Source organism: Lissotriton helveticus, chromosome 5_1 (genome assembly GCF_964261635.1).
Source record: "Lissotriton helveticus chromosome 5_1, aLisHel1.1, whole genome shotgun sequence".
In the NCBI taxonomy this organism is placed as follows: Eukaryota; Metazoa; Chordata; class Amphibia; order Caudata; family Salamandridae; genus Lissotriton; species Lissotriton helveticus.
Window position 1 is genome coordinate 24040513 of NC_136065.1, and position 144179 is coordinate 24184691.

The 144179-nt window shown below is 48.4% G+C and overlaps 1 protein-coding gene across 2 annotated transcripts; it reads right to left on the reverse strand.

The window, feature by feature from the left end:
* Positions 1-19736: 19736 nt before the first annotated feature.
* Positions 19737-82744, reverse strand: CUTA (cutA divalent cation tolerance homolog). Of its 2 annotated transcripts, XM_078640729.1 has the most exons (7): positions 82301-82341; positions 48509-48602; positions 44038-44186; positions 23612-23671; positions 20699-20744; positions 20525-20574; positions 19737-19951 (listed from the first exon to the last, which is right to left on the reverse strand). In XM_078640729.1, the coding sequence occupies exons 1-7, from the start codon at positions 82324-82326 to the stop codon at positions 19852-19854; spliced, it is 525 nt and encodes a 174-aa protein (XP_078496855.1). In that variant the 5' UTR covers positions 82327-82341; the 3' UTR covers positions 19737-19851. The 2 variants fall into 2 exon arrangements, with proteins under 2 accessions (XP_078496855.1, XP_078496856.1); XM_078640730.1 differs by lacking the exon at positions 48509-48602 and having other exon boundaries at positions 82301-82744.
* Positions 82745-144179: the final 61435 nt, after the last annotated feature.

Sequence of the window (144179 nt, forward strand, 5' to 3'; positions counted from 1 at the left end):
CCTAATTTGGTGGTGGGAATATTGAGGTTGATGGCGGGAAGTCTGCCACCGCAGGGCCGGCAGTCCTCACCACCGGCCCGGCAGTGGCGGACTCCCCGCCATCGTAATCGGCCCCTAAGATCCCAATGTTTCAAGACAGAGCGGCTGTTCCAGTCCTGAAGGTTTTGCGACTTCTCGGTCTGTTCGCTTCCGGCATACTGTTGGTCAACCATGCGCTCTGGCACATGAGGGCACTCCAGTGGTGCCTCCGCAAGCAGTGGTTTAAACACAACGGGGTTCTCAGGGAGGTGGTCAGAATCTCCAGGGACACTGGAGCGGATCTGGTATGGTGGAGTGTTTGAAGCAACCTGTCTCACGGGAAGCCGTTTAAACCACCTTCTCCAGTAACCACATTGATAACGGATGCCTCCACTCTGGGTGGTGTGCGCATCTGGGGGATCTGGAGATCAAGGGTGATTTGATCTCCAGAGGTGAAATTGCTTCACATCAATCTTCTGGAATTGCAAGCAATACATTTGGCTCTCAAGGCCTTTCTTCCCTCCCTTTGCGGTCAGTCAGTTTCAGTCCTGACGGACAACACTACCACATTGTGTTATATCAACAAACAGGTATGAGTAGTATCGTATCGTCTCTGCAGAGAGGCTCTGTGACTCTGGTCCTGGTCTCTGGTATCTGGGCATCAGATTTGTGTAATTGCTAATCATCTGGCCGGTGTGCTGAATGTGCGTGCGGACAGTCTCAGTCGGCAATACTGGGCCTATCACCAGTGGCTTCTTCATCCAGGGGTGGTCCTTCACATTTTAAAGATGTAGAGATTTCCTCGGTTGGAACGGTTTGCCCCTTACAAGAACGCACCCTGCACGTCTTTCTGCAGTCTCCTGTATCTGATGTGGGGAACGTTTTGGGATGCGTTTCAGGTAGATTGGGGCTGTCAGCTTCTTTACGCGTTCCCTCCCATAGCCTGGATTCCTCTGGTTCTGAGGAAGATTCGCCAAGACTGGGCACAAGTCATATTGATCACCCCAGATTGACCGAGAAGGGTGTGGCACACAGACATCCTTTACCTCTCGTTGCACCTTCCGCTCTGTCTCCCTCTCAGGGCAGGCCATCCTGTCGCAGGAGCAGGTTCTACACCCCCACCTCCTGAGCCTGCACCTTCATGCCTGGAGATTGAACGGGCAACCCGAGTTCTTTCTCTCTCCCACTGGATGTGGTGGATGCTATTTCATCGGCCAGAAGACACTCCACCAAATCGGTCTATTCTGGTAGATGGGCCAGGTTTGTTAAATGGTGTGGAGGGAGATCAATTGAACCCTTGCAGGCCCATTTTTCTGATATTCTGAGTTTCGCTCTTTCCTTTGCTCAACAGGGTTGTGCTGTAGCAAATGTTAAGGGCTACTTCTCTGTCTTGTCGGCTTTTCTTCACTTACCACACCAACCCTCTTTGTTTAAGTCTCCTGTAGTCATGGGATTCATTGAAGATCTCACTAACAGGTTTCCTCCCACTCCATTTATTATGCCTCAGTGGAATCTAAATTTACTTCTTACCTTGCTGATGGGGTCTGCCTTTGAGGCTCTACATAGTTGTATAGCTTCCAACGATTCTTGCCAGGTTGGCAGACCATATCAGAGAAGTGGGTCCTTCAAATTGTTCGGAAGAGGTTTGCCATATCCTTCCTTTCCGCACCTTCCACCATTCTTTCATCGACTGACAGAGGACCATTGATCTATTTTACTGCAGGAAGTGCATGCCTTTTATTTTGCCAAAGGGACTATCGAGAGGGTGCCTGCACCAGAGGTAGAACATAGCTGTTCATTGTCCTACTTTCTGGTTCTCCAGAGGGACAGCGGTTTTGTCCTATTTTAGACCTGCTCCCTCTTCCTTTGCTGCTGCTACACAAGAGAAAAGCAACATGCTAGGATTCCCATATAGGGCCAGATTTATCAAGGGCATGTGTGATGTAATGTCAACGCAAGGCCTTAGATTTACTATGACACGCAGAACCACCCTGCATGGCTCTGCATAGCATAGCAAATCTGGAGTACCAAAGGCAGTGCAAGTCGCTACCTTGATACTCTGCACCAGGAAGGCGTTACAGGGGTGGCCAGTGGGGGTTCACACACATCCACTCTTTTATTTTGGCCCACTCCCTGATTTACTATCTCTAGTAAATCTGAGAATGCGTCGAAATGCTATTCCTTCCAAGGGAAAGCACAAGAGTAGGAATATCTTTATTTTCCTTGTTTTTTTTTTTTTGCTTAAGTGTGCTGCACTTAGTTGCTTAGAGGAAACCCCTCTAAGAATTGTGTTTGTGCAGTAAGGTCTCCCTTCCTGCACAAAAACAATCCCAGTGTAACACAGGCACTCTTGAACCATGCCACAAGGGTGCCTGCGTTGGCGCTTGGTAGCCACGAGTGGGCCAGTGCAGCGAGAGAGCAGGAATGCGCCACATGTTAGTCAATGTGCCGCATTCCCGACCTCTCCATGTGACGCAGCACAGAAAGTTATCTTGCTGCGTTGCATCAAATCTTGATAAATGTGGTGTGAGAGAGTGAGTCTCTGTTGCAGTAGCCCCCCCCACACACTTTTTGCCTGATACCTGATGCACTTTTCCTTGGTGTGCCCTGGGTCCCTGCCAATCAGGTATCCAGGGCCTGTGTTCCTTCCCTAAAAACTGTACTAAAGCCTAAACCCAATTGGCATCTCTGGCCACCTGTCAGCCCCTAGTAAATGGTCCCCTAGGTCCCCAGGGCATTGTGACCAGAGAAGACCCCTAAAAGCTGCAGCACTTATTGTGCCACCCATAGGGGCCCTGTACCCTGTACCCTGACACCCACACCCTGCCTTTGCAGGCTGAGTGTCATGGTGCAGAACTAAACAAAAAGTCGACATGGCACACATCCCTGTGTGCCATGCCCACAAACCCACTGCCCTGGCATACATCAGCCACCCCTCTAGCTGGGTGCCCTATGCCAGTGGTGTGGGCACATGTGCATGAGCCCTGTGCCCCTATAGTACCCAGGGCCATTCCTGGGCACTGTAATGCCATTAAGAGGGGCCTGCAACAATGCACATCCAGGGACGAGGTGCCAAGCCTCCTCCCCCAGGATGGGCAGGGGAAGCTTCAAAGGCATTCCGCCTTTGTGAGCTTCTCCAGACCACTTGCTGTACTCAGCAACTGGCCCCCACCAGTTCTGAACCCCACTCTGGGGGAAAGACCGGCAGGAAACACTACGTCAGAAAGGGGGGTGTGCCAGCCTGTGCCAACTCCACCCCTCAGGAGGGAGAAGCGAGGTGAAGCACGACCTCGGGCTCCAGCCATCTTGAAGATTGGGAGCCCTGCCCAATCACAGCTAGGCTCCTGCCCCCCTCCCACAGGAGAGGAGCAGACTAGTGGGTGTACCCACCCCAGGACAGGGACCCAATTGTCTCTGCCCTTTCCCTACCTGTAACGCCCCTACACTTAGTGTTTAGGGGCACCCTGAACCTTCCTTCCTTAGATCCAGTTGTGAAACAAGAAAGAACAACAAGGAACAAGAAGACCTCCGTGCAGCTGCTAAAAAAAGAGGAAGACATCAACTCATTTGGCCCCAGCCCTACCGGCCTGTCGACCCTCAAACCTGCTCCTGCTAAACCCCGGCGACTCCAGTGGTCAGCAACCTCAAAACCCCTAGAGGACCTGACTGCCTTGTGACTCTGACTACCTGGGTCTCCCACTAGCAGTGGTACTGCTCAAATCAAGTAACAAGACCTGGCATCAGCCCGGAACCGCGAACCCTGCACACTCTGCACCCGCCAAGCCTGGCCTGTGCTGAAGTGGATCAAGACCCTGAGGACATCCCCCGGCGATTCTGACTTGGAATCCAGTGCCCAAGCACCCTCCTCGACGACGCCGATGATGCCTGCAGCCTCCGGACAAGGGACCCCTCCAACCGCGACCAGCAGGGGGTAAGATTTCCCGACCCCAAAAGACAACCCTCCACCCGGCACCCCTCAGCCCCCTGTGCCCAACTCCTTGGTGCCTACCTATCCTCCAAGATCCCAACTTACCCCTCGAAGTGTTGGTCGCTCCAGAAGATCCTCCGTCCCCGAGCCTGCAGCATTTGTTCCCTTTTCAAGATCGTCATTGAATAACATTGAGAGCCCGACGGCTCAAAAGCACCCAGCTGCCCGAGTGCCTCTGGCAGTGCAACCTTTGTCCTATACTACTTCCCCATTTGCCCAGAGCAAGTGACCAGGAGCCCAGCTCCCACAGCCGCGTGGCCTGCTAGCCAGCAGCCACCAACCGAAGGCCCCCTACCCTCCATTGGATAACATTGGACCTAACTACCTCTGCACCCGGCTGCCCCTGTGGGTGTACCAACTGTACCTACCTGACCCGGGGGACCCCTGAGTCTGTGCCAGTCGCCAGTAAAATACTAACCTAAAAGCAGATGCCTCACTTTTCTTCCATAGGCTAACATTGACTGGTTTCACTTGAAATTTCTTCTAAGTGTGAAGTTTTGAAACTTTAAAATCGTCATCTAAAATCAGCCGAATAACGAATTCCGAAGTACTCACCTGTGATCAGGAGAGAAGCCAGTACTAAACCTTTTAGCCAAGTACTGAACCGCAAAAGTAATCATAACCGTGTTTACTAGTAATCTAAATACCTTCCATAGGAAACTATTGACTGGTTTTCTGTTAAATTTCTTGTCTACTTTTGAAAATTACAAATATTCCTTAAAAATCGAATCAACTACTGAAACGTAATTACTTACCTGTTTTAGGTAAAGACCCCAGTACTGAACCTAGGAGTCCAGTCCTGGAGTTACAAAAGTAATCTATAAAGTAATCAGCTGCATTTATGTAGAAAAAACCCATTGAGCTCAATGTTAAATTGTGTTTAGAAGTGTGTTGCCTACTGCAATCACTGCCTTTCTGCAAAGTAACTACCTGAGATCACTCATATTGATAAAAGTATATTTTGATATCTGTTGGTTCTAAACATAAAACAACTATATCTTTTGATATAAAAACAATTGGCCTGGAGTTCAGTTCTTGAGTGTGTGAAACCTTTTGCCGACTGAGTGTGTACAACAAATGCTTTACACTGTCCTCTGGTACTGCCTTACTGCTCGACCAAGCTACCACTTTAGAGAGTAAGGTCAGACCTGACTTTAACCTTTGTTATACCTCTGGAGATTGTGGACTCTATACACACTGTACATTACTTGGGTCCAGTATATATTGAGCCACTTTCTCACATGTGGCCCTTAGAGTTCCACCTGAAGGATGTTTTGGGAAACATACGCGTCAGACTTCTGCAACCATTTTGAGAGTTGCAAGTTCCACTGCATTGTTAGGCTTTTCTGAGTGCACATTGTGGGATCCCATGAAGCAGTAGAACATAGCACTCCAGAATACAAACATAAGACATCATAGGAAAAACAGGGACAACCCCTAAATATGTAGGCTGGAACAAAAAAATAGGAGAGAAGGAGTCAGAGATTGACCTAATTTGGAAAAATACGGCAAACACTTGCACTTATACTCGTTCTTCCTGATACACCCTCCTCATCTGCATACATAACCATCTGATCACTCGAAACCCTGCAAACCACTTTGGAAAGGCTCTGTATTATACCTCTCAATTCTGTAACATTACTACTACCCTGCTTTGACATCACCAGCTCTCACTGCCTGTAACATGCAGGATCTTTAATGCAAATCCAGTCTCCGTTGCGCATACTACAGTTTCATTCGCATTTTGCTGCCATCAGTACTCAACCAAGAGTTCATTTGAACCTGAACCCACTCAACCTTACAAAGAACTGGCTGTCCCAGTCCTTTTACCGCTGTCCATCACTCTGCTTTTGTAGTAACTGACCTAGATTGTCTCTCCATCCCAACTCAACTGCAGGCCAACCAATGCTGGAATGATGAGTCGTATTCTGTATCCGTAACACGGCCTGCGTAGAATTGACCAACCGAACACCACCTCTTTGATCATTGCACATAACTGGTAATTGTATGTGTCTCTATGCATAGAGCTATTAATGTCTCAACTTCTGGTTCATTCTTTCTACTGGGCCATTGGCTTGTGAATGATGCAAAGCCCCCTGACAGTGTCCAAAACTTCTTCATTTCATATGAAGCAAATTGTTATACTTTGTCCCAAAACAAGTACTTTTGGAAACCTTCTTCACCACGCAAATCTCAAAAGGGCTTCATCACGCTTGATGTTCTTCACGACATCTCTTTGGCGAGCTCCATGATGGGCAATACTTCACTGTTAAAAACAGATATGAGCCATGACTTCCACAGGAGCGACTAAGCTCCAGCTGATTGTCAACTCTACAACCATAGGCAACAGCGATAACCAACCTGCTCATACAATTTGCTCTCCTGTAACATATAGTACATCATTTCTTTTGTCAAGGAACTGAAACATTCAGTTTCATAGCAAAGAGTTTGAGAAATTTAGAAGTCATACAATCCAGAGATTATAATAAGTGTTTCCAAGAGCTGGAGCATTGAAAAATTGATGATTTATTATTCATACCTTTCCAAGACCCTCTATCCTCTTTTTAATTAAATGCATCATTTGCTTTCCTAATTGGGACACCCCACCCGTCTTATATGACTAACAAGTAGTGTGCTTCCACCAAGCTCCTTTCCAAAAATAAGAATAAAAAATGGAAGATAACATACCTGTGACATCTTCAAACAAATTAAAGGTTTTTGGTGAAACTAAATCCAATTTGGTATAACACTACACGCTTCTCAGTGCCAACAGCATGTCACCTCAGCAGGTTACAGAGCGGTAAGCAACACGTTAGTTACTTGTATTCCAAGTTCTACATCAAAAGGGTCTTCATTGAAGTCATAAATGTTGATATTGCTGCGTGCATGTGGGATCCCGAAACACTTTCCTATTTACAATTTATCTACTAGATGTTCATTTGGCATTACAAAATGCAGATAACCATTCCAACGCCTATTAAGGCTAAATCTTCCAGATTTTTTTGAAGGTTCTTTTAAAGTTCAATGAGGTGATAGCTTTACATAAAGTAACATTCCAGAGTAGTCCTAATGCTGAAGCCTGAAAGGCCTAAAATAAATGCAGCCATGTAGGCAGCACTGTGACACTTAGCAAATAGCACACTGCTCCTTTAAGAGGCCAGCCGCTGGGGCGTGCTCATGACACTGACCTAGGCAGGCGCGCTGCTGAAAGGCTCCGGCGGGGCCTGCCCCAATCCATCTACATTACAGCCGTTCAACGCCTGGAAAACCCAAACATGGTGGAGATGGTGCGAGGAATCTTGCGGAGTAGGACAGATGCCGCGATGCATGGCTTCCTGATACTGGAATTTGACTCGACAACGAGGGTCGACCGTGACGCACTCCGTGCGGTCTCTAAAAATGGTGCCTATTATAGCATAAGGGCTGGAGCAAGAGGAGTGGTAGCTAGAAGTGTGGGGCAGCAGTTACCTTGGCTTCATTTTCACTCCTGAGTCCAGGAAACCATCCCAGGGTGGTGACAAGTGGGCAAACACCCACTAAAGAGGCTCCGAGGCAAACCGTGGCATGCAGCCTACAAGCGTCAGTGTGTGACCTGGTGGCGGTGAATCCATATCAATCACAGTACCCTACAGCAACGACAGCAAGGGCTAACACAACAAAGTTAGCTCTGTGGAGACGTGGTGCCTCAGTATGGTGTTTTCTGTATGGCTCCCGCATTGTTCCTACAACGTGAAGAGCGTCCTGTGGCACCAGCGAGGCAGGTCTCCACTGTTTGTTCAGAAGTCCAAAGTGGCTGTGGAAGAGAATCCTGACTGGAGGGTGGGCCTGAAGAAACTGAGGGCCCAGCTGAAAAAACAAGGCAGCGCTCAATGGCTGCGCGACTCCTCTATTCCCACAGGGCACCAGATTTTGCTGTGACCTTAGAGGCTGGTGGGGAGGATAGGGTTCCTCAAGCTTATTTACGATGGTGCCACCCTACAGACAGCAGTCCATCTGCGGTACAGCCCAATCCATGCTAAGCTCGCTTATATACAACACTGTAGATGGCTGCCGGGCACAGAGACTTACTTATATCATGTGGGATCTGAAGAGAAGATCCTGTAGACGCTGCCCGGCAGTAACACTGCAAAGCTAGCTATTGAGGCAGATGTTGCAATAAAGCAGCCAGATTCTGAACCCGCTCTGGGGCCAAATGTGCATGCTGACAGCAACTTGTGAAGGGCTTGTGAAGGGCTCGCAGTGAGGAAACCCAATTGAAACAGTATGGCCTTGAACGCCCAGGTCGATGGCACCTCAAGGGAGGTGACTGCACCGCACTATGAGCTGAACACAATCTGCACTAGTTGGTGGCACCTTGTTTTGTGGGAGGCTGACCCCTACCTGATTATCTACCCTAATAATATAGCGTTGCAGAAGGAGCTCATCCAAAAGAGGGTCACCGCTTTTTACGCCATCTATGCCCACCAGCTACAATGAACCAGTAAGTTTGACAAATCCTCACAAGGCATCACAGATTGCCACAGCAGGGAACATGCCACTTACTAAAGAGGACTCCTAGCCAGTCTCCAACTCTTCAAGACTAAACTGATAGAGGAAATCATAGATGAACTATCTACAAGGACTGTCACGTCTGAGCGCAGATCCTGGCTCTATCTCTGCGCGGATATTAACTCTGTGGGTTCATTCACATTGAGGCTAAAATCAAAGAACTGGAACTAGCTGAATCTTACTTAAAAACCAATCTGGACTTATTACAAATCACAAACAGTCTGTATTTCTACTTTGTGAATGTTGGAAACTAGGGGCCTCATTTATGAGGTCTTGAGTCAGTTTTGCGCTTCCAATGTGTCACTTTTTGTGACGCATCGGCGGCGTAAAACATGCCTCATGTTGCGCACTATTTACAAAGTGATGCATCTAAGCACATGCGTCACTTTGTAAACCCCTACGCAACATTATAACTGCGTCAGGTATAATGTATGCAGGGGGGGGCGTTACCCCACAAAAAGCCTCATAGAAGTGATGCATTGAAATCTATGAGATTTCACTGCCTCACTTCTAGGACACCGTTGCGTCAAAAACTTACGTCTGCCTCACAGCAGGCATAAGACCGACGCAGGCCCTTTCACATGGGGCTTGCCCCATGTGAAAGGACCCATTGCTGGAGTTGCGTCACTTTTATGACACACTCCAGCAATATGTCACTTTTGCGCTATACAGATACGTCAGAAATACTGACGTATCAGTAATGCGTCATACAGTAAATATGACGCATCAGGTATGTTGCAAGGAGTGCGTACTGAGAAGTGACGCATCGTTGCTTTCACGGAGCGATGAGTCATTTCTCATAAATGAGGCCCTAAGCTTCTTTGTAGATGCCTCTACTTCTTGCCCTCATTTGAACTGCCAGGTGCTGGTTTTTGACTCTTAATAGAGCAATGGGACCTGCTAAACAGGCCCGTGCCAGTGCTTTTTCCCTTAAACTGTAACTGTTGAATTTGTACACCCAATTGGCAAGACACATCACTCTTTGTTAGTCCCTCGTGTATGGTACCAGTGGTTCACAAGGCCTGGGTCATAAGAGGGGTCACCAGCGCGGCAGCAGTTTATTGTGACCCAAGTAAAAGTACGACTGCAGGACTGCCATTGCAGCCCGGCAAGCGCAGCCCGTCTTCTCAAGAAGAGCTCCGCACACACGATGTGCTGCAGAGCCACACCACTGCCTTAATGTAAGTAAGTCACTCTTAAGGTATGCCTTCTCTAGCCCAGAAGGTAGGGTGCATTATGTTAATTATATATATCTGTATATAATCTCCCCATAAACATGATATATCTGTGAAGCATGGTTTTACTGAGTGTGACTAGCAGTCCATAGAATAACATGGGCTGGCTACTGAGCAAACTCGAGATAGCCAGCTCCGTTATGGTACCACTGAATTATTTTGGCTGCTAACACCTCTAAGATACAAAGCTCCAGTGTCTTGGTGGGCTCCCCAGAGATTCTGCCCTCCTGCTGGTCGTTCTAGCACATCCACAGGCTGGGAGACAAAGGAGCTGGGCAGGACAGAGGTCACTCCTCCGCCCTCCAAGAATGGCTAGTGAAGGAGCAATCAAGGCGGTGAGCCTCAAGGGCTCTACGTAATTTTTGTCCTCCTCTCGAGGACAAAGCCCTTCCGCACTGTACAAGCTGACCGGGAGGAAAATTTGGTCAGGAGGCATACACCCCCAGAAGGCTAGTCACACCGTTAGGGTGGGCTAGGAGATATATACAGCCAAGGAAGGGTTCAGCCATTTTGGGAGACCCTAAAATAGAGTATTCTTGGTAGCACAGTGACGTACACCCACAGGGTTTTGTCACTACATGGGCAGGTTAGCCACAGGGACCAGTAGCCCATTGGCCACTGTCCCTCACACCCTTAACGACCTAAACTAGGATTTAAGATGCTACCCTAGCACCAGAACCTCGGTTCTTACTTGGAATCCAAGAGGCACAGAGTCGACACCGACAACAGGACTTTGGACTCTGCCGCAGTGCAAAGATAGGATACTTAAGTGCCCTGAAGAGACCATCTACTGGAACCGAGTGTTCGACGTGTGTCCTTGGTAAAAGCTCCCAGCAAGAGGGACTCCTTTGGAAGCCAGAATCTAAAGCAGAATCCCCTGACTGGTGGAACCAGTCTCTGGCAACCTGCAGAAGAATCAACGTGCTGCATTACAAGAATTGCGACCCATAGGCCTGTCGAGAGTGAGCCAAAAGAGAAGTTGTGTCCTGCCAGCCCAGAGTGGTGGCTAAACTCACACCAAGTTTCCAGCCACTTGTCCATGCCTGTCGACCTCCAGCTGACGAAGTAACCGTGGACTACATTTGCCGCAGCCCAGGGTTGGTGATTGCTAGTCAGGTGATCGATCTTGTTAATCGACATCTCCAGCCCGAGAGCACCGCAGAGTGACCGACGTTGATAACGACCCCGCTGCTGTATCCCTGCATCCTGAAGGAAGTGTCGTCAGATGTGTGGCAAAAAACCTTTGCCACGACCTGCCCCGGTGATTGACAGCTGCCTCTGCACCCAAAGCTGCAGAGCAAGGTAGAAGAAGTCCAGCTGTTGAACCCGTATCCTGGGACCCCAACGGCCTCTCCTCCCCGAGGGTAGTGTAACTCCATCGCAAGTGGGGTGTTGTAAAGTGCTGCATTTTTGACAGCTCCTGCGGTTCCTGTAGGCACCAAGGACCGCCAAGTAATCTCTGCACCCGAACTCCCTGGGCAACGTAACGAAGTAACAACTTGAGCCTTGGTCTAGGGACCCGAATAACCTTAACCACAAGTGGGTTCGTTTGAACTCACCCTGCAAGTTGTCCAGTGCTGTGTTTTTCCCCCATTAACGTCTGACAGCTTCAACTGCATTTATCGTTTAATATTTTGAAAATGTATAACTCCGGTTATATCGAAGTTTGTTTTGGTGTCTATATTGTATAAAAATGCATACTAGTTTTTTTTTAATTGTTGTCAGATTTTTTTCAAGTCGTGCCATTTTCTTACTGTCAATGTTGTTGCATGAAATGCTTTACACATGTTCCTCAAAATAACCTTTACTGCTCTTTGCCACACTACCAGGACTGAGCTAAGGATGGCTGAGAGCGAATTCGAGGTCCATGTTTGTGTATTATAATAATCCTTACTAGTAAAGTGCGTACATATCACCCCTCAAGGTTTCAAGGCGCTGGGGGTCATCGGGGAGGTTCAGTGAGCTACTGATGCTGAGCTGCCGCAGGCGATCGAACGTGATCCCGCACTCCGGAGCCAGTCGCTCGGGCCGCTGTGCCACACCTCTCTATGTGTTAGTATTACATGATACAGCCCACCAGCCATTCCATATAATGCTTCCACCTGGCAACAGTGAACATCTAAAAAAACTACTATGATTAATCTCTACACTGCTGGAAGACACCCACTCAGAGGTACCAGGTGGAAAGAGCCTACTGTGTTGGCCAGCAACAGCCTGGGGATGCCAGGAAGCACAGAGGGGTTTACTCAGATTCTACAGCTGTAAGGAGATGGAGAAAGTACAGCAGGCTTTGAGAGGAAGGGAACTGATCTCCATTCAGAAATGTAAATGCTAATTTGTTTGAGGATATTGCATTCTCCACTCTCCTGAGATCCTAAACTGTTGCGCCCTATTACAGAAAAGATACTAAACCACCATATCAGCGGCACACACCCTTGGAATCTCTTTGACTCCCAAAGCAGATTGCACCATTTCAGAGATTTAAACAAAGAGATGGGGAATCTGGGAATTTCACTTGAAGAAGCCAGAGACCCCTTGTAACCTCCCAGTGGACTTGAGGGAACTGCTAGGAAGGCCCTGATCCTGGGAACAAGGCTGGTGAGGTGAGATCCTGCTCAAAGGCAAGCTGAGGCAGCAGCTAGAACTACCAGAAGTGCAACATGGACTCTCACCTCTGGACCTGATGACGGGTGGGGGGGGGCTGGAATGCTTTGGACATCTCTGGAGGAGGACTACTCCTATCTTGGGCTTGAGCTGAAGTTACTTCTCCTTTCTCCTCTCTTGTTTCTCCCTGCTCTCTTCTCTCCCCTTCTGCATATCCTCTTCTCTTCTGCTTTGCACAATCAACAATTGACCTCTTATTCAAAGATCCCAAGAACAACGAATAACATGAGGTCTCACCTACTTGCGACACATTGTAGACTGTTGAAATGTAGATATAAACGGTGGCATGAACTAACACAAAACAGCATGAAGCACAAAGTACCAGTGAACACTTCATCAGCACAAAGCAAATAACTGCCAAACTATCAAACCATACTAAAGCAAACGTAAAACAGTATATTTGTTTGCCTCCGGGTCCCTACCACGCTTCTCCAGTGGGATATATTGGTCGCAATGTTTCTGGCCTCGTGTGGTTCTCCTCTGGACGAGGGGGGACCACTCTGCGCGCTAACCCAACACCCTGTTGTTCCTCATTGCTATAGTTTGTTTAGAAAGGATAGTTATTTGGGATTATCATTTTGGGAGGCCAGTGGACACCGACAGTGTTTAAATCCTTATCGACAATATTCAACAGAGGCTCAGGGGCCAGTAAAGTCGTCTCCTTACGCTGCCACAATTCAAGCATGCCTTGACTACATGATGGTTACAAGAGTCTCACTGAATACAAAAGGGATAAACTCAGCCAGCAAGAGGGTTAAATTCTGGTGCCAGAGTTATAATATCACAACGCTACAAAAGACACATTTACGGAGACACACCAAGCTCCATTTTAAGCACGAGTAGACACAATAGACTATCGACCCTCAGCCAAATAAGACATGATGGGGTAGCCATCTCATAATTCTCTGGGCTTTACGCCTGCAGCAAGCAAAAATAATAAAGAGGGGCTATATACTATGGTTGACAGAAAGATACAAAGTAGGGGTTTACAGTACTCCCAATGTAGGCATCCGGATATTGGCAAGGGCGACTTTGTTGTGCCCTTTACTAATTTATCTGACTTCGCAGAGGGTGACAAATTCATGCCGGGAGGTTTTTAAATGGTTTAGACCAGATGGGGCAACCCCACAACTCAATCACGTGCTTTCTCTTGGACCTGTAATAACCCAGTAGAGTCCAGAGGCCAACGCAACCCCTGAGAGAACATCACAAGCACCAAATTTTACATTTCTTTACCCAGTCTAAAGGACAAACGCAAGAACCGATTATGTGCTAGTAATCAATACTCCAATGCCCCTTGTAAAAAAATAAGCGCAGTAGGACTATCGAACCATGCACCAATTGAGCTAGCCCTAATTTGAAGCCTTCAGATCACTCTTCCGGGAAGGTGAATATTGCCCCCCCTTAATACTAGTCCTGAGAGCTGCTTTGGCGGCCCACTTCAAGAAGGATTTCCAGCTGTGTGTTCGAGGTTGGAGCGGGTGTGCGTACAACTGAGAAAACTTTAATGTGGTGGTAGGTTTTCTGGATTTATGTCAAATATGTGCAAAGCAAGGGCCAGTTAGACCCTTCGGTATCAAGGACTTAGTCAATGTACCAATCCTGAGACAGAGAAACCCAGTGCACTATCACCCCACGAAACTCCTGAAGACTAAGTGGAAATGGGTCTTTTTGGGTAATGGACAGTCCCGTGAGACCGTTCTTGTTGTTAGGCTCCAAGCCCTCTTTCACCATGAATAGACGCACTCAAGAATGCGCCTTAAGGATACAGCTTTGTAATTTCTATGTCAAATAAGATTAAAATCTTTAGCAAAAGGAGCCAGGAAGAATAATGAAACAGCTTTGCACCTTCATGCCTAAATGGAACAAAGAAGATGTAGTTTCACACACGGGGAGTTCCAGTCTCTCCCCCAGTTCCCAGCAGTTAATGGCATTCGAGACAAAGCCGATGAGATTATTTTGCAGTCTCCTGGTCTTTGAAGATGTGTGTAGCTTCTGCACCAAACCTTGATCTCAGCCCCTGGGAAGTTCCACTCTCCCTAGGTCTCATTTGCATCAGGTTTTTATTCCTTTCAGGGTCTTCTATTGAATGTTATTAAGAATAACAATCAACATTTTACCTCTTATCGAATGTTACAGAGACCAGTTCAAATCCAATCAAACTAGCTTTATTCAGTTTGCAGAAAAACCCCCCATAAAAGCACGTGATAAAACAGTATATCAGATAAAACATGACGACAATAAAATACAGATAAAACGTGGCATAAAGGTTTAAGCAAACTCTTCTGAAAGTGCAGAGACCAGTTAATATGACCGGTCATCTACTACCTGGCTCTGCGACACACGGTTGTCCGAAGAAACGTAGATAACAAAGGTAGCAGGAATGAAAATAAAAGAGTTTGAAGTACAAAGTACCAGTGGACACCTCATCTGCACGTAGCAAATACCTGATGAACTATAAAATCATTCTAAAGCAAACATAAAATAACATTTGAGCAAACTACACAGAATTAATACCATAGAAGCCCCTTCTCTAGTCTAAGGTACTGTAAAGTAATGCACCCCCCACTATACCTGACAAACTGAATACTGAACTTCCCAAAACCCGTCACACAACAGAAGTTCTGTATGACGACATGCAACAAGAAGACCCACAGCCACACGCATTCCTGTCATGCCTGGTGAGGTCCAGGAGGTGTGAAACAAAACAGTTTAAAGAATACATTCAAATCTTACCTTGATTGCCAGGTTTAAATTAAGTGTGAGCGAAGTTGGCGGAGTACCACTTCACGGAATTCTGCAGAATTGATCAAAAACTCCATGAACTCTGCTCTGCAACTCTGTTCCGCCTCACCCCAATTAAAACAGAAATCTCACATACCTTTGGCAAAACAACAAGTAACTATCTTTACATGCAAAAATGCATAGTCATCTCACAAAAGTGAAAATAAAAATATAGCAAGCAGTGAGAGGTGACGATTTTGGGGTCCTCCCTAACCTAGGTAGAGAACCAAGCAGATGCCTTGAACACAAAGAGCATATCATGCTGAACGATTTATGGTGGTCCCATCCTCTTAGGACCACCCCAAGCACAGTTATGGGCAAAAATACAATCCCAACCAACGGCCCCGCAAAGCATTTTGGGACAATATTCTAGAATGCAGTGAATATTATAGTATCCAATATCAAAACATTCCTCAAGGGGAAGGATCTCGGGCTCAGCTGAGAGCTAATACTATAATATTCACTAAAGTCTAGAATCTCGCCCCATAATGCTTTGCTGATCCAAGGTTGGCATTGTAATTTTGCCCATAACTTTGCTTGGGGTGGTCCTAGGAGGATGGGACCACCACCGAATCGTTCAGCATGATATGTTCTTTGTGTTCAATGCATCAGCTTGCCCTCCCCCTAGGTTAGGGGTGACCCGAAAATCATCACCTCTTTCATTGCCTGGTATTTTTCAAAGTTCACTTTTGAGAATTGGTTATATGCTTTTTAGCATGTAAAGGTAAAGTTGTTTTATCAAAGGGTTGTGGGTGCAGTAGCTAACTCCACTACGTAGCGGAGTCGGAATTATTGCATGAAATCCCTGCTTTCAATGAAATACGTCGGGCCGGAGTTCATGGCCCACGATTAGTTTAAATCAGTCTGAAGAGGAGACGTAGTTCTGGCCTTGGCTGGCACATAGGCTTGCGTGGAGCACAACGTTGAGCTGTACAATACATTTTCTTGTGGATTCTGAAGGTGTGAGGACACCAATTTACAGAACAAGCGGGATCTCCGAGGGCCCGATTCTCAAAGGTAAACTGAGACGAAAGACTGACTTTATGACTTTCGGTATTCACAGAGGGCATTCACGAGTAGTAAAGTTAGACTTTTGTCTCAGTTTTACCTAAGTTTTGGTCTTGAGTTACATGCATATATCTCATCATGCAGGCATGTGCCTATTGAATGAGACAGCGTCGTTATGAGTACAGACTCATGTGCATGACATGTTTTTTATCCTCTTCTGTCTTTGCTGATGCTGCATTAAAAAAATAGAAAAAACAAACAAACTTTCTTCCTCTTGCTAATGAAGCACAGCATCGGCATAAGCAGTGGCAAAGCCAATAGGCCACAAAGACGAAACTAACTGGATTTGCCAGTGCTTGTTCCTTTTTCCTTCTCTTGTAGATGCAGTGTGTGACTTGAACAGATGCATGCCAGAGACGATGGGCTCAAAAAGGCAATGCCTATCTGAAAACGACCCTTTACTACTACCCCACTGGCAGGCTCCAGCACAATCCATATATCAAAACTCTTCTGAAGGCTAGGATGCTAGACAGGAACCGCTTTCAGCAGCCCCCGATAATTACAACGTTGTACAAGACACTGGTTGAGGTTTCCTCTTAAAAAACCCTTTTACCAGCTCCATAACCAGCCCTCTGCAAACTAGCTGAAAAGAAAGCCTGGAGCACAGCAGCTACATCAGCCACAACTGGCGCTAAAACAATGGACCCTGCGAAGCGAGCAGGTCCTAGTGGACAGGGGCACAACTTTGAGTACACCCGGGGTACCTGTGTCTGAAGATGGGAGCAGAAATATAAATGAAACAGACGACATCCGTACCGTACTGGACAAAGGAGAAACAGCAGCCCTCATCCTCCTCGACCTCTCAGCGGCGTTCGACTGAGTCTCTCACACACCCTAATATGCAGACTCCATGACGCAGGGATCCAAGACAAGGCCCTCAACTGGATCCGCTCCTTTCTCTCCGGCAGAACGCAGCGGGTCAGACTCCCCCCTTTCCTCTCAGACCCTACACCTACCACCTGCGGAGTCCCCCAGGGGTCCTCTCTCAGCCCTACGCTCTTCAACGTCTACATGGCTCCGCTCGCCTCCATCATCAAAACCTCTAGACTCAACATTGTGTCATACGCAGACGACACCCAACTCATCCTCTCCCTATCCAACGAACCCAACACCGCCAGACTCAACTTTCGAGAAGGCATGGAAGCCGTCGCCAAATGGATGAAAAACAGCTGCCTACAACTAATCACCAACAAAACGGAAGTACTCATCATGGGCCCAGATGCCTGGAATGACACCTGGTGGCCCCCAGTCCTTGGAAGCCCGCCCACTCCCACGGACCACGCACGCAACTTGGGAATCATCCTGGACCCAGAGCTCAAAATGGACCGCCAGATCAACTCCGTCTCGTCCTCCTGCTTCCACACCCTCCGCCTCCTACGTAAGACCTTTAAATGGATCCCCCTCAAACACAGAAAGACCGTCACTCACGCCCTGGTCACCAGCAGGCTCGACTACGACAACACACTCTATGCCCGAATAAACAAAAACCTCACCCGCAAGCTACAGAAAATCCAAAACGCATGACTGGTCCTCAAGACTGGTCCTCAACCTGCCACGTCACTGCCACATCTCCCAGCACCAGCGCACACTCCACTGGCTCCCCATCGAAGCGAGTCACCTTCAAGATGCTAACCTACGCTCACAAGGCCCTCCACGACACCGGACCAGCATACCTAAACAGCTGACTCAAATTCCACGCACCCCAAAGGACCCTACGATCAGCCCAGCTCTCCAGATCGGGAGGCTGCTCCTTCTCCTTCCGCACGGCCAGTGCCTGGAATGACCTTCCGCTCCACCTCAGACAGATAACATCGCTCCCCATCTTTGCAAGAAACCTCAAAACCTGGCTCTTCGACAGAACCCCTTCTTGATGGACTGGAACCTGCAAACCCCCCACACCCCCAGTGCCTTGAGACCCTTACGGATGAGTAGTCACGCTTAAACACCTGATTTGAATGAGAATATCTTCCGCAAAGAAAAGTAGAGTATTTTTACAGAAATCTATTCTGCAGTCACTGCAGAATAGAGTCCTTGTTGGAAGTGTCTCCTGCCACTGGACCCCTTGGACCTTGTCTACGGTAGGCGTAAATGACAATGTGGACACAGCACAATTCAGCAATAGACAGGCTAGATTGGTCCCTTGAGATTCAAGGGTGGGGGGCTAAATGTAGGATCTCCCCACTCGCAGGCTCATTGAATGGGTGTTGTGGAAATAGAGCAGCTCCAAGTAGAGCTGCAGAAGGCTGCTTATGATAAAACTCCACCAGCCGAAACGTCATTTTCCTGCAAAACTGGAATACAGACCTTTGCGAAGCAGTTGCAAACTTTGTCAATGTGCCTTGAGAATTCGAAATATATATGGGGCAGTGCAGAGTACTTTGTTCAGCAAATTCTGGTTGTTTAATGACTTTGTATTTAACTCTTTTTTTTTTTAAAGTGTGAAGTTTTGCATTTGTGAGCTGTTTTTTGGAATGTGCTTTTACTACTTTTAATGAGCCAAATAAAAAGTTTGATTGACTGAAAAGTCATCACAAGATATCCAATGAACTATCCCTTCGACCCAGGCTTTGAGGAAACCAAAGGTTCCTGAATTTACAACATCCTTCTCTGTAATCAGGAGTCAGAAGGCTTGTACAGCAGGCTCCCCTCTGGCACAGTCCTTATTCCAATTGGTTAGCAACCCCATGCCATCCAGCCTTCCTTTCCTCCAAACCCCACCATACCGGTGTCCGAAGCACTAGCGAGGGCTTTCATCTCCAGCCTCAACCATGGACGAGGGAGGTTGGGCAACATTGGGGAAAACTCTGAGGTGCAAATTCACAAATGGCCCTGGTAAATGATGGTCAGATCAGGTCCACCACGCAACAGAGAGGCAACGGGGGAGGGGCATAACCATTCTCACTGATGTCTACTGAAAAGTTAAGTGGTCGTGAAGTTTCGGGCGAATAATGCTTCTGTGAGGAATAGACAGTCGGCGTTGAGGTGGGGAACGCAGCAAAGCATTGCATGTTTGTGCTTACTGTTTATATGACGTAGAGAAGGGTACCACACCTTGTGCTTTTATTTTATTGAGCTCAATGCTAGGTACCTTAAGAATGTGTATATCAACATCTTACGGAGATGTGAAGTTAAGAATACAATATATTTGCCTTCAAAGTATCGAAGTTTCCAATATTATTGTTACACAGTATCTAAAACTCAATATTCTGGTAGTACACGGAGTAGGGACACAACTGACTATCCAAGGGTTGTCATGCTTCAAGCGTGCATGGGTGGGTAAGATGATGTGGGTGAACTGTGCTTGGAGGGAGGTACAGGCAGTCAGTGAATGATGATGATGATTTCTCCCAAAGGCTAACTTGCCTTCTTCTACCTGAAGATGGTGAAACAGGATTTTGATCCAGGAATAAAGAAGCAGAGTACACCAGTACTTAGAAATATATTTTTATTTTAAGTCAAAAAACTTTTCGACCCTTAGTGAAAACTGAGGACAAGTTGAGCTGATGGTTTCCGGTAGACGCCATGATGGAGCAGGAGGTGTTTGACTCACTCCGGAACGGTGTCGTTCAGCCACTTCAGGTAGGGCGGATTTCCCTGGTCAATGCGCAGGCTGATGACTTCAGCTACTTCATAAGGGTGCACCGACCTGGAAGAAGGACACAGGTGAAAGCACTCAAGGTTTCTCAGTTGTCTCAGCTGCAGGTGGCACAACATTGCAAAGGAGTGCGAGGGCTCGGCCAGATGCCTGCTAATGCTAGCCACACGAAGAGCGGCTGTGACCAATAGAAGGTAGACACAAGTTTGACAAATAAGGGCTTCCACTAAAAGGCGGGAGCAGGCCCAAGCTGCAGCAATCAGAGGACACAGCAAGCACAGGCAATCGAAGGCAGGGGATTGTGTGAGTACATGTTCAAGCAATTAACGCCTGTAAGAGGTAGCAAAAGGCTCAGCCTGCAACAGACCCATGCTGGAGCACACACAAGGGGCTGGGACAGGCGATTCTAGGTGCAAATAAAAAGTTAGGAAAGTGTAATAGGGAAATATCACAACAGATGTAGGCAAAGGCTAATGAAGACGTATGAAAGTTGGCAATAGTGTCAGCAGAAACCAAAATACCACAAGAGAAAGTCTCACAAACCACAGCGAACAGGACTTAAGTGAGGCACCCAGGCATGTAGTGTCGGATGGGATGATGAGTAACAAACACAGTGGTGCTTACCGTACATACTCTGCCAACGCGGAAACTTTGGTGCTGCGAGTTTTTATCATCTAATGAGGTAAATAAAGGAAGTACAGAAACTTTACTAAGTAATCCAGTCCGACTCATTTAACAGACGAAGGGGTGGGACATCAAAATAATGTGTCATGATAAGTAAGCGTGTTCCGTACTTACCAGCAGCACCTCACTGTCCTCTTCAATGTTGCCTTTCCACTCATATCTAAAAATCAAAGACGTGAGCAGCTTGAGTAAAGGAGGAAAGAAGAGAAACAACTGAAAAATAGTAGCATGGCAAATAAGCCACAGATGGAGAGAAGAAACTGCAACAAATACAGTTATAACCTGAAAAACAACTAGAACACAAAGCAACCCTTGGACAAAGATTTCAACCACAAGACTCTGACGAAGCCAGACACAGATGAGACCGTAACACTGAGATAGAGAAACCACAAAAGACAGATTTAGGAGCATCTCACTGAAACACAAGAACACAAACACAAAAAATAGAGAGATTAAACAGAATACACAGGTTCAGCCAACCAACAAACCGGATTACAGAGAGCCAAAATAACACAGACAGGGTACAAACCACAAAAGATAGGCAACGGGAGCCAACCACAACAAGGGCACTGAGAGTCAACCACACTCAGGCATCGAGAATTAACCACACTCAGGCATGCAATGACAACCACAAAACACATAAATAGGGTAACCCACATGGATACACAGAACCAACAACCAAACAGGGATATAGAGATCGAACCACAACACAAAAACCATGGAGTTCAAACAGAACTCATAGGCAGAATCATAGAAAAAGTGCAGTGTGTGTGTGCAAAGAACATAGACACAGAGAATCAAAGATATACAGACACTCATCGAAAAGGCGGCTGTCTCCCGGGTCTCACGTTTCATTAACCAAATAGTGTGAAGCAGGTGGAATTCACACCTGGAAGCTGCTGCCAGTCAACACTAACCTCCATCTACTAATCTCTACTCCTACTCGACGTTTCATCAGCCTTTAACACTGCAGACAGACAACTACCAGCCAATGACCATATGCCACCGAGTTCCAGGCGACGGTCTGTAAGTGGATAAACTCCCACCAGAGATACAAAACCCAAGAAGTCACTGACTATGCGCACCATTCATCCCTCAGATAGAGGCTGGCAAGGCTCTAAAATGACTGCCCCTCTTTTCAGAACATGTCTTCTCTTCCTGACCCAGTCAACTTCTACAAGCTTAACTGCTTCAACCATGCTGACGCCACTGGGATCAACCTCTCACTGGACCGCAAGATACCCAGACTATGTAAACGCCTCTGGCGGTGTGACAGTGGAGAAAGAACCCTCACACACAGAGCTCCTCTAAAACAGAAGTTCTCACCTGTGGATCATCTCAGAATTATGACCCTCAATTCACTAGTCTGTGGAGATGGGACTGGTGACAAACACATCAACAAGTGAAACATCTCAGTGTGACAATAGATTCCAACCCCTCGCTTTAAACCGTAATCAACAAAATAACAAAGACTCATTTTACACAGTAAGAACACTGCGAAGTATCTTGCCTTGATAAGGCCTGTTCCTCAAGATGTAGGCAACACTAGCCCTCGTGATGTCATGTCTTGATTATGACACTGAGCTTTACATCTGAATCTTTAATATTTAAACAGCAAGCTATAACATATCAGAAAACACGAGTACTAAACCTGAGCAGTTGGTATCACATTTCCCCATTATTCTTGCGCTCTAAAAGTCTACACTGGTTACCAGTGAACAAAGAACGTCCTTCAATACCACCAAGAGGATGATAGGACAGGACCCATCTTCCTGGAATCTCAACTCACACTGTACGAAAGACAAACCTCAGATCAAATGGCTGCCTCTTGATAACCCTCCGTGTGAGCCTAAGGACACAGACCGCCACCTAGAACTCAGACAAGCAATAGAGACCGAGCTTTTCCAAAAATCATGACGCAAGTGATTCTCAGACTGGTTTGTAGACACATCATGTAAAAACGTCCATGTAAAGCCCGCAGACAATCCCTCACATTCCCTTGGAATGCCGATTCATGCTGCGGCGCCATGCGCGAAGCACACACCAGTCTTCATGCGTAACACCAAAACAAACCACTATAGAGGACACTTCAGAAAAATGCCACAATCCAATTCAAAAGAATATGCAAATAACACCACAGTACACAGACACACCCTGGCTCTGAAATAACAAGAGTGACCCACCCACCACCGAGAGAGGGATCCAGCCACAGGGAGCAGGTAAAACACAGATCAAAAGTCAACATAGAGGGACAGAAAGGCTCATATAGGGCAGTGAAATGGGCACCCAAAATGAGTGGAGGAAAACCGAGATAGCAGAAAGAGCCTGTGTTTCCCGCACACACCACTCAGATGGTGACAGTAGAGACCAGGATGGCCTCACCAACCTCTCCTGGTTTAAGAAGAACCTAAACCAACTTCTGCTCAAACAGCAAATATAAAGAAGTCTATGAACTCAAGAGCCTCGTCTGGAAGTCTCCACCATGAACAATCTCTCCCTCCCTACTTTATATCCTGGCTAACGCCACATTTCTCCAACAGGTTTTTACCTGCCCTCACTCCAGGATTGCCTTATCTTCTTTACTTTGGATAATGTGTCTTTTTTATATGCACACTTGTTTACTTTATGCTTACGGGCAGTTCTGATCCCTCACGCGTGTTGCACATTATAAATAAAAAACTATTCAAACAATAACATTTACATTCATCAGTGAACATATGGAGGGCACTCAACCAAACACGGACACTGGTCCAAAGCCTCACGGACAAGTAATGAGTTTCAACACAGAGACATAGTTACCTGTCCAAATTTGACTCAGGCCAGAGACCGAGTCAGGAAAAACACCAGTGCACGAGAAGAGAAAGGGCACAAGTGCAGTGAGGCAGGATCTGCGACCAGTGGGGGAAAGACTTACAAATAAAGTGACGGAAGGCTTTACGGGGAAGAACAAGTCAACATCCAGACAGGCAGGCTCATCCGCCAATGCTTATTTATATCGCTAACACACAGAAGTCTCACACCACTTACATGGAAGTTATCTGAGGCACAATATTCACACAGGCTGCCAGCTTCTTCTGCACGAGCGCCCTGAAATGTAAAAGCAGAAATTGAACTAATGGTCAAGGATAAGAAGCGAGATCCCACATTAAAGGCCACAAGTCAACACCTGATCTACGAGCAAGGGCTTTATCCGGAAGCGAGGACAGCATCCATGGAAGACAGACTATAGGACAGACCTTACCTCACAAGGAAATCATACGCGCAGTGTCACCGCGTTCAAATGGCCTGTTCGTTCACTGGGGGTGCTGAGGTACACCGAACAGTAGGTACCTGTCATATGTGGAGAACATGCCACATAGGATGTTCACCGGCAGTGATGCCCCTTGTATTAACCACGGCGCACATGCCCCAGGTGGGATCTCTTACGTTGGGTAAGCAATAACGACACGCGTTCCTTCCATCAACAACAATTTGTTTCCAGGTCCAATGGTACACAGCCCCAGTAAGACCCCAGCACAGCAGAAACTGACAGAGAAAGACCCCACAACTTGTCCCCCATGGAGGGAAGGAGGCAGTGTAGTGCTGTGACAACAAACTCCAAAGCAACTTTCATTGTTACATGACATTCACTCTCTGTCAGTAATAAAAACACAGACAAACAGCAGGCAAAAATAAAATATACTTTTGTTTCCCTGAACCTAAAACAATTTAGAAAGCACAATTGTCACTTCCTGCGTCTCTCTACTCCATTGCACAATTCCTTCTGCTCCTGCCCTCTTATCACCCACGCCCTTCGACTAACTCCCTCATATTCCATACGGTGCCCCCTTCCGCTGCCCCCATGCATAGCTTCCATCGAAGGCTTGTCTCGGGAGGGCCAGATTCTAGATCTGAGCTGCAGTACCTGGTAGCACTGTCTCTCTGCTAGATGGAGAGGAGAAATACAGGTTCAAGGAGGAAAGGCACAGAGAGCTGGGGTGGTTGGCGGGAGGCTAGTTTCAGTTTTTAGGTCTCGCCTACCGCAGCGCGCAGAGGGCCTCTTGGAATCACTTCAGACGTCCACGAGACTTCCATGGCCTAGGGATCTCTGTAGCACGCAGCGGCGCGCGCAGGAAGGCTTCTGCATTCCTGTGCCCGCCCTCACCATTTGTCTTGAGCGCATTGCGGCCGCAATTCATTTGACTGACATAAACAAATGCTCCATGTTTGCACCCCCTCCCACCGAGCTCTCCCACACAGCTGATTCGGCTGCTTGTTTTAATTAGCAGCTTTTTCTGTCCAGTGAAAGACGCAGCTTTCCATGGACGCCTGTTCGCTAGCTGCGCAGTTGCATTTTCTAGGAAGACATTCTCAGGAAGTGTTTCAAGGACCAGCAGATATTTTGTTACCAGGTAGTAAACAAAATGCGATTAGAAACTGGAAGCTGTTACTATGAGGCCTTGTCTTGCCGTGGTTTTTCACGAGCACTCCCTTATCTTTACCAGGACAAATAGAGCCTTTTCTATCGGGGGGATAATGAGAAATCCAAATATTCCCCAGGCTCATTTTACTTTCATCTCTAAAAGAAACATCTCCCGGGCAGGGATGCGCAGTGTGAAGCACGCACCTCCCCCTTCCTTGTATATCTTGGCATCGTTGGGCTCCCACTCCTTTCCTCAGGCGAGGGAAGATAATGCCCAAGAGCTCTGTAAATATGTTTCAAGTTAAGCGACAAGGATTGTCCTGTTTCCTGAAACCTCTGTTACATAATGAAGATGAATCATCCAGCTGTGAAGTGAACGTTCACTTGTATAAGAGGGAAAACGTTGGTTCAATAAACCTGGGCTAGATTTACAAAACAAGCATTGGCAATGCCAGTAGGTCTGGGTGTTGCACCGTGTACTCGCACAGGCACAATGTTTACTGTTCACTCACAGACACAACTCATCCGGATGCACAGCTCACTGTACACCTACACATGTAGAACTCTGTACTCATACAGACAGACCCCACCCCCATTTACCATGCACAGGCAAACCACTCACCGTACACTTGCACAGGTAGAACTCTGTACTCCTTCAGGCAGACTCCGTCCCGCTTTACCATGCACTCACACAGGCACACCACTCCCCGTACACTTACAAAGGTAAAACTCTACTCCTACAGATGGATCCCGTCACCCATGCATTCACACAGGCACACCACTCACGCGAGTAAACTGTACACAGCACACGGTACACACCACACTGTACACAGCAAACCATACACAGCAAACCATACACAGCTCACCATACACTTACACAGGAAGAACTCTGTACTCCTACAGATGGATCCCGTCCCCCATGCATTCACGCAGGCACACCACTCACAAGTACACTGTACACTGCACACCGTACACAGCTCACCGTACACAGCTCACCGTACACAGCTCACCGTACACAGCTCACCGTACACAGCTCACCATACACAGCTCACCATACACAGCTCACCATACACAGCTCACTGTACACTTACAAAGGCAGAACTCTACTCCTACAGATGGATCCCGTCCCCCATGCATTCACGCAGGCACACGACTCACGAGCACACTGTACACTGCACACCGTACACAGCTCACAGTACACAGCACACAGTACACAGCTCACCGTACACAGCTCACCGTACACAGGTCACCGGACACAGCTCACCGGACACAGGTCACCGGACACAGGTCACCGTACACAGCTCACCATACACAGCTCACCATACACAGCTCACCATACACAGCTCACCATACACAGCTCACCGTACACGTACACTTACACAGGTAGAACTCTGTACTCCTACAGGTGGATCCCGTCCCCCATGCATTCACACAGACACACGACTCAACCGGGTAGCTCATTGTACACTTACACAGTTAGAACTCTGTAGCCATAAAAACAGACCCCGCCCCCCTTTACCATGCACTCACACAGGCACACCACTCCCCCCTGCACTCACCCATATACACAACTCAACGTACACTTACACAGGTAGAACTCTGTAGTGAAAGAGACAGAACCGTTCCCCTTTACCACGCACTCACACACACACACACACATGCACACCACTCACCAGGTTGCATAGCTCACCATACACTTTCACAAGTAGAACTCTGTACTCATAGCGACAGATCCTGCTTAACCGTCACCGTGCACTCACACAGTCGAACCACTCACCCTGCACTCACGCAGGTACACATCACACCGTAGGCTTACACAGATAGAACTCTACTCCTACAAATTGATCACGTCCCCCATACCATGCACTCACACACGCACACCACTCACCCAGGTACACAGCTCACCGTACACTTACATAAGTTGAACTCTGTATTCATAGAGACAGATCCTGTCCCCCTACCCCCATGCACACACACACAGTCTCACCACTCACACTGGTACACAGCTCACCGTACACCTACACATGTAGTACTCTGTAGTCATGCAGACGGGCCCTTGTTCCCTTTTACCTCACAGACATCACTCATCCCTCGCTTACAGGCATTACACATTAATGGGACAAATACCACTTTGTGTTCCTTATTACTTTGGTTCATCGAGTATAGATCATACGGTGATCTTGAGCGACCCTACTGAAACCATACTCTTTGAACATTCCCTGGTTTAGAATTGGTGGCCTGAGACCCCAATAGACCTTTTCAGATCAGCAGCTTATTTCTTATCCAACACCGGATCAACCCTCTTCCTACGCAACCTAAGCAAGCAGGTGACTGGTTGAAGATGAAATATGAAGTTAAACGCTTGGGCCATGCTGCAGTGGAGGAACAACCATTGGTAACTGCGAGGGCCTCCAAAGGCCAAGATACAAATCTTCAAATTCTTGTCCCCCGAACGGAGGTCGTGGCACACCTATCTGCCTCCCAGATGTACCACTCATTATTTACCTTATCACATGGACTTCACTTAATATTTTTCACAGGGATGGACTGTGTTCCTGTGGAACAGTTTTTCCCCCCAAAATTGTGCCCTGAATGCCAAAATGACCGGAACTTAAAACTCATTGAAAACTGTGATCAAACACCGTGTCACAGCAAAGCAATCCAAATCTAAAACATTATAACCTGCCTAATATCACCACCTGGGAGATGGCTAAATGGATCTCACTAATATAATATTGTTCTTGTTGCCCAAATCAATGGATACATTTTATCCAGCTCAGGAAGAGGAAAGGCCAGGAGAACGGCTGCACTTCCGTCTGTGCCCATGACGCCAATGGCCGCTCCTGCATTAGACGCTGGACTCCACTGAGCCGCCACACTTCTAAATTACATGTTGAAAACAGCTCTTAGTATGTCGGAGGTAATGAATTATAATTGCGTTTCCGTTGTTGGTTTGGTAATTGAATACAAAATCGCGCTCGAACCTGCAGCGAAAGGTGCTTCCATTATCCACAGGTACTCTTGAATAAAAATGACTCACCGCTGCTCTTAACCCCTCCCATGCTGGTGACGGAACCGCTCCGTCACCAGCCACGGACGCGCTGTGCTGATGACGGAGCGGTTCCGTCACGGCCCGCTCGGAGCGCCTGCGCGGCACGGATTCCGCGCCTGCGCGGCACGGATTCCGCGCCTGCGCGGCACGGATTCCGCGCCTGCGCTGGACGTTCCATTGAGCGGGCGGGGCCGTGACGGAACCATTCCGTCATAAGCACAGCACACCCGAGGCTCGTGACGGAGCGGTTCCGTCACGAGCATGAGAGCGCTGCGAGGCCGCCCCACCCCCCTAGCGCTGCGGTGGAATTGCGGCCGCAGCGAAGGGGTTAAACCTCTGGGGTCATATGGACCAGGTCTTGTAAACAACTGCATTGGTTTAGCCAGCTTGCAATGCTCTCCAACTGTGTTAGTTGTGCTGTCGGGTAGTGAGTGTGGCGTGAACTACTACCCACTCCATGACCTCCATGCACACTAGTTATTGTTGTAATCGATAGTTTGTTCACCTTCGCATTGCATAAATACAGACTTCCATCGGCTCTAACATGTCCCACCAGCGCACCTGTGCTGACACACATGACTGCCCGTGCAAACAAGCATTGGCAATGCAATAGGTCTTGCATTTCGTGAGTTTAAGCTATTGGCATTGTAAATGACAATGCCTTTTATTTATGTTTTAAAACCGAAAACAAGGGGGGCGTGGCCAAGATGGCGGTGTGAACGGACGTGTTCCACTGTGCTCCTGCCGCCGAACGCCGCTAAATAGCATCTACAGCGTTCTCCTGGGCCCTGGGGGACCTAGCTGGGTTCTCAGAACAGGTCTCGGCTTGGAGCGGGCTTCGGTGAGGCGAGTTGCGATCCAGGTGTGAGAGGTCTGGGCCGTTGCGAGCACAGGACGTCGCGGCCTGCGGGGCCCTGAGGCGGACGGAGAGGCGAGAGCGAGGCCGAGAGGGGCGGAGCCATCAAGCCGCTGTTGCGGCTTCCTTGACGGGGGGCGGCGGGTCTGACCCGCGCGGCTGAGAGCGGGGCTTCCCGCGGCTTTCCCGAGGAGGCTCCTGCGGACCTGCCGGGTCACTCGACAGCACACCGGAAGCCTCCGAGCTGCACGGGGGACTGCAGGAGGGCGGCAGCGACGATTAAGGCTGTGACGGCTGGGCCTGGGACGTGGCCTGAGGTGAGGAGAGGGGGGAAGACGGAGACGAGCCCACGCCGCTCCGGAGGTGAGTGGCTGACTGCAGCGCTGAGCCCCCCCAGCAGCGGACTGCCGCCCTTGAGGTCTCCCCTGGCACTGGAGGTGCCACATATGCAGAGCGCCGCCATCTTGGGACAGGGTGGTAAGCACCGGGGCTCTGCTTCAGCGGAGAGCGCCCTTGGCTGCGCCTGGCCGGCACTCGCTTGTTTACACCAAAGACACACGTCTGCCGCCCCCCCCCACACACCAGAGGGTCCGGGTGGGAATCTACAAATACAGCTGCCCTAGGAATAGAGGTCCCACCCCACGCCGCGCAGCAGGGACGGAACAGCGGCGGGGTGCGGAGACCTCGGTGTGAGACTGCTGCTGAGGTGGCCCCCGGTGTGAGTTACCACGATCGTGCCCGGGAGCGGCGGCTGCGGTGTGGTGCCCTGGGGTCTGCCATATTGAGTCCCCGCACAGCCTAGTGACAGCTTCACCACGCGGACTGCGTCTTCTGGGGTGGCGCCCCACGCACTGTCTGGGGGGGACACGCAGACAATCAGATCCTGCCAGCGGGAGCACTTGGCGCAGCGGAGACCGGCGGCGGAACGAGGGAGGTGGCCATTTAGCACCGGACAGTCTGGTCCACAACCACAGGTGCTGGGACGAGCTGCTGGACTGGTCTACGCCGGGCAGTACTGCGGACTGACCGGGGAAGTATGGCGAATGGTAGGGTGCGGAAAGACAGGACCATAAAAGACTTACTCACGCCTATCTCTGCGGGGGGGGGGGGGAAAACGGACCCTCACGGCACTGAAAACAATGCGGCGTCTACTAAGTCAACGACCGGCGCACCAGGCCCCAGCCCCCGAAGCACTGACGAGCCGGTCACGAGATCTTTCTTGGAATCGCTCTTTGGGGGCCTACGGGAAGATCTCCAGCTTCTTAAGACTGAGTTGAAGGGAGAGATTCGTGAGCTGAGGCGAGACACGGACGCCATCGGGGAGCGAGTAGCGGATCTGGAGTCGAAGAATGACGCCCGGGACGTCGAGATGGAAGCGCTCCAGCAAGAGATCATCCGCATTCATGACCAGCAAGTCGATTTACAATCCCATGTGGAAGACTTGGAAAACAGGTCCCGGAGGCATAACATTCGAATTAGAGGAGTAAAACCCACCCCGGACACAGCGGACCTCTTCAAGTTCACGCAAGGCCTCTTCAATCACATTTTGGGCCGGTCTGCGGACTCCGTTCTTGCACTAGATAGAGCACATCGTTCTGGACCGTCTAGAGCCTCGGGCGCCTTGCCGGCGGATATTCTGGTCTGCGTCCAGGACTATCGCACCAAAGTGGAGATTCTCACCAAAGCACGACAGCTGGGCTCTGTCACCTATGGCGAACATTCGCCGACACTCTATCAAGACCTGGCGGTCATCACCCTGGAAAAGCGCAGAACATTCAGGCCGGTTACTGCTGAACTGCGACGCCTCGGAGTCACGTACAGCTGGGGACACCCTTTCCGGATTGTCTTTAAATTGAACAACAAAGTGCACCAGATTCGGTCTCTTGCAGAAGCCTGCCGGCTGTTGGGCATTGAGGAACCCGAACCAGTGGGGGACTTGCAACCGGGGACCGCTTCGGAGAACAGCACTGCGGGGCAATGGCGTCAGCAGAGACGACGGCGCAGACAGCGTCGCCCTCCCCAGGAAGAGATACAGGAAGGACAGCGGGCGGCGGTCGAGACAGCGGCAAAGGAACTTGCGGACACGGCTGATGAGTAACTGTTGAGCTGCCCCTTAATTGGCTTTGGCGGTCGGCGGCAGGAGTCGACTTGAAAGGACTGGACACGTACCCCTTTCTTCTCCAAGACCCTAAACCTTCTGAGCGTTGTGCAAATGGGAAAATTCTACTTGTTGCTGGGGGGGATGGGCGGGATGGGATTCTGCAAGGCCAAATTGGGGTGGGTCTGCTGTGGGAGGTGGGGGGACTGTTGGGGTTTGTTTTTAAATGCCAGTTGATTTTGGGTTTGACTACCGAGTTGCTGCTCTCTGAAAATTGGGGGAGGGCCATCAGGTCTGGAATAGGCAAATGTTTGTTGTGTCACCTGCCAGCTTTTGCTCCTGGGATCCGAAGGTCACCGCTACAGGGCAGCCTTATCACACACCTTAAATGTTATGGCAGGGGTTGAGGAGCACACGCCACGATCAGGAGCGGGGAGGGCCCCACTGAGAGCGCTGACATGGAACGTCAGGGGCCTCAATGACTATAGGAAGCTGAGAAAGGTCCTTAGTTACCTGCGCAGGCATAATATAGACCTCGCTCTCCTCCAGGAGACTCACTTGCCTCTTGCTAGCAGGATGTTCCAACATAAGGGGTTGGCGGGCAATAGTATTGCAGCGGGCTTCACCACACATTCGAGAGGGACACTGATATGGGTGAACCCACGTTCCAAACTCACGTTACAAGCTCTGGAGTCGGACCCGGAGGGGAGATATGTCATTTGCAGGTGCAGGGGGCGGGGACACGATATGCTGCTTGTGAATCTCTACGGGCCGAACTACGATTCACCTGAGTTCTACACTGAATTGGCCAGGAGATGCAAAAGGTATGACTGTGCAACTGTGCTCTGGGGCGGGGACTTTAACCTGGTTCTAAACCCGGACCTAGACAGGTCCGCTGGTCCGAGCAGGAGCCCGTCGGCGGCTGCCACGGAGCTCCGCGCTGAGATGGTGCACCTAGATCTCTTGGATGTGTGGCGTAGTAGACATCACTCCAGAGGGGGGTACACACACTATTCAGCATATCATGCACTGCACACTAGAATAGATTACTGGCTTGTCTCACAGCGGCTATCCAACAACATTAGGGACTGTCTCATACTGCCACGCACACTGTCTGATCACTCTCCCCTCCTCCTGCTCCTGGAATCGCCGGTGCGCGGAATCCCCCCCTTTACGTGGCGCTTCCCCCCGTACTCTTTACTGGACGAGGTGTTCCGAGGGGAGCTTGCGGAGGAAATTGAAAACTTTTTTGTTACGAATACGGGCTCTGTGGAAAGTTTTCAGACGCTGTGGGAAACCTTTAAGGTCTACATCCGCGGGGTCGCCATGGCCAAACACTCCGGTGTACTGAAATCCATTAGGCAGCGGCTAACCTATTTGGAGGGCGAGCTGAAGGACCTTGAAGGGAGGCACCAGGCGGAGCCAGAGGGAGACGCACTGGAACAGATTAAACAGCTATTGAAGGAATATCACACGGAGGCAGATAGAGAGGTACAACATATGGGCAAGTATGCCACAGCCCGTGTATATGGCGAGGGTGAACGGCCTGGTTCACTCCTGGCAAAGATGATCAAACATGAGCGGCGACCGCTGCTGATAGGTGAGTTGGTATCGAGCACGGGAGAGACCCTCACAGATGAGGAGCAGATTGTGGGGGAATTCAGGCGGTACTACTCCGCTTTATATGAATCGAAATCAACGGGGATGGACGGGGCGATAGATGACTACTTGAGTTATGTCCAGATGCCACAACTGTCTGACGCGCAGAGAGAATTCCTGATGATGCCCATTCAGAGGGAGGAAATAGTGGAGGCATTAGATAGTATGAGGGCGGGCAGTGCACCGGGCGCTGACGGACTTACTGTTGGCTTTTACAAAGCGTTTAAAGACCTTTTGGTCCCCTACCTCTCAGCATTATTCGATGACATATGTGTAGAAGGATCCATGCCCCCGACGATGCGAGAGGCACTCATCGTGACGGTACTCAAACCGGGGAAACCTACCACGGACTGCGGATCGTACAGGCCCCTCTCTTTGATTAACGTGGACGCTAAGCTATATGCGAAGGTGCTGGCTACGCGTCTCGCTCTTCTCGCCCCTACACTGGTGGCTCCGGAACAGGCAGGTTTTATCCCAACTAGGAACCTCACATACAACATACGTACAGTCCTGGGAACGATGCAGCACGTGAAACCGGAGAACAAGGCATTAGCAATATTCCTGGATATGGAGAAAGCCTTCGATTCAGTAGAGTGGCCTTTCATGTCCAGGGTACTCAGGAAACTGGGTCTCGGTGAGCCTTTTTTGCAAATGATAGGCGCCTTGTACTACAAGCCGAGGGCCAGACTACGCATTGGTGACATCGTCACAGAGGCGTTTGGGATTGGCAGGGGCACGCGACAGGGCTGCCCGCTCTCCCCATTGTTATACGCTCTAGTGGCGGAACCCCTAGCGTGTGCGCTCCGGGAGTACCACAGTCATGAAGGTATTAATTTCCCCACATACAGGATATGCATCTCCACGTACGCCGATGACACGCTTTTATATGTCCGAGACCCGGAGCTTAACCTCGCGTCGGTACTAAGGGAGGTAGTGCAATTTGGAGCCCTATCTGGACTTAGGGTAAACTGGTCGAAATCGGTGGCGTTCCCGCTGACACCGGTGACAAAGGAATTTGTCATGGATTACCCACTGCAGTGGTCGGAGGATCCGGTCAGGTATTTAGGCATAAAATTACACCCGGACCCGGAGGTTTTGATCAGGGAAAATTACGGAGTGGCTTACATGAAACTTGTGGACGATGTGGACAGATGGTGTAGGCTACCGCTGTCCCTGGCGGGTCGTATTGCGCTAATGAAAATGCTGGTGCTTCCGAGATTCCGGTTTCTTTTTTGCAACCTCCCGGTGGTGCTCTCAAAGGCGTTCTTTACAACGCTGATTCAGACCCTCACGAGGCTGGCATGGGGTGGTAAGCAGCCGAGGGTGAAGTGGCAAACCCTGACCCTCCCATATGACCAAGGCGGCCTAGGGGCCCCAGACGTGGAACATTACTACAGGGTTGCGCAAGCAATGCACCTGCACACTTGGATACATGGCGATGGTGATGTTCCACATGTGAAGCTAGAGACGCTCTTCACAAAACCCCTTCATCCAGCGTCTACGGTGTTCGAACCGGCTGCGCGACGGGTTGGCACCCTGGACTCTATTGCGAGTACGAATCACGCATGGCACTCTTTGGTGAGAAGCCGTGACTGTAAGCTACTGTATTCTCCCCTGGTCCCGATTGAGTGGGCCTTATGGCTTCCCCCCCTGAGAGAAAAGGGAGTCGCGTGCGCCCTCAATCAGCTGGGCATATTCAAGCTGGGGGACATGTTCAGGGACGGGAAGGTGGTCACCTGGGAACAGGTGGATTTACCCCAGACCGCTACGACGCTGCTGCATCGTTTCAGTCTGCATAGAGTCCGGGCAGCACTACAGGCGCAGCTGGGGCCAGCTATGGAGGAACCTGCAGAATTGCCAGAACTGACTTACGTTATAAAAACACAGTCGAGTGGCAAGTTGATAACGCGTCTATACAGAATTGGGCAGTGTCACCGAAAGCAGGAGCCTTCGAAGGCCCGCCAGGCGTGGCAGCGAGACTTACAGGTAGAGATCAGCGACGAAATGTGGCAATACTGCTGTCAGAATACGAAAAGGGTGTCGCTGAACGCCCGGCATAGGCTTGTTCAGTTTAAATTTTTACAGAGAGTGTATTACACCCCAGAACGCTTACACAGGTATGGGCTACGGCAGACACCGGAATGTGAGCGTTGCAGGGCGTCAGTGGCTGACTTCGTGCACTTGGCCTGGAATTGCCCCGGGATTAACGCCTTCTGGGAGGACGTCTTCCTTGAGTTGGGGCGGATTCTAGAGATGGAGCTCCCGGTTGATCCGGCACTAGCTCTGCTGGGGCATACCAGACCCTTGCCCCCGGCTATGCGTCGTCTAGCTGGCATAGGGTTGCTTCTGGCACGAAGAACGATAGCAATGCATTGGATGCGCGGCCCACTTCCAACTAAAAAAGAATGGGAAAGAGCTCTGCTGTATAGTTGTACCCAATCCCAATTGTATTGCGAATTACTGCCGCCGATGAGCAGACCACGGAACTTCTGGGACCAGTACCTGACGTATGTCTCAATTAGGAACGCCACGGAGGAGGATCTGGAGGAGGCGGAGGAGCAGCAGGATCGGGGGGGAGACACCGGGGACTAGATTATCTCGGGTCTGATGGTCACACAGTGAGGGTGGGACACCAGGGGACTACAGACATCGGAGATCTAGGGCGCATAGGAACATGCATGTGGGATCCTTCAGGTCGAGAGCATCGAGTGAATGATTGAATGGTGGGGTGCATCGAGTGGATGATTGAATGGTGGGGTGAGGCGGGGGCGAGAGGACTAGGCTGAGGCGAGTGACATGTAAACTTGTGAAGGCAGTAGCACACGGGAAGAGGCACACCGGTAGTTGGGGGGGGGGGACGTTGTGGGCAAGTTGGGTTAGGGATGTTTGACATCGACCACGTAGCTGAAAGCGTGCACTGAAAGAGTCTGCCAATGCAGCGTTAGAGAAAACGGAAGCTGGCCCCCTGCAGTGCTGGAGGGTATTGATGTGGGACACTAGCACCAATGCATTAAACTGTTGACCCGGATCTGAACCCCAGGTGCCTGGAATGGGCGACGCCGATACCACTATTAGCGTAAATTCTGGAACATTGGTACAGAAATTGGTGTTGACGTGATACTAGATTGCTGCCGGCCCCAGGGTTGTAGGCGAAAGCTGTGTGCATGTATGGAAAGTGAATAAAGTTTAAAAAAAAAAAAAAAAAAAAAAAAAACTATAGGGCTGAATGAAACATATCATCCAGCTTATTAGTTGTGTGAGGTTTCTTAGTTCCGACAGGGACCAGCCTGGTTCCCTGACTGTCAATCTCACTTGTCATTGCAAAGAGAGAGACTCTGCCACTTAATTGTTATTATTCCCAGGGGAACTTTGTACAACTTCTTGGTTACATGTTCTTCGGACAGGTACACTGGACCCCAATAAATATTGTCCCTTTTTAAAAAAAAAACAAAAAAAAAAAACCGAAAACAAAAATAAAAGGCATTGTTATTTGCAATGTGAAAAATGCATGGCTAAACTTAAGAGGTCCCAAATGCGAGACCTATTGGCTATGCCAATGCTTGTTTAATATATATTTAGGACGGGGGAGGGGCCATATTATGTATAGCTCCTAAATGAATCCTTCCCCCCTGCAAAGCAGTTGAACTCAGGGCAGATGATGAAGGGGGGGGGGGGGGCAAACATAACATACATGCATGGATGGATAAAGTGACTCGCAGAAGGTCTTTACCTCGGGATTCTGCGTTACATCACAGTAAGCGCGAGCGCCGCTCTCAGGGTCTCTCTGCTGCCCCTAAGAAGCCCCCTGTGAGAAGAACCCCCCCCATTACTCACCGCCCCCCGCCTGCACTACCATATCTCTGTTTCCCCCACAGTGAAGCCATCACCTGGCACTTTAGAGAGAGAGCCCTTTCCACCCAGGAGTGTGTGGGCCTGAATCTCTTCCAAGCCCCGGGGGGGATCAGGTCTCTGAAGCCCCTCGAGGTGTCTTAACATGTCCAGCAGCAGGTGCAGCCCTTTCTGCTCTTCCTTCCTTGAAAGTGGGCAGTGTCCCCGGATTTTCAACTAACATATTCTAATCATAAAGTGCTCCCTTGCATTCCAGCCGTGCAAGTCCTGCCGTGCACACATGGCTGCTGGGGTGAGCGGAATCCGCGCCCTCCTCTTCAGCATCACCGGGCAGCCCCCAAAAATGCTTCCCTTTAAATTAAAAAAACAAGCATTTACAATGCAATAGGTCTCGCAGCATTAAAGTTTGAGTTATTGGCATTGTGTAGGACAATGCGTTGCATAAAAGTTTTAGCAAACTTTGAATTGGTGAGCAGTGAGAGTGTGTGCAAGAGTATGCTGTTGCTCACAGCTGTTATTATTCACACAGCTCTGATGATGCACCTCATGCACGGGGCTGAAGCAGTTATTATTCACACAGCTCTGATGATGCACCTGAGACACGGGCTCACAGCTGTTATTATTCACACAGCTCTGATGATGCACTTGAGCACGGGGCTGACACAGTTATTATTCACACAGCTCTGATGATGCACCTGAGCACTGGGCTGACGCAGTTATTATTTACACAGGTCTGATGATGCACCTCAGCACGGGGCTGCCGGCAGTTATTATTCACACAGCTCTGATGATGCACCTCAGGCACGGGGCTCACAGCTGTTATTATTCACACAGCTCTGATGATGCACCTCACGCACGGGGCTGATGCAGTTATTATTCACACAGCTCTTATGATGCACCTCAGGCACAGGCTCACAGCTGTTATTATTCACACAGCTCTGATGATGCACTTGAGCACGGGGCTGACGCAGTTATTATTCACACAGCTCTGATGATGCACCTCAGGCACGGGGCTCACAGCTGTTATTATTCACACAGCTCTGATGATGCACCTCATGCACGGGGCTGATGCAGTTATTATTCACACAGCTCTGATGATGCACTCGAGTACGGGGCTGACGCAGTTATTCTTTACACAGCTCTGATGATGCACCTGAGCACTGGGCTGATGCAGTTATTATTTACACAGGTCTGATGATGCACCTCAGCACGGGGCTGCCGGTAGTTATTATTCACACAGCTCTGATGATGCACCTCAGGCACTTGGCTCACAGCTGTTATTATTCACACAGCTCTGATGATGCACCTCAGCACGGGGCTCACAGCTGTTATTATTCACACAGCTCTGATGATGCACCTGAGGCATGGAGCTGACAGTTATTATTCACACAGCTCTGATGATGCACCTCACGCACGGGCTCACAGAAAGTAGGGTGAACTGTTTTCCTTATATTAAAAAATTAGGAAGAAGTCGTGCCCCTGAGATGTATGTAATGTAATGTAATGTACACTTTTATAGCGCTACTACCACTCCAAGGAGTATCTTGGCGCTTAACGCCAACCCAGGTGGAATAGGTTGGGGGGGAATGGAGGCGAACTTAGTTACAATATACTTTACACCAGTGCTCTACAAGCGGCGTCAGTAAGGGAAAAAAATCCCAACAGGAGCACCATATCACCCTGGTGAATGTGATTAGGGTCCTACAGAGTCCCCCATCTCTTACAAACTGGGCTTCGCCGGAGATGAACCCGCACACCCTGCATCTGTTTTAAGTCCCTTCCTGCTAGCCTTTATTATTTCAGTCCAACCTTGCAAAGAACCACTACGTGAGTTTTCCATTCATGCACTTGAAATCAAAAGGTCCGCTTCTGCGGTAGAATAGCCAACTGGCCAGATAGGGGCTATATTTCGCCAGTCCCACCTACATTGGCCAGGCTGGTACATGGAAGTATCGGGAACGCTATTACAACTGACCGCGGTGGGGTGAGGAGGAATGAAATTAATGTATTGCATTCAAGCTCCTTCTCCTTTTATTGTCCTTGCAAGGTACGTTAAGCTATATTGTCTCTTGTGATCGTGAAACGTTGTTTTCTATGGGTTGTTGTTATTCTATGCTATAGTAAAACACGTTTTGCTTTGTAACCTGGTTTTTCTTTACCCAAGGAAGTGAGCGCAGTGGGCGGTGCTGGCCTAGCCATAGTGGCAAGCGCCTAGATCCTGGTGCTGTGTGAGTGGCCGCTAAATGGGGTCACGGGTCACACTGCTACAGGTGGGGGCAGTTGCGTGGGGCTGCAGTGTGCACAGAGGGCTGGGGGAGGGGCCATGGTGCAGGAAGGCGCGGTTTCCTGGGTGTGGAAGGTCGTGCCGCCTTCCCTCCAGCATCCCCCCTGCTCGCGGCCGCCCCGGGCCTCTTCCTGTGCTTGTGGCGGTGTTGTTGAGCTCCCTCCCGCTTACCCTGGCCGAGGAGAGAGGCCTCGGTGGGAGAGGAGCTGCTGCGGCCAGGCGGCGGAAGGGACTTGGTGAAGAAGTTGAAGAGGGTGCTCTGACGGGACATGGCGGCGGCTGCGCTCGGGCTCCGCTGTGGCTGCACACGGGATCTGACCGGGGAGCGCGGAGCGGCACTGGCGGGAAACCAGCAGCGAGGAGGAGGGTTCTGTCAGAGCAGCACAGCCAATTAGCGTCAGCCTGCATGTCATAGTCCCGGGCGCACAGCCAATCAATGCCCGGTCGCCCAATGCCTCATATGCGCGTAGGGAGCCCAAGGAACATATTTCAGTCAGGCGCAACGTCATCACCACTTGGAGGCTGCAGAAGTCCGGAGTGGCGGTAAGTGGGCTTTAGTTGTAGGGGGGGTCTCGGTGCGCTCGTGTGTGTGCGCGCATGTGTGTGACGGCGGGGGGGTGCTCGGTGCACTCGTGTGTGTGTGTGCGCGCGTGTGTGTGTGTGTGCGACGGGGGAGGGGTGTCTCTGTATGTATGTGTGCGTGCGTGCATGGGCGCTCGTGTGTGTGCCTCTGGGTGTGCGCATGCGTGTGTGTTGGAGCTTCCCAGGAGACAGGAGATGGCCACAGCGAGCGCGTGGCCCGCTCCGATCGCCATGCGCGTGGCCAGGTCCTGTCTCCTGGAAAGCTGCGTCGCTAACAATAGGTCTCTGGCGAGACCGCGCTTTCGCGCGGTTAACGCCATGAGACCTAACAAAAAGTAGGGAGGGGTGAAGGAGAGTTTATGAAGTAGGAGTAGAAAGAACATAGGCACAGTGGAAGAACTTTCTCAGATACGCTGGCTGCTATTCTTTTCAAATGAGAGTTCTTTGATTCAAAAATGTTATCATGTAGCTTCCTCAGCCTTCCCATACTATGAAAACAACCAATATTCATACAAATCACTATGATTTATAGTACATTTCTTCTAACAGTCCATTATCAATCTTGAAACACATTAAACAATTTTCCGACTAGCCCCAGATAATGAAAAAACAAGCTTTCCGAATTTCCTATCATCAGTAATTTGTACAATTATGCAATACAAATATAGGCTTCGGGCGCTGCGAAGCACTGGTCAGAAAATCTGTACAAACTGAATAGAGCTCCATACATTGCACGGAGACAAACATCTTTGTCATTGAGCAATGTGTAATTAAATCCCTCTGTGGTGCCGGGTAGCAAACATTCCCATTCATAATATATTTTGGATACAATTTTCTAGTGTCCATTGCTAGTGTGTTTAAGAGGTATGGGGATGGACATTCCCTCGTGCATTTCCATATGTGAATCATAATTCAGCCTTGTACACACCGAGACAGGACCCAAGCAAACAAACAACAAAATAATTCAACAAATGCTTTTTGAAAGGTAAGGCGCAGCATGTTAGAAAAGCGGAACAGAGTAGGTGTATCGAATTTGCCCCAGACAATCAAGTGGCTGAATTATGTAAGAGAACCTTCCATTCTCATAACTAGCTTTCACTTTCAAAAACCCTATCGCCAGGCAGATTGGGGTGCCTATATAAATACAGAGCCCCGGTATATAAAATGAAGCTCCTGCACATTCGTTCACTGGAGACAGCTGGCAGCATGCGAGTCAATGAAGGGGGAGAAGACCATTCACCACACCAGTCTTCCCCTTAGCTCGATCTACTACTGGGCAATCCTGGCCTCGCCATACCTACACTCTAAAAAACTGTTTCGGTGACCTATGTATGCCTTCATTGTAGGATGAACAAAATACCTCCCAATACAGAAAAACTTTTTTTTATTTTTTTTAAGTCTTCTTCGTCACCAAACCCCAAATGGCTCCCTTCTTTCGACGCTGGTCCCCATTTCCAGTCTCCTCCTGGGGGTTACCCAGATATTATAAATTCTAACTCCTTCAATCCCCGCTCCTTTAGACAACCGTTTTGTATTTTCCAGTAATCGCCTGCGCTGCCAAAGAGCATGGTTTCTGCCTCGAAAGTATAGACAATGCCAAAATTAACCTCTCAAGAGTTAGGGCAGATTCAAAGTGAGGTCTTAAACTGAGTTACGAGGCCATTCGCGACCATTAGGAGGTCACTCTCAATTGTAAGGAAAGCCCCCGGAGACAATGACATGTGTAAATTCGCCCTTGAAGTGCGACAGATCCTGTAACAAAGCGAGTTGCAAAATGTGAAACGCGTTATTTGCAACAGCCAGCAATGCTCTTATTTTGGGGAGTCTGGCAGTCAAGATGAATGGAATAAGACAAAGACCAAGAAGAAGAAACTGTACCCTGAAAAAGTGAGTTACTTTAAAACTCACTGCAAGCCACGGACGCCATGCGTGCAGCTGTGATAAAGCATGCAGCTGTTACCTAAGCAGACTGGAGAAATTGGGACACACTGAGAACTTTGCGCCACAAACACTCGTCCTCTCCTCAAACAAAGGAGAACAAGACGTGAGCAAAACTGAAACCTTCCCTGGGGCGGGACTTCCGTCTTCGAAAGCCCGCGCACGCGCCCACGGAGTGCATGGCCAAACAAGCAGTGCTGGTGACGCGGGGCTCCCATGCCCGAGGAGAGCCCCGCGGAGGCTGCAGAACTCTACAATGGCGGTAAGTGGGGCTTAGTTGTAGGGGGGAGGAGGGATGCGCGTGTGTGTGTGTGTGTGTGTGTGTGTGTGTGTGTGCGCGCGTGTGTATGTGTGCGGCGGCGGCAGCAGGGGGGAAGGGAGGGGGGACGGGGGTCTCTGTATGTGTGTGTGCGTGCGTGTCTGTAGGTGTGCTCGTGTGTGTGTCTCTGTGTGTTGGCATGCGTAAGCAGGGGGAGGTGTGGCTGTGTGGTACAGCTTTCCAGGAGAGGAGACAGGAGCTGGGCACAGCGAGCGCGTTCACGTGCGCGTGGCCCGCTCAATTCCGACTCTTGAAGAAGCGCGCGGCCAGTTCCTGTCTCCTCAGAGTCGCTGACAATAGGTTCTCTGGCGAGACCGCGCTTCGCCGCGGTTAACGCCACGAGACCTAAAAGGAGGTCTTTTTTACACCTTGTCCTCGTCTGTTTCGGCTCTAGACTCGTGCGCGCGTTCGTTTCAAAAGCAGGTTCACCTGTTCGCACCTCCACCTAGGGTGACAAGAATTTTAGAGCCAAAAACGGGGACATTTCACAAAAATAGAAGAAGGACTACAATTTTACTTCAAGCGATGAGCGCGCTCCTCAACAGAGAATTACAGAACAGGCAGTAAGAACCTTATTAAAATGCAATGTTTAAACCCAGTAGCTTGCCTGTTAATTGAATTGCTGTCTTGAAACAACTGCTAACTATCCTTGCTTTGTAAAATATAGAAAACACCTCCCACCGTTTTCAGTCGACCCTCTATAAAAACAGGGACATGAGCTACATTTCTTGAAATCTGCTGGGACAGCTGGTTAAAAACAGGGACCGTCCTGGCAAAACGGGGACACCTGGTCATCCTACCTCCACCCCTCACACCCCAAACGGATCTAACATGGCTCATGTATGTTCAGCCACATGTATGTTGTCCCAGCCCCTTGCTGGTACATTCCAAACTTCTTCTAATCGCAGAACTGGCTTGAAAGAAAGCTGCGGAAAAATATTAGTGGTGCAGAGAATGAACCAACTGAGCTAAGGATATATAACTTTAATGATAAATAAACATTCGCGCTTAACCTTTCTACATTAATGCATAGAACTGATCCAACCTAGTCACCGACCCCAAAATACAACATACAAGTAACAATGACTAAAACGATGCAATCTGTCATAAACCACCCCACTCGCTGTTCACTGTCCCTCATTCATAACTAACACACACCAGCGCCTTGAAACCCTTACGGGTGAGCAGTCGCGCTATACCAGCCACTGACTCATTCATTCATTCATTGAACCAACACACTCCATACACAGAGGCCCCAGGACCCCCGAGAGTCCTTCAGACCCCTCTGTTGGGTTTGTGACACATATTGCATCGATTTAGTCGTTGTTATTTATAGGTTGTCTTTTTGGCGGGATAAATAAGTAGGATTTGTGGGTTTTTAAGAAAAACATGAAAGAAAAATGTTGCATCATATTTCAAAGAATGTCTTGGGCAGGGAGTATGTTGGATTATTTCCATTTAGTAGAGTCAACGGGGAATGTTTGTTAGTAATTAATATTCTGCCCCCACCCCCATTCCCGAAACTAAAATAGTATGTTTGTGGTTTCCCTTCTTGTAGGAAGTCGAAGAATGCATAACTCCAACCCTGGAGGTCACTTCTGAAGTTAGGTTCCCTGTGATGAAGGGCAGGAGGATTGAAATAGGTGAATTTTATTCTAGGTAAAAGGACACAACACCCCCCAGGTCTCCAGAATGACAGCAGCTGCCGGAGACAGCACAGAGAGTCGGTTCTATGGGACAGGGTTTCAAGCACAAATATTTGTGGCAAAAACACCACCAGCAACATACATAACATGCCAGATGCAACAGCAGCCGCTAAGAAATATAACCGTGATAGCTACCGATACACGTGGCAACCATGCCACTGGTGGTGTGAGTAGGAACCATGGCAGAGCTGGAAGCCGTGATGAAAGATGCCACCACTGACAGCCACTGGGTTCAATGCCGGAGGTGGCAGCCAACAGGACCATGCAATAAGTGGCAACTACCACGAACCATCTGGAGAGCTAAAAGCGACAGGCACCGTGAACCAGTCCACAGGTGGTAGCAACCAGGAACCAAGATGGTAGTCATAAGGAACCAGGCGGTTACAGGTACCATCTGGGAAACGTGCCACGGGTTCACGCCACAGGTGATTACCACTGGTGTCCATGCCACAGATGATGACCATACGGGTCTATGCGCCAGATGATTAGGTCAGGCGTCCCCGCCACAGACTGGGAGCGACAAGAATCATGGGGGAACTCTTTGGCGATCCACCAGAGCCCCCATCAATGGGGAACGGGTGGGGTTCTCTCTACCTATCCAGCCCTGGTAGAACACAACAAACATAAAGTGGATCTTCTAACACCAACGGAGGAGCTTCGAGCTCCACTGACGCTGAACAGCAACAGCAACGACCCCCGGAACCTTACCGCGCAATGTCCTTGGCCACCTTCTCGTTGGGACAGGTGACAAAGGCAGCAGAGTGCGTGCCCGACACGTACGCCTCGCTCGCCATGGAGAACAGACGCAATCCAGCGATCCCGAAGGGCGTGTACATCAACACGGATATCAGCAATACCTGAGAGAGGCGAGAAAAGCAGTGAGAAAAGGCACACAGAGAAGAAAACGAGGGAAGAAGTGAGGTGGTGAAAGTCAATGAATAAGTCAACTATTTTACTACAGCAGAGAGCAGTATTTCTATACTAATATATATATATATATATATATATATATATATATATATATATATATATACATACATACATACAGTGAGCGTTTGTTACTTTTCAGAAGCCAGATCTGCAGATCCGACTTTTAAATCCCTTTAGTCTAATGGATCAGAGTAACACAGTGGAGATGGCACAGGTCAAGACCAGTGTTTAGACCGGTGCCTAGAAAGTGTAAAATCAGCAGACGAAGGCCAGATGGGGAATAACCTAGCTGTATTCTCTCAGGCACCAATCTGTCCCCAAAGTAGCACCAGCCTAAAAGTTATTTGAAAATGACAGAGCTGTTGGTAACTTTGTGCTTGTCTGCCTCAATGTTTACATTGTGTTGACTCACACTTTATGTTGCGCAGAGTACTATGAGAGTGCCGTACACAGGCACTTGTCAAGCCATGCAAGTTTGCAAAACCTTCCCAGTGTTAGAAAGAGAGAACCTTTTTATTTACTAAAGCCTTTTCCTTGCTATTACTCAGGACATATGAAAACAGGCACTGACAAAGTGTGCGCATGCCCACACACAAGCGCCCATGTTGGACTGGTTTTTATTATAAAATGTACCAATGACTATTCAAAGATGGCTGCCTGTGCATGCACATACATGGGTGGCCATCTTTGAATGGTTTTTACTAAAGTATAACAAAACCAATTCAAATATAGCTGCGCCTGTCTGTACATGCATGCTCCCGCAGGTGTGGCTGTCTTGGTTTTTACAGCTCCTTTAAAGATAGGCGCATACAGCAGTAACAGCATGGGATAGGGCGCAATGTAACCAGTAGTGAGGGCCAGGTGACCTGCTGGCAAAAAATCTATAGGTTTATTGAAAGGGAAAAATATGTTTAAAGAAAATGACACATTAGCTGGTGAGTCCATGCCACTGAAGGGGACTGATATTCAGGCATATATATACTGGGGGAAAATTATCTCACTTCAAGTGCGCAGGGCCCAGTGACTTCCGTGGCCTGACCAATTCTCCTATGCTGGGCAGACGCAAATGTGAATGATAACGCAACAGACCAATGGGTGAAAAGGGCGGATTGAAAGCCCACCTAGGTATGTATATATGCATGCAGATATATATAAATCTTTATTGTCCAATTAATAAAAATCATTACAATAATAGTGAATAAAAGCAAATTTCTTAAACAGTGTCGTCAAGAAGAATTCTGAACAGATGTACTACAAATATTAAGATAATCTAGTGATATGCCGTACTGGACCATTGAAACTACATACAACATCATTAAATAAAGATTTAATTATGAGCAACTTTATATAATAACAATAAAACATCACAAACATTTAATCTTAGCCGCTTTGCACAGCCCAATAATTAAATTGCCTTGTGCAATCTATCCGAGCAAGCTTTATTTGATACTGACACATGCACATGTACTGTATTAAAAAAAAAAGGTTTTGGAAAAACAAAAGGTTGAGGCTACTGCTAGACCTAAAAATACCCACTTTTGGAAAACAATTCTTGATGAAAAAAATATAATCAAAATTATGGCCACTCATGTCGCAACTTCCTAAAAATGATAGCATGGTGACTTGTATATCCGGTCAGGTTGTGCTATAAACAAGAACCGTAGAAGAGACATGGAACTTCTGCTCTCGATCTGTGTGATGTCAAGGAGAAACATGCATAGACAAAGCCAACAGGTGTCGCTTACGCAAGAGCTATTGGCTTTACCAATATGTTTTAGCCATGTTGTACACTAGCATGGCTTCTGTCCAGAATGGCTAAAAGTTTGTGGCATAGATGAGATTGGCAAGGAGTGGTATGTCGTGGAGTGGCAAAGAGTGGAGTTTTGTAGCGTAGAGTGTAGTGGGGTAGAGTGGAGTACAGTAACAGAGTGGAGTGGCATACAGTGGAGTGGTTTAGAGTAAAGTGGAGAAGGGCATCACAGAGTGGCGAAGAGTGGAGTATTTTGGCGTAGAAATAGATGAGTAGAATGTCATAGAATGGGTGGCATGAAGAGTAGTAGGTGTGTTGTGGAGTGGCATAGAGTGGAGTAGATTGTCGTAGAGTGGAGTAGAGTGAATTGTCGTAGAATGGAGAGGCATAGCATAGAGAGGAGTAAAGTATCAGAGTAGAATGGTGTGATGTAAAGTGTAGTGGCATGGTCTAAAGTGGAATGGCCTGGAGTGATGTAAAGTTGAGTAAAGTGTTGTAGAGTGGGGTGGCACAGAGTGGCGTACAGTGGAGTGGTGTTGAATGGAGAAGAGTGGAGTGTCGCAGAGTGGAGTCGAGTGTTGGTGAATAGAGTGGAGTGTCGTAGAGTAGAGTGGCATACAGTGGAGTAGTGTAGAGTGCATTAGAGTGTCAGAGTGGAGTGGCATAGAGCTGAGTGGAGTCTAGTAGAGGGGAGTGGTCTAGAGTGTAGCAAAATGACGTGGAATGGCATAGAGAGAACTGCGTAGAGTGTTGTAGATTAGAGTGTGGTATAGTGGAGGGGTGTAGAGTGTCGTGGAGTGAAGGGGTTTAGAGTGGAGGGTCGCAAAGTGGAGTAAGGTGGTGTAGAGTGGCATGGAGTATAGCGGAGAGGCACAGAGTGGTGCAATTTGTCATAGAATTGAGTGGCATAGAGTGGAGTAGCAACAACAAACAACAATAATAGTACTTCCCGCTTAACCTATCTACCTTCATATGTGGAATTAATCCAATGTGGAGAGACCCAATAAAGCAACTGTATATGGAATGTATGGGTGTGGCGTATGAGTGAGGAATGGTGGTTAGTGAGTGAAATGATCATATGGTGTATTGTTAAGTATTGTATTGTTTTGGTATTTTGCAATTATTGCAGTATTGTTTGTGGAATTAAAGGAAGTTTTTAAATTATTATATTGATTTAAAAAGTACATATAAACATTAAATACATGAAAATAAGAAAAGTTGCTGGGAAATAAATCATGTTAATTTAAATGAAAATGAACTTTATTGGGTCTCTCCGCATTGAATCAACTCCACATATGAAGGTAGATAGGTTAAGCGGGAAGTGCTATTATTGATTGTTGTTATTTCTCCCCATTTCTTGAACCTAAGATTATATATTTGGGGGTACCATTTCTTGACAATATGAATGGAGTGGCCTACATTGAGGTGGCATAGAGTGGAGTGACAGAGTGGAGGAGAGTGTCAGAGTGGAGTGGCGTAGAGTGGTGTACACTGGTGGGGCATAGAGTGATGTAGCATAAAGTGGAGTAAAGTGTTGTAGTGTGTAGTGGTGTGGAGTAAAGGGGCATAGCGTGGAGTGTCGTAGAAGGGAGTAAAGGGATTTGGAGTGCCGTAGAGTGGTATTAGTTAATTGTCGTAGAGTGAAGTGTCAGAGAGTGGAGTGGAGTGGAAGGGCCTAGAATGAAGTGGAGTGGTGTGGTGTGGAGTGGTGTGGCGTAGAGTGGCATAGGGTGGAGTGTCGTGGATGGTCATAGAATGGAAGGGTCACAGAGTGGAGTGGGATAGAGTGGGCCGTTGTAGAGTGACAGAGAGAAGGGGCATAGAGGGGAGTGGCGTAGAGAGGAGTCTGAATAGTGACATAGTGCACTGCCATTACAGACAACACATTTTCAATTGAAATGATTACATTTGCTCATAAAGATTTACTGATAAAACTATACAGTGCATAAACAATAATGTGTGGAAATGCCATCACCTTGTGTACTGATTTGTTTTGATCATATTAATATATTTGTTTCCACCACAGTATTACAAAAAAAATGCTTCAATATGACAAGATAAGAACAATATGTTAAATCCTGTTTACAGAAAGCGAGCACTCGTGGAAGAATACAGTAAACAGGGTATGCTCCACCAGAGGGACAAAGACATGCTGGACAGCCTAAAACAAATGAAGCCAGCTGACAGAAAGCAAGCAAATGTGAGTTACAAACCACAAAGCCAATAGCAATGGGCAGATTGCATTCTCAGGGTAGCTTTCAGCATGTCCCCAAGATGTCTTTGCAAACCAGACATCTGGGCAGTCTGGTATTCTTCGACCTAAAAACTGAGGGATGAGAACAAACTTTTCACCAAAAAGCCCTGTTGTAAGTACTGTATATCATCTTTGACTAGGTCAAAGCAACTTGTGCCTCTCAGCTGACTGACTGAACCACAGCGGCCCCACTCCTCACAGCCCACCGGAGAGAGTTGTCTGATTAATAACATAGAGTTACTCACACAGCAGATGCCGGTCAGAGGCCAGGGCCGCACAAAGATGGCCAGAGAGTAGAGTCTGGGCATTGGAAGAGCTGCTGGAAGACGGCTATTCAGTCTACAGGGCAGAAGACATTAAAGTGGCGGTGAGCAGGCTAAATTCTGCAACATGTATTATCATCCAAGTGTAATAACTGAATGCACTCCTGGACTTTATTAAATGGTTCTTCAATCTGCCTCCCTGCCTTTGGGGCACTGTGTCCACCTGTCTTAAGGGCATGAAAAGTCCCAACACTGTCCTCTTCTGCTTCTGGGGCATGAAAAGTGCATACACTGTCAGTCCCTGCCCTTGGGAGAAGGAAAGGACTTACATCTTCCTTTGGGGCAGGGCGAGCCCCTATACGGTCCGCTCCTGCCTTTGGGACATGGAGAGTTTAAATAAGCAGAACCTGCCAGCTAACACGCTTGAGAACCAGATGTGTGGAATGCAAAAACCAAGGATTAACTCCAAACTCCATGGGTTGAGCTGGGTGATCCAGCATTCCTCTCCAAACATCATGTTCAGGGCTTACCATGGTCATTCCGAAATGATGCAGCTCTGGTTGAAAAACTTAGTGTTGGTGGACATGAGGTCATCAGTGATGTCACAGGCCATGCTCTTCATGTATTCTGCATAGGGACAACTGTAGGCCGTGCCCTGTGCACACTACAAGCATCAATTATATCCGTGGTGTGATTACGCATGTTACATGTGATGATCAATCTTATGTATGTGCCGTGAGCTCATGAGCAGTGCATGGCAGGTATTGTTGTTTAGCTCATCATAAATGTCGGAGTTTGACATCTTCAGGCATTCAACTAGAAGAAAATTATATCTTTCTGAAATCCTACTTTCCCTACTCCTCACCTTGTTGGACAGTATCTATTTTTTCACCCTCCCTCATATAATAATCCACATTTGTAAAGCGCACAATCCCCCGTAAGGGTCTCTAGGCGCTGGGGGCCGGCGGGAAGATTAAGCGAGCTATTGCCCAGAGTCACATGGTGCTGGGCTAATCTGCCGTCGGTGCCAGGGATCGAACCGTGATCCCCAGATTCCGGAGTCAGTCGCCCTAGCAGCAGCGCCACACCTCTTACACATCCTTAACTAATGGGTATCCTTCCCACCAGACTTTAAACCGCTCCTAAGTGTTGTAATATACAGCTCGCTGGTACAGCATTCGCATGTATACATACCAAGGTACTCAGAATAGCCAGCGGCGGTATCGAGTCGAGGGATACTGCTTCGGGGTATTCGTAAAGAGGGTCCAAGACGGGCAGACCCCAGTCCGAAGCTCAGGAGGCACTAAATGAAGAGAAGCATTGGTCCCTGCCAAGCCACATCCCCTGCTGCAGTCTTTTCGGGAGGTCACCCAAACTCCGGTGGTGCACCACACTAGCCAGTGTGCGACCCTACTGCATGAACTACTTTGTAGAGGAGAAGTACTTGGACCAGTTTATTTTCTGGCACAGTCATTGGTTTCTCAGGGGTACATCTTGATGTCGGCAGCATCTCTCCTCAGGGTTCAGTTGTCACTAGAGGGCCCTCTAGCTGGGTCTCCCTCAGGGGTTCTGAACTCCACGGTAGACGTGTGGGATTTGTTCAAACCCTCAGCAATTGAGCCATGAGTTACTGCACCCCTTCCAGCCCCCTGTGGGCTCGGCGCCAGGAACTGCCTTTTAAGGTTACATAGTTATAACTTCCTCAACTCCTCTTGCACTCCTACGGCCAGTTCCTGATCGACGTCCCCACATCTTCTACCACCTCCTTTGTTGATCGGGCCTATTCCCTTGCAGCAGTAAGAGAGTCAATCTTCTCTTAAAACTCTGCTACCAGCCCTCTCTACCAGCCTTCTGTGCGTGTTTGATTTGAGTACAGATTGCTGTTATTCTTCCTTTCAAGAATGTGCATTGTACGAGAGCTCTAATACAAAAAACGTAACTTGGTGGGATCGCACATGGCGACAAACTTTCCAAGAGGGACTTGAGGGACGGGTAAGCGATGTGTCTGCACATAAATGTGCCGCCAGGGATTGAAGAGCTATACAATTACTACACACAGGGTCATGCAGTCTGATTCAGGAATACATGCTTGCCTCAGGAAACATTGGTGGACACACTCCAAAGCTTTTTAACGCACAGACAGGTGCCTTGATGCAAGTAGTCAGCACAATAACATTCTCTGTGTGACTGCATCCCTAGAGTATTGAACAGCCTATTAAAAAACAACAGTGAAGTACTTTCCAATGGTGGACATGTCACATCCATCCTCCCCAGCCCTCTATTCACCAGGTGCCCTTCTCAAGAGATTTCCCATCAAAACACTGCTCACACCATCCGTTAACCAGCAAGCCCCTGGCACCGCCCTCTATCCCAGCCCCCTGGGGATAGGAGCACTGGACATAGCAACAACAAAATGTTCTCATTTGTCAGGTAGAGGGGAAACCATGAATAAACAGGGACGGCGTCGGCAGCACTTAATGTCCGCACACCTAAAAACAAAAAAATTAACCTGACCCTGTGTAATGTAACTGGTGGTTTTGAGAAGCGCTTCAATATCTTTCAGTCAGTCGAGTTCGCGCTCTATAAAAATGCCCCCTAAAATGTATCTGACTTTGTGTAATGGAACTAGCGCTCATGTAAAGTACTCCAACTCCTTCAGGTCGCTCGAGTTCACATTATATGATAAAAAATGCATCAGAGTCCCTGGGGAGCATCCATGAATAGGCTTTGAAATTAGAGCTCTGAGAGGACGACAGGAAGAGGCAGAGTGGAGGGCATGCAGTGATATGGAGGAGGTGGGAGGGACGAATGCTGTTTCCATTTGTAAGGTAGAGGGAAAACAATGAATAAACAGGGATGACGTCGGCATCACTTAATGTCCGCGCACCTAAAAACAAAACAATTTACCTGACCTTGTGTAATGTAACTGGAGCTTTTGTAAAGAGCTTCAATACCTTTGGGTCAGTGGAGTTTGCGCTGTATAAAAATGCTCCCAGAAATTAATCTGACATTGTGTAATGTAACTAGCGATCATGTAAAGTGCTCCAACACCTTCAGGTCACCCGAGTTCACATTATATAAACAAGCGTCAGAGAAAATGCGACAGGAGTTGCCCATGCCTTGCCCTTAACTGTGCTGCATGGTTGGGCAGCTGATGGGCAGGTGACCGAGGCTCGCTAAAGCAACAAGCACTGAAGTGGTAGGAGGTTGGGGGAAATCCTCACACTTCGAAGTCAGAGAACATTAAAGAGGCGCCCTCGAAAACAGCGTCTAAAGCGTCTGACATTTCATCTTGGTATTTGAACGGGACGGGGACATTAAGTGATGGGTGCCGAAGCTGATCAACTCAAGACGGGCAGACAGTGACAAGAGCAGGAATCGAAGAAAAAAATAGTTCCCCAAATAGAATAGAATAGAATAGAAACAGATTTGTAAAGCGCGTGGTTACCCGGGAGCGTCCCAGCGCTATAGAGCAGAGAATACTGTGAGGGGAATGCCAAATTAGGAGTCCTGAGGAAAGAGAAAGGTTTTAAGAAGCTTACGAAACTTGAGTGGCTGGGTTCAGTTCGAATCCTAAGAGGGAGTGCGTTCCACAGAGTCGCTGCATTGACAGAGAATCGACGTCCTCCTGTTCGAGCTCTCTTCACTCTGGGAACAGTGGCAAGATGCCCATGGTCGGAGCGAAGGGCCCTGTGAGCCTTGTAAGGGCACACTAAGCTCCTCAAGATAGGGGGTCCCTTACCCTGTAGGGATTTGTGGACAATGCACAGGGATTTGAACTTTATCCTCTCGCGTATTGGCAGCCAGTGAAGAGATCTTAGGGCAGGTCTAGCTGAGGACCTTGCAGATGAGCCTGTAAGCAGCCTGGCTGCAGAATTTTGAATCAATTGGAGCTTGTTAATGGTGGCTTCAGGAGCGCCCAAATAGAGGGCGTTACTGTAGTCCAACCTTGAGAGGATTAACCCTTGGATGAGAAGTTTTCTCGAGGGGGAGGTAGTAGAGAGAGCGCTTTTCGGGCTGAGCGAAGTAGGCCAAAGCATATGCCTGCCGTTTTTTTGGCTTTAGTTTTGAATGAGAGGTCCTGTTCGAGTCACACCCCAAAACTTTTAATTTCGTTTTTTGGGGCGGGCCAGATGGAATCGGCTAAAGATGTCAACTTATGTCCTAGGAGCATGAGCTCGGTTTTAGTTCTATTTAATTTAAGAAGGGATTTACTCATCCAGGCATGTATTTCGGACAGACAGGAGTGAAGGTTTTCAGGGCATTGGTCCAATTGAGTGAGCGAGACGACTAGTTGTGTGTCGTCCGCGTAGGTGACTACTTTAATCCCAAAAGGAGAGACCACATCTTCCAGTGGGGACATGTATACGTTGAACAAAGTAGGGCTCAACGAGGAGCCCTGCGGTACACTACACTGGAGGGGGATTCGGTTGGACCGAGCGTTGCCTTCCCAAACCTGGAAAGTCCGGTTGTTTAAGAACGATGTTAGCCATGACAGGGCTGTTCCCGCCACCCCCATATTGATAAGGCGCTGAATTAAGATGCGGTGGTCAACCGTATCAAAAGCTGCGCTTAGATCCAGGAGGATCACGACAGCTGATCCTCCTGAATCCAAGATACACCTCGCCTCTTCGACAACCACTATGAGGGCGGTGTCTGTGACCTGACCTGGGCGGAAACCTGTCTGAGAGCTACGTAATAGCTCATTGGTTTCCAGAAAGGATGACAGTTGCTGGTTGGCAATTTTCTCCGCAATCTTGCTGAGTCCCGGCAGCAACGAAATAGTCCGAAAATTAGCCAACTCAGAAGGGTCCAGCTGTGGCTTTTTTAATAGGGCTTTTAAAATGGCTTCCTTCCAGCTAGGAGGGACGATGCCTTGAGAAAAGGAGGCGTTAATTAAATTAGTGGCCAAGGGGGAGATGGTAGATGCAATACATTTTAGGATATGCATAGGGGCGGGGTCGCTGGGAGATCCGCTTTTCATGGATGACAGGAGTTTTTGGAATTCTTCCCTGGAGACGGAAGCAAAGGAATCCAAATGGGGGCCAGATGTATGGGCCCTAAAACTGCCAAGATCTAAAGGTCAGTCGCTTTGCGGTAAAGTTTTTAATATATTTTGAATTTTACTATCAAAAAAGTCCGCAAGCTGATTACATTTGGCCCCTAAAATGTCTGGGACGGGCGGAGGGTTAGGAACCTTCAGGAGTTCCCTCACTATCCAGAAGGTTTCTCTGGAGGAGTTCGAGGATATTCTGATTTTCTCTTCGAAGAATGCAGCCTGGGCAGCTTTAAGTGATGTTTTATAGGACCTAATAGCTGCTCTATAAGCGGCTTTGTTGTGACTGGCCCAATCTTTCCTCCACACGCGTTCTAATTTTTTACAACCTTTCCTTAAGTCTCTAAGTTCTGGCGTGTACCACGGAGATTTAAAAACACTACTCTTTTTTACGACTCTTTTTCTAGGAAGGACAAAGTCGAGTGAGCTGTCGAGCCAACTCGCAAAGTTTCTTCTTTTTTTTTTTTTTTAAGTTCACAAATTTTTATTGGGAGTTTAAGAGATGATCAGCATGTAAAACAATCGTAAGTACAAAGTAAATATTACATGAAGAAAATAAAGGGTGGAACTGTTGCAACGCAACTCGCAAAGTTTCTATCGGCCACCAAGCGATCGGGATTGTGTAAGGGGGCAGTCTGCTCCAGTCTGAGAGTCCAGTTCTCAAAAGAGAGCTTGGACCAGGCCCTTTCTATAGTGCGTGATACAGGGGCTTGAAATGTGTCAGTGCAGGTTCGCCAGGAAAACAGGACCAGGAAGTGATCGGACCAGGGAAGGGATAGTGGGGGGCTGGATTCCAGGAGAGGAATGTTGGAAAATATGGGGTCCAAAAGGTGTCCCCTATTGTGTGTGGCTCATAAGATTTTAAGTCGAGCTGAAGTTCTGCCGCCGCTTTGTCGTGGGGATCATTAAAATGAAGGTTTAAATCTCCCAAAAGAATGAATTGGATGTAGTGGAAGCTGAGGCAATAATTGTTTCTAATAGCAAACTACCGAAGTGCCCTGGGCTACCCGGGGGGCGGTACACCAGGAGACCTGAAATAGATTTAGTAGGGGAGATTTGTACGGCAAAGAGGGAGCTCTCACAGTCGGCGATGGCGCTGTCTGCCATCCTGCAGGTGAAATGATTTCTGTACACTCTGGCTAACCCACCCCCTTTACCGTTAGGCCTAATCTGGGATTGGATGAGATATCCTTGGGGGAGCGCGCTGACAATATCTGAATCCGAATTTGGAGACAGCCATGTCTCCGTTAGGAACAGTATGTCAAATTTGTGGTCCTGGATCAGTAAATTAATCTCCAAGGAATGTTTCGGCAGTGACCTGCTGTAGGAAGGTAGATCCCTGACTATGGTTGCCCCCAACTTTTTGCCTGGTGTTTTGCTGGTTTTCTGACTTAGTTGACCTGGGGCCCTGCTATTCAGGACCCCAGGCCTACTGCTCTCTCTGTAAAATGGATTCCATGTACCCTAGGTACATATCTAATTGGATACTGAGTCACCTTATCAGTCCCTGTACAGTGTACCTTAGGTACCCAGGGCATAGGTGTACCCAGGGCCTACCAGGGGCTGCAGCATGTATTATGCCACCCCTGGCTGGCCATCCAAATCTGACACAACTGGCTGCACGACAGCTGGGGCAAGGTGGTGTAATCACCCTTTGCTTTAGATATAGTATACCTATATCTAACCCTAAAATGGACACACAGATCTCCTATCAGTCACTCCTATGGCAGGACTTGACAATCCTGAAGGCAGAGTGCTTGGAATCGTGTGAGATAGTGCTCTGGCATGAGCTGAGCCTGTCTGCGGCTTTCGGGATCCATCCCTTAGCCGTTTCCATGATATCGCATACCATATACTCTTAAGTGCATTATAATCCTCGCGGTTAAATGCCAACTCTGGTATCGCTTTATCAAAACATGTCGAGTAAGGTGTCATACGAATTGGAATACTAACCCCTCGCCAATTCTGGCGACGGGGTTAGCATTCCACCCTTCTAGAGGGACACGACATGCATGTAACCTATAACCCGGTTAAAAGTCAGACAGAGCCTTAGCATCCACAAAATGGATGCTGCCACCGAGACACAAGTCTGCCCTCCTGCTGCTGGGAGTCCTCCCAGAGCAGGAGATAAGGACAAAGGGTTTCCTGCCAGGGGCGGTGCCAGCACCGTCCCAGACAGGGTTTTGTGTATTCCAGGTAGGCAGGGCTTTAGAGGAAGGTGACTGCAAGTGGCACCCCGGTTCTCACTGTGCATAGGCCGGCTGAAACCAGTTCCAGGGGCACTCCAGCCCCTGGCCTGGGGAAAGCCCGCCAAGGAAGTGGGTGTAACCACCCCCCTCCTGGTCCCACCCATAGGGCAGGACCTAGTCGCGTGCCAGCCCCCTTTTCCCAGATAAAGGTAGAGACTGGCCCCCTTCCAAATCAGATCATCTTTGGAATCAAGATACCACTTTCCACGAAAGGACTTCACGATTTCTTCCTCAAGATTCTCCCTTGTGGCTAAGGAGTAGTCACCCTGCATCCGCAGGCACCATCTAAGAACACTGCGGTCTGCTGCACGTCCTTCCTCCGGAATCCGACTGCCCAGCTCGACGAGACCCGGCTTCCCTGGCACCTCTGACCTCTACCCACCTCTACAGCACAGCTGAGAACCGTGGGTGCGACGAGACCTCGAGGGACCGGCCATCGCCAAGACTGCACGACTTCTGCCCAGCAAGCCCACCGAGTAATTTCCTGGTGAGTGCTTTGGGGTCCGAGAAACCCCCACCCTGAGCAGCTCCAGCACCGAAGAGCAGCCCCCCAGCATCTCCACGATCGGCGTGGGGCCCTTCTGCTTTCTGCTGCTCACCGCGTTGTTTGGCTACTAGCCCGCTGGCTTGTGGCCTTCCGAACGACGCCCGACGACAACACTGCTGCTGGTCTGGTTGCTCCAGACTGGCCCTTGCTTCCCTCCATCGGAGAAGTACCCTGGACCCTCCTGGTCCGGCTAAGACGCCATTCTAGGTCCACCGCGTGGGCCTTGCATTTGCCAAGACTTGTTGCCCAATCCTGGGTCCAGCGACGTCGACAGCAAGAACCTTCGTGGGACAGCTCGCACCTCCATCCTGGTCGCCGACAACGCCTCCTGGTCCGAGAGACTGCAGAGCCCAGCAGCGCCCACTCACCTGACTGCGGTGACTTCGCCCGGTGCCATCCTGGTGCCCACTCAATCACTGGCTAGTGATTCAAGAACTTGGTCCCCTCTGCTTTCAGGTCTCCTTCTTCCTTGATCCAGGCTTGGATCCATCGAACTTTTCTTCACTGGTCGCCTGCCAGCAACTTCTTCCTTCCAGGCTCCTGGTCCGGCACGAGGATTCCCGACGTCTTTTCAGACCTATGCAGCTGCAGCCCCTGGGCTAGGTAACTTCGGCACTTCGGTGTCCCAGCATAGCCTCACTATCCAAGGGTCAGGATCCACTGTCATTTTCTCCCTACCAGGTCGGGTTCGCCCGTGAACACTAACTTTGTGAATTCTAGCTCCCATAGACTTTGTCCCGCATCCCGCGTGAGAGTGCACACTCTGCACCCGAGTCCCCTGGGCCTCCTAGTAGTAATCTAACGATTCCCTAGTCAAGTCCTAGCGATTCCAAAGCCTATTAGTACTGTTACCTACCTGCTAGTAATTCGCATTCCACTTTTAGAGTATATGGTTTTTCGTGCCCCTCGGGCATTTGTGTATAACGTGCTAACTTAAGTATTTTCATAAGAGTTTTGTTGTGTGCTTAGCACCCTGTCCTCATAAAGAGTACAGGGTTGTTGTGATTCTAATAAATACATTGTTTATTTTCATAACACTTGTGTGGTGTCCTTTCACTGGGTGTTCAAGGGGTAATGTGATGGTAAAACAGCTGGCTTAACACGCCCTCTAGAGTCTTAGCCTTAGACTGCTCGTATCCATGCTACTAGGATAGCTGGTCCATAAGGTTGACTTACAACCAATCATCAATAAGGGTTGTTTGGACTGATATATAGTGATCACTAGAATAGTGAGCACTGCACATCAGGCCAACTTCTCACATTGGTGAGCAGCGGTTGGGATTTGAGCTTGCTGTTGTTTTGCCACACATGCCCTAAGAATATCTTGTGAAAGATCACATAAGTACTAAAGGTACATATAACTTAGCTTAGAATACTCTGAGTTCTACTGAACCAGCTGTTGTAGCTCCTAGGGCCTAGCACACCCTAAACTACAACTCTAGCAAGGGATCAGTAGGCAAACATATAGTGTAGGTAAGTGCACCACTTACACCTCACTAGAAAAGCATGTCTACCCAGGGAGAATCTACTGAGACTCCCCTGGTCAGTGTTGACCCTCCACAGGTCACTTCAAGATATGCAGCTCTCAGTTTCCAGGAGATGAGACAGATCTGTGTCTCCAGGAAACTGAAGCAGGGGTCTAACCCCACCATTCCCTTTTTAATAGGTCTCTTAGAGACTTATGATGCGAGAAAGCTTTCTCAGCTAGATGGGAATATGCCAGCCTTAGAGGGAACCTCTGGGGATCCAGACCTCCCCAACACTGCTACTGCAGTTGAGGAGGAGGAGGATCAGGAGGAACTCTCTGGGGATGAGGTAGACAAAGGTCTTGAGGTAGTCAGAAGGCTAACCAGGACCAACTTAGACTTACTTGGGCTAGGATCTGGGGGACCCCCAGTACTGACCCGAAGTGGGCCTAACCTTGGAGTTAGGAGAGATAGATCTCTTTCTAGGGACTCCAATAGGTCTCTGCACTCTAATGCCTCTTCCCAGAGGAGAAGGAGCTCTCCCCAGTGGAGATGGACTTCCCCTCAGAGAAGAGAGCATGAAGCAAGGATGAGACAAGCCAAACTGAGGATTGAAAGGGAAGAACTTGCCCTGGCCAAAGAGAAGCTTGCCTTTGCTAGAGAGCAGCAGATGAGTGGGATAGTTCCCACTGGTGGCAGCAATCTCCCAAGAGATAGAGAGAAGGGTTTAGATACTAAACACCTGACTAAGGTAGTGCCCCCCTTTAAGCAAGGGGATGATATCCAGAAATGGATGGCTGCTCTGGAGAGGGCCTGCACTGTGCAGTGCATTCCCCAGAGTCAGTGGGCAGCTATACTGTGGCTCTCCTTTGATGGTAAAGGTAGAGATAAGCTCCTCACTACAAGAGTGGAGGATGCTAACAATTACCAGGTCCTGAAAAATGCACTGGTTGATGGGTTTGGCTTAACCACTGAGCAGTACAGGTTGCTGTTCAGAGACACCCAGAAAACTCAGTCTCAGGACTGGTCTGACTTTGTTGATTGTGCCACTAAGGCTTTGGAAGGCTGGCTACTGGGTAGTAAGGTTACTGATTTCAAGGGATTGTATAATCTAATTATGAGAGAGCAAGTCTTAAATAATTGTCAGAACCAGTTATTACACCAGCACCTGGTAGACTCTGATCTGACCTCTCCACAAGAATTGGGTAAGAGGGCAGACAAATGGGTCAGAACCAGGATTAGGCCCAAGAACCAAGGTGGTGACCAGAAAAAGGAATCAACCAAGCCTCAAGAGAAGGGTGGGAATAAATCTACAGATCAAACCACATCAGGGCCCCAAAAATCCTCTGAGGGGGGTGGGTCCCAGAATCCTTCCAGCAACCAGAAGAAACCTTATTGTTATCCCTGTAAACAGGTGGGTCATTTAAAAACTGACAGCAGTTGCCCAAAGAATAACAATAAGGAAAACATACCCCCAAGTAACATTCCCAAACCTCCTGTTACTACTAGTAGTAATCCCCCAGGTGGTGGGAGTGCCCCCAAGAATTTGGGTGCATTTACTTTGGGAGTTCCTGGGGACTCTGGCCTAACCAGGTCCCCTGACTTAGATACTCTTGTCTGTGAGACTGGCATGGGGTTTGCCAACTTCACAACTTGTCCCAACACTTTGGGCAAGTACAGACAGGAGCCCCTCATCAATGGTATAAAAGTTGAGGCCTATAGAGATACAGGGGCTAGCATCACTATGGTGACTGAGAGTCTAGTCCCCTCAAGGCAACTTTTACCTGGTGCCACATACCAGGTGACCAATATTGATGGAGTACAGAGAGATCATCCCATGGCAGTGGTCAATCTCAGCTGGGGAGGTGTCACTGGCCACAAGAGAGTGGCAGTGTCACCAAACTTGCCTGTAGATTGCCTACTGGGGAATGATTTAGAGCTCTCAGCCTGGGCTGAAGTTGAGCAAGAAACCCATTCTAAAATGGTAAATACCCATGGTAAGGTTAGTGGGGCAGTGATAGCCACAGCCCCAGTCCAAGATGTCCTCCCTGAACAGGTCAGGAGGGTTGTGCCAGTCACAACCCAATCTCAGACAACTTCCTTCCCAGAACAGGTTGTCAAGGCTGTCATGGTAACAGCCCACACCCAAACTGAGCCCCCTCCTGAAAAGGTTGGGAGAGTTGTGATGGCCACAGCTCAAACTCAGACAGATGATAGTGTTGTGAAGCCTGAAACTATGGATCACTCCACTCAGACAGAGAGTATTGAGGAGGAAGAGAAATCTCCCTCCCACCAGACTTTAGGAAAGGATCAGCCTCCTCAGGGAACTGATCTGACCCCTTGTGAAGAAACTGCCACAGAGGTAGTCAGGCCTAGCCTGGCAGATCCCCTGATGTCAGTGGACCCTTCCAAGGTGGGACCCAGTCTGGAGCAGGTAACCTGCCCCTCTCTACCCTGCCTCAGTCAGCCCAGGGCTGTAGAGGTCAGGGAGGCCAGTGTTGGACCCCAAGGGGCCCCCTGTCCAAAAGAATTTCCCAATCAGCAGATTAAGGGCACTGAAGCTAGTAGTCCTAGCCAAGTGAAAATAAAACATACTCCTGAGGGATCCCCCTTAAAATTAGGTAGGGACCTCCCACAGATGGACACTGTTGGGCACAGCCAAACTTGGGACCTGAGGGCCCCAGACCTGACCTGTCCCTCCAGTAAGCCAAACAGAGGGACCCAACCTCCAGCTGTAGGTAGCCAGAGGTTGACCCTGAGAGCCCAAAACAACTCAGTCTTGGAAAGAAAGGCCTCTATGGTGGAAAATGATTGGAGGAAGCTGAGCCCAAAATTAGTGGAGCCTCACTTCAGTACTCCATTTCAGCACCAGCCTTTTACTTTGCCAAAACACACCACAGGTAGAGATTCCCTATGGTGGAGACCCTCAGACACCCTTAGGGTGAGGGATTGCTTAGTGGACCATGAGATAGGGGGTAACCATGCCAGTGCTGGTACTTCCTTATATGGCCACTCAGGCAATATAGGCTTACCTGGCAAGGCTAGCCTTATCTCCTTTCGTTTGGGGGGGGGGGGGTTATGTAGGAAGGTAGATCCCTGACTATGGTTGCTCCCAACTTTTTGCCTGGTGTTTTGCTGGTTTTCTGACTTAGTTGACCTGGGGCCCTGCTATTCAGGACCCCAGGTCTACTGCTCTCTCTGTAAAATGGATCCCATGTACCCTAGGTACATATCTAATTGGATACTGAGTCACCTTATCAGTCCCTGTACAGTGTACCTTAGGTACCCAGGGCATAGGTGTACCCAGGGCCTACCAGGGGCTGCAGCATGTATTATGCCACCCCTGGCTGGCCATCCAAATCTGACACAACTGGCTGCACGACAGCTGGGGCAAGGTGGTGTAATCACCCTTTGCTTTAGATATAGTATACCTATATCTAACCCTAAAATGGACACACAGATCTCCTATCAGTCACTCCTATGGCAGGCCTTGACAATCCTGAAGGCAGAGTGCTTGGAATCGTGTGAGATAGTGCTCTGGCATGAGCTGAGCCTGTCTGCGGCTTTCGGGATCCATCCCTTAGCCGTTTCCATGATATCGCATACCATATACTCTTAAGTGCATTATAATCCTCGCGGTTAAATGCCAACTCTGGTATCGCTTTATCAAAACATGTCGAGTAAGGTGTCATACGAATTGGAATACTAACCCCTCGCCAATTCTGGCGACGGGGTTAGCATTCCACCCTTCTAGAGGGACACGACATGCATGTAACCTATAACCCGGTTAAAAGTCAGACAGAGCCTTAGCATCCACAAAATGGATGCTGCCACCGAGACACAAGTCTGCCCTCCTGCTGCTGGGAGTCCCCCCAGAGCAGGAGATAAGGACAAAGGGTTTCCTGCCAGGGGCGGTGCCAGCACCGTCCCAGACAGGGTTTTGTGTATTCCAGGTAGGCAGGGCTTTAGAGGAAGGTGACTGCAAGTGGCACCCCGGTGCTCACTGTGCATAGGCCGGCTGAAACCAGTTCCAGGGGCACTCCAGCCCCTGGCCTGGGGAAAGCCCGCCAAGGAAGTGGGTGTAACCACCCCCCTCCTGGTCCCACCCATAGGGCAGGACCTAGTCGCGTGCCAGCCCCCTTTTCCCAGATAAAGGTAGAGACTGGCCCCCTTCCAAATCAGATCATCTTTGGAATCAAGATACCACTTTCCACGAAAGGACTTCACGATTTCTTCCTCAAGATTCTCCCTTGTGGCTAAGGAGTAGTCACCCTGCATCCGCAGGCACCATCTAAGAACACTGCGGTCTGCTGCACGTCCTTCCTCCGGAATCCGACTGCCCAGCTCGACGAGACCCGGCTTCCCTGGCACCTCTGACCTCTACCCACCTCTACAGCACAGCTGAGAACCGTGGGTGCGACGAGACCTCGAGGGACCGGCCATCGCCAAGACTGCACGACTTCTGCCCAGCAAGCCCACCGAGTAATTTCCTGGTGAGTGCTTTGGGGTCCGAGAAACCCCCACCCTGAGCAGCTCCAGCACCGAAGAGCAGACCCCCAGCATCTCCACGATCGGCGTGGGGCCCTTCTGCTTTCTGCTGCTCACCGCGTTGTTTGGCTACTAGCCCGCTGGCTTGTGGCCTTCCGAACGACGCCCGACGACAACACTGCTGCTGGTCTGGTTGCTCCAGACTGGCCCTTGCTTCCCTCCATCGGAGAAGTACCCTGGACCCTCCTGGTCCGGCTAAGACGCCATTCTAGGTCCACCGCGTGGGCCTTGCATTTGCCAAGACTTGTTGCCCAATCCTGGGTCCAGCGACGTCGACAGCAAGAACCTTCGTGGGACAGCTCGCACCTCCATCCTGGTCGCCGACAACGCCTCCTGGTCCGAGAGACTGCAGAGCCCAGCAGCGCCCACTCACCTGACTGCGGTGACTTCGCCCGGTGCCATCCTGGTGCCCACTTAATCACTGGCTAGTGATTCAAGAACTTGGTCCCCTCTGCTTTCAGGTCTCCTTCTTCCTTGATCCAGGCTTGGATCCATCGAACTTTTCTTCACTGGTCGCCTGCCAGCAACTTCTTCCTTCCAGGCTCCTGGTCCGGCACGAGGATTCCCGACGTCTTTTCAGACCTATGCAGCTGCAGCCCCTGGGCTAGGTAACTTCGGCACTTCGGTGTCCCAGCATAGCCTCACTATCCAAGGGTCAGGATCCACTGTCATTTTCTCCCTACCAGGTCGGGTTCGCCCGTGAACACTAACTTTGTGAATTCTAGCTCCCATAGACTTTGTCCCGCATCCCGCGTGAGAGTGCACACTCTGCACCCGAGTCCCCTGGGCCTCCTAGTAGTAATCTAACGATTCCCTAGTCAAGTCCTAGCGATTCCAAAGCCTATTAGAACTGTTACCTACCTGCTAGTAATTCGCATTCCACTTTTAGAGTATATGGTTTTTCGTGCCCCTCGGGCATTTGTGTATAACGTGCTAACTTAAGTATTTTCATAAGAGTTTTGTTGTGTGCTTAGCACCCTGTCCTCATAAAGAGTACAGGGTTGTTGTGATTCTAATAAATACATTGTTTATTTTCATAACACTTGTGTGGTGTCCTTTCACTGGGTGTTCAAGGGGTAATGTGATGGTAAAACAGCTGGCTTAACACGCCCTCTAGAGTCTTAGCCTTAGACTGCTCGTATCCATGCTACTAGGATAGCTGGTCTATAAGGTTGACTTACAACCAATCATCAATAAGGGTTGTTTGGACTGATATATAGTGATCACTAGAATAGTGAGCACTGCACATCAGGCCAACTTCTCACACCTGCAATTCAATAAAGCCATGCATAAATGGGTCCTGGCTTGTTCGGTGAGCTTTTTCCCCGGTGTCGGAAGAATGCAGCGACTGCAATGAATGTCTGGGCCATCTGGTCTGTGCAACATGTGGCATGAGGGGTTTCTCCTCGGTCTTAATTGGAGGAGAGCCTCGCGTGAGTAGGTAATGAGGCGGTTAGGGGCAATGGGCAGGGTTTCTGGCCCTGAGCCCGGGCTGGGGCAGACGGGCATGCCTCTGGCGCGCCATCAGCGCCCGCAGCACCCGCCCGCTGCGCGGACGAGAGGCGGTGTTCATTTTATAGTGCTGGGCCGAACTCGCCCACAGCACTAGCTCGCCGACCTCCGACTCCTCCCAAGATGGCGCCCGTGATAAGGCGCCGGGGTGTCTGAGCCCGCGACCAGAAGAGCCCTAAATCGGCCCCTGGAAGCGAGAAGGAGCCCCTGGGGAATACGAGTGAGGTGAGAGGGGAACTGGAACAATTTTAAAAGAACAGAAAAATTTGCCCAAAACAGTGCGTGAATTAAAAAGTCAAAAGCAGAACACTGAGCAATAAATTAAATTTTTTTGAGAGAGAGGATACCCTGACTCCCGGCTTCCGCCTCAGGAGTCTCTAACTCTAAAGGTGAACGCTTGCAAGATTATGTCCTACTTATAGTGCCGGGCCGAACTCGCCCGCAGCACTAGCCCGCCGACCTCCGACTCCTCCCAAGATGGCGCCTGTGATAATGCGCCTGGGTGTCTGAGCCCGCGACCAGAAGAGCCCTAAATCGGCCCCTGGAAGCGAGAAGGAGCCGCTGTGGAATAAGAGTGAGGTGAGAGGGGAACCAGAACAATTTTAAAAGAACAGAAAAATTTGCCCAAAACAGTGCGTGAATTAAAAAGTCAAAAGCAGAACACCGAGCAATAAATTCAATTTTTTGGAGAGAGAGGATACCCCCCAAAGGAACACAGAAGCATAATGTTAACAGTATTTGGGTGGTGCTTCGTGGGAGGGAACCAAACAAAAAGGAGGGACAAATAGGAAGGATTAACCACTAGCAAGCAAACATTTTTGAAAGACAATCAATGAGATGAATACAAAGGCAATGTGCAGGCTGTAAGCCTGAAGAGACCGTGCATGCGCTGCCAAGGCCCGACCTAAAAACTTAGCATGCCGGCATCCATGGTCACACCAGACATCAAGCATTCCCTCGGGAGGTTGGAGGGTGGTGGGCCGGTTTTGTCGAAGTGCAGCAGTTTTAAAAGCACTGCAAAGTTCCTTGTATGTCCAGCAGTTTTCTGGCAACAATTAAAGTGCCAAGATAACTCAGGTGATTAATGTACCTGCTAGAGAGAGGTAGGAATCTTGTCTAGTGGCAGTTTTGAGTTACCTAAGGTAGCGCAGAGGATTAATAGGCCTCCTGCAAAGAACGTGTACCATGCAACTCTAAGAACAGTATTTTAAGTGCATAGCTCAGTGGGTTCCTGCTTTTGTCACGGAGATTCTTTTTTTACTGTGCAGTCCATACGTTACAACTGTAATCTAGCACAGTGAGCTGTGAACTGCCATTAAAGAGCTGCATACAAACTGAATGGTACAGGTTAGAACGTTATGTTTGTTTCCCAGTCTTTCATTATCCTGATGTTGCTAAAAAAAAATGGTTTCTTTGAGTAGATATAAATTCTTATAATTAAAGTCAACACTAACCTCCGTGTTATGTTCTGAATTTAGAGTTTGTGCTTCTCCAGACCAAGCACTCTTACAAAAATGCCTATAAGTATGGGTGACAAGTGAATCCTACGACTTGTAGTCCCCTTTCTCTTATGCAACATTTTCTATGCACTGATTTAAACACAAATGATTCAGTCTCTGTATGGGTGTGATGTAAAGTGCTCCGAAACCCTACACTGTTATGAGAGGTGCTATAAAACAAATGAATCCATGTGAGAGAGGGGCTATGGAGAGATGAGAGGCACTGTTGGAGGGTGATAGTGAGGGAATCATTGAAGAGCCCCAATAAACGTTGAAGCATCTGGTGCACAGTGAGGCCATCATTTACTATGCTTTAAAAGCTAATACAATTGAACATAGAATGACAAATGTGTTATACAATGCACCATTTTTTCCCGGCTTTCTTTGGGGACTGCCCCCCAAACCCTCCTTTGTAGTGGTCAGGCTCGCTGGCTGCTCTCACTCTGCACTTTACGGGGGCTGGTCTGACAAAATTTGCCAGGACTCCCAGTGCGGCCCTCACCATGTCTTTTAAAGGAACCAAGGCCACAATGCTACAAGTGGCAGACTGTGATTTTGACCTCAGGGGTGATCAAAAGGATCCGTTGGACCACTGTCAGCACCTCTGGATTTCTCAATGTTTCCAGCCTGCAAAAGCTGTCACATGTGGAGAGCTGACACATTTGCAATGCTTATCTCCTGTCTTCTGAAGGCATTGACTATTCTTTGCTTTGTGACTGTAAAATGTTCACAATGCTTTGTGCACACTGTTCACATGGCCAGGGCCGGGTATTACTTTTCCCATGTAAGACGAGTCCCTTCGCATAATCAAAACTTTAAGGTGTGGTCTCCAGGAACATCTTTGGTCATCAGAGGGTGGAAGATCCGGCTTAGGGTACAAGTGTGAATGCCGGGGTAAATGACGTCATGGCGCGAACACACATATATATTTAGACTATTTCCCCAGGGCAGTGTATGTACATGTTTAGCTGGGTGATTCATAAACTAACTATCAGACAGTGTGGCAGTGGCTGAATGTACACACAAGGGCACTGTGGACCAGTTCCTGAGCTAAGGGCAAAAGCAAGAACAAGCTGCACTAACTGCGAAGGCGAGCACACACTTGTACAGAGCGGAATATTTCACACGGTAAGTGCTACTCACAAGTACAGTTTGGTAACTTAGTTAGCAAAGGACACCGAGTGCAGGTCTTGGAGCTTCCTGGGCTAAGAACTTTGTCACGAAAGACTTCCTTGAGTACCAGCTCTTCTTACAATATCGACTATTTGAGAGGTTATTGTTGAATCTCGATTTGTAGTGGGAGAGGAAGTTCTGGGGTTTACAGGCGCCGTAGGAAATGGCCGCCTGATTCCCAAGCTCCGCCGGGACCGTTGGTGTCCCTAAGAAATCCGCACAATCTCCTAGCTGGGAGGCTCACCCATCGAGGCCCCAGCTCCCTCAGGCCCAGTGCTCAATCGGAGCGCTTTTGCGGAGTCCAGAGACCCACGGAAAGCGCCGGGCGGAGATCGCGGCTCTCAGCGGCTGCCCGACACCTCGCGCCTGGAGCCCCAGAGCCGCTACTTGTTTAATCTAGGCCCCGGCTTCCGGCTCGGCGCGGCCGGTTGGGCGCACTTTGGGAGGGGGCGTGGCCGCGCCCGCGGCGCTACGGTACTGCTGCCCTGGACTACCTTGCGGAGCAAAGTACAAGTGCCTGCAGATTCAGAGGGCCTACAGACCTGCCGCGCAGGTACTGCTAAGTGAAGACCCGGGGACGAAAGGAGGGAGTACCGGAGACCCACGGAAGCTCCGTGCGGAGATCACAACCCTCGGCGGCTGCCCGACATCTCGCGACTGGAGCCCCGGAGCCGCTACCTGCATCGCTCGAGGCCCCGGCTTCCGGCCTGCGGCCCAGCGCGGCCTGTTTGGCGCATTTTGAAGGAGGAAGTGGCCGCGGCGCCAGGGGACAGCTGCTCTGGTGCTGACTAACGGAGCCGCTACCGAGGGGCCCACAGACCGGCCATACAGTTACTGCCGAGCGGAGTCCCGGGACAGAAGAAGGGGGTAGCCATTCCCCAGTGTCACCGCCGCCCGAGCGGGGGGAGGAGAGGGACTGCCCTGCGGTGGCCCCATGAGCGGACTGGCCGTCGCGGCCTCTGTGGTGTGACCCAGGGCTCCCGCCTGGTGGAGGACTTAGGTGCACAGAGAAGGCGGCGATCCGAAACTCGGTGGACCTGCTGGCAATGCAGGGTCCAACATACGGCGGTGGGTGAGGGTCGCGGACCCTGACACGTTAAACGACGCGGCGGAGGAACCGCGGCGCTCGCCTCAGTAGCCCCTGGGGGTCCCCCCCCGCTCAGAGAGATATACGGGTAAAGACAGGTGGTGCTGGCTGCTGCGCTCCGGACGGAGGGGGGAGACCGGAGCCTGAGTTGACCCGCGGACTTGCTAGATTCAGAACGGGCGGAGGGATACCCGGTCTCAGAAGCACCGGATCAAGCATGCGGCCCAAAGGGGGTCTTGTGACCCAGACCAACAAGCTGGACAACTACGCAGTGGCCAAAACGCCGACGCAGCCCGGGGGGGCAGCGAAGGAGGGCAAAGGTCAGGCGGAACCCTCCCTGACGTCTATAATGACTGCAATCCAGACCCTCGGTACCAGTCTGGAGACCAAGATGGACAAGATCACTATCGAGGTGAATCTGCTCCGAGCCGACTTGGGGAAAACCACGGACAGGTCCAAAACTAACGAAGTGGACATTAGAGCCTTGCAGGAATCGGAGAAGCGGCTCGAGGGCAGGGTGAACGAGCTTGTACACCAACACCGGCAGATGGCCCTACGGCTCGAGGACCAGGAAGGCAGGGCTCGGAGGAGCAACATACGTGTGGTAGGTGTGTCGGAAGGACTTGAGGGTGACAGTATGGAGCTCTTTCTCGAGGATCTGATCCTCCGCCACCTGAAGCCCAAGAGACTATCGAAGATCTTCACTATCGAGCGGGCTCACAGAGCCCCGATCCCGAAGCCCAAGCCAGGAGCCCCACCGAGAACAATTATTGCAAAAATACTTAACTATCGGGACCGTGACGCAATCCTCCAGGCTGCTAGACAACATGGTGATCTACAATACGAGGGAGACACAGTTCGCTTCTTCCCTGATTTCACACTTCAGGTCCAACAGGAGAGGCGCTCGTTCCAGGGGGTCAAGGCGGCGCTGCGAGACCGCGGAATTCGGTACATGATGTTCTTCCCCGCGAAACTGAAAATCATAACTGGAGGTAAATCCCACTTCTTCACTTCGCCAGTGGCGGTACAGGAGTGGCTCGACACAGCGAAGTTCGAGGCCCTCCCCCTGCAGGACGGGGGACAATGGCGAGAAACTGGGCAACCCTCCCTGAGGTCGGAGGCAGGGAGAGCGGAGGGTGATGAGCAGAGCCAGCGGTCCTGGCGGTCGAGGTCGAACAGTCCCCGCTGGGACTCAGCCAGAGACAATACGGCGAGATAAGACCACGAACTTCGAATGAGAAGCCGTCGAACAGTAATGTATAAATTAGGTTTCATGTAAGACTTGATTGCCCAAGGGGCAACGTGACTGACAGCCCAGGGTCTCTGGACCGGGCTAATTGTTACCTGATGCACTACCGGCCTGAGGGGCCGAGCGAATCTGGGCACTGCGGGAGGGCGGCCAGAACGGGGCTGGCCCACATAATTCCCGAGTAGAGTTTCCTCGGTGGGGTCTCCCCGGGGTAGGGTTGGGCGACAGACGCTCTGCTAATTGGGGTGGTGGGTAGTTCGGAACCCACGGAGCAGGGGGCAGGGATGGGGGGCTTGTTTTGGCGGAGGGGGGTAGGGATGTTGGGGTCAAGTGAGTGGGGGGGAGGGTGGAGTCAACTGTTTGACGTAACCTTTACCGTTTGCATTGAATACACAGGTTGGGTGGGAACCAGGGAGGGACGGGGAGTTGAGGGTTCATTACGGTCACACAGAATACGCTTTCATGGAGTCTGCCGAGGTGCCGGGGTGATGGGACGGAGCACCCTACAAAGCAACGGCTAGGAGGTGGGAGAAGAGTCTGAAAATTCTCAGCTGGAATGTGAACGGATTGGGTGACAGACTTAAACGCACTATAGTCCTACAATTCATTAAGCGGCACCAGCCGGACGCAGTCCTATTGCAGGAAACACATTTGATGGGGAATGTATGTCAGGCCCTCAATAGGCGGGGCTACACTCTTGCAGTTCACTCTGGCTTCACCTCCGGTTCTAGGGGGGTGGGGATCCTCCTACGTCGCTCACTGCCCCTCCATATAGACCTAACTGAAACTGACCCGCAGGGACGCTTTACTGCTATCTCTGGACGGTGGGAGGGCCGCACACTTAACCTACTCTCTGTCTACATTCCGCCTGGCCTCCAAACTCGGGCCTACGTGGACCTGGGCAAATTACTCCTTTCCCTCCCCGACGGACAGTTGATTCTGGGAGGGGACTTCAACGCAGTAGTGTCGGGGACCCTGGACAGGCGACCCCCGAGAGACTTGCCCCAAGGGCAAAAGTGGCTGGCGGACTTTCTTGAAGCCTTCGGGCTCACGGACGTCTGGCGCCTGCTCCATCCTACTGACAGCCACTTTACCTTTTTCTCTGGGCCACATCATTCTTTCTCACGCTTAGACTACATCCTTACCTTGCTGCAACACGATATCACAATACATGAAGCAACACTCCTGCCTAGGGGCATTTCGGACCATTCCCCTGTTCTTACGCACATCACGTTTGAAAACAGTCGTGAGGGCTGCATAGCACCAATAAATGCTTGACATTTAAAACATGAGGACACTAGGGAGCAGATATCCAACTCAATCACACAGTACTTCGACAATAATGTTGGCTCAGTGGACTCCCCTGTCACCTTGTGGGAGGCATTTAAAACTGTGATTAGGGGGGAGGCGCTCTCAGCTATGTCAGTTAGGCGAAAAGAACAACGGAGTCAGGTCACAACACTTGAGGCGGATCTAGAGGCTCTAGAGAGGGAGGCGATAGAAAAAGGGGCGGAGGCAGTCCGACACAAACTGCAGTTAAAGATGGCAGAGTACAGAGCGCTGGTTACTCAGGAGGCTCAGACTGTGGCCCGGCATACGATGGGTAGGCTATATGATCAGGGCGACAAGGCCGGGAAACTTATAGACTGGCTAGAGAAAAAACAGCAGGCCAGAAAGGTGGTGCCAGAGATACGTACGGAGTCAGGGATCATAGTTTCCGAGCCCCGAGAGATAGTTAAGGAATTTGCGAGACACTACCAACAGGTCTACAGACGAGAGTCGGACCGTCCGGAGGAGGACTCTATAGACCTCCTAACCGATATCCAAATGCCTTCCCTGTCAGAGGAAGATCGGGAGGCCATTTATAGTCCGCTCACTGAGGCCGAACTACAGCGTGCAATAGCAGAACTCCGCCCTGGTAAGGCTCTAGGCCCCAACGGCCTCCCAATAGAGCTTTACAAGCTGCAACCTGACGCCATCAGTAAGTATCTGAAACTCATGTTCGAGAGCAGTAGGGAGACCGGGGTGCTGCCGCGGGATCAGCGCACAGCGACCATGGTGGCAATACCGAAAGAAGGGAAGCCCAAAGAGTCTTGCGCGTCATATCGACCAATTTCGCTACTCAACGCGGAGCCCAAAATACTGGCGAAAACTCTTGCCAACAGGCTTAAGTCGGTGCTGCCTACATTGGTCCACCCTGACTAATCAGGGTTCATGCCCCACCGCAATACGGCACTAAATGGAGTACTGGGGCAACGCCACAGGTTACAGGAGGACGCGGTGGTGGTCTCCCTAGACGCCACCATGGCATTCGACACCCTTGAATGGCCGTATATGTTCGCCGTGCTACGCAAAATGGGCTTTGGACCTCACTTTATTGCTTGGGTTCGTCTGCTCTACGCAGAGCCCCTGGCACAGGTACTGGTGAACAACAAGATATCTGAGGTTTTCACACTCGAGAGAGGGACGAGACAGGGTTGCCCCCTCTCTCCCCTTCTATTCGCCCTTTCCCTCGAGCCGCTCGCAGCCTGGATAAGGCAGGATGTTTACTTGAAAGGCATAGTCTGGGCGGAAGGATGGGAAGACAAAATTTCCCTTTACGCCGACGACATCCTCCTGTACCTCTGCAGGCCGCACAGGTCGATAATGGCGGCGCTAGATATATTTGCAAGCTTCGGTCGTAACTCTGGCTTTCGAGTCAACTGGAGCAAATCGTATCTTTATGTATTACATGGCGACCCGCCTAGGCTCCCTGACACATGCCCTATCACGGTGGCAGAGGACGGGTTCAAGTACTTGGGAGTGTACATTACCACGAATGTACGATCGAAACCTCAAACCACCGTTAAGCAGGCTTCAAAGGGAGGCCAAATCCTGGCAGCACCTACCACTGTCTCTATTGGGCCGATCAGCCCTATTTAAGATGCTAGCGCTGCCACGGTTTCTTTATGCACTACAAAATTATCCTGACCTGGTACCTAATACCTATTTCGGGGCAATTGAGGCGACGCAGCGTGACCTCCTTTGGGCTGGGTCGCCCTGAATCGCATTGACCAAACTCACGCAGGGGTGGTATGAAGGCGGAATAGCCCTCCCTGACATTCGTAAATACTACTGGGCAGCCCACCTTTCGGCGATTAATCAGGGGACGTATGGCGATGGGAATGAACCCGCCTACGGAATGGACAGATGGCTGCTTCCGGGGGGGAACTACGAGATAGCACTCTACGCGGGGCGCACGTCGACTCACTGGACCTACACAACACTCTGTACAAATATGGCATATAGCTCAGAAGAAACTCGGATGGTCGGGAGTCCTTACAATGGCCACGCCACTTTGGGCCTCCGAAAAATTAGGTAACCTGGGACGCACTAAAGGGTTCCGGAACTGGGACTTGATCGGAATCTCCCAAATCAAGGATATTTGGGGCCCTACAGGGATCCACACGTTCGCCCACTTACAAGACACATATGAGCTGGCACAAACTGAATACTTAAGGTACATACAGGTGCGACACTCCCTACAGACTAATATCCCACCAGAGACGAAACTGCCACAAGCCTCTCCGCTCGAAGACAGACTGCTTGATGGACACATGACAGAACACGCCATATCTCTTATATATAAAAAACTAATCAACCACCCCCCCCCCCCGACATGCTCCTTCCCCTTAGGGATAAATGGGTCGCAGATGGGCTGGAGATTGACGAAGAAGAATGGCTGTATGCTATGGCCTCACCGCGTGAGGTCGCTATATCAGCCCGATTGCGACTAATCCAACTTAAGATACTACATAGAATATATATCTCATGTACAAGGTTACAATTGATGGGGAGGGACGACACTGGACTCTGCAAGAGGGGTTGTGGCAGCACGGGTACCTTCTTCCATATACTATGGGATTGCCCTAAGGTACAACGTTACTGGAGAAGAGTGGTGCAGTGTAAACAGGAGGTATGGGAGGTGGAGATTCGTCTAGAGGCCAAGAGGTGTCTCCTCAATATCTGGGAGCCTACGGACCTGCCATCGAGAGGGAGACTTTGGGTAACGCTCGGACAAATGGTAGCAAAAAGAAACATTGCTAGGTTATGGGGGAGCCCTAACCCACCAAAATTGGCAGACTGGCGCAATGACATGGACTGGTGTATGCTGCAGGAAAAGACCGTGTATGTAGCGAGAGGGTGTCCCCGGAAGTGGGTGAAAGTGTGGACCAAGTGGAACGACTTCAGGGGAGGCATCTGCGAGCCTCCTCCCACTACGCAAACCCGCTCAGAGGAGACATAAGGACCCCAACGGCTCAGTGATTCTAGGTGCTTGTGCGTGTGGCGCTGTTGCTGCCTCATGGGTACAGCAGTGGACTTTGCTGTGTTTACTTGGTGACCGTATTAGGGGGGGGTTTGTTATGATTGTTAGCCCTCATTTACGAAACGTTTGGAACTATGCTCCGATTTAGGGCTTCTAAAAGAAAAACCAGACCTTAGCTATCCTCATTGGACTAAGGACCACATGCACTTTATGACGCCGCCGTACCCCCGGGTTGACGGCTATGGGCTGTGTACTCTAGGAAGCAATGCATTAATTAAGTAATGTGCGGCCGGCCCGAAGGGTTGTAGGCTGGAAGCTGTGTATTGTGGAAAAATGCAATAAAGGTCTTTAAAAACAAAAAAAACATGTCAGGGCCACCTTATTAGTAGCAGTTTAGTACCTAAATACAGTGATAAGCAACGGAAAGGGACTTCCACTGCACGACAACACAGGTTGCTGTGATTTTGGTAACTCTGATCCGTTTGACCAAGAATCAAATTCATTTTTTATAGAATCTGCAGTTTAAGCAGCAGATGATGGATTATGCGACAAATGCAACAAATCGATAAAAATGTAGAAAACGCCATAGTCACAGAATCTCATAACTGCAGTGGCCCTGATTATACTGTACTGTAATGTGTGTTTAAAGGCACGTACCAGTGGTGTATTCCAAACTACTGCCAAAGTCGGTCATGGAGAGACTACCCAGTGTATGGTTGATAGTATGTTCTAGCGTGGCCTATGTGGGAAGTTTTAGCGTCATTCATGAAGTTTGGATGAATGTTCCAGTCTTGTGGCGCAGTGGGGCAGATGACTGTGAGGAGGCTAGATCAATGCTCGTTGATACACATCATTCTCGTTTGGCCGAAGTTACACGTTTGGAGTCGGCTTCTTGTTTGAACCGGTTTCGATGAACTTGCATAGATGGCGGGGTCTGCTGCTTGGAAACAGCCACCTTCTCAAAGCTGGCTGGAACTCAAGGTGTTCCAAAAGTTTATTTAGAAACCGGGAGAGTTGTTGAGACTCGCTGTGCGTACCACAAAGGATACTCCATCCATGTGGGGCTTACTGAAGCTAGCAATGATCAGAAGTGGACCAGTCTGGATCCGGGAGGCATTCAAGGTGCTGCTGCTGAGTTTGTGCTGTGAGACTCATCTACCGCAATGGATGGTCCAGCAGGCGACTCGGAGTGCCTTGAGGTGGTAATGTAACGTAAAGTGATTATCTGGGTGGAGGGGGGAAGCTTAAGGCCTTGTCTTTGACTTCAGTTACATGTAGATGAATGAGCATGGTATCATACCTGATGGTATGAAAAGCAGCAGATGGGTCCAGGAATATTTGAGCGGGTCTTCCGTCTCCATCAAGAGACCAGCATCACTGGCCCATCGCAGCCAATAGGCAGATTCCGTTCGGTGCAAAGACCTGAGGTCCTGTTGGGCAGGGTGAAGAACCGACTCTTAATCCAAAGAGATCGCAGCCACTCTGTGAACATCTTTCTCCAATCTCGAGAGGAAACTGAAGAACTTAAAACACTCTGTAATCAGTGCTTTAAATGGGCTGGTACTATCAGGTACTCCAAGGTGTGGGGGCTCTGCAGAAACTTTTCTTGGTAGGTGGGGAACCACTGTGTGCTTCATGTTGATGGACAACAAGCATGGAAACTGCTGACCTGCTTAGAAGAGTCATTGGTCTGGGGAGTACATAAATGAAACAGAACACAGATCACGTCAGAAACTTAAATTTGACCATTTAACAATATTTGCTGCTGGGCCCCGCCGTGGTGGAATATGGGTTTTTGGACTTTGACCCCTGTCTGTTCAGCAGAAAAAAACGAGGAGGGATTCCACTGGTCGAATAAAAATGCGAGACAAAACCAACAGTTCCACCACCTTGGACCTACACAAACAGCTTTTGACATTTAGGCACCAGTTCCTGCCTGCCACTAGAGTTTCTCCCTTGGTACAATGTTGTCTTATGGTAAGCCTGACCTCCTCGTAGCCCTCCAGTCTTCCAGTCTCGCACAGACCCTGCACAACTCGCGTGGGATCTGATATCCCGCCGGTATCACACCAACACCCGCCATCATGCAGGCTTCAGTCTGGTGCTTGCACACGCAGTTACGTGTAACAAGGGACCCGCCAATAACTTCCATTAAGAGTTCATTTACTATTTAAACTCAAGTAGAGAGGGTCTTCTTGAAAGTTATTAGTGCCTATAGTGATGCTAACACATCACACACATTGACACACATGCACATAGCCATGTCTACACAGCGTACTCATATAAACACTCACATGCATGCATCAACACACTCATGCTGTCAAGCTCACACAGGCTCACTCATGCATGCACACACACAGCTATATGTACACAGCATAAAAACTCCCACACACATTCACACACACGTACATGTAACATAAATGCACACACGTGCATGCATATGCGCACACACAAGTATACATACACACACATGATGCACGCACGCACAAACGTGCATGCACGCACAAGTGCACACATACACAATACACAGATGCATGCACTCTTAAGTACCGGGTTGTAAGACCATTCAAGAATACTTCTTCTTCGCTTGACCTCTTTAACAATTGTTAGACTTCTCTTTCCAGTGAGCCTTCTTCATGCGGAAAAGTGGGAGACCCTCTAAATCGTGTGGCCTTTGAACTTTTAAAATTGCATTTGTGAGGCAGCGTACTGGTGCTTATGTAAGGAGTTTGGAGGCTTGTTCATGGCAGTCAGTACTTCCAACAGATGGGGATTCTGTGAAACAAGGTGGCTCCTTTTGGCCTGGACTTCTTTGGTGCTTTTGGTACGACAGTTAGTAAGCCTGCTATGAACCTTTGACTTCGTCAGAAGCGGTCGCTCCCTACAGCCCCTGCTCTCCTCTGTCTGGGTATCATTAGCGCTGCTCTGCTGCTTATGATAGCGCTTGACTGTGCCTGCGCTTGACTGTGCCTGCATTAATTATTTAATTTAAAGTGCCTGTATTGCTTGCTTGCATTGTTTATGCAAAGGGCCTCATTGCCTGAATACTCAGCATTACCGGAGCGTTTATTTGTTATTGCGGCCCATTCCTTCTGTGCCCCACTCCTCAAGCGCCTCGCTGCCCACAGCGTAATTAATTATTTATTTTACCCCAACCCGGTTTGCGCTTCCGTTTCTGCCGCCATTGTTGTTGTTGTTGTGCCCGGAGCCCGCCCTCTCCACCACGCACCCGCCTCCCAGCTGCTCCTCCCTCGCCCCTCCTCTTCCACTATCCACATATGACAGAGCATTTGCGCGCAGCGTTCACGCGCAGCGGTCGCGCCCCATGCGCGCCGAAGGTGCGCCAAAGGTAAGCCCGTCTACGCCCGTCCGCGCCTGGACCGCGCCCAGCGCCAGACCCCCTGACCCCCGCAATCCGCACTCTGGCCGCATTAAGTATGACGCAGCCACCCTCCTAGCCCTCAACCCCGGACGCACACCCCAATGCTACGAAGCTGCCCCGGGACGTACCCACGGGCCCTTCGACTGCCACTCCTGCAAATTTACCAGCGTCAAGACCCTTACCACAACCACTAACCCCAAACACAGCTCCTACCCTAACCACCTGAAGTGCATCCTGCTGAACACCCGCTCGGTCCACAGACAGGCCACCGAACTCTGGGATCTACTCGACGCTATATCACCAGACGTCGCCTTCCTCACCGAAACATGGATGAATGCATCATCAACACCCGACATCGCCATAGCCATCCCGGACAATTACAAGATCATCCGTAAAGATCACACCGTCCAAACAGGAGGAGGCATCGCCATCGTCCATAAAAACACCATCAAAATCACGACCAGCTCCGACGTTAACCTTAACACCGCCGAACACCTCCACTTCCAGGTCCACACTGACACCAGAACCACACTCAGAGGCACCCTCATCTACAGGCCTCCAGGAACACGTAAACAATTCAGCGAGGACATCACTGACTTCATCAGTCCACATGCCCTCGCCTCCGAGAACTACATCCTACTAGGAGACCTCAACTTCCACCTGGAAAAGAAAAACGACAGCAACACCACCACCCTTCTGGACAACCTGGCCAATCTCGGACTCAAACAACTTGTTGACACCCCCACCCATGTAGCCGGACATACGCTAGACCCAATCTTCACTTCCAGCAAACACATCTCCTTCGATCGCACCACAGCTCTCCTTTGGACGGACCACAGTTGTGTCCACTTCAGCTACAAAACCACCTCGACCCACAACCCCCCACAACCTATTCCCCGAAGAAAATGGAACAAAATCACCACCGACCAACTCCTCACATCGCTCAACCAAAACCCACCCGCCCTCTCACCGGACCCAAACCAAGCGGCCATCAAATTCAAACAATGGATCACTCGCAGCGCTGACGAATTAGCACCCTTCAAAAACCATCACACCAAACAAGACAGCAAAAAGGCCCCCTGGTTCAACGATGACCTTAAGAAATCCAAGAAACTATGCCGTACTCTCGAGAAAACATGGAGAAAAAACCCAACCACCGACAACATGACCACCTTCAAGGCAGCCACCCGCAAACACCACCAGCTGATTCGATCCACCAAGAAATCAGCATTCAAGAATCAACCCGACAACAATGCCCATAACAGCAAGGAACTATTCAACATCGTTAAAGAATTTACCAACCCCACCGCAGCCTCAAACGACATCACTCCCTCCCAAGACCTCTGCGATTCGTTATCCTCCTTCTTCTACAACAAAATTGCCGACATACATAACAGCTTCGAAAACAGTCCCAACGAACAATCCTCCCCACCCCCCTCAGAACCTATATCGCCCTCTAACAATCTCAACGCCTGGAACCCAATCACCACCGAAGACACCATCCGCCTAATGAATTCAATCCACTCTGGCTCGCCAACCGACCCATGTCCCCACCACATCTTCAACAAAGCAGACTCCATCATCGCACCCCATCTCCGTGATGTTATCAACTGCTCCTTCAGCTCTGCTACCTTCCCAGAAAGCTGGAAACATGCCGAAGTCAGCGCCCTCCTGAAGAAACCCACAGCAGACCCCTCTGAACTCAAAAACTACCGCCCAATATCCCTCCTCCCTTTCCCGGCTAAAGTCATCGAGAAAGCCATCAATAGCCAACTCGCCGCCTTCCTCGAATCCAACAACTCCCTCGATCCCTCACAGAACGGCTTTCGAGCCAAACACAGTACCGAAACCGCCCTCATCGCAGCCACAGACGACATCCGAACACTACTGGACAACGGAGAAACAGTGGCCCTCATTCTACTCGACCTCTCCGCCGCCTTCGACACAGTCTGTCATAGCACCCTCATACAACTCAATAACATCGGAATACAAGGAAAAGCATTGGACTGGATCGTCCCGTTCCTCGCCGGAAGAACCCAGAGAGTACGACTTCCCCCATTCAAATCAGAGGCTACCGAAGTCATTTGCGGTGTACCACAAGGATCATCACTCAGGCCCACCCTCTTCAACGTTTACATGAGTCCACTCGCATCCATCGCGCGTCAACACAACCTTAACATCATCTCCTACGCTGACGACACCCAGCTGATCCTTCCCTCACCAAAGACCCTAACTCCGCCAAAACCAATCTTCACGAAGGCATGAAAGAAGTAGCCGAATGGATGAAAAACAGCTGCCTAAAACTTAACTCAGACAAAACGGAAGTGCTCATCCTAGGATCATCCCCCTCTGCCTGGGACGACTCATGGTGGCCTTCGGCTCTGGGCACAGCACCCATACCCACAGATCACGCACGCAACCTGGGCTTCATCCTAGATTCCTCACTCTCGATGACCAGACAAGTCAACGCCGTCTCATCCTCCTGCTTCAACGTACTTCGTATGCTCAAAAAAATCTTCCGTTGGATCCCCTCCGAGACAAGAAAGACTGTCACCCACGCACTAGTCACGAGTAGACTGGACTACGGAAACACCCTCTACGCCGGAATTACAGCCAAATTCCAGAAAAAACTCCAACGCATCCAAAACGCATCAGCGAGACTCATTTTGGACATCCCTCGCCAAAATCACATTACCGGCCACCTGAAAGACCTCCACTGGCTCCCCGTCAACAAGAGAATAACATTCCGTCTCCTCACCCACGCACACAAGGCCCTCTACAAACTAGGGCCCGAATGCCTCAACACTCGACTATCCTTCTACACACCCACCCGCCAACTAAGATCCTCCAATCAAGGCCTCGCCGCAGTTCCGCGTATCCAAAGATCCACCATGGGAGGTAGATCCTTCTCCTACTTGGCGGCCAAGACCTGGAACTCACTCCCCACCCACCTCCGCCTTACACAGAACCACATCTCCTTCAGAAAAGAACTTAAAACCTGGCTATTCGATAAATAATGAACCCCATCCCCAAGCGCCTTGAGACCCTCTGGGTGAGTAGTGCGCTATATAAATTCTTGAACTTGAACCTTTCTTCACCTCATCCCCTTTTGTACGACTAGACCTGAGCATACAGGCACAGGTGTAGATGGGCGACCTCACAAACAAGCATGGCAGCTTGGATTGCAGGGTGGATACAGGAGAACAGGATGCACACTCATGCAGCATAGAGTGGGGCGTGAATGTCATACAGAAGAGGAGCACTCCTTATTTGATGACACTACTGGGTGGGAAACACTTTGATGTTAGTATTTCAAACCTGCCCACTGTAGCAATGGGGTTCCTTATAGTGCCATTGAAACTAGGCTGCTACTTTATGGCCAGACCGATTTGTAAAGGCAACTCTTGTTCAGTTCCAAAAAGAGTACTATCTGCGCTGTCCACAAAGATACATTCCTGGATCTGTGGTTATTCAAGCCCTCGGTGACGGCTTGTAGCGTCCAGATATCCAGCGGCTGCTTGCACCCTTGCCAAGCTTGGAGTCGAGCCACACACTGCCTATAGTCTTGAGGCATCGCTGAGTTCATGTTAGGAAGGATTCTGGACCTTTGCTGTTAAAGCTACACTTACCCCCCATATTCCGAGTTCGGCTGGTGCCCATACCATGGGATTATCTATCTACAGTACAAGGACACTGTCACACACTGAGCCATTGTTGCTCTGTATGGGGCAGGTGTGTTGGACATTAATGACTTTTCTCTCCAGGGCATAACCTGATGTTCAAATGTTAAAAGAACAGCAACACATCCAAAACTGTTCATGACAGAACGCTGCGTACAAGTTGAATGCCATGATTAGTGCAGCCACGCTACTTTCGTTTTAAGAAAGGTACAGACTGTAATCACAAGATAAACTCAGTCTTTAATGTTATGACCAATAACTAAGAACACATCACTGGATAAGGCGGCTGTCGAGGACTTGAGGCCACCGGTTATGTAGATATGGAACCTGAGTGTGTGCATTCTTTTATCAATGCACCGCTCTCCATAGGGTGGCCTGAGAGTGACGGAACACTAGTGCACGCCTAGAGTGATGCAAACTCGTGCACCCCTAGCGTGATGAACACTTGTGCGCCCCTAAAGTGATGGAACTCTAGTGCACCTCTAGAGTGATGGAACATTAGTGCATCCCTAGAGTGATGGAACATTAGTGCATCCCTAGAGTGATGGAACATTAATGCATCCCTAGAGTGATGGAACAAGTGTGCACCTCTAGAGTGATGGAACATTAGTGCATCCCAAGAGTGATGGAACATTAGTGCATCCCAAGAGTGATGGAACATTAGTGCATCCCAAGAGTGATGGAACATTAGTGCATCCCAAGAGTGATGGAACATTAGTGCATCCCAAGAGTGATGGAACATTAGTGCATCCCAAGAGTGATGGAACATTAGTGCATCCCAAGAGTGATGGAAAATTAGTGCATCCCTAGAGTGATGGAAAATTAGTGCATCCCTAGAGTGATGGAATATTAGTGCATCCCAAGAGTGATGGAACATTAGTGCATCCCTAGAGTGACGGAACACTAGTGCAAGCCTAGTGATGAAAACTCGTACGCCCCTAGCGTGATGAACACTTGTGCGCCCCTAAAGTGATGGAACTCTAGTGCACCCCTAGAGTGATGGATCACTAGTGCACCCCTAGAGTGATGGAACAATTGTGGACTCCTAGAGTGATGGAACATTAGTGCATTCCAAGAGTGATGGAACATTAGTGCATCCCAAGAGTGATGGAACATTAGTGCATCCCAAGAGTGATGGAACATTAGTGCATCCCAAGAGTGATGGAACATTAGTGCATCCCAAGAGTGATGGAACATTAGTGCATCCCAAGAGTGATGGAAAATTAGTGCATCCCAAGAGTGATGGAAAATTAGTGCATCCCAAGAGTAATGGAACATTAGTGCATCCCAAGAGTGATGGAACATTAGTGCATCCCAAGAGTGATGGAACATTAGTGCATCCCAAGAGTAATGGAACATTAGTGCATCCCAAGAGTGATGGAACATTAGTGCATCCCAAGAGTGATGGAACATTAGTGCATCCCAAGAGTGATGGAACATTAGTGCATCCCAAGAGTGATGGAACATTAGTGCATCCCTAGAGTCATGGAACATTAGTGCATCCCAAGAGTGATGGAACATTAGTGCATCCCAAGAGTGATGGAACATTAGTGCATCCCAAGAGTGATGGAACATTAGTGCATCCCAAGAGTGATGGAACATTAGTGCATCCCAAGAGTGATGGAACATTAATGCATCCCAAGAGTGATGGAACATTAATGCATCCCAAGAGTGATGGAACACTTGTGCATCCCAAGAGAGATGGAACACCTGTGCACTCTTAGAGAGAGGGAACACTAGAACTCTAGTGGATCACTAGTGATGGAACATTAGTGCACCCCTAGAGTGATGAAAGTTGTGCACAGCTGTGATAAATGCACTTAACTTTTGGGTACTTAGGGCTTTTGCACTGTCAGGACTCCACTCTGCTCTCTGGGGCTCTGGTGCAGCGAGCTCGGGGAGGCAGCAGCTGCACTGAGGTCTTCAAAAGCACTAAAACCCATGCTCTGAAGCCCCCCGGGCAGAACCCCGACCCCCCCCCTCTGAACCCATGCCTCTCCATGCAACGCTCCCTCCTTACCTGCAAGACGTCTCCGCGGACGTCATCACGCAGGCGCACGTACCCCAGAAAGCAGTGTGGATCACTAGACATAGAGGGAGGACTCAAGATAATCCTGCTCTTCATGGGCATCCAAAGGAACCGTGGCTGCGGGGGGCGAACACTTCTCTATGCCAGCAAATGCTTTCAAAAACCGCGAATTTTGTTAAAAGTGTAGTTATTAAGCACTAGTTTATAATATGTTTCCTTCCAAATCAGTGAACTTGTTTATATGGTGGACATATACAGACACTACCGGAATGCATAACATTATAGTAGTCTGTTCAATGGTATCGTTATTTTGTAAGAAAAGACCCTCTACCCACCGTGCACTCTTTTATTTACCGTGTACCTCGCGAGGGCCATAGACTTCAAACGGTCACGGGGACGGTTAAAATGGCCGCTCGGCCTGTTCTGGCCCAAAGACGCAAGATAGGAGACCACCGCATCCAATAGGCGCAGAGGCAAGCCTCCCAAGCGCCACCCACCGCCGTCCCTTTGCCCCGCCCCTCGGCGCCTGACTTCATTAGACGCCCCTGCGGCCTGGGTAGAAGGAGGGTGCAGCAGCCTGGATTGGAGCGCCCTCTGCTGTCAGGAGCTGCGCCTGGTGCTTGGCAAGGAGCGCCATCTGCCGGCATGTGCTGGCTAGTGCAGTGAATACTAAGGCACAGGTCTGAGGGCACCCCATTTGCAAGTCTCTCCTAGGCAGCGCATGCGCTGTCTCTTCAAGAAATTATATATTTAGGATATGGGCATAAAGCTCTGAATAGGTCTCGCATTTGTTAAAGGTGTTGTCATTGAAAACGACAATGTTTTTTTACTTTAGCTTTTTTTTATACCATTGGCAATCTATGCAAATATAATAACCGCATTGCAAATAAAAAAACAAAAGTAAAAAACATTGTTATTTTCAATGCCAACAGCTCTGACTTTAACAAACGCTAGACCTATTGCATTGCAAATGCTTGTTTTTTGTGTTTTTTTATAGCAAAGGGTGACCAGAATTTTAAAGCAAAAAACTGGGACATTTCCTAAAAAAAGGACTACAATTTTACTTCAACCCAGTGCACAGAACAACAGTGCTCCATAGCAGAAAATTACAGTAAAGGCAGTAAGAAAATACATAAAATGCCATTTTTAAAGCCAGTTGCATGCTGGTAATTAAATTGCTTTTCTATAACAGCTGCTAACTATCCCTGCTTTGCGAAACATAAGAAAATACCTCCCACTCTATCAAAAAACCGGGACCTGAGCTTCATTTTCTGAAATCTTCCGGGACAGGTGTCGAAAAACCATGAATGCCCGGACAATTTCGGGAGCGCCTGGTCACCCTAATATAGCACAAACTCGACCCAAAGGTATTGGAGTTTACACAAGGATATATATAGATTTTTTGGTAGGCACAAGGAGACTAAGTGATTTGCCCAGCATTACAAGATGTTGAGCCAACGCCGAGACTCGAACCTGGTTCCCTAGTTCCAAAGTCGGTAGCTCTGACCTGATCTGCTCTTCACTGCCTGACACACTGGATCTGACGGGGGTGGTTCTCGATGCTGAGCCCTGTGCCTCGTCACCCCATAGGCTCTTTGAATTATTTACCCCTGGTTCTCTTTTCTTGTTGATCTTTTTAAAAAATGGGGGCATATTATCAAGAACGGGCGTTACATTATCGCCGCTTTTATCGGCAGGAAACTGCCGATAAAGCGGCGATAATGTGCTTGATAATATGCTCTATGAATTCCAATTGAAGCCTATTTTAGATGTCTTCACATCTAACATGGGCTTCGATTGGAATTCATAGAGCATATTATCAAGCACATTATCGCCGCTTTATCGGCAGTTTCCTGCCGATAAAAGCGGCGATAATGTAACGCCCGTTCTTGATAATATGCCCCATGGTTTTTATTATATATTTCGCAAACTCGAGCCAAAGATATTGGAGCGCTTTACATGAAAAGAAGCTACATTACACAAGACACATTCATTCTTTTTTTATCAGATTTCTACACATTAGAATAGGTGAGTTGGTAAGTTCTGTGATTGTCTGTAGGTAATAGTCAAATGTGTTTGCAGAAATGTCAGCAAGTCTCTTAATCAGTGGGCTTTGACTCTCAGATGATATTTCATTTATCTCTGACACTGTGCCCCACATCAGGGTGCATGTGTGAGTTTCAGGCCAGTACACAACTGTTGGGTGGCTCTCTACATCCCCCACTTTTTACAGTTCTTTCTGAACAGGCAATCTGTATTTCCTCCAGGATGATGGTTCCTAACGAGGACCACATCTTCTAGTTATAAATCACTGGGCCGTTCTTCAGTTTTTTTGCTGGCTGGTTCCTTGTTACCACTACCGTCCTTGTTGCTTCAGGACCAGGGCTGGCACGGGGATGCTTTGCCATACACCCTAAAAAAGGAGTGAATCAACATTTCTGCATTCTCACATTATTCATCATATTATGATGGTCTTTTTTCTGGTGTGGTTCAACGTTTCAACTCTTCATTGACCTGAGGACAATGCAGGGTATTTTTAGGTGGTGGATCCTGAGGGACCTGAGGAACTCTGCATTTGGAATCATGCACCATCATCTGATGACTCCTGGTAGGCTAATGTTACTAGATTCTGTTCAAATTTGGATTGTATGTCTTCAAATGTGGCAGATGCCAAAACCCCGACCACTGACAACTTCCTGTATGCATTTACTACTACTGGCAGCTCTCTCCAGTTTCAGAGGGCTCCAGAGTCCGCACTGATTTTTTGCCATAGAATCGAACATCCTTCTTCTGCGATGGCAGATGCTGGTCGCTGTGGGGCTTCTGTGGCCTGGCACCGCTGGCATTAATCAAATTCATTGGTCTACCAAAACGTCCATGCCAGTAAATCATACCTTTTCTCTTAGCTTCACGTTGGTCTTGGCAACACTCTGAAGCCCTTTGTATGCTAGGTCAACCAGACGGCGATGCAGGGACTGAGGACTCCTGTCACCTATAGTAGTATGCCACCCTCAGTGAAGCCGAGATCACTTTAGTCTCTTCACAGTCCCTGTAGAAGAAGTTGGCTCAGGCCATCTCTCCCATGCCAGTCCAGAAAGAAGGATTTCCAGGAAATCAACAGTGGCTTCTATGGCCTTTGTTAGGCATCCATCATTGCTCAATTCCTGTGCTATGCCTTCTAGCTACAATGCACTCAGCCATGCCATTTGTGCCACATAGTTTTCATGGTCTTCTGCCGTGATGGCATTGTGCAGCATCCTCTGCGCAGATTACTATGCTGTGCTGTCAGACTATGCTTGGGATTCAACCTGCATATTTAGTAGGGGTAGTTGATAAACTCTGCTCTGTCGGCGGAGCCCACAGAGTTTTGCCCACTGTGCGCTCTGCCTGGAGCGTGGAGATTGCCGAAAACTCAGCCAACCGCCACATAGCAGAGTTTTTCTTATGTGCAGCTCGCCAAGAGCGCAAATGAGAAAAGAGAACCATTAGACTGCCTCCTGGTTAGATTTCTCAACGTGGACGGTCGCAGCACGTCGCTACCACTCGTGTTGAGAAATTTGCCATTCTTGTTGCTGCTCAAGTAGAAACTCTACTTGAAGGGCAGAAAGAAACAAAATCCTCTGGGGTGCTGCGTGGCACCATTCGCGCTGATTTTGCAGCACAGGACAAGGTCCTGCCGCTAAAAATCAGCATGAGCAGCACAATGGATCGGAATTCTGCAGCTTATGGAACGGTGTGGAATCTCACTGAGTTTTTAGATAACTTTGTGGAATTCTCCACAGTAAAATTCCATGAGTTATGCCCACCCCTAGCATTTAGCGCACTTTGTCATGTCCATGCTCACCCCCCCAGTGTTAGGTAGCTTGCTGAAGAGCTGAAAATGTCTCTTTGGTGGTTTTAAAATAGTTGTTTAAATGAGAAACCCGCATGTGACACTGGGTACTGCAGAAGCAGGGTCAATCAGTTAACTAAATGGTGGTAGTGAGTTAGAGTTGACACACACCTTGCATAGGGGTTTAACCAGCATTTTCTGGTCTCAGTCAGGGGAAGGGTGGCTGCAGACGCCAAACCCAGGGGCATGCCAGCTACCATTGCTTAATTTCTGCCAATCTTTTAGCTAATCGTGTCACTTAATTTTGCCTGAGTTCTTCCATTTTGTGGGTTACAAGGAACACTTATAGAAGGTAGGCATCTTGACCTTGTGTGTGATGCAGTTGTCTGCCTCCTATTAGTGTCTCTAAGGTCTCTTACGCCTTGGGTGCCATGCTCTGTTTTCGCACGCATCTGGTAACCAGAGCTGGGTCAGTCTTATTGGTATACACAGTGGCCGTGGAAAGCACACACACACACTTTCCTCTGCAAGTATTTGAAGCAGAAAACTACTTTGCATCAATGTAGGGGATTCTGTGGTGGGCTACACTGAGCAGGAGTTCCAGGTGCCTCCACCGAAAACAACTGTCACGACGACTCTGCTCTGCTGGTGGGAGGTGCCGCTGGCCGCTTGATGCCCAGATGTTGCCGCTTTTTACAGGCCAGACCCCTGGATGAGTTTCTCTTGGTTGAGCCACCACAAGCAGAAGACTTATGCACTAAGCCACATGCTCTTGGTGCGGCTGTTGACTTTTCTCTGATGCCTGCTGAAATAGAAAGCCTCTGGGCCTATGTTGATGTATGAGGGCAGAAGGCGTGGTTTTACAGCCCACCTCGTCGCCACTGTAGTATGAACAGTGCAGTACAATGAAGACATGGACCCAGGTATTCAGTAACTTGTCGTCCGAGCTCGTGCACTTAGGCAACCTTTTATGTATCCCCCATTCCGTGACTGGTGTCAGGGCACATGTGTGCTTCTCATGACAGCACATGTGCTGGGTTCCTGGATTGTGGTCTGAAGTTATCTCGAACCATCAACAACAGGACGCGTCTGCCATGTTTCTTCTCTTTTTATTTACAGTTTCAAGATGGTGAACGACAGTTGGAGCAGTAAATTAAAAAACAATCATTTAAACATGCGTCAATGTTTGTATGAAGAACAAAATGGCAAAAAAGTAAAAATATTTTTTGATGCCAAGGACCACGACAGGAGAATGGGGGATGGGGAAGCAGTGGAGGAGAGGGTGGGGGTGGGAGGTCAGGGAGAAATCAACTTGAGGAGCAATGGAAGAGCTTGAGGTGGGGGGAATAAATAAGTAGATAAAAAAGATAAAAAACTGTAATGAGCTTTCAGTGTGGAGTCACATTTGAGGGGTAGGCAGCATATGAGGGAGAGAGTCAGACAACACATGTGCTTTCATTCAGTGCTGAAAGAAAAAAAAAGAAGTTTTCTGAATGTGAGCAGTGGAAGGATACAAGCAATCCTGTCAAAAGAATGGAAATAAGCTATGCTTCAGGGGAGGAATAAGCACGAGCAGAGGAAAGAAGACATCAAAGAAGCAAGCTATTGGGATTGAGAAGAACACCAACCAGAAGTAAGCAGTGGGCTGGCCATAAACCCACTGTGTTGATATGGTCACAATCGGTATTAAGCAAAAAGACAGCTAAAAGCTCTCTGTAGGCAAGACCTAAATGTGTCTTTTCAATGGAAACACTGACCTTACCATAACTACAGAGTTGCTGTTTCCTCAAAAAATGTACATCACTTTGGGTCGCTCATGGAAATGTAATGCAGTATTTATAAAGCGCTGACTGCCACTCCGAAAGGAGCATCCTGGCGCTGGCAAGCTTTGTGCGGATGCATTAAGCGGCGGCAAAGAAAAAGGAGGGGTCCCAGGAGTGCCTTTTCCCATTATAATTCCCACTAAGATAATTTTCTTTTCAGTACGGAAAAAAAGGTTTGATGGAATTACACCACATTTGGCGTAAAGGTAGAACTTTCTTCATGGAAGTACTTCTTCTAAAAAATTTGAAAAATAAAAATAAAAAATACAATAGTATACTGCAGGCAAAAAAGTTGCCAGGGAAAGCACATCCTGACTCCCAAATCCGTGTGTGGGAGTCCCAAAGTGACCTCTGTATTTACATTTTTGTAAAACAAAATTGTTGCAGGATCTGCAGATCCAGTTTTCTGGAAATGCATATATCGGTGAGGCCTCTTTGTTCTGCAGTTCCAAAATAGGAACTACGGTCCAAGGGCAAGCTTCACAACCTGGAGCATTGGCCCCAGTGCAAGCTTCACCACCTGGAATCATGACTATGGTTTTGGTATCGCAGTTCTAGCCCTGGTCAGTGAAGCTTGCATTGGGCTGCTCACTAGGTTTCAAACCTTGCCCTCCTCCCTAGGTCGCAAAGCTTGTCCTGGGACTACGGGTCCAAATTTGGAACTGTGGATGGAAAAAAATTGTAAGGATAAAAAAAGAAAGTCTGACTGTAGACCAGATCTTGTGGCCAACACCATTGCTCTGGACGTGCACAGGGGAGGGTTGCCACTTACGATGGGATGGATGCAGTAGTCATAATCACGGTCATGTTTATTGTGCAGTTAATAAAAACCTTTACAGATAAGACAGGTATTAAATGCTAAGAACTGTTAAAAAGATTATAATAAGCCCATAGTGAAATAAATTAAAACCAGCCTTCTTCGCATCGCTTGGAATCCTGAAGTGAAACAGCCGTGTGCAAGTTTGCGCATTTCGATCCGCGAGTTCACAATGGAGGGAAAGTCAGTGAATATCTTGTTTGAGGTTGGCCCGATCTTTTCAGGATGCTCAAGCAGGCGAGGATAAAGTGATGTCAGTGTGTTGTGTCGTATTTGATAGATGGTTTCAAACAGTCCAATTCCGAAGATTGAGTTGTGCAGCTGAATGGCTGGTTCCTTTGCTCCAGCCTGGCACAGTGCATTCAGTTAGTGCATTATGCAGACCCTCCAGGATTTCGCGATTTGCCAAATAATTGGGAAATTGGCACTTTTGTAAAAAGGTAGCGCTTTTTACAAAAGTGCCCGCGAAATCAGGGTTTTGTGGCTGGGCGGCAGAAAGCAGTGCTATGTCCTGCAAGAAGAGTTGAGCCATCAATCAATCAATCAGGGGTTTATATAGCGTGCTACTCACCTGTGAGGGTCTCAAGGCCATGCGTGCAGCCAAATGTCTGCATTAGTTCTTAACAACATGCAGGGCCCACTCCCCATCACGGCACCTCCTGGGCCATCTCTGATCCACACTAAAAGGGCTTTATCAAAAACCACACATGTAGATTTCTGAAAGTAGAAAATAATATTAAGCCTACACAGTGCTTCCTTTATAATGCGCCTTGTGTGCCTTCCTGCGCCGGAGGAGTGCGGTTTCCCCATATTTCAAGGTGGAATGATCAAGAGATGTGTGCTGGGACTAAAATGTACCCTGTCCTAAGCTTGTGCAAATGTTTCAAACCCAGCCCCTAGGAGGCAGGAATGTGGGGAGTGGGAAGCCCGTCAGCCTGGCATCCAACCCGCCACCCAACAACAGTGGCTCCCCAGGCCCAATCTGAAGCGGAGCCCGGGCTCCCTGCACCCCCGGGGGCCAGAGCAACGCCGGAGGCTCCTCACCACATCAGGGATTTATGGTTCTCCCGGACCTGCAGGATCAGCAGCCCCAGCCGAGAAAGGTGAGCCCTGGCCGTGCTTCCCAGCTGCCCCACGTCTGCAGCAGCCCTCGTAATTCTGGACCAGCAGAGAGGGCCCGTGCGGAGCGGCCCTCGGGGCACACACGCCCCTCCCCAAAACAAAGCAGCGGGGCCGTGAAAACACCAGATGCAGGCAGCAGCCCTGCAGCCACATTCGAATGAAAGAAACTACGCCACAGACTCTCCTGGACTTCTTTACTTTTTCTTTTGTCCTGGCCACTTTTCTCTGGACTCTGACCCGCCATCTTGTCCATTCCCTTGTCCTTTAACCCTTTTCCCTCATTTCCCCCTTGACGATCCTCAAATGTTTCTTTCCTTTTCTGATTTGCCTTTTCTCCATACCCTTGCAACTTCCCACCCTCCCTTGGTGCTGTGACTGCATCCCCCTCCGACCCCACATAATGGAACTCTGCTTTTTTTTTTTTGGGGTCTTGACCTGAGATAATCTACTATGTGTATATATGTATATAGAGATAACTCTAATCATTAGTATATTCAGTAGACCTTTGTACTCTCTACCATTCCTATGTGGCTCTTAGAGTATATTCATTTGTATCTCTTCCTTGAGTGACTCTACTATTTGTACATTTGCAATTTTTTCTGTTTGTTTCTTCTATGTAACGCATGTAATGCTAAGTCCTTGGTAAACAACCTTTACAATGCAACTTTTACCACGCAGTGCCTTTACAACGCAACTTTTACTATGCAAACCATTACAGCGCATTGCGCTGGGGGGGGCTCTAGGATAGGGAATAGGTTTAATGTACTATCCAACACCTTCCCTACTATCCACGGGGACTGGAGTTGGAATAGTAAATTAAACAATTCACTATCCAGCGCCTAAAAGCACTATGCGGTGTAATGGTATGCGTTGTAAAAACCGCGTTGTAAAAGCATGCGATGTAAAAGCATGCGTTGTAATGTCATACATCCTAAGTCCTTATGTTTTGCAACTGGTTCTTATGTAAAGCGCTCTGACACCTTCGGTTATAGTTCGCGCTATATAAAATCGCATTAAATAAAAAATAAAAAAAATAAAAAAAATGCTGTAAACAACTTTGTCACGGCCGGGATGCTGCAGACATGCAGATACCTTCCCTAGCAGGGAAGGTAACATTACATTCTTGTAATTGCAGCTCAAATTAGACCGGCCATACTCCGGGAAACAGACCCTGCTCCAGCAGGCTCGCTCTAGCTGGAAGAGGAAAGAACTGGTAGCCTGCGCTAGGAGGCGCTGTGGCTTTCATTTGGACTGGGGATTGCGCAGAAGTTCTTTAAAAGTGGAGAGTATGTTTTTGGGTTAATGGAATATAGTCTCATGCATCACAATGCATATGTTTGGGTGCCCTGCCCTAAATCCTGCTCCTTTTAAAGACATTGGAGACTATTCACACAGGCATTTTGGAGAACATGAAGTAATAGTTTGGTAGTACTCTTTTACGCACTCTTACTTTCTTTTTGTTTAATGGTCCCAAAACACATAAACTAGCAATATTCAGGAACTAGATATATACAAACAGAAAGGACTGGGCCTCTGCACTTTTACTAACTTGTACGATTCAGGGCAGATTTGCAAAGGCATGTAGGAGTATGTAAAAGAATGCGCCTATAGTTCTACTCATAAATGCTTCTGTGAACCGGTGCCTTGAGTACACAGAATTATAACTGCTGTGTTGAAGACAAATGCAAAAAACACAGTTGATGGACAGAATGTAGAACAATGTCATACATTCACCCCAGTACAAGGATCTGGGCCTAAATCCATCGTTTTTTTGCACTCCACACCACCCTGGGTTAGACACTGGCTATATGCAAATCAGCTCTGACCCTGTGCCGCATGGGAACAGTCCAGTCCGAACTACCAAGCCATGTCTTTCCCAGACCGGAATCAAGCATCCAAGGACCGGTTTCTGGCTATCAGCCTTCATTCAGCCTGGATAGCTTGACTCCAGTGGTGTGGAGAGCCTGGGACTCACGTCTGAGCATCCCCAGCCCACTCGGGGTGAAAATTGCAAAAAACACAGTTGATGGACAGAATGTAGAACAATGTCATACATTCACCCCAGTACAAGGATCTGATCCTAAATCCATCGTTTTTTTGCACTCCACACCACCCTGGGTTAGACACTGGCTATATGCAAATCAGCTCTGACCCTGTGCCTCATGGGAACAGTCCAGTCTGAACTACCAAGCCATGTCTTTCCCAGACCGGAATCAAGCATCCAAGGACCGGTTTCTGGCTATCAGCCTTCATTCAGCCTGGATAGCTTGACTCTAGTGGTGTGGAGAGCAGATCAGTTGACTGGGGGTGAGTGTTTGATTTGTTCAAACGCTCCGTCCATCATCCCCTTTTGTATCGCTTTGTTCACCCTAAGTGTGGCAGGGTATGCTCAGACGTGAGTCCCTTGTTCACTTGGCCACTGGATTCAAGATAGCCTGGCTGATGAGGATTATGAATCCGAAACCGGTCCCAGGATGCTTGTTTCCGGTCCAGGGAAGACATGGCTTGACAGTTCGGGCTGGACTGTTCCCACAAGGCACAGGCTCAGACTGATTTTCATATAGCCATGTCTGAACTGGGGTGGCTGAGTGAACTAAAGAATGGTGATGGATTAAACCCAGATCAGTTGACTGGGGGTGAGTGTTTGATTTGTTCAAACGCTCCGTCCATCATCCCCTTTTGTATCGCTTTGTTCGCCCTAAGTGTGGCAGGGTATGCTCAGACGTGAGTCCCTTGTTCACTTGGCCACTGGATTCAAGGCAGCCTGGCTGATGAGGATTATGAATCCGAAACCGGTCCCAGGATGTTTGTTTCCGGTCCAGGGAAGACATGGCTTGGCAGTTCGGGCTGGACTGTTCCCACAAGGCACAGGGTCAGACTGATTTGCATATAGCCATGTCTGAACTGGGGTGGTTGAGTGAACTAAAGAATGGTGATGGATTAAACCCAGATCAGTTGACTGGGGGTGAGTGTTTGATTTGTTCAAACGCTCCGTCCATCATCCCCTTTTGTATCGCTGTGTTGAAGACAAAGACAAAGACAAAGACCCAGTTAAGGGGCCACCAGGCGGTTAATTTTGATCAAGTATCCTGACTGGACCTGGTCTGGAACCTCACTTAAATGCAAATACAACGGAGGGAGGAAAACAAAGGCACACAGCTTGTTATCCCTTCACAGGTACTTAAGAAAGGCATGCTAAAATAGTTTCTGTTGATATAATACTGAAAAGGAATGGTTACAAGTAAAATAAAGTGCCGCAATAATGCTGCTAAATTTCAATTTCTGTGCAGCTAAGTTTGCAAATATCCTGGGGGGTCTGATTATGAGTTTGTTGGTCCGATGCACGTCCACTCTAAGGTGCTAACAGTGCGTAAGATCTAAGAGCTTGGAGTGGCAAGCCATGCGTAGTTTTACTGGTCCCAGGCCAGACTGTAGTCCAAGTACACGTTTCACAGGATACTTGATGTACTTACTGAGCCTATTTTGGTGGCTGCAATCTTAAGAAATTTGATAGTTTTGATATTTAGTTGACAGTTTCTAGCCTCAAGGCCATCCCCGCCGTACACAGCTAAATGCCATGCGCAGCAGGACTTGGCAGTCTGTGGAGTGATTTGTGCTGGGCTGGCTGGCATTTAAAAAAAAAAAGTAAACAAGGCCCTAAGATGGCTCCACCATGGTGGCTTGGGCACTGTGCCTTGGGGGTCAGGGTGTGCCTGCCCTACCACCTCATAGACCCTTTCATACTAAAGTTCAGGACATTGAGCCAGTAAAGGCAGTCTGCCAGATCCCTCACTACTGCAGTTCATGCTTTGGTAGCGCTGTTCCAAAAAGGGACAATGAGAGAAAAGTCATCAGTTTTTAAATTAATCAGGCTTGCAAATAATTTGTAAATCCCATGCAGTACAGATAGACAAAAGTATTAACACTTCGTCATCTTCATTAATGCGGTAAGAGCAGTAAAATAAATGCGGTAGGAGCAGTAAGATTAATCGTATTCATTCTTAAATGATTGCATATTTTCTATAAAGCAGTGTTGAAGTACAACTGCAAATGATTAGAAAGCCCAAGAGGGCAGTCCAAAATCTGAGCACTCCATACCCGTGCACAAGCCTATATTTATAATCCATGTACTAACCGCATCAAAGTACGATTGCTGGCAATATAAGGCGAGTTTTTGGTTCATACCAAATTGATTATGAAAATAGATCCTGAAAGGGCCCCAATTAGGGTTGCAAGGGAATATATATCCTAATTCTAATCCAAAAGTGCCAATTAGATTGCATGAGGAGGTCTCACCCACTAGCTGTGGCAAGCTTTGTCATCAGCGACCTCATCCCACCCTGGTAAGATGGTACTAGCAAGGTGGACTCAAACTCACTAAGAAAAACGAACTGGACAAGACAGGATCCAGATAAACTAAAAATACTTCAAGCTAACCCGGGTTAGTACCTTGAATAGTGGGTACCTCAGGTACAGCTAAAACCAACAAGGGGATGGTGTGAAGGTACAATGACCTATCTATCCATGTCACGCCAAAATGGCATCATGCCATTATTATGCGCTTGTTCATTCTTGTGACATACTGTAAAGGGGGACTCCCTACAAGTTATAAGTTGGATATGAGACCCTGGGATCTATCTTGGGCGACCCCTTGTGATGTCCATCCTTCCAGGTGCTACTTCTGGAATTGTGGGGAAATGATCCGCCTTTCAACATGGTGTAGTCAAACAGGGGTCAGAAGAATGTAGGAGCACATATTGAGAGGTATTAATTGTGCAACTGGAACCAGGAATCAAGCTTTTATTCAATGTTCTATTGTATTATAAGAACATTATTACAACACAAATTCATGGGCATAAAGCAGAACAACAGAAGATTGATCATTGATGCAATGTAAGTGAGAGTTGTTGTGTTACTTGGGCAGCATGGTTATTGTAATAATTAAACAGCAACCAATGGATAGTTAGAACAATATTAATTTGTTTTGGAAGAGCTTGTAGGAGAGTAGGGTCTGCAATCCTATGGTCACCCAGATTTTTGCTTTTTGCTTCACTGGTTTACGACTTTCCCTGGCTGTGGGCCTGCTAATCAGACCCACAGCCTAGCTGTTCTCTCTCTAAATTGACATCCATGTACTTTAGGTGCATTTACCAATTAGTACTGGGCCACCTTATCAGTCCATGTACAGTGTGCGAGACAACCTTTACAACGCAACTTTTACTACGCAGTGCCATTACGACGCAACTTTTACAACGCAAACCATTACAACGCATTGCGCTGGGGGGCGCTCTAGGATAGGGAATAGGTTTAATTTACTATCCAACACCTTCCCTACTATCCACGGGGACTGGAGTTGGAATAGTAAATTAAACTATTTACTATCCAGCACCCCAAAGCGCTATGCGTTGTAATGGTATGCGTTGTGAAAACCGCGTTGTAAAGGCATGCGTTGTGAAAGCATGCGTTGTGATGTCATACATCCGTACAGTGTACCTTAGGTACCCAGGGCATAGGTGAACCCAAGGCCTACCAGGGGCTGCAGCATGTATTATGCCACCCCTGGCTGGCCATCTAAACAGAAACAACTGGCTGGTAAGACAGCTGGGGCAAGGTGGTGTAACCACCCTTTGCTGTAGATATAGTATACCTATATCTAACCCTAAAGTGGACACATATATTCCTATCAGTCACTCCTATGGCAGGCCTTATCAATCCTGAAGGCAGAGTGCTTGGAATTATGTGAGATGGTGCTCTAGCATGAGCTGAGCCTGTCTGCAGCTTGCGGAATCAAGTCCTAATAGCTGTTCCATGATGCTGTTCCATGATAACGCTATACCATATACTCTTAAGTGCATTATAATCCTCGCGGTTGAATGCTAACTTTGGTATAGCATTATCAAAACATGTCGAGTAAGGTGTCATACGAATTGGAATACTACCCCCTCGCCAATTCTGGTGACGGGGGTAGCATTCCACCCTTTTAGAGGGACACGACATGTATGTAACTGTGAACCCCGGTTAAAGTTAAACGAAGCCTCAGCATCACAAAATGGATGCTGCCACCACAGACACAAGTCTGACCTCCTGCTGCTGGGAGTCCTTCCAGCGAGGGAGGCCTGGACAAAGGGTTCCCTGCCTTGGGAGGTGCTAGCACCACCCCAGACAGAATTGTGTGTATTAGGTAGGACAGGCCTGAAAGGAATGAGACATGCCTGGGGCACACAAGGTGCCCTGTGCATACACCGGTTCAAACCAGTTGCTGGGGCACTCCAGCCCCAGCTCTGGCGCGAAACCGGACAAAGGATAGGGGGTGTAACCACCCCCCTTCCTGGTCCCACCCATGGGAGGGACCTAGTCACTATTTCAGCCCCCTTTAGGAGAATAAAGGTAGGAGCTGGTCCCATTCCAAATTAGATTATCCTGAACAACTCTACAAAGAAGAAACTCTGGACTTCAACGTTCTGCTCCCCAGAAGACTGAAGAATCTCCCTTGTGGGCAAGGAGTGTCCACCCTGCAACTGCAGGCACCATCAAGCGTCCAGCGGCTTCACTTTGTCGTCCTTCCTGCCGGAGCCAACTTTACAATGTGCCTGTCCTTATATGTTCTATGGGTAAACACCCCTGATCAATTGATATATCTATTTCCTTCAACAGTGGGTGTATCTACAGCCTCCTGTTTGCGTGTGCTAGTTAAAGTCACTCTTTATATAAGTGCTCCTACTTTAAAAACCCGGTGTGTGTGTGCACCTGTACTCCATGTGTTGGTCTAGTTGGTCTAGTGACTATCTCTACCCTTCTCTGGAGGGGTCCAGCCGAGGTGTTGGATCAGTTCTTGACATGGCTCAATAACCTTGACAAATGTCTAGGGTTTACATGGAGTGTGGACCGACAGAAGGCTACATATCTAGATTTGGATATACAAGCCGTAGAAAACAAACTGGTCACGATGGTCCACCAAAAACCCACGGACAAGAATTCCTTGTTGCACTACAGGTCTTTCCATCCTAGGGCCCTACGGGATAACCTCCCGGTAGGACAGTTTATGAGATATCGCAGAAACTGTACCACAACAGCTAGCTATCTCGAACAAACAGAGGAATTGGCCACCAAACTTACATCTCGTGCCTACCCTGAAAAAGTAGTGAAACAAGCGCGCAAGCGGGCACTGAACACCCCCAGGGAAGCCCTGCTCACTAAACAAACAAGAGAACGGAAAGAATGTATTCCTGTGGTTACCACTTTTGGCCCACAGTCCACAAAGATCCGCCCAATAATTAGGAAGCATTGGCACTTGCTAAACACCTACTCAATGCAGATGCCGCAACCGAGATTTGCCTTCAAAAGATCATCCAGTCTGAAGGACCGGTTGGTCCACTCGCGTCCAGCCCAAGTGACAAAGAATCCAATATCCCACCGGGTTATTACCCGTGTGGCAGTTGCACAGTCTGTGGTCTCACCAGTAAAGTGAAATCAATTACCAGAACCAGTGGCAAGGTTTGGCACTTGAACACCTTTAGTAATTGTAACACCACCAATGTGATCTACAGACTCACATGCCCTTGCAATTTACACTACATCGGGCTGACCTCGAAGAAGATAAAAGTCAGGATCCAAGAACATCTTAGTACCCTGAAAGCTGCCAAATTGACGACCAAACTGGTACAGCACTTTACCAATCAGAAACACCAACCCAGGGATCTGCGTTGGATGGTAATTGAAACAGTGTGAGGGGACCAGCATAATATGGAGAATATACTCCATAAAAAGGAGGCCCGCTGGATTTTTGAAGAGGCCACCGACCAACATGGTCTGAACGACATTATTGAGTGGCACAGACTCCCAGCTACCTAATGGATAGAGTATAACAACAAAGGAGTATACAGACACAGAATACACCCCAATAACGAGCGATGTGAAGTTATAGAGCCCAATTCTCAGACACACCTGGGGTTGGACAAAAAAATTTCAATTTTTTTTTAACAACTAGTATGGGCTATGTACACACAACGTCAACAAACAGAGCAGTTATGTGGGTAGAATCATACAATCGTAAATACAATCACTCATAGGTCACAGGTGACATAGCAAATCGGGTGAGAAAGAACTAATTTTTTCTTGTTCTTTTTCTTGTTAATTGAAACTCATCCAAAGTAGATTGTTTTACAAATTCGCGCCCCCGATAATCTGGCAAAGAAAGAATGGATTGTAATTGAAATCCATATGAAGCAGATGGCTTCACGAAGCCCTGTTCCCACCTTAAGATGGCCGCCACGCACGACCGGGAAACCTTACGCCCTCGGGCAGAGACGGCTACAGGTGACCAGGGCGGGTCGGCGGGTTTCTAAAAACATAGGTCCCGACAAACAACACGAAGTAGTAGGGTGAGCGGAGGCCACAGCTACGCACACTAACGGTAAGGAGCGCAAATGTCACATTGACCGAGGGCATGGTTATGCTGTAGGTAGCACTAGCAAAGGTACAATTATAATGGAAACAATACCGCTGGTAACCGGGGGCTCAGGGACGGTACTATTACCAGACCGCCGAGCAAGTAAGCGATAACACGGTTTTGAAATACCAAGCTGCAGGTTCCCTCGAAAATCACTACCGTAAGGGAGAGGTGAACAACAAGCAGGCTAGTGGCAACGAGATCACTTGCACCAGATGGGCGAGATAAATAACTAAAACGCCCGACAAGGACAGATATTGAGGTGGTGTAACTGACACGTGTAGAGAGGGACCCAGGCATTAAAACCGAAGCGCTGGGACCCTCAGGAGCATTAACATATAGGCTTGTTGACACAAAGTGCATACATTCATTTTTTAGATACCGACCTAAGGGCGGATGGAAGAACCTACCAACGGACAAAGGGGTTCATCCATTGCAAATTTCTTCTACGGGAGCCTGGTAGGCTTTGCCACACAAGGCGACCTGGTAATGTATACTGCAAATATAAAAAGACAATTGAGAGGGAGGTGGATCCCTTCCACTCGAGACACAGTGAATAAATATATGTATGTGTGTGTTTTACTTCCATGTGTTTGTACAGGTACAATAAAGGGAGAAAAGAAAAAAAGTGCAGGAATCACGCTGACCCATCATAACCCTGACGAATTCGCCGGTAAAGTAACCCGCGGCGATAAAACATGTTGGTTGTTTTTAATTAGAACAGGCATACAGCACAGAATAAAGTTAGAGTTGCTAGTACAGCTTTGTTCTTTTTAATGTGGTGGGGACTATACCTCATACCTAGGAGGACAGGTCCATGATCACAGGGTCATTCACGTAAATACACAGAGTTTTCTTTTTGTGCACAACTTTATCCCCTTTATTTTTCAGGTTGGCAGCTGCTGATGATGAGAAAGTGAGGACTCAGGCGAGTACCAGTTTGTCATATCCTCCCCCGGGTGTTGCTCCCATGAGGCACTGCCAACCTTCCCTCCTCTTTTTTCACTAGAGAAGGGTAGAGATAGTCACTAGACCAACACATGGAGTACAGGTGCACACACACACCGGGTTTTTAAAGTAGGAACACTTATATAAAGAGTGACTTTAACTAGCACACGCAAACAGAAGGCTGTAGATACACCCACTGTTGAAGGAAATAGATATATCAATTGATCAGGGGTGTTTACCCACAGAACATATAAGGACAGGCACATTGTAATGTTGGCTTTGGTGAGTGGGGGGCTGCCTGTATAAATCCTTGTCCAATTCCCCCTGCGGCCCCTTGGTGTTTGGAGTCCTTCCTGCCGGAACCAGACTTCAGAGCCCGACGAGATCCGGACTTCCACAGCTCTCCGACCTCAACCTACATCTGCAGCACAGCTGAGACCCGTGGGTGCGACGAGACACGTGGGACCGGCCATCTTGAAGAAACTGCACTTCGCTTCCAGCACGACTTCAGACGCATCCTCAAGTAAGTGCTTTGGGGACTGAGAAGCCCCAGCCCCGAGCAGCTCCTGCACCGACGACCAGCCCTCCAGCATCCACGAGATCTGCGTGGGGCCCTTTTGCTTGATTGCTGCTCGACGCGTTGTCTGGTCACTTGCCGGCTGGCTAGTGGCCTCCTAGACGACGATCCTTGAAATCTACACTGCTGGTCTGGCTGCTCCAGACTGGCCCTTGCTCTCTTCCTAAAGAGGAGCACCCCGGACCCTCCTGGTCCACTCCAGACGCCGTTTCCACTCACCGCGTGGGTTGCCTTTGCCAAGGCCTGTTGACTCCAAATCCGGATCCGACACCCCGACAGCGAGAGCCTGCGTGGGACAGCTCGTGCCTCCATGCTGGTTGTCGAAGACACCTCCTGGTCCACGTGGCTACAGAGACAAGTGTCCACTCTTCGCCTGATCGCGACGACAGCATCTGGTTCCTTCCTGGTTCCACACCGGTCACTGGCTAGTGACTTTGAACACTGTCCCCTCTGCTTTCAGGTCCTCTTCTTCCTCGATCCACCCTTGGATCGCACCGGACATCTTCCACTTGGTCGCCTGCAGCATCTTTATTCAAGGCTCCATAGACTTCGACGCGGAAACCCGACACACTTTGACACCTATGCACCCGCAGCCCGTGGGTGAGGTAACAAGAGCATGTCGGTGCTCAAGGGTAGATTAACTCTCCTAGTGTCCAGATTTCCAGTCGTTTCAGTCCTAGATAGTAAAGACTGTCCATACTCACCTTTTTCGTAAACTGTACTGTCCATTGACTTTGTTCCGCATCCCGCGTGTGAGTTCACACTCTGCACACGCGTCCCGTGGGCCTCCTGTTACTTACCTAAGGTTAGGATAGTATAGTCCCAGCGATCCTACAGCCTTTTGGACAGCTCCATTCCTTCTATCGATTTCCTTATACCATTTAACTTAGTATATGGTTTGTCGTGTCCCTAGGGCACCACTGTAATTTTGTGCAACTTATCGTATTTTTCCTAAGAGATTGTCATGTGCTTAGCCCTCTGATCTCATAAAGAGTTCAGAGGTGTTTGTTATTAATAAATATACTGTTTATTTTCATAACAACCTGTGTGGTGTCCTTTCATCTGGTATTCAAGGGGTTATATGTGGTACAACAGCTGGCTTCACATGCCAAAAGAGTTTAGCCTAAGACTGCTTTGTCCATGCTACCATTAGGATAGCTGGTCTATAAGGTTGACTTACAACCAATCACCATAAGGGTTGTTTGAACTGATACAAGGTGATCACTAGAACTAGTGAGCATCATATATCAGGCCAACTTCTCACATTGGTGTGCAGCGGTTGGGATTTGAGCTTGCTGTTGTTTTTACCAAATATAATCTTGAAATATCATTTGAAAGATCACATAAGGTACCATAGGTACATATAACAAGCTTAGAAATACTCTGAGTTCTACTGAACCAGCTGTTGTAGTAGAAAGGGCCTAGCACACCCTGACTACAACTCTTAGCAAGGGATCAGTAGGAAAACCCATAGTGTAGGTAAGTGCATCACTTGCACCTCACTAGAAAGCATGTCTACCCATGGAGAGACCTCAGTGACTCCCCCAGTGGTGAGTGACCCTCCACAGGTCCTTTCCAGATATGCAGCACTCAGCTTGAGATGAGACAATTGTGTACCTCCAGGAAACTGCAACAGGGTTCTAACCCTACCACTCCTTTTCTGTTAGGTCTCTTAGAGACATATGATGCTAGAAGGGCTTCTAACACAGGCCCCTCTAACCCAGATGGGAGCATGCCCCCCTTGGAAGGTGATCCAGGTGATCCAGACTCTAACCTACCTGAAACAGAGAATGTAGATAGTAGGGAAGAAGGGGATGTACCTGAGGATGAGGCAGACAATGGCCAACCTTTAGTCAGCAGACTTACAAGGGCCAACTTAGACCTACATAGGGAAGGAACTGGGAGAGCTCCGGTGCCATCCACAAGCAGGCCTAACCTTGGGATTAGAAGAGATAGGTCTCACTCCAGGGACTCCAATAGATCTATTCACTCCCAGGGCTCTCATGCATCTGCTCAGAGGAGGATGACTTCCCCTCAGAGGAGAGAGCATCAGGCAAAGATGAAGGAAGTTAATCTGAGGATCCAAAGGGAAGAACTTGCCCTTGCCAAAGAGAAACTTGCTTTTGCCAGAGAGCAACAATTGAGTGGGCTAGAACCCACTGGTGGCAGCAATATCCCTAGGGATAAAGACAGGAGTTTTGATAATAGACACCTGAGTAAAATAGTGCCCTCCTATAAGTCAGGAGATGATATCCACAAATGGATAACTGCTCTGGAGAGGGCCTGCAAAGTACAGCAGGTACCCCAGGATCAGTGGGCAGCTATATTGTGGCTCTCCTTTGAAGGTAATGGTAGAGACAAGCTCCTCACTGTTAGAGATGAGGATGCTAATGATTACCAAGTCTTGAAAACTGCACTGATTGATGGGTTTGGCTTAACAACTGAACAGTACAGGTTGATGTTCAGGGACACCCAGAAAACTCAGTCTCAGGATTGGACTGACTTTGTTGATTGTGCCACTAAGGCTCTGGAGGGCTGGTTACTGGGAAGTAAAGTTACGGATTACACAGGATTGTATAATCTAATTATGAGAGAGAAAATCTTAAATAATTGTCAGAACCAGTTGTTGCATCAGCACCTGATTGACTCAGATCTGACATCTCCCCAAGAATTGGGAAAGAAGGCAGACAGATGGGTCAGAACCAGGGTCAAGCAGCAGAACCAGAACCAGGGTGGTGGCCAAAAGAAAGCAGACCAAAAGGGTAGTAATCAGAATCCACAAAATGACCAGAAGTCTTCAACAGGGCCCCAACAATCCAAGGAGGGTGGGTCCCAGAATTCCCAAAAAAAGAAGACTGAAGTCCCAAAGAAACCATGGTGCCAATACTGTAAAAGTAAAACTCACTGGTTTAGTGAGTGCACCAAGAAAGGCCCAACTCCTACCACTACTGTCCCTAAGACACCTGCACCCCCTAGTACAGTTAGTAGTGGTAGTGTACCCCCAAGGCTCTAGTAGGGTTAACCCTGGGAACTGAGGTGGGTTCTGACTTAGTCGGAATACCTACTCAGGCTGTTCTTGTTTGTACTGGGGATATGGATATGACCCCTACTGTAAGTCCCAGTACTCTGGGCAAATACAGGCAAACACCTTTAATCAATGGGAAAATGGCTCAGGCCTACAGGGACACATGTGCCAGTGTCACTATGGTGACACCAGCCTTTGTGGACCCTGATCAGATAATGCTAGGTTCAGACTACCTAGTGACCAATGCTAGCAACGTCACTACCAATCACAGTATGGCAGTTGCTAACTTCTCCTGGGGAGGGGTAACTGGCCTCAAAAGGGTTGTAGTTAGTTCAGACCTCCCAGTAGATTGTCTCGTGGGCAATGATTTGGAATCCTCCATGTGGTCAGATGTGGAGTACAGGACTCATGTAGAAATGTTAGGTCTCTCCTCACATGTCCTTGCTGTGACCAGGTCACAGGCCAAGAAATGCCCAGCTGAACAAGTGCTGGATCCTGGAACAATGGACAAGACACTACCCAAGAGGAATAGCAGTAGGGGTAAGGCAGTGCCTTCCCCCCTGCCTCAGGTTGAGGATCAGCCCTCTCAGGAGGCTGACCCCAAGACCCCAGAAGGAACTGTCCTAGAAGAGCTTGAACCTGAACAGGTTGAGTTTCTTGGGACAGGGGGACCTTCCAGGGCAGACTTGAGGCAGGCACAGTTAGACTGTTCCTCCCTTGAACCCCTCAGACAGCAGGCTGCTGCTGAGGCTGCAGGGAATGCTACAGGTGCCCACAAGGTATATTGGGATGAAGGACTCCTATAGTCTGAGGCAAGAGACCCCAAACCTGGTGCTACCAGAAGGCTGGTCATCCCCTTGTCTCTTAGAGGTTTCCTTCTCACCTTAGCCCATGAAATTCCCCTTGCAGGACACTTAGGCCAGAATAAGACTTGGGACAGGCTTGCCCCTCACTTTCACTGGCCTCACATGTCTGAAGATACCAAAGAGTTTTGTCGCTCATGTGTCACCTGTCAAGCCAGTGGCAAATCAGGTGGCACAACAAAGGCCCCCCTTATACCACTACCTGTGGTGGGGGTGCCCTTTGAGAGAGTGGGGATAGACATTGTTGGACCAATGGACCCCCCAACAGCATCTGGGCACAGATTTATACTGGTGGTAGTGGATCATTCCACCAGGTATCCAGAAGCTAGTCCCCTTAGGACCACTACAGCTCCTGTTGTGGCCAGGGCCCTACTTGGAGTTTTCTCCAGAGTGGGGTTTCCTAAAGGAGGTTGTCTCTGACAGAGGTGCAAACTTCACGTCAGGATACTTGACTGCAATGTGGAAGGAGTGTGGTGTAAATTACAAATTTACCACACCCTATCACCCACAGTGCAATGGGCTTGTGGAGAGATTCAACAAGACCCTAAAAGGGATGATAAAAGGGTTACCTGAAAAGCTTAGGCGAAGATGGGACATCCTTTTACCCTGCCTCCTGTTTGCTTACAGAGAGGTCCCACAGAAGTCAAGTCAAGTCAAGTCATAAAATTTATATAGCGCACTACATACCCAGAGGGTTTCAAGGCGCTTAGGAAGGGGAGGAGGATTATTTGTCAAATATCCACGTTTTAAGCTGCTTTCTGAACGCTAGGTGATTCTGGGTGAGGCGAAGGTAAGCGGGGAGTGAGTTCCATGTTTTGGCAGCCAGGTATGAGAAGGATCTGCCTCCCATGGTGGTCTTGTTGATGCGAGGTACAGTGGCGAAGGCTTGGCTGGAAGAGCGAAGTTGGCGGGAGGGGGTGTAGAAGGACAGTCGAGAGTTGAGGCAATCTGGTCCGATGTCGTAGAGTGATTTGTGTGCGTGGGTAAGCAGACGGAAAGTAATCCTCTTATTGACGGGTAGCCAGTGGAGGTCTTTAAGGTGACCAGAGATGTGTTCATTGCGTGGGATGTCTAATATGAGTCTGGCTGAGGCGTTTTGGATTCGTTGTAGTTTCTTCTGGAGTTTAGCGGTGGTACCTGCGTAGAGGGTGTTTCCGTAGTCCAGTCGGCTCGTGACTAGAGCGTGGGTGACTGTTTTCCTTGTTTCGGAGGGGATCCAGCGAAATGTTTTTCTGAGCATGCGAAGAATGTTAAAGCAGGAAGAGGATACGGCGCTGACTTGTCTGTTCATTGAGAGTGAAGAATCCAGGATGACGCCAAGGTTCCGTGCGTGGTCTGTTGGGATGGGTGCATTTCCGAGGGCTTCCGGCCACCATGAGTCGTCCCATGCAGAGGGGGATGAACCAGGGGGTTGGCTACAGCCCTTTTGAGCTTCTGTTTGGGCATCCTGTAAGAGGACCACTATGTCTTGTGAAGGAAGGATGGGAGTTACCTCTCAAAAAGCCTAAACTTGACATAGTGGACTATGTACTTGGTCTCCGCTCCAGGATGGCAGAGTACATGGAGAAGGCATCCAAAAACCTTGAGGCCAGCCAAGAACTTCAAAAAGCTTGGCATGACCAAAAGGCTGTCTTGACTTTTTATCATGCAAGACAGAAGGTGTGGGTGTTGGAGCCAGTGGCCCCAGCAGCTCTCCAAGACAAATGGTCTGGACCCCATACCACCATTGAGCAAAAGGGAGAGGTCACCTACCTGGTGGACCTTGGAACTCCCAGGAGCCCTCACAGGGTACTTCATGTAAACAGGCTCAAGGCATTTGTCGACAGGGAGGACATGGGCTTGCTCATGGCCACAGATGAGGGGCAGGAGGAAGAGAGTGACCCTCTCCCAGACCTGCTCACACAGAACCCTGATGATGGGTCAGTAGATGGTGTAGTCTTTTCTGACAGCCTCTCTGAGCATCAACAAGAGGATTGTAAACAGGTTCTTCAATCCTTTAGACAAATGTTCTCACTGACACCCAGTCAGACAAACTGGTGCACCCATGAGGTGGACACTGGTGACAGTCTGCCTGTCAAGAGTAAAATTTACAGGCAACCTGACCACGTCAGGGACTGCATAAAGAAAGAAGTACAAAAGATGTTGGAATTGGGAGTCATTGAACCCTCAGAGAGCCCTTGGGCTAGTCCTGTAGTTCTAGTGCCAAAACCTCACACTCAGGATGGTAAGATAGAGATGAGGTTTTGTGTAGACTACAGGGGTCTCAATGCTGTCACTAAGACAGATGCCCATCCAATACCTAGGGCAGATGAACTCATAGACAAGTTGGCTTCTGCCACCTTCTTGAGTACATTTGACCTAACAGCTGGTTATTGGCAAATCAGGTTAGCTGAAGATGCCAAGGCCAAAACAGCATTTTCTACACCAGGAGGTCATTACCAACTTGTGGTGATGCCCTTTGGTTTGAAAAATGCACCTGCCACTTTTCAAAGGTTGATGAACCAAGTTCTCACTGGGTTGGATGACTTTTGTGCAGCATATCTAGATGATATTGCTGTCTTCAGCTCCACCTGGGAGGATCACCTGATCCACCTGAGGAAAGTTTTGGAGGCCCTGCAAAAGGCAGGCCTCGCTATCAAGGCCACCAAGTGCCAGATAGGGCAGATTCAGGTTGTGTACCTGGGCCACCTTGTAGGTGGAGGCCAGGTTCAACCATTGGAGAGCAAGATACAGGCCATAAAGGACAGGGCTCCTCCAACCACCCAGACACAGGTCAGAGCTTGCTTGGGCCTGTCTGGTTACTATAGGAAGTTTGTCAAAAATTATGGGTCCATTGTGACACCACTTAATGACTTGACAAGCAAGAAAATGCCAAAGAAAGTTCAGTGGACAGTTAGCTGTCAAAAGGCATTCAATGACCTGAAGCAGGCCATGTGCACTGCACCTATTCTCAAGAGTCCTGACTACTCCAAAACCTTCATTGTCCAAACAGATGCATCTGAGTTGGGTGTGGGAGCTGTTCTTTCTCAACTGAATATTGATGGTCATGACCAGCCCATTGCTTTTATAAGTAGAAGGCTGACCCCTAGAGAGAAACGTTGGTCAGCTATTGAGAGGGAGGCCTTTGCTGTGGTTTGGGCCCTGAAGAAGTTGAGGCCATACTTGTTTGGAACTCACTTCAAGATTCAGACCGACCATAAGCCCCTCTTGTGGCTAAATCAAATGAAGGGTGAAAACCCCAAACTTCTTAGGTGGTCCATTTCCCTACAGGGGATGGGCTTTACAGTGGAGCACAGACCAGGGACTGACCATGGCAATGCAGATGTCTCTCCAGGTATTTCCACTTAGAACAGGAAGACTCACCTGGTCAAGGTTAGTTTAATGTCCCTAAGTTTGGGGGGGGGGGTTATGTAGGAGAGTAGGGTCTGCAATCCTATGGTCACCCCAGATTTTTGCTTTTTGCTTCACTGGTTTATGACTTTCCCTGGCTGTGGGCCTGCTAATCAGACCCACAGCCTAGCTGTTCTCTCTCTAAATTGACATCCATGTACTTTAGGTGCATTTACCAATTGGTACTGGGACACCTTATCAGTCCCTGTACAGTGTACCTTAGGTACCCAGGGCATAGGTGAACCCAAGGCCTACCAGGGGCTGCAGCATGTATTATGCCACCCCTGGCTGGCCATCTAAACAGACACAATTGGCTGATAAGACAGCTGGGGCAAGGTGGTGTAATCACCCTTTGCTGTAGGAGGCGGCAGACCCGGAAGCTGAGATCGGTCCTGGACCAGGGTTCAATTCCCCGCCTCGGCGGGTCTTGGGCTAAAAATTCCACGGACTCGATAATTCTCGCCCCGGTGCCTCCTCGACTCACGGGTTCACACTCTGCGACTCTGGGCAATAGCTTGCTTAATCTCCACAACGGCCCCTCGCGGCGGGATGCCTGACTTTCACCTTGTGGACACCCTGCCGGCGTTTCTCACAGGGGAATACCAGGACGGGTTCCCTAAGCAAGCGCCAGGATGCCCTTTGGGTGACAGGTTTGCGCTATATAAGTACACCTACATTTACACATTTACATATAGTATACCTATATCTAACCCTAAAATGGACACATATATTCCTATCAGTCACTCCTATGGCAGGCCTTATCAATCCTGAAGGCAGAGTGCTTGGAATTATGTGAGATGGTGCTCTAGCATGAGCTGAGCCTGTCTGCAGCTTGCAGAATCAAGTCCTAATAGCTGTTCCATGATAACGCTATACCATATACTCTTAAGTGCATTATAATCCTCGCGGTTGAATGCTAACTTTGGTATAGCATTATCAAAACATGTCGAGTAAGGTGTCATACGAATTGGAATACTACCCCCTCGCCAATTCTGGCGACGGGGGTAGCATTCCACCCTTTTAGAGGGACACGACATGTATGTAACTGTGAACCCCGGTTAAAGTTAAACGAAGCCTCATCATCACAAAATGGATGCTGCCACCACAGACACAAGTCTGACCTCCTGCTGCTGGGATTCCTTCCAGCGAGGGAAGCCTGGACAAAGGGTTTCCTGCCTTGGGAGGTGCTAGCACCACCCCAGGCAGGATTTTGTGTATTAGGTAGGACAGGCCTGAAAGGAATGAGACATGCATTGGGCACACAAGGTGCCCTGTGCATACACCGGTTCAAACCAGTTGCTGGGGCACTCCAGCCCCAGCTCTGGCGCGGAACCGGACAAAGGATAGGGGGTGTAACCACCCCCCTTCCTGGTCCCACCCATGCGAGGGACCTAGTCACTAGTGCAGCCCCCTTTAGGAGAATAAAGGTAGGAGCTGGTCCCATTCCAAATTAGATTATCCTGAACAACTCTACAAAGAAGAAACTCTGGACTTCAACGTTCTGCTCCCCAGAAGACTGAAGAATCTCCCTTGTGGGCAAGGAGTGTCCACCCTGCAACTGCAGGCACCATCAAGCGTCCTAGCGTTTCACTTTTTCGTCCTTCCTGCCGGAACCAGACTTCAGAGCCTGACGAGATCCGGACTTCCAGACCTCTCTGACCTCAACCTACATCTGCAGCACGGCTGAGACCCGTGGGTGCGACAAGACACGTGGGCCCGGCCATCTTGAAGAAACTACACTTCGCTTCCAGCACGACTTCAGAGGCATCCTCAAGTAAGTGCTTTGGGGACTGAGAAGCCCCATCCCCGAGCAGCTCCTGCACCGAAGACCAGCCCTCCAGCATCCACGAGATCTGCGTGGGGCCCTTTTGCTTGATTGCTGCTCGACGCGTTGTCTGGTCACTTGCCGGCTGGTTAGTGGCCTCCTAGACGACCATCCTTGAAATCTACACTGCTGGTCTGGTTGCTCCAGACTGGCCCTTGCTCCCTTCCAAAAGAGGAGCACCCCGGATCCTCCTGGTCCACTCCAGACACCGTTTCCACTCACCGCGTGGGTTGCCTTTGCCAAGGCCTGTTGACTCCAAATCCGGATCCGACACCGCCGACAGCGAGAGCCTGCGTGGGACAGCTCGTGCCTCCATGCTGGTTGTCGAAGACACCTCCTGGTCCACGTGGCTGCAGAGACAAGTGTCCACTCTTCACCTGATCGCGACGACAGCATCTGGTTCCTTCCTGGTTCCACACCGGTCACTGGCTAGTGACTTTGAACACTGTCCCCTCTGCTTTCAGGTCCTCTTCTTTCTCGATCCACCCTTGGATCGCACCGGACATCTTCCACTTGGTCGCCTGCAGCATCTTTCTTCAAGGCTCCATAGACTTCGACGCGGAAACCCGACACACTTTGACACATATGCACCCGCAGCCCGTGGGTGAGGTAACAAGAGCATTTCAGTGCTCAAGGGTAGATTAACTCTCCTAGTGTGCTGATTTCCAGTCGTTTCAGTCCTAGATAGTAAAGATTGTCCGTACTCACCTTTTTCGTAAACTGTACTGTCCATTGACTTTGTTCCGCATCTCGCGTGTGAATTCACACTCTGCACACGCGTCCCGTTGGCCTCCTGTTACTTACCTGAGGGTAGGATAGTGTAGTCCCAGCGATCCTACAGCCTCTGGACAGCTCCATTCCTTCTATCGATTTCCTTATACCATTCAGTTAGTATATGGTTTGTCGTGCCCCTAGGGCACCACTGTAATTTTGTGCAACTTATCGTATTTTTCCTAAGAGATTGTCATGTGCTTAGCCCTCTGATCTCATAAAGAGTTCAGAGGTGTTTGTTATTAATAAATATACTGTTTATTTTCATAACAACCTGTGTGGTGTCCTTTCATCTGGTATTCAAGGGGTTATATGTGGTAAAACAGCTGGCTTCACATGCCAAAAGAGTTAAGCCTAAGACTGCTTTGTCCATGCTACCATTAGGATAGCTGGTCTATAAGGTTGACTTACAACCAATCACCATAAGGGTTGTTTGGACTGATACAAGGTGATCACTAGAACTAGTGAGCATCATATATCAGGCCAACTTCTCACAGAGCTTTCAAAGCAACTATTCTTCAGCCTTGGGCAAGCATGAGCCCTCTTTGACCCAATGTTGGGTTTGCAGGAGCCATTTTGAGGAGACGCTGGCCTAGAAGGAGCCATTAGAAGTAACCGTGCGCATGAAGGAGCCATCTTGAAGCAGCACTGGGTTCTAGGAGGCATATTTCATGTGTGGTTAAAACAAGAATTGTTTGGAATCCTATGTTGATTGGCCGAAACTGACTCACAGGGAACTTAAAAGCAGGGGTGTGACGAGGGAAGGGCTGCCAGGGCTTTCTCCCCTGTGCATCTTGTGTTTCAGCACGGTGGACTTGAATTTTGTGTAACGAAGCATATTTAAATATTTAAAAAGCTGCCCAGGCTTGTTATTTCAGGATGCATTTTATGCGCATGCACCATAGGTGACACCAAATACCGTGGTTCCATGGAGAACATTTGTATCTATTTACGAGGTACTCCTTGGCATAAACCTGAAGTGGGACCTTGCATAAAGGTTCTGACCCAGCCTCCACAAACCCTCCTGACAGGTCTGACATTAAAAATAATGATTGTCTCTGTGCAAGCCTAGTGTTCAAGAGAGAGCAAGTTGGCTGAGTAATGTCCCTTAAACAAATATTATTCAAATCTACTAGCAGATTACAGGAAACCGTCGCCTACTCCTTGGGGACAGGGGATAGGGTCTAGCATATCTAGGCTTGGATGGTGTTCCTGCGATCCTGCGCAGTAATGTGCAGTGTTCTGCTCTCACGTGCAGTCTTGTGATGAGCAGTAAAGTGCTGTGTTATGCATTGCTGTGGAGGTTTATATTTGATACACTTAACGCCACAACTACATATCTTAAAACTATGCCTATTATTAAGGAGTGGAGTTAAGGGCAGTAAATCTATACTTATTATATCTGCTTACCGTCTCAATATTTTGGTTGTTGACATTTAGGAAGTCAACAATCTATCAAAGGAGGGAAGTAGAAGCAGTCTGGGGTCCCACTCACCTTCTGAATATATTACACAAAATCAAAAAGGAGTGGAGCCCTGAGGCCTCGAGGGATCTTGATAAGAAATATGTAGGACCCTCAACAGCCATTTGCCGCCTATGGTATGTCTTTGGCCATTGGCGTAGTCTTGGTTGACAACATCATCATCGGGTCTTGTTGGCCTCCACCAGGAGGTAATCCCAAGGAAAGAGTTGGAATCTTCTTTGTAAAAATTGTGAATTAAAATTACCTCTTTATTATAGACTTACATTTATTCAAAACAAGGATAAGGGTAAGGTTAGAAACAACGGTGGATGTGAAAAATAGGACCTGTAATGTGTCCTTCACAGCATTTTCAAAAAGGTCAAAAGAATGGTCTACATGTTTCAGCCAACATGTGCCCTTGCTGGGTCGATGGCTTTCGTCAGGACCAATTTAAGGGGGAAACGATAACCCCCCCCCTTGTTTTTTATATTACTCAAGTCAGGTGGAAAACTATCCCCTGGATTTCATTATTCCACCAGTTGTATTCATTCGGGCAAGCGAGAATGCATTTGCTCTCAGCTGTCAATGAAGATGCATTTATAGAGCGCATGGCTACCCAAAGGCATCCCAGCGCTAGGTAGCAGTAGACAGTGAGGAGACTAACCAGGCCAAGGGAATAGCCAAGTCTTTAACAGTTTGTTGAAGGCCAAATGATTAGGTTCCTTTCGAAGGTGGGGTGGAAGCGAGTTCCATAGCCTGGCCACAATATTTGACTTTCTTAATCCTGGGAAGAGTAACCAAGTTCAGGTCATCTAAACGAAGACGTCTGTTAGATCGATAGGGCTGGATGGTGGTGTGGTTAATGGCGGGACCCTTTCCGGCAAGTGACTTGTGAACGATACACAGCGCCTTGAAGTTGACTCTCTCCCTAATGGGAAGCCAGTGGAGGGAGTTCAAAGCAGATTTGGCTGATTGATGTTTGGTAGTACCCAGAAGAAGTCTGGCTGCCCAATTTTGTTTACTCTGGAGCTTGGAGAGGTTCGCAGTTGGAGCACACAAGTAAAGGGCATTCCCGTAATCCAGCCGTGACAGGATAAGGGCCTGAATCATGGTTTTCCTTGCCTGGAATGGGAGAAGAGGGAGGACTTTTCGAAGCATTTTCAGAATGCCATAACACGCGGCCGCCGTATTACGTGCCTGTGTCTTAAAGGCGAAGTCTTGGTCTAACCAGACGACCAGGCTTTTTAACTGAGTCTTAGGGATAGGAACGCTGCCCAATGTAGAAGGCCATATTGTATTTCGGTCAAGGGGGGACCGATTTTCCAGGATCATTATCTCGCTTTTTTCCCCCATTTAATTTCAGGGAGGAATCATTCATCCAATTGGCAATTTCTTCCAAGCAAGGGCGAAGACTGGGAGGGGAATTGTCAACTTGATTAAGTCCCACCACAAGTTGCGTGTCATCTGCATAGGTCACTATGTGTACACCAAAAGGTAATACTGACTCCGCTAACAAGCTAAAAAGAAAAATTCTTTCACACATAATGCCAGACATCGTGTAATATGTCTGTTTTTCATCCTATAAATGTGTGAAGTACCATGTTAGTTTTGAGCCCTTAATGACGGTTGCATTATTTTAGTCTCCTATTTGCACTTAGCAAGATTCAGTGTGCTTTCTACGAAGAATGAAAATCTACATGTGAGTGTCACTCCTCCATAACAGTTTGAAACATATAATATGTCCAACGTTATTTTTAACAAATCGGGGTATTTACAGTATTGCATTCGTACTCGTGTTCATTTTGTAAATATTGGTGGACCATGATTAGCCATCCATATCACCGTACTGTTCATGCATGCAATATCCCCAATGTTCTTATACACATCAGGGTTCTGCTTTAATGCATGTACGTTAATTCGATATTGATGGGATCAGAATTATCCTACTCGATAAAATAACACATTTACATACATTTCCTAAAGGTTGTCATTAGCTTGAAGTTTGTGAATACTGGAGGATGGCAAATGCTCATTTTAGGCAGAGTCTTTTGCTGTTATAAATGGATACTTCACCTTTTTAAATCACCAAACGTTCCACATAGGGTAGCGGAAGAGACGCGTAGGCTGCCGTCCTTTAGCCAGGGAAAGAAATCAAATATGCAAAGAATTATCCCGAATCCAAAGTAAAAAATCACTTCAGTTAAGGAGGTGCAGCTTGTAGCCTCTGGTTCGGTCTCTCCTGTCCTGGATGTTACCTGACCGGAGTGCTCAGGCCCTATTTATGTAACAGTAGCTTTAATTGGCTCAAGTGATGTCGATAGATAGCAACGACAGACTACTAATCTAAGGAGATTGTTATCACAAGCCACACTCAATAAAGTTTTTCTCACTTATGTACAAAGATGGTGTAATTTAATTTAGGTTGTTGTAATATTTATGTATTCTTTAGCATCACTGTTCTGCGGGTTTCCACAGGAAGCCATTTGATTGTCTTCCTGAGAGCTCTTAGAAGACCAAAACATTGTCCGGCCAGTTTCTTAGTCTGTGAGGCCATGCTAAGCTCTTTGTCCATGTAAACTCCCAAGCTCTTAATTTCCTCCTTCATGGAGGGACAGTTACCCAGACATGGAGGCCAGGAGAGCTGTCCCCAAAGAAAGGGGGGCACCCACCAAGACCTCTGACTTATTGCCGTTTAATTTAAGGTAACTTAAGGACATCCATTATTCACCTGCTCCATGCAGGCAGATTGATTGGCTGCAGTTTGGCGGATATTAGATGCCAGGGAGACAAAGAACTGTGCGTCGGTGGCGTATGAAACCATTGTAAAGCTGGCTGAGCACATAATGTCTGCTACGGGGTGCACATACATATTAAAGAGCGTGGGGCTCAATTAAGAGCCCTGAGGAACACCATATTTAGACTGATGGACCTCCGACAGACAAGGCCCTTCCCTAACCAGAAAACATCTATTTTCCAGAAAGGAAGTCAACCATTTTAGCACGTTGCCTGTGATACCCAATGCTTCCATTCTGTTCCGAAGGATGGAGTGAGAGACAGTATCAAAGGCTGCGCTCAAATCCAGCAGGATCAGTGCAGCCGAACTGCCTTGATCTAGTATTTTCCTAAGGTCTTCCGTGGGTAGTAGAAGAGCCGTCTCTGTGCTGAGCCCAGGTCTAAAGCCAGTTTGAGTTGGGTGCAGAAGATTGTAGGACTCCAAGCAGTTGGTCAAATAACCATTGACCAAATTCTCTAAAATCTTACGAACACCACGGGGCAGAGATACCAGCCTGTACTTTTCTGCCTTGTCAGAATCCAGAGAGGGGTTTTTCAACAATGGACTGACAACTGCGTGCTTCCAATGGCTGGTAATTTGTATCTTTTCCAGTGAAAGGTTGGACAAGGTGGTCAACGCCGATTAAATAATATCTCCTCCTTTTAACAGGATGTCTACTGGAGCTGAATCTAAAGGGGATCCAGATTTAATTGTATTTGCTGCTTCCCAGATGTCGCTATTATTTAGTTGAGGGAAAGTCGAGAAGGCGGGGTGATTTTGCTATCTAAAAATCACTCATTTGCATCTTGAGGCAAAACAGCTTCACCTCTTAGGGAGTCATAAAGGTGGATACGTGTATCCACAAAACGTTTGGCAAGGATGTCACACCACTCCCTGGAGGGGGAGGTCCTGCAACAGCAACATTGGGTTTCAGAGAGGAGTTTACAATCTTATAAATCTTACAAGAGCTGTCCCATGAAGGATGTCAAGTGCTGGGGGGTCAGTGTCCGGATTGAACACCAACAAGCCTTGGCAAGGGCAACCCATGTGGGCAAAGGAAACAGGTTACGGTGAGGACCAGCAAGGTCCTGGGGACTCTCCAAGCAATGGAGAGTCAGGACACGTCTGGAGCAACCGGGAAAGCCCAAGGAAAGTCTAGGTTACCTTCACAGGGACCCACAGGCTACCAGACCAGGGATCGCGAAGGGACCTCGAGCTGAATCACGAAATACCAGCCCAAGGAGCACTCGTAGAGTTTAGGCTGGAAATCTTCAATGGAAATACTTCTCAGGGTCAGGACTACACGTAGCCCAAAGCACAGCCTCAGGGAGCGCCAAAAAGCATATGATGCTGCAAAAGTACACAGTGCACAGGGGTTCGGGTTGCACGGTCCCCGTGAGGGATACTGGTCTCATAATTGCTGAGAGGTCAGATCAACCTCAGGGTTGCTCGGGAACCCACCTCTTGTGTTGCAGAAATCTTTGGGGTCCTCAGGAGCTCGGGAGATGCAAACCGGTCACATGGATTAAGGTTCCTGCTGCTGTAGGGGAGTAACTCCTTGACTCCAAGGGAGATTCTTCTGTTGTCCAGCAAAGTGTAGATCATCAATACTTGGTTTCTGCTTGCAGAGTTTAGTCCAGGTAAAATTTAAAGTCCTGTAGTCAGGGTTCATACTTTATACCCAAGGAAGGGGTTGGACAAACTCTTGGTACCCACCTATGAGAGGGTCAGGACAGAGGGGTGGCTACACCCATGTCCTTTGTCCACTTTCATGCTAGAGCAGGAGCAAATGGCTCCTGCAACCGGTTTGTGCTGGACTATGCACAGGGACATCAAATGTGCCCCCAGTGCAGACTTTCAGGCACTCTCAGAGTGCACCCACCTAGCCCCAGTACACTAAATCCTGTCTGGGAGGTGGTCACACCTCCCTGTCACAGAAAACCTATTGTCCGGCCTTCCTCTGCTCGAGCTTGGCTCAGCAGCAGGAGGGCAGACTTGTGTCTGTGACTGGCAGCATGCATTTTGTAATGCCCAGGGTCGGGAAAGCTGGTACCGGGTGTACCGGTGTTTCAGATAAGTCCCTTTAGAAGGGTGGAATCATACCTCCCACACCAGTTACTGGCAGGGAGGTATGATTCCAAGGTGTGTGACACCAAACAGGACTGGTTTCTAAGCAGCCATTTTAAAGTTAGCATTTACCGCGCAGTTATAATGCACTTAAATATATATGGTTGGCCGCATCACAGCCAACCCCGTTAAATAAGTTCCGAAGGCTGCAGAGGGGCCCTGCTCATGCAGGGACACCCTCTCACACAAAGCCCAGCACCCTGCCTTCAGGATAGATAAGGCCTGCCATGAGGTGACTGATAGGTTTATATATGCAGTGATTTAGCATAGATATAGTGAACCTATATCTCAGTAAGGGGTGCATGCACCACCTTACACAGGCTGCAGTAACAGACCTGTGGTGTCAATTTGAGTCGTCTCTCAGTGGTGGCACAATACATGCTGCAGCCCCTGGGAGGCCTCTGGGGTACCTATGCCCTGGGTACACGGGGTACCATATACTAGGGACTGATAAGGGTACCCCAGTTCCCCAAATCTTACAAACTCTGGTACTACATCCCAGTCCATATCAGGACAAACCCCTCCTTCATAAAATTCAAAAGCCTGCTCAAAGACCTCTACTCAGCCGATCTCTTCCGAAGGGATAGCTGCCGCCCAATCCTGCCCAGTATACAATCATGCTGACAAGAAGACTTTGAGATCACGGACCTCTGGTCTCGCGTCAAGAATTAGTCTGTTTACCATTGTTTTACACTGTTATGCGATTGATACCTTTGTCCCCGGCGAACACCCATTTCAACGATGTGACCACTTCGCGAGCACAATACACCGCAATTACCACATCGCACTAACCTTCACATCGCAAGGCACAGAAACGCTTTGTCGCTTACATCGTATGCCATCACAACGTATGGCATCAACAACGCAATGTTAGTGCGATGTCAGGATGCGAGAGTTCACCCATTTCAGTAACATTCGTTTGAAACAAATAAAGATAACGCAATGTTAGTGCGATGTCAGGATGTTACAAATGAAACAAATAAAGATGCGAGAGTTCACACATTTCAGTAACATTCAGTGCAATGTCACTAAAAAGACAAGGAAAAACAATGTAAAAAATAAAGATGCGAAAGAAAGAAAGACAAGGAAAAACAAATGAAAATAAAAACAATGCCAAAATATCAATTGCCAAGGAAAAACAATGAAATAAATAAAGATGCCAAAATAAAGAATTCACCCATTTCAGTGCGATTCAGTGCGATGTCACTCACACGTAACGTTATTGTCAGCATGAACATTTGAGTGACATCGCACTGAAATAATGTGTGAACTCTTTATCAAGGAAAAACAATGTAAAAAATAAAGATGTGCGTCAAGAACGAAATAAACAGCAAAAACGAAATAAAGACTTCACACATTTCAGTGCGATGTCACACAAACGTTTTTATCAACATGAAAGTAATGTGGGTGAGTAGATGGATGGGTCCATGGATGCTAGATGGGTGCAAGATGAATGAATGGATGGATGGCTGGACGGATGAAGAATGAGTGAGAAAAGGATGGGTGGATGGATGGTAGGGTACCGATGGATGAAGGATGGGTCAATGGATGGATGAAAGGATGGATGGAAGGGTGGATGGAAGGGTGGATGGATGGGAGATGGGTGGATGGATGGTAGGGTGGAAGGCAAGATGGATGAATGGATGGATGGACGGATGAAGAATGGATGGGTGTATGGATGGGTGGATGGAAGTGTGGATGAATAAAAAATAGGTAGATCGATGGATAAACGGTTGGGTGAATGTGTGAAAAGGATGAGTGGATGGATGGTAGGGTGCGGATGGATGAAGGATGGGTCAATGGATGGATGAAAGGATGGATGGAAGGGTGGGTGGATGGAAGATGGGTGGGTGGATGATAGGGTGGATGGCAAGATGGATGAAGGGATGAATGGATGGAAGTGTGGATGAATGAAAAGTAGGTGGATCGATGGATGAACGGTTGGGTGGATGTGTGGAAAGGATGGGTGGATGGTTGATAGGGTGGAAGGCAAGAAAGATGGATGGATGGACAAAATTGGTGATGGCTGCATGATGGGTGGATGGATGGATGAATGAATGGGGTATGGATGGATGCATGGACGGACAAAATTGTTGATGGATGCATGGTGGGTGGATGGGTGGCAAAAATTGGTGGTGGGTGCATGGGGATGGGTGGGTGGGTGGATGGATGGATGGATGAATGAATGGGTGGATGGATGGACAAAATTGTTGATGGCTGCTTGATGGGTGGAGGGATGGATGGATGGACAAAATTGTTGATGGAAGCATGGTGGATGGATAGGTGGGTGGATGGATGGACAAAATTGTTGATGGATGCATGGATGCATGGTGGGTGGATGGATTGGTGGCGAAAATTGGTGATGGGTGCATGATGGATGGATGGAGCCGGTGAGTCAGTTCTTCACTCGTATAATTTTGGAGCATTGCTTGTGGAATGCTCTTTCTTTATCACGTAATAATAATAAACTATGGCTTGTTTAGGTTAAATATAAAGGGCCTTATTTATGAAGGCCTTGCGCCGCCGGTGCGTCACTTTTAACATGGGAAAAAGGCTTTCATAAATGAGGCCCAAAGTATGTTTTTTTTTGCCTCTGAAGCTTGAGTCTCCAGTTTTACTAACAAATGCACACTTGGCAGGGATAGATATAAATGCAATTACAATACAATACATCTGGACACTGCAGTGTACCAAGCACGGCTCCCTGCCGAAGTATCTCTCATTGTCACTGAGCCATAGGTATTTCCATTTTACTTTGCGTTTTGTAGAGCACCTTGAAAGTGTAATGCTTTCCAAGCAGACTGCTTCTGTGATGTCAAGAGCAAACCGCATTCTTCTAATGCCAATAAAACCTTTGCTCCTTTTAAAGAAGGCTTGTGCCAAGTGGGTATGTTGGCCTTATGACGCACTCTCACTCTGGAAAAGCCTTAGAACTTACCTTTTTAAATCGTACCGCAACAAGCAGTAATCTTTCACATGCGCGAACCACACAGGATGACCCCATCTTGGTCTCCACACATTACTGTCAAGTCAAGTCAAGTCAAGTCATGAAATTTGTATAGCGCACTACATACCCAGAGGGTTTCAAGGCGCTTAGGAAAGGGGGGAGGATTATTTGTCAAATATCCACGTTTTAAGCTGCTTTCTGAACGCTAGGTGATTCTGGGTGAGGCGAAGGTAAGCGGGGAGTGAGTTCCATGTTTTGGCAGCCAGGTATGAAAAGGATCTGCCTCCCATGGTGGTCTTGTTGATGCGAGGTACAGTGGCGAAGGCTTGGCTGGAAGAGCGAAGTTGGCGGGCGGGGGTGTAGAAGGACAGCCGAGAGTTGAGGCAATCTGGTCCGATGTCGTAGAGCGATTTGTGTGCGTGGGTAAGCAGTCGGAAAGTGATCCTCTTATTGACGGGTAGCCAGTGGAGGTCTCTCAGGTGACCAGAGATGTGTTCGTTGCGTGGGATGTCTAATATGAGCCTGGCTGATGCGTTTTGGATTCGTTGGAGTTTCTTCTGGAGTTTAGCGGTGGTGCCTGTGTAGAGGGTGTTTCCGTAATCCAGTCGGCTCGTGACCAGAGCATGGGTGACTGTTTTCCTTGTTTCGGATGGGATCCAGCGAAATGTTTTTCTGAGCATGCGAAGAATGTTAAAGCAGGAGGAGGATACGGCGCTGACTTGTTTGTTCATTGAAAGTGAGGAATCTAGGATGACGCCTAGGTTCCGTGCGTGGTCTGTCGGGATGGGTGCTTTTCCGAGGGCTTCCGGCCACCAGGAGTCATCCCAAGCCGAGGGGGATGTGCCTAAGATGAGGACTTCTGTTTTGTCTGAGTTCAGTTTCAGGCGGCTTTGTTTCATCCATTCTGCGACTTCTTTCATTCCTTCGTGTAGGTTAGTTTTGGCGGTGCTGGGGTCCCTGGTGAGAGAGAGGATAAGTTGAGTGTCATCCGCGTAGGAGATGATGTTGAGATTGTGTCGGCGAGCGATGGCCGCAAGGGGGCTCATGTAAACGTTGAAGAGGGTAGGGCTGAGTGAGGATCCTTGTGGTACGCCGCAGATGATTTCAGAGGCCTCGGACTTGAATGGTGGGAGGCGGACTCTCTGGGTTCTTCCATTGAGGAACGAGGTGATCCAGTCAAGTGCTTTTCCTTGGATTCCGATGTTGTTGAGGCGTTGTAAAAGGGTGTTGTGGCAGACTGTGTCGAATGCTGCAGAGAGGTCAAGGAGGATGAGGGCGACTGTGTCTCCATTGTCCAGTAGAGTTCGAATGTCGTCTGTTGCTGCGATGAGGGCGGTCTCAGTGCTGTGTTTTGCTCGGAAGCCAGATTGTGAGGGGTCGAGGGATTTGTTGGCTTCGAGGAAGGCGGCGAGCTGGTTGTTGACTGCTTTCTCGATGACTTTGGCCGGGAATGGAAGAAGCGAGATGGGGCGGTAGTTTTTGAGTTCGGTGGGGTCTGCTGTTGGTTTTTTTTTGTCAGAGATATCCCACCACATTTTCGTTTACTGTCCATCCAGCTGCTTCTCTTTTTTCCCCCCATCGGTTCCACCCCTTTCCCTGCTCTCCCCTTCCTCCCTGGCTCTTCTCCCCTCATTCCTAACCCATGTTCATGTAAAACTCTTCAGTTCTGGGTAAAGCACGTTAATACCTGTCCGGCTATCGAAGTGCAATATAAAAATGTTAAATAAATCCATAAACTAAATGTTAACTGTAGACATGGCGTTGCGGAGCTATCGCACTCCCATCTCATCAAGTCAACTCTAATCACTTATTGATGTGGTATTCTGTCAGAATGTGCAATGACATATCATGTATTTATTTTGTTGGTTAACTTGCATTAAACTGGAGTATATGTCTTCTGTTAAACCAATTCCCACAAAACGGGATAGCTACTGTTAAAGACACTAGTGAACAAAACATGCAGTATAGTTATTCTAATGTCAATTAGCAAATAAACCAGATGTTACATTTTAGGAGCAATTTCAATTTGCATAATTATCAAATGATTTCTATTCATGAAATGCGGTTACCTTTTATTCACTAATTATTCACTTGTGTGTGATAAATGGATTGGTTAAGCCGTTTAAACATTTCAATTCAATAATAAGAACGTGGTGTGGTTGCCGAACAACTCTGTGTTGTGCTAAACGTTCCGTATAGGAGACGACTAAATTGCAGCTTTTCTTCTGTTATTTTGGCTTCTTGTGGTCCTGCAGTTATGCAAATAAACATGTATCCCTTGGGGCCGGTAGACCATTATCCAGAGGTCACAAAGTTTAGCAGTTCTGCTAGCTGCACTGAAATAAAATCAGCTTGTGTTTTTTTTCAGTCATCCTGTCAAACCGCCTTAGATAAATGTGGGGGCTTCACTGCTTCCAAATGAATCACACCGGTTGCTTGAAGTATTTTGCCCTATTTCCCTTATCTGAGTTTAGTTCACTTTCAAACTCATTACAGGGAGTTTACGAGCAAAAACGAGAAACCATAACACGGTGTAATGGCGCGCGATCGTTCGGTATGCGTCCTAATGGAATTTCCTATTGGCTAAACAACATTGGCGTTGAAACGGCGTGCGGTGGAAAAACGTGCGAAGTAAGAGTCATTGCGATGTGGAGGTGCCTGAGAGCGCGCGTTGTAAGGGTTGGTGATGTCATACATCCTTGTCCCCCCTCCCTGAAAAGAACTTGTCACGAATCACTGTAGTTACTACTGTGTTTATATTGTCTCACTTTATTAATGATTGCTACATGACAAAAGCTTGTAAAGCGCTCCGATACCCTCGGGTCAGGCCAGCGTTATGTAAAACTCTGAAAATAAATGAAACAAAAATATTAATTTCTCTGGAGGATTTGTCCTTGTCAAATGAAAGTTCACCAATATGTCATCTTCTTCCCCAACCTTCTGTGATCAATAATCAGGGGTGCCTGAGAATTGGCACCAACTAATTTTCAACAACGCCCCCCCACTGGTCATATTCAAACGACCTCAGCGAGGGGAGGGGGGGGGGGGGGGTAGGAACCGAAATGGCAACTCAAATTGCTCCTTGCTTCTCCTATTCCTGAGTTGGGTCACTTTTTCAACTTACTTTAGAGTGGCCTGCAAATCTGGAAACTTCTTAAATATCAACCTTCGTGTCCCCGCGGCTGGAACAGTATTGCTATGACATATTGATGAACTTTTATTTGACGAGGACGTAAGAGTATTCTCTGTTTGCTTTGGCTTATTAAACAGCGAGGGCATTCAATAGGCTGCTTTGTCCTGAGGAAGACCCCTCTTGATGTATCTACACACACATTTTTATACAGGGTCGAAATGTCGACGTGATATGGTCTCATGACCAGGCTCACTAACAGCGAGGGCATTCATTACGCTGCTTTGTCCTGAGGAAGACCCCTCTTGATGTATCTACACACACATTTTTCTACAGGGTCGAAACGTCGACGTGATATGGTCTCATGACTAGGCTCACTAACAGCGAGGGCATTCATTACGCTGCTTTGTCCTGAGGAAGACCCCTCTTGATGTATCTACACACACATTTTTCTACAGGGTCGAAACGTTGACGTGATATGGTCTCATGACCAGGCTCACTATAACTATTAATCAAGTAGACAGTGCATGTTATAGTAAAAGACCTGAGAAGGACAGAGAATTTATGTTATTGTCTTTTTTTGTTTGAATTTGACATGTTATTTTCTTTCACCCTTTTTGTCACCCCAGTCACTTATTGTATTTTTTGTGTATTTTTATTGTGTTTTTGTTGTTTTTGTTAGACAACCCGTTATTGAAATAAGTTTGCAGTGAATTTTATTTGATCATTATAAAATCAAAAATAGAAATAAATTCATATATATTTTTGATACATTTTTTGTTGGTCTGCTGTATTTAGCTTCTGTCAATCACAATAAATATACATATGTGATAAAAAATTGTATGTTCATAGAAATATTAAGTGATGTGCAGTGCAGTGCTCTGAAATGCAGCGCTGTGACGTGTAGTGCTGTGCTCTGACGTGCAGTTACACTCTCTGACATGCAATAATGTGCTGTGCTCTGACGTGCAGTGACATGCCCTCCTATGCCACAATGGGATGTGCAGTGCTATTATGTGCAGTGACACGCTTTCACTTGAAGTAATGTGCGTTGCAGTGTTCCTAAGTGCAGTGACACTCGTGTGTAGAGCTGTACTCTGATGTGCAGTGCCGTGATCTGATGTGTAGTGACATTTTCATTGATACAGTGTGTTGTGCAGCGCTGTGCTCAGCGGGCAGTGATATGCTCCTGTGTGCAGTGCAGTACTCTGACATGTTGTCACCCGCTCTGACGTGCAGCGCTGTGCTCTGAACATGCAGTGATCTGATGTCCAGTGCAGTGCTCTGACGTGCAGCCACATGCTCTCGTGTGCAGTGCTGTGACGTGCAGCGCTGCGATGCGCACAGAGCACCGAGCCGCGCTGCACCGGCCCGAGGATTCCCTCGATGGCGCCCCCCCCTCCCGCCCCCCGCAGCGCGTCATCGGCAGAGCCGGGGGCGGAGGCCCCGCCGCCCCCGGACGCGCTGCAGCTCATCCCGGTTTAATTAGAGGCTGCGGGGAGCGGGGGGAGGGGCTAAAAGTAGCGCCCCCCCCCCGTCCTTACGTCAGCAGAGCTGCGAGCGCTCACTCAGGCCTGGAGAGGGGGCATCGACGGAACTGGCAAGTGGTGATGTGGGGGGGGGGGGGGGGGCTGTACACCCCATCTGCCCCCCCTGGAGGAGGCGGCCGCAGTCACAGCACACACCTGTGCAGGGCCCTGGACGGCAGGAGGAGCCAATGAGCGCCCAGCAATCAGGACTTCACCTGAGCACTGCACCCAGCGTCACCCCCATCCCCAGGGGCTTTCACTCAGTGTCACCCAGATCACAAGGGGGTCAATCAATCAGAGCATTTGTAAAGCACACTACATACCCGTGGGGTCTCAAGGCGCTGAGGGGGGAGGGGGGCTGCTACTGTTCGAACAGCCAGGTCTTGAGGAGTCTTCTGAAGGTTAGAAGGTCTTGCGTCTGCCGCAGGCGTCCATGTCTTGGCGGCAAGGTGGGACAATGATCTGCCGCAGGCGGTCACTCTTCGGATGCGGGGGACAGTGGCGAGGGAGCGCAGAGCGCAGCTGGCGGTGTAGATGCTGAGTCGGCTGTTGAGGTACGCTGGTCCGGTGTTGTGGAGTGCTTTGTGTGCGTGGGTGAGGAGCTTGAAGGGTATCCTTTTGTTGACGAGGAGCCAGTGCAGGTCTCTCAGGTGCGGTGTGAAGTGGCTGCGGTGAGGGATGTCGAGGATTAGGCGTGCGGAGGTGTTCTGGATGGGTTAGAGCTGTTTCAGGAGTTTGGCCGGGGCTCCTGCGAAAAGTGCGTTTCTGTAGTCCAGTCTATTGCTGACGAGGGCCTGGGTGACCGTCCTTTTTGTTTTGGTGGGGATCCACTTGAAGATCCTGCGAAGCATGCGGAGGGTGTTGAAGCAGGAGGAGGAGACGGCGTTGACCTGCTTCGTCATGGCAAGGGTAGAGTCGAGGATGACTCCTAGGTTGCATGCGTGGTCGGTGGGTGTAGGGGGTTCTCCTAGTGCAGTCGGGCACCAGGAGTCATCCCAGGCCGAGGTGGTGTATCCAAGGATGAGGACCTCCGTCTTGTCTGAGTTCAGCTTCAGTCGGCTGTTCCTCATCCAGTCGGCGACGGCCTTCATTCCTTCGTGAAGGTTGGTTTTGACGGTGTGGGTGTCTTTGATGAGGGAGAGAATCAGCTGGGTGTCGTCAGCGTAGGAGATGATGTTAAAGTCGTGTCATCGTGCGACGTGGGCGAGCGGTGCCATGTAGATGTTGAACAACGTTGGGCTGAGGGATGAGCCTTGGGGTAAGCCGCAGATGATCCCGGTGGCTTCGGAGTGGAAGGGGGAGGCGGATGCTCTGTGTTGTGCCGGAGAGGAAGGAGGTGGTCCAGTCCAGGGCCTTATTCCGGCGTTGTAGAGGCGTGTTCGTAGTGTGCGGTGGCAGACTGTGTTGAGGCGGCTGACAGGTCCAGGAGGATGAGGGCGGCGGTTTCTCTGTTATCGAGCAGGGTCCTGATGTCATCGGTGGCGGCGATGAGGGCAGATTCTGTGCTGTGTTTGCTGTGGAACCCGGACTGGGACGGGTCCAGGATGCTGTTCTCCTTGAGGAAGCTGGTCAGTTGTTTGTTGGCAGCCTTTTCGATGGCTTACGCCGGGTAGGGGAGGAGGGAGATGGGTCGGAAGATCTTGAGGTCCTTGGGGTCCGCCTTGGGTTTCTTGAGTAAGGTGTTGATCTCTGCGTGCTTCCAGCTCTCCGGGAAGGTCGCTGTCTTGAAGGAGATGTTGATGGTTTTCCGGAGTTGGGGTGCGATGGTGCTGCTGACTTTGTTGAAGATATGGTGTGGGCAAGGGTCTTCCGGGGATCCAGAGTGGATGGTGTTCATGATCTTGATGGTGTCGTCGTCGTTGATGTTGGTCCAGGAGAGCAGGCGGTTGGTGTGGGTGGTGGTCGTGGGAGCAGGGGTCTCAGTGGTTGCCGGGGTGGTGACGGCATTGAAGCTGTCGTGGATGTCTGCGATCATGCGATGGAAGGAGGTGGCCAGCGAGTCGCACAGGTCTTGTGAAGGTGGGATGTCGTTGGAGCTGGGGTTGGATTGTTCCTTCACAATGTTGAAGAGCTCTTTGCCGTTGTGTGCGTTGTTGTCTAGGTGGTCTTTGAAGGAGGTCCTTTTGGCGGATCTGATGAGGTGGTGAATTCTGCGGGTGGCGTTCTTGTGGCTGTGTAGCTTTCCGGTGTTCGTTCACGGATCCAGTTTTTTTCGAGTTTTCGGCAGGATTGCTTGGAGGCCTAGAGGTCTTTGATGAACCAGCTGGCCTTCTTGTTGGTGTGGGTGTTGGAGGGCTTCTTGAATGGGGCGAGGGTGTTGGCGCAGTCTTTGATCCACCGTCTGAGGTTACGGGCTGCGACGTTGGGGTTGGTCGGGTCTGCGGGTGGGCTCTGGGTAAGGGTTGTGGTTAGCTGGTCTTCGGTGACTTTGCTCCAGCAGCGGCGAGGCATCTGCTGGGTGCGGTGGTGTGTGGTGGGTTTCTGGAAGGTGAAGTGGATGCAACCGTGGTCGGTCCAGTGGAGTTCGGTGGTGCGGTTGAAGAAGACGTGGGAGCTTGCTGAGAAGATGGGGTCAAGCGTGTGGCTGGCGGAGTGGGTGGGTGTTGTGACTAGTTGTCTGAGTCCGAGGTTGGTGAGGTTGTCGATCAGGGTGGAAGATTTGGAGTCATTGTTGTTCTCGAGGTGGAAGTTCAGGTCCCCGAGGAGGATGTAGTCCATGGAGGCGAGGAGTGTGTACTGATGAAGTCGGCGATGGAGTCGCTGAACTGCATTTGGGGTCCGGGGGGTCTGTAGACGAGGGTACCTCTGAGGGTGGTGTTGGGGTCGGTGTGGATCTGGAAGTGCAGGTATTCGGCAGTGCTGAGGGCGTCATCGGTGTATGTGGAGATTTTGAGAGTGTTCCTGTGGGCGATGGCAATTCCTCCTCCTACTCTGTTGGTGCGGTCCATGCGGGTGATCTTGTAGCCTTCCGGGATGGCTATGGCGATGTCGGGTGCCGAGGAGGGGTTCAGCCAGGTTTTATTCAGGAAGGGGACGTCTGGGGCATTTGTGTCGAGTAGGTCCCAGAGTTCGACGGCGTGTTTGCGGGCAGAGCGGGTGTTGAGCAGGATGCATCTGAAGAAGTTGGGTTCTCCGGTAGGTGGGTTGGCGGGCCGGATGCTGGTGAAGCTGCAGTTCTGGCAGGAGAAGGGTTCTGCCGAGCAGGAGGCGCAACTGCCTAGTATTAATGTGGAAATGTATACTTCTATACGTTGAAACACCATAAGAGCTCGTCCTTCAAGACCACAACTCTAGCCGGAAGCTGAGGCAGAGGAAGAAACCAGAAGCCCTTTCTGATGGAAAGAGCAGCTCAAGGCTGAGTAGAGAACACACGCTGGGTCTTCCCAGAAGCAGGGGTCCGGTGGGAGCACTAGTGCTAAAATAAACAAGCATTTGCAGTGCAATCAGTCTCGTCTTTGGGACCTTATATGTATTTAGCTATGCAGCACATTAGCCTGGGTGCTGAAACATCTACTGTTCTTTAACTTGGAAGGAAAGTAAGCACCAAACTGCATGACACGCCAGGTATGGGAACACAGGGAGAGAAATATTGCCTTTCAGCGGGAAATGGTATAGTCCAAAGCTCTGTTTTTAATATAAAATCAGGGTCTTCGGTGGTCATACCATTGAAAATACAAGATTTGAAAAAAATATTACTGTCTACGGGTGCTTGTGGAAGACAATTACTATGGACTGGAATCTAGAGAATGCTAGAGTGATTCTGGTATTTTACTGTCCTGTGCTGGTCATTTTCTATCAAGAAAGTTAAATATAGGCAGTTGTCAGAAAAATAAAAAAATAAAGTCCCTAAGCAGAAAGCAATTCTGGTACTTTACTGACCTCTACTTGTATTTTTCAATCAAGACAGTTAAATAGAGGCAGTTGAACAAAAGAAAGTCCAAAGTGCAACCAGTCAAGTCATAGGGCTGATCTCCAGAACAAAGTAAATACACATATAAGTATATACTAAAGTATATACAAGAGGCCTCGAATGCTCGATCTAAAACGCCACTTATATCAGTATACTGATAGCCGTTCTGGGCAAAGAAGGAGGCCAGAAAACACCCTGTAGATAAAAGTGGCAGGTGAACTGAGAATCACAGAAAAGATGAGAAAGCTGGAACGGCTAGTTTCGGGGATACCGAGCACAGTGTGACGGAGAAGAAAGGTTCAGACCTGGAACAAAAGGCCAAGATCTGGAACACCCTCCCCATCCACCTACGGCAGACCCAAGACCTGCTGACCTTCAGAAGACTCCTCAAGAACTGGCTTTTTGAGCAGTAGCGGCACCACCCCTAGCGCCTTGAGTAGTGCGCTTTACAAATTATATGATTGATTGATTGATTGATTGATTGATTCAAAAGCTGATTATGAAAGGAAAAAAGAGTCAATCTTGAGACTTAATAGAGAAAACATGCTTACAAAATGAGACTCCTCTCGGGGAAAGAGACAAGGACAGTATCACTTACGCAGGGCTGGACTGGCTGTAGCGAGATTTCCCGGTGGGCTGGAAGGGTGGGGCCCAGTGTTGGACCGATGGGAGTTGCTTTTCTTACTTGGGACCGGTTTTGCACCAGCACTGCAATATCGACCCCCTGTAACAAAATCAGCAGTAGTGTTTCCAACAGCAGCCCCGTTCCCCCCACCCCCTCCCTGAGTCCGAGTTAATTGCCAGGGCCGGTTTGCGTTTCCAGTCCGGCCGTGAACTTACATACATCTAGTGAAAGTTAAGGTATTTCTCAACGAGCATGTAGTCACAAGTCCAACTAAGGAATACATCAAGTAGAGACCCCGGTGGGACATGTAAAGTCTCTTGATAGAGTTTATGATGTAGAAATGCAAATTAGTGACGATGTACCACACGCGTGTCACATTTGTCAGTCGCATATGATATTGTTCTATATGAGGATGACCGGCTTCCATCTTTTCTGAGGGACGCAACTCACGGGGAGGAAGTAACGTTGGATGTGTGCTCCTCCTCATCGAGCCGGAGGATCTTGGGGACTGGTATGCACACGAGTGGGGCCGACCAAGATCCAGGGCTGTCGAGGAATCAACTGGGGAGGGATAAAGAATCAGGGCACATATGAGTCCTTTTCGTGGGAGCCCCAGAGACAAGCTCAATATCCATCGAAGCCAGAGGCTAAGTGCGATATAAAAAGGACCCTGACCCGGGTGCAGGATCAGGAAGAGATAGCGCCTTGTCATTCAACTATGAACACTCCTCTCTTTCCAGCGGTTAAACCAGACAGTACCTACTGGACTGTACTGGACTGTAGACATCTGAGTTCTCACACACACACACACACACACACCCAGTGCAGAAGGCTCACACTACTGGGCTGATGACCATTCCATTAAGGAAAAAAGACAACCCTGGGCATAAATATCCTTAAATCAAAGATTGCCACCCTTAGTGTCCTCTTTTTAGGATATGAATTATCAAGTGACGGTAAAGGCTGCTACCAGATCTCCTACAGTAATGTGTTACTTTACAGCCTCTGAATGCAGTAAAAATAAGTGCAAGCCCTCACGGTGTGCTTGAACCTTGTCAGGGCTTACCTGTCCCATGATGCTGAGCCGGGGAAGCCTTTATAAGATTTACTATCGCCCACCTTTTCTTAAAAGAGTAGGAACAATGTTCATACAGCTATCTTACGTGGGCTGCAAGTAGATATCTTAAAGACAAAATATCTGCAAAAACAGGATACTAGGAACATCCTATTTATTAGAGTTTTCCAAGTACACCGGGCTATACATGTTGTATTCAATGAGGGGTAAATAACCCCCATATCCTATAAAGCATATTTATATCCAGTCTTGGAGGAATGATTTTCTCTGACTGAGGGGATTCTCGTGGCTGTGCCAAGTGTCATTTTGAAGAAGCCTCCTCCGGCACAGGCAAAGCACAGGCTGATGGCTACTGAATCTAGCACAGTCAATGCACGTGCATTGTTGCTGCACTGGGCACATTGGGCCCGATTCACAGAACTAACTTAAGACAAAATCCTAAACTTACTACTTTTGGTATTCACAGAAGTTAGGATTTTGTCTTAAGTTTGTCTTAAGACAGACTTAAGACAGACTTAAGACAAACTTAAGACAAAATCCTAACTTAAGTCTGTCTTAAGTCTGTCTTAAGTTTGTCTTAAGACAAAATCCTAACTTCTGTGAATAGCAAAAGTAGTAAGTTTAGGATTTTGTCTTAAGTTAATACTGTGAATCAGGCCCAATGCGCCTCCACTCACAATACTAGTGACATCTGAGTAAGATTCTGCACTTAGAACCAAAGACGTTTCACAATATCAGCTGGAAGTACCCCAATCTCCTCACATGCTACCTATAAATCAATACAAGGCTGTGCTTTATCGCGAGCAGTGCACAAAAACCTTCCACTGCTTGTGCTGTAGCGCAGGGAGCCTTCGAAAATGGTGGCGTCAAGCGCTATAAACTCACACTAACACATTAGGTACTTCGACTGTACCGATACCTGAGAATGATGCCCCCTCCCTAGCCCTTTATAGATAGATCTGTTAGTTCCCACAATCATTGTGTCAATTTCTACTGTTTTACAGTGGTGATAAGGTTGACCTAACACGCTGGTGCTTAAATGGATTCAGGGACTCAATAAGTGAACAGGTGTGAGGGAAAGGTGTCTGCCCGCGTGATAAGCTTCTTTGGGTCCACACACAACCTACAGCAGCTCATAAAAGCGAAGGGATTCTCGCTATAGGGAACTGTGGGCCACATGCACAAACATGTAAAAATTGCAATTTCTAATTGCGATTCTTACTGAATTAACCCCCAGATTCATCAGAGTCCTGTTTTGCGAGTCCTTAATAGCGATTTTTAAGGAATCGCTATTAAAGACTCGCAAAACGGGATGCATGTAGAAATCGCAATATTTTTAGTGATTTCTACTGCTTCCTTATTTGCGATTCGCTAATTGCTAATCGCAAATATGGAATGGCTGTCCCATTCATTCCTATGGGCCTAAAGGCCATTCCTTATTTGCGATTAGCAATTAGCGAATCGCTAATAAGGAAGCAGTAGAAATCGCAAAAAATATTGCGATGATGAATCCCAAATGCAAAAATAGCGCTCGCAAAGAAATCGCTATTAAAGACTCGCAAAACGGGATGCATGTAGAAATCGCAATATTTTTTGCGATTTCTACTGCTTCCTTATTTGCGATTCGCTAATTGCTAATCGCAAATAAGGAATGGCTGTCCCATTCAATCCTATGGGCCTAAAGGCCATTCCTTATTTGCGATTAGCAATTAGCGAATCGCAAATAAGGAAGCAGTAGAAATCGCAAAAAATATTGCGATGATGAATCCCAAATGCAAAAATAGCGCTCGCAAAGGGCCAGATTCTCAGAATCTGGCCCTTTGCGAGACGATTTTGGCTTGATGAATCTGGCTGCAAGAAATCACAATTCTTAACGTAAGAAACCTTACATCTGTCAAATAGCGATTCCTAGTGGGTTGCAACTTGACTTGCCTCATGAATATTAATGAGGTAGGGGGCACTTTGTGACCCATCGGGAAAGATAGGCATCACAGGGGTGGTGACCAGCTGAGGTCAGCACTCCACCATGTCTCTGATTGCTTTTTAACAAAGCAATCTTTTTTTTCTTTAATGCAGCCCGTTTCCCATAAAGGAAAATGGGATGTGTTGAAAAAACGAAAAATTACATTAGGAAGTTTAATTTTTTCAGAGTAGGCAATAGTGCGTGGGACCACTGCCTGCTCTTAAAAAATATATTTTTTCCATTCCCGAAGGTGAAGAGGTTACATTTGGACCCATTTTGCAAATTGGTCGCCACTTACTTCAAGGAGTCAAGTGTTAATGTTTTGCTACTGGAGTTCAACCGCGAAACATTAATACGTCCCATTCAGATTCAGTATTTGGAAGCGACGCTCAAAACACGCCCCTTACAAATTCCGAATTGCAAACACAAATTGTGATTCGCTAACATGTTACACAATCGCAATTTGTGCTGTGAACATATGTAAAAGTTTTTTTGCGGTCTGAATTGACCCGATTGGGCTGTCTCTGACCGCAAAAATGCTTTGTACATATTTACCCGTGCGGCTAACCTAGCTGCAATGACAGCCGTGTAAACCTGTGAGGCTGCTGCTGCAACATCATCTCAAACTTCGATTGATGCAGATATCATGGTAGTGATACAGGAAACATTTAATAGTGCTCAACCTCCTGAAGGAATCCCTGGTAAATACTCCAACGGTTGACGAATGATAAGATTCCTATAGTGGCTATACCAGGAATAGGGGACAGACAAATCCTCAAATGTAGCAGTTAGCTTAAACTTCAGAAGCAGCGCATGAGGGCATTGCATCTGCCCCTGCAGGCATTAATGTTATGATCTCAAGCTACAGAGACGATATTGGTTACCATATATGTCCAAAGCCACTAAGAAATATGTACATTAGTATTTATTTTTTTTGCTAACAAAGGCAATCCACTGCTGGAAGGCCAAATCCTACTCTTTTGACAGTTTCAAAAATACTTTTTGGTGTCCTCTACCTCAATCATTTTGGTTGGTTGCCAATTATACACATTACAAGTATATCTTAGTCGGAGTTTGTTGTTGAACCTCCAAGATTTAAGAGAAAAACGCGGAAACAAGAAGAGTTCTTCTGTCTCCTTCACCACAGAATGTAAAGTTGCTGACGGTGACTCTCACGAGTGGAAGAGCTGGTCTAAGAAAGGATTCCTGTGAAGGTGCATTATGGACAGTCACACAGACCACATGTTACAGTTCTTGGGATAGAAGGCCCTCATGCCATAATCCCGCCCCCATTGTCTGATGCTATGAAAAATAGAATGGTGTCAATGGGCACATCAAGAAGTGTTATGCAGTCAATTCTGTTCATTGGTCCTCGACCAATACCACAGTGCCTCCAGAGTAGGCCAATACATGCTCTCCCTAACCAGAAGTTACCACAAAATGAGATGGTCTCCCCAAATGGAAGGACTGCTGGGTCTCCAGTTTTACACCCAACAAACTAGCCCAATCCTGATTGGATGTTTGCAGCAAATTTAACAACTGAATCCGCTTCAACATCTGCTGCATCTATGCACCGTTGCAAGAATCTCCATCCGTAAAAGATTGTTGCAATATCTAAAGTTGATCCTATTTCTGAAGAACAAGAGTTTGTTCTTCTTCGTCTCTCCAGAAACGGTGATGCCAGAAGGCTGCAGGCGGCGATCTCCATCAATGTTCACCTGGTGCTTGGATAGTGGCAGGTATATCCACCCACCATGGCCTTATATCTGCATTTAATGCAGCCAGTTTGTCCTTCCTTTGGTGGATGCCGAGTATCATTGTGAGTACGGTGCATGGTCGCTGTCCTCCAGTGCACACTTCGCCGTCTCCTGTTATATAAGAGCTGGAGCCGCATTCACACTCACATCACAAGGCAAGTTCCATCATGCTGTGAACATTATTGCCTTCCCACTACCTGGTGGTACTTTTGGGGAAGGGGTTCCATATCAGACTTTAGGGCCAACAGAAGTAGTGCAGATACCACATGTACAGGGCATTTCATTGGATGACATTGTTATGCGAGGTTCTTCTGCAAGTCCATGGGGCATTCAAATGATCAAAAGATACACGATTCGAATACCTGCCTCATTAGACAATGAAGATCCTTATTTGTCACCACTATGGACATCACCGCTCGCATCAGGGAACTTCTCAATGTTATTTGCATAATTCACTCAATGGGAACATTGTGAGACTCCTTGAGCAGACACCGCAAGGGAGGTTCACGAAAGATTTGTGTGTTTTGACACTGATATGGGATATGACTTTTTTTTTTTACAGAGTTTTATATAGCTCGAACTTGACCCGAATCAGAACGCCTTACATAGCACCAGTTGCGTTACATGAGGACACAATCATTTTTGTTCAGCACGGGGAGATTAAGTGATTTGCCCAGAATCACAGGATGTTCAGCGTCGTTACCGAGACTCGAACCCAGGGGCATATTATCAAGCCTGTGCGATAAAATTATCGCCGCTTTATCACATCTAACATAGGCTTCGATTGGAATTCCATAAAGCATATTATCAAGCCCATTATCGCCGCTTTATCGGCCGTTTTCGGCCGATAAAGCGGTGATAATTTTATCGCACAGGCTTGATAATATGCCCCCCAGTTCCCCAGGTCCGAGGTCGAGCGCCTTAGCCGTTAGACCAACTCCTCTCCCTTAGACTTATCTGTTTATTTTTATTAGCAAGATCCTGAATTATTACCATTAGTTTTCGTTATACAGCATACAGACATATATTCTCTTGAATTTTAAGGTTCTTTTTAGAACAAGGTAACTCGTATTGGTATTAAACTATTGCAGTGACAAGTATTTGGGGCACTGAATCCTGTCAAATTAAGGAATTTTGAAGAGGGTAGGATGCACACCTTCTTTCATTCTTTTTAATCAGTCTTAATCTTGTCAAGTCCATATGTACAAAGATTGCGTGCAGATTGCTATAGCGCCATGCCCCATGGCACTGAGGTACTAATTTCAAAGAGGTGGGGCGTGGTCACGTCCCAAGCAAATTTCAGAACAACTATGCGGTTCTTGACAGATGGCATGGAAAACGATTGAAAAAGGACATTCTGTGTAATGAATTGATTATGAAATGAAATTGGTGGTTAATTATACAATACGGTGGGATGGTGTACAGAAGCGAACCAGTATGGTGAGCGAGGAGACGAGGATAGATTGGAAACATGCAAGTAAAGGTCACAGGGAGATTGTTGGCGGGCAGCGGCAAGGGGGATGAAGAGGGGTGAGGCCAGATCAGAGAGAGAGATAGAACAACGTTTGTACACTGTCAGGACACGTGGCGGATAAAGAATACAGAACTGTTTAATTAGGAGTCTGTTTTTTTGATCAGTTAAAAGGGAAAAGAAGTGCAGATAGGAAGTTTAAGAAAAGTAGAGCAAGAAATGGTTCTTAATAAACGGTACCTCTGTATAATCCAGTGCATGTTGATTCATGTAGAGAGGATTATTTTTCATTTGGGGGCATAGTACAGAACATTATTTTATTTGGAGGGACAAATGATAACTGTTAATGTTTGTGTTACTAGCAGTTGGTAATAGCGCTTTTTCATGATTTTCCACAGCGACCCCCGAAGAAGGGCGATGAGCCCGAAATGCATTGGGTCATTTTTTACCGAATAAAATGCTGCCTGAACAGAACGCTAAGCCTCAGTCATGTTCTTATGGAAAGTCTGGATAGACACACTAGGAACAGTAGAAACGTGTAAATAAGCTATGTATACTTAACTTGTGGACTCTTTTCAAAGCTTGAAAAATGGGATAAAAGCATGCGAATATAAGGATGACATGGATTAAATATTAATGTTTGATACAGATATATGTAGGCCTGAACGGCACAATGAGCTGTGCATTTGCTTGGGACGTGACCACGCCCCACCTCTTTGAAATTAAGGAATTTAACATATTATTTCTTGCTGTTTAATATCCAAGAGACATTTTCAAGTGAAGTGGCGGAGCGTGGCGTTAGCCTTGTTGGCTTAACACCATGCTCCACCCCTTCTGTAATGCAGGCTGCACCGTATTTTCAAGAATACGGTGCAACCCTGCATTTCCCCCTGCGCTGGCGCTAATTACAGCTGCCTACCACCAACGCAGGAACCCTTGCACCATAGTGCAAGGGTCCGTGCATTGGGGGAATGACTGTTTATGTGCAGGAAGGTGTCCCTTCCTGCACTTAAGCAATCTGAAATGGCGATTTGTAACTTCTATGTGTGCTGCTTTGTGCAGCACATATAAAAGTTGCAACTCGTCATTTTAAAGTGATTGTTTATGTGCGGGAAGGGACACCTTCCTGCACATAAACAATCAATGGCGTTTTGCTGTTTCTATGTCTGTTGCAGAACAAATCACACATAGAAACACCAAAAACAATTAGAAAAAAAGCATTTCTCCTGGTTTCACCAGGATAAGACCAGGTTTTCCCTGGCCATTTTTATGGTCCTGCCCCATACTTATGCCACCCTTGTAAATAGGCTTTGAAAGAAAGTGGGGTTTTGTCCTTACGGGACCGAGTAGGACAATATAATAGTATTAACAACAAGGAAGCTCGGTTTAGTTGAAGCTGCTCTTTATTCAAAGCAGACTATATACCCTTTTAAATTAATTCTTGGGTATCGATGTATTTTTCATCAAGAGTTTGAGTTGATTCAGTTCATACAGTTACATCATTGAAAATTGTCCAAGTTTTGCACATTGCCATGCATTTATGATTCACAAACTTATATAGAATATTGCTACACAAAACAATTATATACATGACAAATGAATAATTGACAATATTTACAAAACAAATTGAAATAGTACCCTAGTACCTCTTTTCTAGCAATCCTACAACCCTTTTTGTTTGGCTATGATCTAGGACTGATCTCACAAGGGATGGTTTTTTCTAAATCTTTATTGAATGTGTGCACCACTCGAGTGTACACATATACACTTATAACCCTTTGTGGATGTGGAAATTGTGAAACAGCCAACGCGTTTCCAAACCCGTTACCAAGTTGTCGGGTTTTTCATCAGGGCTTGACTGGGTACCTGTTGAGGGATAAGGGGGGAGCAATTGAGTATTTTTTGTCCCCCTTTAAGGGAACCCCTCCAGGGAGCTAACGTCTCGGAGCGAATAGCTGTGCCACAGAAGGGTCAGGGTTGTAAGTTTGTCATGCCATCCCAAAAACATATTGGCTTCCCCCCACACCGGCACTACTGTCTTGGTATTTAATGGCAACATTTTCACACTTCTACGGCGGTAAAGGATTGCTTCATGATTCCCATGACCTAGTGCGTCTCTGTCAACGTGGTAGGCTGGTTCTTGTCTGTCTGAGAAGACCCAGTCATGGATCACCAGTAGGGGTGATGACCAGTAGTATTTTCTGATGTCAAGGATTGCTAGACCTTCATAAAATACACCCTAATGGAGTTTGCCTACGGCTACGCGAGGGGTTCCTCCATCCCAGACAAGTAAACGTAGTTCGCCGTCGATCTTCAAACACTCTGGGGGAACTCGTAACGTTGTATTCTGGAGTACATACAGCAAACAATGGAGGGACATAATCTTATAAAGGGCAACTCTGCTCATTAGCAACAAGGGCAGGATCCACCAATGTGTTAAGTTGTCTTGGAGCCTATCTAGATGGGGGTTGAATGTTTTTGCTCAGGATCTCTTGTGGGTCACAGGTGACATAAATTCCCAGATAGCATAAACCTAATGTATCTACTGGTGCCAATCAGTTAGCAGGGAGTCTCGGTGCGGGTCCAAACAGAGGGAAGACCAGGGAATTGACCCAGTTTATTCTCTAGCCAGAATAGCTGCCAAAAAGGTCAAATATATATATATATTTTTTTGTAAAACCTTTATTAAGTCAAACAGAGCAATACAGGCGCAGGCCTACAACCACAGGGGCCGGCCGCAAAATCAGGAGATAAAGACAGGAGCATTGTAAATGTGTACGATAAAAGGAGGAATCACGTTATAGTCATAGTACGTGGTCGTAGCACAGCGAAGCACAAGGATAGGAGAGGTTTCTTTTTTATAATATTGAGAAGGAGGCAGCGGCTATATCAACAGAGGCATCACACTACACAATAAACAAGAAGAGACGGGAGGGGTATACCCCTCCAGGCAATCAGAAATCGATGATAAGCAATAAGGCCGAAAACACCCTACGCCCGCCAAAGGCAGGCCAGGAGTAAAGTCAAACAATGGCTAGCAATTTAGCAAGAACATCGTGTGGAAAACCCACCCGTACAAGACAGAAAGAAGAGACAAGTGCAGATGCCTAACAGAAAAAGGATGTAAGAAGATGATATAGCCAACCCCCTTGGGAAGAAAGAGAGAAAGGACCATAGAACAAAACAAACTAAAATAACAAAACCCCTCCAACACCCGCCACCCTACATCACCATAATGGCTATGGCCTACCCCACTAACAGCGTGCCTGTCGCCCCAGAGTCACCCTAAAGAAAGGAAATAAAGAGAGAAAGAAGAAGACAATAAAGAAAAAGAACGAGGAGAGGAGCCGGCGATTCAGATACCCGGTCCCCCCCACCCCGCAACTAAAATCGTAGAAACAGAGGCCATAGAAAGTACAAAGATCAGCGTGCGCACAAAACACAATCAGTAACAGCCCCACAAGACGTGTTCTGAAATCACCATTAACCAGCAAGAAGTCCCTCCAAGACCCAAGCGAGGTCATCCCTGGCCACTTCTGTGAATAGTAGAACTGCTAAACAGCCTTGCAGTCAGGAGACAGGTCGATACAAAAAGTTCAATCCTTCCAGGCGGAGCAGGCGACGCCGCCGCACAACATCGTCCCAGCCACCAAGAAACAACCGACGATGCACGGCGGCGGCCAGAATGCAACAATACCCCGACCACCAACAAGTCCAAGTCCAAAAACAGGTCTGCCAAGCACGGAAAGGAAAGCACAGGATGCGGGAAGCACCGCAGCACAGGAGCCAGATCCATTCGCACCCTCAAAACTGTAGATTCATCCGGGGAACCTGGCACAGCGACCGAAGGAGATTCAGCGGCACCAACTCGGGGGAAAGCCACTACGCCACAAAATGGCGGATCAGCAATGGCAGCGATCCGTACCTCCAAGTCCCGGGAGTTCCGGAGCAGAGCAATCCGCAGGGTAACCAGTGCAACCAGCACGTGACTACGCGTAAGCGTCTCACCATGTAGCCGAAGTCCGGGGGTCTCAAATTCAGCGGTGTCTCCGTCCCCAGGAGGGGTGCACTCCAAGGCGCCATCCGCCATCTTAGCCACTTCGTTCTCCGCCACTTCCCCTCCACCTCCAAGTCCAGTCTGACCACCAGAGGCAACAGGTCTCACGGCTGATCGTCGGCAGTCGACGCCTGGTGCGGAAAGGAGAGTCACCGAAAGGCCGGGTGCGCTCCCCGCAGCTCTCCGGGAGCCAACCGCCGGTTCCCAGACGGGACTATTAACATGGGCGGGCGTCACACCCAAGGGGAACCGGGCGACACGGCTTCTCTCCGGCTCGTCGACAGCTCGGGCATACGGGGCAACCCACTATTGGGAGTGGGTCAGCACCAACTCTCCCGGCTCGTGGCTCTCAGGCTCCCACTGACCGGTTTCTCATCCAAACCAGGGCCGCCAACACTACGAACACTGCCGGGCAACCTCTGCACTCGAGGCCCCGGCGTCAGCGCCACGAAGGCCAGCAAGCAGACGAGGGCAGTTCTTCGGATCTACTGCACGGTCGAGCCCCAAAAATAGATGGTAAGTGAGCGCTTCTCTCTAACAACGTAGATCAAAAAGCCTCGCTCAGGATTATCAACAGGATAGGCGTGCGGGGAGGAAGGAACCTCAGAGCGAAGCGATCATGCGACTGTTCCGATCGCCATCTTGGCTCCTCCCCTCAAATATTGATAATTTTCTACCTATGGAGAAGTAGGAGTTAGTGATGTATAGGAGTACCTTATAGGCAAATAGGGAGATGTGTCCCTTCCAGCCTCCGTCTGTCTGAATTCCCCATACGAGTGGATCCTGACAGATCCAAGCCGCAAGTGGCTTGAGTGCTAAAGCAAAGACCATAGGGGACAGAGGGCACCCCCGTCTAGTTACACTCTGCAGAGCAAAGGCACGGGACAGAGTCCTGTTGGCCCGCACTCGAGGCACAGGAGTCCAATATAAAAGCAGGAGCCATCGGCAAAATGTTGGCCTGAATCCAAGCTTGATCAAGGTGGCGAAGAGGTGAGGCCATTCGATGCTATTGAATGCTATTTTGGCATCTAGAGCCATTAATGCCGCTGGGTCTGCCCCAGGCCTACCTGTCAAGCGCAGCACCTCATACAGATGCCTTAGATAATGGCGAGTTCTCGGGTGTGGCATAAAGCTGGATTGGTCCGGGTGTACAATACTAGTGATGACGCTGCTCTGCCTCACTGCCAGGGACCCCGCCAGCTCCATCTCCTCTACATTTAGCAGGGATATAGGTCGATAAGAGGCACAGTTTGTCATGGGCTTCCCTTTCTTATGGGTGACCACTATCATACATCACAATGTTTGCAGTGCACTGCAATCACTGTGATGAATGGAATACTTGTCTACCCTACCTTCAAGTCGCACCCACAGAGATTATGAAATGACAGAACAACTCCAATGGATATGAGCACACACGTGATTTGCACATCCTTGAAATGGAAGGAACTTTGTGAACTAAGAGTCGGTTTCATCTAGTTGACAGACAGGAAAAGCAGTTCATGGAATGTGTTACGCATTGAACGATATATTTCACAAACTTTTACCGTTTAAATTTAATTAAACACATTTGTTACAGCGCGACTGTGAAAACATCATAAGGGAGGGTGGGGAATAGTATTTAAATGTCTGGGGAACTTCTGGTTGTGTTTTAGCATGAGATATCACTGTGCTACGGTTATGGAAGAAGGGGTGTATTATGGGTTATGAAGTTCACGAAGGATTACACTGTGATTTATGATTAACAACAGGTGGTGATAGGTTAATCCCAGAAGAGGGGTGATGTCACATGATTTAAAACAGAGGGGAGGTACGATGTGCTGAGCAGTACTGTTCTACGAAGGAAACCGTTGTGAAAGGGAGAGATGTGGCAAGAAGCAATGAAGGTATGAGCAAAACAGATATAAGATATGGTAGATAAACAATAGGTAATACGAAGGAGGTAACAAGGATAAGTGCAGAACTGTGATGTATCATTTGGGGAAAGTTTAAAACTAGAAGTGGAAGAATGGTGTTTTTTCAGGCACTGTTGCAGTAGCATTACGCTCCGTTTTAGAGGGAAACCGTTGTTAACATTCGGGGTAATAAGATTTGTTTTTTGAAACATATTTGCTGCCAACCACAGGGTTTGAAGCCACATTTAAATTGCAATATTCTTTTACTGTAGTGAACCCCTGAAGAAGGGCTTACTAACAGCCCGAAATAACATGACTTGCTACCGAGGATGTTTTTATGTGTTTTGGCGAGTCCAGAAAAACGCTCGGATGAGCATATCTGGATCATGAGAAGCAGTAAATTCATAAGCCTTTCATGTGTGAATGAAACTAAGAAAATAAATGAAACAAAACAAATGTGTTGGAGTACATTGATTAATTTTCGTCAAAAATTGGAAAATTGTGGATAATAAGTGGGATAACCCCAATTTAAAGCTGTGCACCTGGTTTAGGAGTTATACTTCGTTCCTTCTGCTCATGATGACCACTATCATAGCAATTTTCCGGTAGGCAATCAGATTTTCATGGCTCCTCAAACCAAGCATGGCTGCAGCTGTCTTATTTGCCAATCCTTTATATAACTCTATGGGTAGGCCATTAGGCCTCACCGTCTTACCGGATTGAAGGCTACAGACAGCCTCCGCAAGTTCATACATCATCAAGTCAGCCTCTATGGTCTCCCTAGCGTCTCCTGAGAGGATTGGCATTGCTATATCCTTTAAAAGGTCCCCGCTGTTTGTACTTGTTAGAGCCACCTTTGGAGTATACAGTTTCTCATAGTAAGTGGCAAAAGTGTCCACAATGTCCCGATTCATGGTTTGCAATTAGCCTTCTGTACCTAGGACTCCCAGTACCCTGGAGCAGTCCCTATCTCTCCTATCTAACCATGCCAGTAGTTTGCCGGCTTTTTCACCAGTGTCATATAGTCGACGCTGTATTGCCAGTGCGCGATTCCGCACTTCATTTTCTGCCAAGGCCGCAGTTCTTGTTGGCGTAGATCTAGTTGGTGACTCAGGTGTGGTCCACACTCTGTTAACACCCTGCCCTCCAGGGCCGTTATGTCCCTTTTGCTTGCCTCCAATGAGCGCTTGGGCTTGTCCCCTAACGACAGTCTTATATGCCTCCCATAAAACACTGGAACACTGCAACGATCTTTGATTCGCTTGGAAGTAATGGTCGGTGGCATCGCTTAGTCTATCTTTGATGTCCCTATCTCGGATAAACCTTGGGTCTAATGTCAGGTATGCAGTGGTGTTTTATGTGGGTCCACTCATCCTGACTCACATTGAGGAGTGGTCAGAAATCCCTCTCACGAAATGTGTTGCGGCCTTAGAAGCCCCCACCTGAGATGTTAGGTAAGGATTTAGGCAAGTCAAGAGAAGTTGATGCAGGCAGTGGTGGCAGACATGGATCGGAGTTAGGGGGCAGGGGCGGGAGGGGGGGAGGACGTGGGAGTTAGGAGTTAGGACGCAGGGGAAGCGGCAATACAAAAAACATGCTTCTTCGCTGTGTCTCTCCTCCGTAGTCCTTACCTCGCTTGGCCACAGGAAGCACACCCAGGCTCCAAGTCAGCCAATCACAATGCTTCCTAAGCAGCATTGTGATTGGTCTGAGCACCGTGTTTCGGTGCTTAGATGCCTACTGGAGGCTTGGGCATGTTCTCCACTAGGCTGTAATGCAGCCTACATAAAGAACATGCGAAGTGTGCAAGACTGTTTTGGGCGGCCCAAGAGGGCCGTCCAACCAGTTATTGCGCACTTTAGGAGGGTGCAACCACTCCTCCCCTGTCCCCTCATGCAAAGCTGTGGGTTGAAGAAGGAGAAAGAAAAATTATAATATTGCTATTATCATTTCATTTTCTCTGTGTTTCACTGCAAAAAAGCAGTGGGGCGACGCTCCTATGACTTAGCAGAGGAGCCGCCACTGGGCAGCTTAGAAAAATGTGTATTGTTTCTAATGCAGATTTTTTTCTAACCAAATGTCCGTCAGGCACATAGCAGACACAAATCCATGCTGTAGCCTCTTGTCTGACTGTGTGGGTGCGGTTCTCAATCTATCCATCTCTGGATTCATTACAGCGTTCATGTCCCCACCTAGTATGAGCATGGCATGTAGGAACTTGAGGAGGTGGGCACTAACCCTTGGGAAAACCACTGCATGTAGTTGCAGAGGAACATAGAGGGGACAAAGATTAATCGTAAGACCTTCCCCACACCCGAGACGGCCATGTAGAAGCCTTGAGTGTCATGCCAGGTGTGGAGGCAAAAGAGTGGCAGCGATTTTTTGACCAATATACTGGTACCCCTAGAGTCTGTGGTGTAGCCCACACAGGCCAACAATTTGTTGCCAAAGTGATCGAGAGATTTGTAGTGGTTGCCGTGGAGGTGAGTTTCCTGTAAGAATACAAGGTCTGGAGAATCTCGCCATAAGTGCTGAAGCACTAATGTGTGTTTTATTTTATTACCTAAACCATTAACGTTCCATGACCACACATTTAAACCTTTCGTCAGTCTATCACTCATTGGGAAATTGTTGTGTCACGTGTAAGTGTACGGTTACAGGCATATGGGGCTTCCCATCAGAGAGAGACCTGATCCCCTCTTGTGTCCCTCCACTAAATAGCCTCTCGGTCAAAATGGATTGATGTAGATGAGCTCCTCATCTTGAAACATCTTGAACTATTCAAATCTTCCTCTCCCTGTGTCACTGCATCGTGAGTTTAGAACCACCCACTTCCCCAACTCGCAGAGTGTCACTTGCCCCAGAATGGTTTCTAACTTCAGGGGAGTGGAACCACCGCCAACACAGGAGATTCATCAATTTAGTATATCATCCCCCCCCAAACTATGCAAACAGGCCATACTTTCTTGAATGCCTCAAAGCTGCAATGCTGTCTCTGCACCTGGAGGGTGAAGTCTGGGAAAAAAACAGATGGTTGAGTTCTCATAGTGCAGGTCTCCGTGTGTTCTGGCAACCTGCAGGATCGCATCACAGTCTATGTAGTTGAATACCCTTGCTATAATCGTTCGAGGTGGATAACCAGGGCGCGGTGGGCAGCCCAGCGCCCTATGTGCCCTCTCTATGGAGAAGTATTTAGATAGTCTCTTGGGGTGTAATGTTTTAAGGATTAGGACTTCCAAGAAGAGGTCAGCACTAGGCCCCTCAGTCCCTTCAGGGACTACCCACCACATGGATATTATTGGGCCTGGCTTGCCCCTCCTGATCTTCCAGATAGGCCAAGGTGTGTACATTCTGTTTGCGAAGTTTCAACTTGTTGTTCAAGTTGTTTCATTTTGGAGAGTAGACCATTTATTTGTGTTTCAGCCACTGTAACTTTCTCGGCTGTGTCACGCATGTCTGCCTGCAGCAAATTGATGTCCATGGTGACCGTGTCTAACTTCGATTCCAGAGTACCATGGAGTGCCTGTATAGGTATAACACAACAAGTTAGGAAGGGTCCAAGGGGAAAATATATTTAGAGACCACAGAAACCAGTCTACACCCCCAGTTCACATGTAGCAAAAAAACAAAAGACTAGTAGTGGTCTACACTAAGCAACGAAGACTGAGCAAGGAGACAGAAGCAAGAGCCTATGTGTCAGAAAAAATCTA

Bases quoted from the DNA above. Each gene is read 5' to 3' on its own strand.
- CUTA (XM_078640729.1), bottom strand. From the start codon at position 82,326: ATGACGTCCGCGGAGACGTCTTGCAG. The intron at 20,575-20,698 runs GTAAGTACGGAA...TTACCTCATTAG, and splicing joins AGGACAGTGAGGTGCTGCTG to ATGATAAAAACTCGCAGCAC. The intron at 19,952-20,524 runs GTAAGCACCACT...TCCTTCTTCCAG, and splicing joins GCGTTGGCAGAGTATGTACG to GTCGGTGCACCCTTATGAAG.